The 144,179-nt window shown below is 38.8% G+C and overlaps 1 protein-coding gene across 4 annotated transcripts; it reads right to left on the bottom strand.

Annotated features, from left to right (window-relative positions):
- Window positions 1-28,290: 28,290 nt before the first annotated feature.
- Window positions 28,291-143,579, bottom strand: PDS5B (PDS5 cohesin associated factor B). Of its 4 annotated transcripts, none has more exons than XM_056328131.1 (35): window positions 143,446-143,579; window positions 121,283-121,408; window positions 117,637-117,840; window positions 113,063-113,149; window positions 112,867-112,964; window positions 111,605-111,731; window positions 104,677-104,757; window positions 102,734-102,874; window positions 92,635-92,750; window positions 90,732-90,826; window positions 88,382-88,527; window positions 87,317-87,468; window positions 85,589-85,702; window positions 84,196-84,277; window positions 78,451-78,499; window positions 76,818-76,957; window positions 76,625-76,740; window positions 74,777-74,882; window positions 72,725-72,885; window positions 71,978-72,101; window positions 71,041-71,199; window positions 70,156-70,224; window positions 65,302-65,438; window positions 57,554-57,677; window positions 51,502-51,706; window positions 46,879-46,993; window positions 46,389-46,521; window positions 45,467-45,586; window positions 45,065-45,127; window positions 42,154-42,299; window positions 40,058-40,163; window positions 33,277-33,719; window positions 33,084-33,185; window positions 29,954-30,095; window positions 28,291-29,181 (listed from the first exon to the last, which is right to left on the bottom strand). In XM_056328131.1, the coding sequence occupies exons 2-35, from the start codon at window positions 121,388-121,390 to the stop codon at window positions 29,146-29,148; spliced, it is 4,347 nt and encodes a 1,448-aa protein (XP_056184106.1). In that variant the 5' UTR covers window positions 121,391-121,408; window positions 143,446-143,579; the 3' UTR covers window positions 28,291-29,145. The 4 variants fall into 4 exon arrangements, with proteins under 4 accessions (XP_056184106.1, XP_056184108.1, XP_056184109.1 ...); XM_056328133.1 differs by having other exon boundaries at window positions 40,064-40,163; XM_056328134.1 differs by lacking the exon at window positions 33,084-33,185.
- Between the last annotated feature and the right edge of the window lie 600 nt (window positions 143,580-144,179).

The raw sequence follows: 144,179 nt of genomic DNA, 5'->3' as shown, positions 1-144,179 counted from the left end.
CAACTGGACAGGGGAGAGAAATTACAACAAAAAGCTCGTGGGTCAAGTTAAGGACAGGGAGATCACTCAGCAATTACCGTCACAGGCAAAACAGACTTGACTTGGGGAAATTAGTTTGATTTATTATCATTCAAATCAGAGTAGGATAATGAGAAATAAAATCCAAACTTAAGAACACCTTCCTCCCACCCCTTCCTTTTTTCCTGGGCTTAACTCCCAATTTCTCTACCTTCTCCATCCCAGCAGCACAGGTGGATGGGGAATGGGGATTGCAGTCACACATCCTTTCTGCTGCTCCTTCTTCCTCAGGGGAAGGACTCTTCACACTCCTCCCCTGCTCTGGCGTGGTGTTACCCACAGGCTGCAGGTGGATGCCTGCTCCACTGTGGACCTCCATGGGCTGCAGGGCACAGCCTGCCTCACCGTGGTCTTCACCACCGGCTGCAGGGGAGTCTCTGCTCCAGTGCCTGGAACATCTCCTGCCCCCCTTCTTCTGCACTGACCCGGGTGCCTGCAGGGCTGTTGCTCTCACATATTCTCCACTCCTCTATTCTACTGCAATTTGTTGCTCAGGGGTTTTTTATCCCCTTCCTTAAATATGTTATCCCAGAGGCACTACTACCATTGCTGATGGGCTCAGCCTCGGCCATCGGTGGGTCCATCTTGCAGCTAGCTGGCACTGGCTCTGTTGGACATGGGGGAAGCTTCTAGCATCTTCTCACAGAAGCCACCCCTGTAGCCTCCCCACTATCAAAACCTTGCCACGCAAACCCAATACAGCTGATCTTTGTAAACAGGCAATATGCAAACCATTCTTTACTGTACCATTTAGGAGAAGTTACAGAAATAGCTGATTGTTTCTATTAGTGATTATTCTAGAAGTAGAAATTACTGAGAAGTGTAGCTGTTATAGAAGTGGTTTGAATTATAGCTGTAGGCTGAGTCTAAGTCAGAGCTTTCTTAGTGAAATTATTTTCAGAATCTTATAAATACCTGATGCTATTCTTTTCTCTATTCAGAATAACTCCTGAACTTATCTTCTCTTTTCAGGGTATTTGTCACCTCCAATTGCTCAAGTTAACCAACTTAACCTATGTGCCCCCAAATGGGTCTTATTATCTCAGCACAAAGGCACTGCATGCACAAAAAGCCCAGACTGCACCTTTCATTCATTTTGCTCAAAACCAAATCAGCCCTGAGGGCTGCTCTCAAACGGAAACATTGCCATGATTCAGACACTCCCATGTGTTTTTCTTTACTAAACTTTACATAGTGTTTTCCTCCAGAGCACTTCCACTCCTTCACTTACGACAACGAAACCAGGCCTGCACAGAAAGGGCATTTAATGCTAAAGCACAAAGGTTACTCAGTCCATGCTAGCCTGTTCAGCACCGCGTATTTCTGGCACTCTCTCCAATTATTTCTAAGTACCCCTGTCCAAAGGTCTTCTATAATTAGGCCAAATACAGTCAATTCATAGAACACCATTGTTTTCCCATGTTTCAAAGCAGTCATTCAGGACTGTTGCATACTCTGCATTGATTGAGCATGGGGATTACTTTATCTCCAGGGGAGATGATGATCAGCATTTCCCACCCAGTTCCTGAGCTGTCTTTACTAATTTATCTTAATAACATCTTTGTGTTTTGACTCAGAAGGAAAGAGATCAAAGCAGAGAACAAGGCAGGAATACTCTCAAGATTAAAATTGGCCAGAGGCAATCAGCAGAGCAAGTAAACCTCTCTTCAGCGGTATGAAAAAAAGCCTGGTCTAACATGAGCATTTTTGTGCTCCTGCAAGCTCTCTCCCAGTTAGCCTGGGAGGTCACATCTGCTGCTCATGCTATTTCTTGTCACCATCCCATCCCTATTGCCCTTTTTCACTCTTGAGCTTCATTAACCAGTAACATTACAACATACCTTGTGGTTCTCCTTAATAAGACAGCACAGAACTGTATTCCTTATGGGAACAGGGGCTGATCTTACAAGTATACCAGGCAGCTCTTAGCTTCAGTTTAACCCTGCGCTCTGACATGCTGAGGAGTACTCACATGTCAGCCTGAGGTGTAGTGCTTAGTCTCCTCAGCATAAGTTTTGGGGCTTAAAGGGTCAGTGTATTTCAGTGGTTCAACACTATCCCATTTCAGTTTGGCAGGAAGAGAGGACTGAGTACAAAGGGGTGGAGCAGCATATGTTTTACTTGATACTCATTACGTCCCACTTGGTACCTTGCCATTTTTGATGGTCCTCTCAGTGCAGACCTTCTCATCTCTGAGAAAGGAAGTTGCTTCACTGTAAGTTGGTTCCACATCACATCTTGAACAGAACAACCTAATCAGAAGGGAAAATAAGAAAGAGATTGTACTCCTTGCCTTTCTGCATGGGAGTCTAAAACATAACTCCTGCTTATTTGTTTTTATATTGAGAAAACAGGCTTGATACAAAGGAGCACATCAAAGTATTCATTTTAGCTTCCATTGGAGCTCAAGTTTTAAAGTGGACTTTCCTCCCAGTGAGCTCAGGAGCCACTGCAACATAGTTTAAAAGTGACTTTTTTTTTTTTTTTTTTTTTTAATCAATGAGCATTATGTCTATCCTGTGCTCTTATCTTGCTCAAAGCCAGAGGTGGACGGAAGCAGCTCAAACGTGATTGAGAATCGATGCGTACAAATACAAGGTCATGTTCCTGGGAACAAGAAACACAGTTGCTGTGGGAGTCAGATCCTGCTAAGCAGCAGCTCTGAAAAGGACATAGGAGGTCAGAGAGAAGAGTGCTCTGGTGTCAGTAGCACCACGCTATTAACAAAAGGAACACGGCTGCTATCTATGTGGCAGCACACTGAACACAGAGGAGGTACACCCTCCTTATTTGGCAGTAATGAGGCTGTTGCTGACACACTTGAGCCCAGATCTTGGCTTTGAAGCGCTAGAGATGTGGGAAAGGCATCTGCAGTTTGTGAGTGCTGCCAGTTTTGCACTTCGGGTTTTTTGCCAATTTTTCCTCTCTTCCCAAAGCTTTGCATGCACTACAGACATCATCTTTGCTTTCAAACTGTGATCAAGCCCAGTACTAGGGGACAGAAGACTCCAGGCAGCTTTTCAAAAAATGACATTGGGCAGATGCAGGTGTTCTGCTGCACGTTTCTCTGAAAGGCAGAGACCAATTCAGCCAGTTTCATACCTGCTGCTAAGAAAAAGGAGGAAAGCCAGCACCAGCCCAAAAGAGGTGAGTAATCCTGTCTCTGCAAGACTCCCAGATGTGTGCTGCACCCCAGAGCTCTGCTGTGACACATACTTAGAGAGAGAGAAGCTAAGCTTAACCTGGGAAGCTTTAAAAGAGAAACTAATCTTCCTCCTGAGACACAACCTGACTGGAGACCAGAACTTGAGGGGTCCCTCATGAAAAGCCAGTGCTGGAAGCCAGCTCCCAAAGCAAGGATGATGGAGTGAGAAATGCAGCCCCATGGCATGCACAGGGCCTGGTTTCACCACCATCCTGTGACAACCTGCCATCATCGGTGAGCACAGCACTGACTCTAATGTTTCCTTTAGAAAAAAGAAGAAAAGAATCCCATTTCTAAAGTCTCATTATTTCCTTTTTCCTTGTACATAGTACTGCTTTGTAAAAGCTAACTTCTGTCCCTACAGATTTTATTTCTCACTCACTTCCATCTTCCTTAGATTCTTCAGTGAAAATAGGCCAGAAAGGTAGAAACACTAATTGTAAAATGTCGCCTTCTCAAAACAGGCTCTGACAGCTAAGGAATAGGAAATTAGCCAACTTCTAACTATTGCTTTATAACTTGCTAAACATCTAAGCATTGCTTTTTAAAAAAACCAAAAAAAAACCCCCAAAAAACCCAATATCTGAAAGACCTGTTAGATTTATCATAATATTCAGGATTCTGCCATGCATGTCAAATCAAACAACTACTGGGCTCCTTGGAGCTACCACTAGGTTCATTGGAGCCTCTACAGAAGTAGCTGATCAGCCCTAATGACAATTTTCCATGACCAAGTAGCTTTAATCTTCGTGCAAGGCATGTGTCAGCCCTATTTAATCAGGGAGGAAATTGGGCAGAGATGAAGTCAGGGTAATTAGCTCTTCTCTCTTCCCTTGATATCCCCTCCACAGGAGAGTGTTTACAGAATACAAAAAATATCAGCAAGTTTCTCAAGTCCAGAGAGTAACACCAGACAGGTCAACCATACCACTAGCACAGAGAAACTGTTCCCTGCCCATGGCCTTATTATGGCTGATTTCACTCTTTTATATGGAAAAGCAGACTGTATCTCACGTCCTGCAAGGCCATCCACACTCAGGCTGCAGGCAGGCAACCTTCCAGTTACAGGGGCTAAGTGCCTCCAGAACAGCATGCTTTGGGGGAGAGGTGGGGGCTGAGCATCTTCATGGAGAAGAAACTGCCATGTCCTGGGCCTCCCACAGGAACAGCAGAGCCCTTGTTCTCCATCATGGCACTATGCTGCTTTGAAAACCCAGGAAAGCCCATCTCAGCACAGGGACTTCTCTCAGCCACCTCTACTGAGAGGGAACAGCCAGTCTTTTGAATCCTGTGCTGCCACCACCTAAAACAGTGTGTCACTGTTGCCAGTACCACCCCAGAACAGGTCAGTATCAGTCTGCGCTTGGTCACTCCCACAGAAGACCATCGGTGGTCCCTCTGGACCCAGCAATAGTGACCCACACAAACCTGACCCTCTGGTTCCCTCTCCAGATGCCTTACTTGTGAGAACTATGATTTCGTGGATGAACTTACAAAAGTGACTTGCAGGCATTACATAATCTTTCAGCTACATCACCAAAATCGAAAAAAATCCCTCATAGTAAAGCAGCCTTTATTTGCATATCTTTCATCGTTCCATAAAGCTGTATAGATTTTGCTCTGTAAGTCTTGTACCACGAGGTTTCTTTCCTAGATGTTGGACCTTTTTTTTCATGGCTTTTCCTTAATATCTCAGCAATGTAGGTCACTAAAAATGAGCATCAGGACTAAGCAACATTGCTTTCAATGATGTCTATACAACGGGAAGGTCACTTCCCTGCTAAAATCAAGTTGCACATTTCTGTGACGTAAAACTGGAACTGATGTTTCAGTCACAGTGGGTAGGACAATCTGAAGAGTGACAAGCTCTTTCCCAGATCTGGTTGGGCTGCTCATATTCTGAAATCTAGCTGCTTGTAACATTTTCTTGGGAAATACTGTAGTTATTAGGTTTTCTTTCTAGCATGGAAAGCGGCCCTCTGAAAATCATGTAAGCTTTTTACTTTTTTCCCCTATGGTATTAGAAAAAATAGAAGAGAAGAAGGAGAAATAGAAAAGTCAATAAATTGGAGGAAAAATTTTGAAAAATATTCTACTCTGAAGAGCAACTAGAAGCAATTTAAAGTGACAGCCTTTGGGTTTGGTTTTTGGTTTTGGTTGTAGGGCTTTTTTAATGGAAATCATGTGCTTACATGTTATAACGTCAAATAGTGATGTGATATGTTGGATAGCTGTACTTATTGCAAAGATATGTGTGTTATCATGTGATAAGCTAGCTTACCTGCAAGTTCCCCTTTGGATGTGTGCATATATATGTAAATTCTGCTGCAAGGCTATGTTTTTCCCATCAGTTTTGATTTTCTTGACTGTGTTGCTTGCTTTTTGACTAAAATAATGGAAACAAAAAACTTATTTTACTCCTCCCCCCCTTAACATTATTAAGGAGAATATAACAGCTCTAGAAACCAGAGCCATTAACTTTAATGTAATACACTAGGTACTAGATGGTTTAGCAGCTTCAAAGAAAAGAAAAAAAGCATTGTACGAAAATAATGTCTTTGCATTGTGCAAAAATAATATCTTTTTATGTAAAAATATCCCAGTCCCAAAGCTGTGCACCTCCTGCTTCCAACATTTTTCACGCAAGCCTGTACTTGGGAGTACACAGACCTCAGCACGTGAGGTAGGTGCTGACAGCCTTGAGCAGGGAAGAAAGCAAGTTGAGGTTGTTGCCTGACCTAACTTGCAGCCTCCTTGTCTCACAGTTTGTAGACCGATGGGTCTTTTGCAACATATATAACAGTACTGAAAATGGGATAAACTGGCGTTTAAAGCAGCAGCAGGGTGGTGCAGCAGGTCACGGCCTACACCGCAGCTCCTTCCTCCACACCGCTACAGCAACGGGCACAAGATGCGGGAGACGTTTCACCCTCAGGCCCCCACGCTGCAGCACTGGCAGACATTCAGGTGTGCGCAGTGCATCTTCAGGACGGAAAGAAAAGCACGAGTAAGAGATACAAGCGCTTTCTTAAGTTTGGAGTAAAGTCTTGCCCGTGGCACATCGCGCTTTAACACCTCCGGGCTCCCCCCGTCAGAGGCCGTTCCGCGGGCTGCGCCTCAGGCCGCCGTTATTACCTCAGGGGAGGGACGCCCGGCGCGCCCTCCCCCCCGCCCCCAGCCCCGCCGCCCGTTCCCGCCGCGCCGCGGAGGCGGCGGCGCCACCTGCCGGCCGCCAGCCGCATGCGCAGTCCCGCCTCCCCTCGCCCCTGCCTCTCGGGGGCCGCCCTCGGGGAGCGCCGGGGCCGCCGCCCGCCGGTCCCATTCCCCCGCCCGCCGCTTCTCGCTCTGCAGTGCGCGGGAGCGAGGCCTGGCATGGGTCCCGGCTGCCCCGCCACACGCCTGGCCTTCCGCCTTCCCCGGCCGGCGCAGTCTCGTCCTCCCTGACAGACACTGCGGTGCGCGCTGCAGTCAGCAGCCCTCACACACCAGTAGCATCGAGCGGAGCGGTGCGGAGCGGACCGCCGCAGAACAACCTGGTTAGCTGCCACCCGGGGATGCACCGTCTTACTTCAAAGGCGCCTTTACTACCTCAGTCGCTCGGCCATTCCCTCACGCCATGGCTCGCTGCCGCCTGTGGTTCTGCCGGTCCTCAAGCCGCGGCCTTCGTCCGCCTTCCCCTTGTCCAGGCTCTCCTCACCTCACCATGACAAAAAAATACCCACTGCTCTTCACAAATCCGCCAAACCGCCCCTAGACTAGCTTTACCTTACAAGTTCATAAACATTTACCACCTGAAAAATGTGAAAATGCCCACTTCTGAGAGCTTTATTAGTGCTTCATTAAAATCCTTGTTAATTTGCATCCCTGTATAGGTCCTTGCAGGCATTGAGCAGGCAGCCCATGAAAATCCCTTGATCGTTTATAAACACACAGGAAACCCAGCTCCCAAGAAACATTTCTATAACTAGTGGTCTAGCTAATAGCTTTCTCCACATCCCTTTGTTCTCCTGTCACGTTAGATTACACCAGAAACTCTTACGACAGCATTTGTCTGTTACTGCACATTTGCCAGAGCCCATCTTAGAGCGCAGCAGTGTAAATAATAAATCCCCAATGAAGGTCTCGCCCAAGAGAGTAATGGAGCCCAAATGACAAGTTATTTGTAACAGAACAAAAACAGTTGGGTGTTTGTTGTATTTTTTAACAAAAAAGGCAGCACATAGATTGGTCTGGAGATCCGGCAAGTTGTAACTGTCAGGGTTTAACCCCAGCCAGCAACTGAGCACCACGCAGCCACTCACATGCACCCCCCAGCCCAGGGGGATGGGGAGGAGAATCAGGGAAAAAGGTAAAACCTGTGGGTTGAGATAAGGACAATTTAATAATTGAAATAAAATACAATAATAATAGTAGTGAAAAGAGAAAAGAAAAAGAGAGGAATGAAACCCAAGGAGAAAATGCACAACACTGTTGCTCCACACTCACCTGCCGATGCTCAGCCAGTCCCCAAGCAGCCATTGCGGCCCCCAGCCAGCTCCCCAAAACCAGGACAACAGCCCAGGAGATAAGCACAAGGGGTGGGATCTCTGCAGGGCTCACCTTTGTCAGGCAGCTCCGGCAGGCCATACACTTCAGGAGAACATGTGAGGCTTTGGCCAGGCTGTGGGTTTGGATCTTTTCCATTCTCTTACTCCACGTGCTTATTGCTGACAGGAAAAGGCTACCTGAAGCATCAAAATATTTATATTTGCATATATTTGTTTTCATTCCCTCTCTGGAGCAGATGATAATTTCAGTGAATACTTTTCCTCTATGTATGTGAGGACTAGAATTGTATTTGTGAACAGAAAACATTTTTTTTGTCATTTGGAAATCCAGCTTAGCATAACAGGGAAATAACCAAAACAAGTACTGTATGTTTTACGTCCTCTGTGCCACCTGCAAGATGGGTTACGTTATTCATTCATGGAGACAGAAAAATACACCAGAAGATAAACCTAAACAAAATAGTTCCAGCCCAGTATTTCCTTTTCCTCCCAGCCCTCCCAACCCTCGTATACACAAGGAGGTCCTGCTGTCTCCTCAGCAGGCAGTAACATGTCCAAACCTGCAGCACACTTACAGCTAGTTCCTTCTGCTTGCAGAGCCCAAATTCATAGATGTACAAACATGGTTACACAAGTTTGTAAAATAATACACAACCCTTAAAAATAAAATAAAATAAAAGATGCTTGCAAAGAGCATACCTTAATCTTATCACTGCAAAAAATATCTAAAATTGAAACAAAAAATAATTATTTTTCTATGAACATCTACAAACCACTGTGGTATCAGCTACACGCACTGCCATGGATTTTACACAGACCTGACAGCAAATTGTAACTTGGCATGGGATAAGTAATGTCTACACTAGACTTATCCCAGTTATGAGCTGTTATACTGGTCTCACTGGAAGTGACCACTCAAACTACTTTGGCTCAGGAGGATCCAATTGCTGACGCCTTTTCTAAGGCAGGAGGGAAGCGAACACATGGTCCACCTTTGACTGTTGTGCTGCTGCTAAAAGAAGCAAAGACATTTCTATCACAATAGTATTTAATTCTGCCTGTAACTAGTATCCCCAAAGATGGTCATAATATGTATCAGAAGAGAGCAAAGATTCTGATTCAGTCAAAAAAAGGAAAATAAAGCGTGGAAAGAGAGAAGGGGGTGGGGGAAGAAGAGAGAAATCTTGCTGCCAGTCAGTTTTCCCTTTTCTTGGAAAGAAGAAATAAAAGAAGTGGAAATAAAAGGGAATTTTCAGGTTTTATGTAGTTATACTTTCTGACGCTGCGTTTCTATGTCAGGCAAAGAAGATAAAGAGCCACTAGATTAATAGTCTTGGCTGGTCTTTTTGTTGGTTTGAAGGACTGTTTGGTTGTACTAACTGATTTAGAGACAACAACTATGAAGAGAAGTTCAAAGGTATCCAATTACAATCTAATTCTGCTCTGCCTAAATTAAATATGGAAAGGAATTAGTCCAGCACCCCGCCAAAATCTGTGAAGGACAAGAATCTACCCCCTCAATTTACCTCAGCACAACAGACATACATCATTAAAATGTCTCCAGCAATGTGTGCTGCAAATTAAGGCTGACTTTGCAGCTCTGGCCCAAAATGCTGGGGCCGGGGTTGGGGGGGGAAAGAAGAAAGAAAAGAAAAAAGAAAAAAAAAAAAAATTCCCACTGCTTTGTCATGCACAAGTGAGTTTTCTGGAGCTGCTTAGTTAATCAAGGCTTCCATGAGCACATCAAAAGATTTTTGTTAACTTCGTTCACTGCATAAGAGACAAACTGGGGGCTACAGAAGCACTGCCTGCTACAGAGGACTGAAACCAGCCGGTCTGAACAAACTTGAGCTAGTTCCGAAACCAGTGTCAGCCTGTAACACACGGGACAAACAGTTACACATTCAGCCCTTCAGAAGACGACCCACATGGCTATCATTTCTGGGCTGCAGCAAGGGCTTTGCCAGCACTTTGAACAGTTGGAGGGATGCTAAAAGGAAATGTCTGCACTTCTGAATAGCTGCACACTGGGAATATCACTTCAGACACACTGGGGATATCACCTCTTTCACACTGCCCTGCTTTTTCCCTGCTCCCTCTTGGGATGGAAGACAGGATCCATACTGTCAGGGTGACTTAACAGGAAAAGGACATAGACAATGTCCATGGACAATGCACAATGAAGGACCTCTTTTAGAAGCTACAGTAGGAGGCAGTGAGGTTGTGGGTTCATTTTGGAGAGCAGAGAAGCAGAAGTCCTGGAAGGGCAGGGAACCTCATTGCTATTTACTGAATATGAGGATTATCTCTTCGGAGAGAGAAGACAGACATGTCCTCAAGCAGCTATCTCGTCTGGGAAATGACACAGTTCTAGACAGATCATTTTCAAGTTTATTTAACTTACAAAGAGGCTGTGAAAAAACACAGAGCATCAGAATAAATTTAAACCATCTGTTTGATCATCTTGCAAACTGTAAACATTGTCTTTGAGAAAATAATCTTTCTTCAGAATAACAATGTGCACAGATTCGACTAAAATCTGGGTTAAAAGGAACTTCCACTAAGTCAGATGGAAATTACCCAGAGCACAAGTCAATATTTAAATTATTTTCAGTAATTCTTCTTCTTTCATCAGCTTGTTTCAGGAGTATGCAGGAATTTATGCTACCCCTCTAGCTCTCTTCCACACCTCCCTGGGCACTGTCATACCCAGCACCGTTCAAATTAATTGCCACACTGTTTATCTATTTAAAGCCCTGGTGCACATGCCCCATCTTGCCCTAAACCTCCTTTTTTTCATACAGATTCTGTAGCATCCACAATTATTTTTTCCTGAAAGTACCGAAGTTTTAAATGACTGCACTGCGATCAAAATTATCAGGTGATTGAATAGTTTTGCTTTTATTTGCTTTTTTTGCTCCCTATTATGCTTTTAAACTATTTCTTATGACCCATAACGCATAGCTAAGAGAGGATGTCTGTCTATAAAGCAGAGGCACCAAACTTGCTCTTTCTTCTCCTAACTCAGAGCCCCTTATCAACAATTTCACTGGTTTAAAATAACAGAGAAGAAAGCGGTTCATGTTAACGCCCACTAGCCACACTGATAATTCAGCCTCATGCCTTTTCAACCAGCCTATTTGTTGCTCACAACGATAACATTACCTAGATTAAAAAAAAAAAGGAAAAGATTCAATACGTATACAACATTGACATTAATCTAAAGCAACACTTGAGAAACAGTGCCAAACCTAATACATGTTAACAGTCTTGGATTTATAGATACAGACGTTCAAAAACAGTAGCAGAAACTGCTTTCAGAATGTGATCAAGTTATACTCGTACACCCACATCAAACCATGCTAATTAAAATATATAAATCTTGCACAAGCAGATAATTTTCAGCACAGCTACAGTATGGATGGGCTAGCCCAGCAGAGACCAGCCGGGGTCTGCAGGCCAGACCTAGCCTGCAGGAGGTTTCTGCATGGCCCAGTGCCTCTCTCCCCCAGAGGAGATGGTGAACAGCTGCTCAGGCAACGCGTGCAGTGCTAACAGCCCAGCATCCCTGCCTGCGCCTGTCCAAAGTCCAACCCAAAGGGCCACAAGCTGTTGTGCAAGTGAGGAAGGGCAAGGTGTGGAACGTGCCCTCTTGTACCTCTCCCTTGGTTAGAAGCAACCTCCTGCCACTATTTCAGGACAGCAGTGGTGAGTGGGGCAGCCCAGACCGGGGCACCCCTGCTCAGCTCCTCCGATCAGGACACCTCAAGTTAGCTCCCAAGATCTCTCTCGCCACAAGCCACAGGGTATCCCAATGTGAAAGTATTATTCAACCTTAGAGATACTATCAAAACATTCTGAGGACTCAGTCCTTCTCTCTGTCACCAGTTACAGCAGGAAGCTCTTAAGTCTCTCAAAGTCCAGTGTGCACATTTGTACTGAAATGACAGCATGACATCATCTTACACAACAGAATCACGTGTATGTTCACAGAAACATAAAATGAGGGCATAAAACATAAAAACATAAAAAAAAGGTTTGGCATCTTTTTCATTGCTGGTCACATTCAGCTATCTATTCAGTCATTCACACAATCAGGCCTGTTATTGAAGAACCTTTAGAAATGTATGTTTACTTAGGAAAAAAATAAAAACAAGACTATAAAGCCCATCTTACATTAAATGCCAACACAACACAGAACAAACAGACACAGAAGCAAAAACAGACAGCAGCACCACAGGCTAAGTGAAACCCAATTTAGAGAATCAGATGCTGTAGGACTGACCCTAAATTTTAAAGCCGTCAGCCAGGAAGGAACTTGCTTGTTTTTAACCAAAGTACTGGAAGCTCATGCTAACAGAGTGGCCCTACCACTGAGGTCTTTCCTCTTCAGGTGTTACAAGCCCACACAGTTTTGGTTTTGATTATTTAGTAGCAGACTGTCACAGTATTACAGTCATGCTATATGTGCAGCTAGCTAATTATGAGCTAGTAAATTAACTAAATGCTATACTGTTCATGCAAGTGAGAATTGCATACCCTTTCCATAGGTACAAAAAGCAGACCACTGTTTCAATGAAACATAGATTACTCTTGAACAGTTTTCTGTTCCCACTGAAAATAAACCCCATCCTACTGATTTTGGTGTGTGCAGAGGCTGGCTTGCAAAAATCAGTCAATTCATTTTTTAACAGAAGAATAAATAGAAAGAAGCAGTTACCTACAAAAATTCCAGGTTGATAGTCAAATGGCAAATACAGCTGTTGTGGCAGACACTTTTCAAGGTCTAACTAAACTTTGACATGTAATTTACATGTAAGCAAGGTAATAGAACTACTGAAGAATTTCAGGCTATTAAATAGCTTCAAGGTATTAAAAAAGAATGCAAGGTGAAAGGGAAACCAAACAGTTTTGGATAAAGAAATTCTTTCCTGGGTTTGGATGATGAGATGGTGGCTCACCTACCACTTCTGTGAGACTGCGGCCAGTGCAGACACCTCAGCCTCAGGTAGCGCTCATGACCCTAAGAGAGAGGGCTCAGCTGTCCAAGGCAAAGAAGAGCAGTCAGCATTTAAAGGAAACAAAGGTCTGAGGAGGTAGCGTCTCTTCTCCTCACATTTTCTGCCATTGTAAACTTGTCTTGGGTAAGGCAGAGGACTGCAATCCCTGCTGAGGAAGTTAAACTTCTCCCATAGCTAGGGAATTTTCTTGGTATGCTCTCAACTGACACCATTCACGAGCAAGATTTTGGCATTTTGGTAGATGCTTTCATTAAAACAGCAGCTTAGTGCTCAAAAAGGAAAACCCAGTTGCAGGAATTATTAGAAGGAATAAAGAACCATTGCTATGCAGAAACTGGGGACAGTTCCAGTCTCCTCGTGTCAAAATGAAATAGCAGAACTGGAAGAGTTTGATGATCTTTGCTGTCGTCTTTGAAAAACATGGGATGACTTCTTTATAGCCTTCAAAATAAACCCAAAACACAGATAACCAAAGCAGCATTGTAAAGATTTAAGAAGGTGGTCAAGGGCTGACCATTCAGAAAGTTTTCTGCCACCAGAACTAGGAATGGTCAAATGAAGGCTGTAGGATCTGGATTCAGAAACACGTAGTCAGAGGCAGTTTATACAGTAGCTGCTTGCCAAGGAGCACCCTGCACATACAGCTTTTGTGGGTCGAAGGGGAGACTGGACTTGGAAGAGAGATGCATTGCAAGTTACTAAACAGTTAAACCACAAGCTCAGGAAATCCTCTGGACTGAAAAGAGCTCTCAGCAACAGGGATGTCCGGGGGAATTACCATACACTTTCATGCTGCTGTTATTCTCCCCTAGGCACCTTTTTTGACCACTGCTGGAAGCAGTCTGCCTCTCTTGTACAGTACAGTTTCCCAGTACAACCACTTTCCTGTTCTTTGATACCAGCCTCTCTCTCCAACAAATGCCAGTCATGAAACTCCTGTGCTTGACCTGGTTTCTGCTATTCACATCACACACACAGGCACCTCCCACATCCTAAAAGAAACCCTAAGCAATCTTTGTGGGAAGGAAAGTTAAAATCCTTGCCAATAACTATTACATATGTAACACAGGAAAAGGCCTGTTGGGTTTGTTTTGGAATGGTTTGGATTTTTTTTCTTCAGTAGATAAGACCTATGATGGAGCCGGGACACACAGGCTTCCCCCTAGGGAATCCCATATTAGTGGAAACAGTCCCGCTTATGATACTGTGCCTGCTTAATAAAACATACTGTTTACCCATGAACATAACTCCTGGGAGTTTCAAGTGCTACAGGAGTGAAAAAACAAATCATGAGTTCAAACAAAACCTTTTTGCGATGAGGTAGAGGCTGCTCCATCAGCCTTTTATCTCCAGTTCTTGCCAGCAGAGCAGCTCTGCCATCAATCTCTTAACTCCCTGGCAACATAGTGTTTCTGTTCAAGTTGCAAGGGCTAAAATTTTGTCTTCCTGTGATAGAAAAGGAAAGGTTTAACCTGCTCTCTTTGCTATAAGCAGCCATGGACATTGCAGTAGCCAAAACACTGCCATCCTTCGTTAAAGGGGACGAATATGGCAGATGTGGCATGCTCAAGCTCCAGATATCCATCCTCCTTGGCCCCTGTACAATGAGATAAATCATCTAAGTGCCTTCAACTGCAGCACACACTCAACTCCTTATGTAATTCTCCAGCGCTTCACTTGCATGACTGGTTTTTTCATTGCAGGTTTCCTGGAAGGCAGAGTGTAATACAGAAACACAGAATACTTAAAGCTGGAAGGAACCTCTGGTGGCTCAAGTCCTCCAAGGACCAGGGCCTGCAAACATAAAGGCTTCTTCCAGTTGTCTGAAGGTGGCCTCAGCTACTGCTCCTTCCTGATCAGGCTGTCTGCGGCAGACACTGGCAACGTTACCCATGTCAGCCTGCCTGCTAATCCTGACCCATAAGCTCTCAGCTGGCTCCTCATCCATCCATCCCACAGAGAGCTCCGTGCATCCCTGCTGCACTCACACACAGGGCAACCCCCCCTCCTCACCTTCCTGTTCTAACTTTCCTTAAGAGATTGTACCCACCCATGGTGGCACTCCAGTCATGTGAGCTATATCACCAAATCTCTGTGATCCAAACTGGGCCATAGCCCTGCAACTGCATGCACACCTCTGGTTTCACCTGTTTGCTCAGCATGCCATGTGTGTTTGTGTACAGACGCTTCAGAGAGGCTCGCAGTTGTTCTGATTCCTCAGAAGAGGCATGAGACCTTGCCCCATAATGCTCTGCTGCAGTTACTTCTTTTCTCAAAACTGGCCCCTTTCGGCCCTTTTTATATTGAGTCCCTTTGCTTGCCAACCTGATCCATCACTTGATGGTGGGTCACCATTTCCCTCCCCTATCATTCCTAGTGTCCCCAGGCACATTGTTGGTGCCCACATAGAAAAGCAGGATTCCAAGCCCTTAGGAAACCTCCCTAGATACCAGGTTGGGTCAGCAGATGGTCTCTCCCACTGCTGCCAGTCACTGCTTTCTCCCAGTGCTACCAGCTGAGGTGCTGTGAGGTACCGAACAGCACTGGAGGGAGCTTCCAGCCCCTGGTCTGCTGCCAGAATCTCCTTCCTAGTAGCAGATACACAGTGGGCACAGGAGCCATGCTTGCGGGGCTACAAGCTGCCAGGTCCCAGTCCTTATGTAGTGGGAGTCTTGCTTTCCCACTCAACAAACTCTGCCTGGAGTGCAGCTTTTGTGAGTTCCAGGCTTGTGCATCTGCAGGGTCCCGAAGGTCTGGCTAATCTTTCTTGTCAAAGTTGATGCTGTACAGCCACTGCCTGCCTCTGACACCTCTGCTACTTGGCCAGACAGACCTTCCAGGCACCCACCTCCTGTGGGGCAAAAGCCCATCTCTCCAGCCCTGGTGAGAGGTCCTCAGCGTCCCTCAGCCCCAGCCCTGCAGACCTGCACTTGCACTGAGGCTGCCGCCGCCGCAGGGGCAGTTGGGCCAGCGCTGCCATCTGTGCTTTGTGGCACAGCCTCACCATAGCAGAACATAGGTCTGCTGCTCACAGTAAGGTCCGTGGCTCTGTCCTGTGCTAACTGCTGCTATGGGGAGCAGTGTTCTTGGCCAGCCAGCGCTTGTACAGGGCTGCCCCATACCTGCTCAAAAGGCGACTGTCTGCTGTGGCCGGGAAGCAGCTGAACAGGAGCACAGAGCCCCCTTTCCTTCCCAACAGGCTGGACCTGTTTGAGGTTGCAGTATTCTCCCACGCAGCAGCTGTTGCTCCTCAAAAGGCTCTGGAAGTTCTCCACCAACCCCAGGAGAAACTCTCAGAACATCCAGATGATTTCAGAGCAGAGCCCAGGAACTGCTGCACAAACTGCTGTGCCTGTTGGCTGCCTCTGACAGATGTGTAATTCCTCAAATGCCTGTCTCCAGCATCCCGGGTCTGCCCTCAGTGTTGGCAGTTGTCCATTGAGGAATATTCATCTTGTCATATCAATTAATTTTAAAATTCTTTAAACAAACCTGACTATGTTAAAGTAGTTCTTCACTTATTCAGATCCAAAGTCCGCACCACAGTATCTTGAGATTTGAATTTAGTACTCTGTGGATTAGGAGAACCATGAATTAAGCTGATGGCCATATAGAGCTTTAAATATACTATGTGACTTGTAATAATAATACATACTGCATTAACATGACAACACATACATTCCTGGTACTAATAACTAGAAATCAGCTAGTAAAAACACTCATTTCAAGCTGCCTGCACGTGTGCAGGCACACAGACGTATATATACATGCACAAATGCATGATAAGCTATTTTGAACCCACACTTAAATATAATCATAAGTCAGAAAGATGAAGATGAACCAATCTATTAGATTTGTATTTCTGATCATCTAAATTATGCTAGCACTCATCTACAGTGCTGCCAAATGGCAAGTGGAATAAAAATTGAATGCTATAATAGCGACCTACATTTGCCAAGCCTGGGAAAGCTTCCCTATTTCATAAGCTTCATAAGCTATGATGTCACAGGAATGGGATCATAGCATAATTCAGGCTGATGGGGCCTCAGGAGGTCTCTAGTCCAAAATTGACTTCAAAGTAAGGTCAGCCATGTGGTCACACCAGGTTGCTCAGGGCTTTACACAGCTGGTTCTTGAAAATCTCCGAGGGAGACTTTATCATCTCCCTGGGAAACCTGTTGCACTCCTTGACTGATCCCATTCTCATTGGTTTGTCTTCTCCTAAGTTTCTCCCTTGCATCCAGCCTTACACCTGGGTTCAGCTTCTGACTTTCCCTTTGCCCCACCGTGCCCTGCTGTGAAAGGCCTGAGCTCGTCTTCTCAGTGACCTCCCGGCAGGCATCGGCAGGCTGCAATTTGGTCCCCCAAAACCAGGCTTGAAAGCCCAGCTCCTTAGCTCTCCCCTCGCAGGGCTGGGGACCTTGACCATCTGGGTGGCTCTCCACTGAACTCACAAGAATTTATCAGTTTTCCATGTCGTCGGGGTGCCAAAACTAAGCACAGCATCAAGATGTGGTCTAATAAATACTAAGTAGAGGGGATACTCAGCACCGCCCGACCACCTGCTGCCTTCGCTCCTGTTAATACACCTCGCAGTGCTGTCTACCAACTGCTCCAGGTGATTTTCAGCAGATCTACTGCCCAAACTAATGAGTTCCCAGCCTCGTATCACTGGCAAGGGTTCTGCCTGTGCAGGGGCTGGAGTTCACATTTGTCCTTACTGAATTTCATACATGGTCCCATTCCTCCAAGAATTCTAGGTGCCTCTGTATGGCAGCGTATTGACCGCCCTCTCCCATTTTGTGTCACCTGGGAACTTCACAAATCAGCACTCTGCCGCCTCCTCCACGTCACTGATAAAGATGTTAAACATAACGCAGCCCGGGACAAATCCCTGTGGCACCCCAGCTGGTACCAGCCTTGAGGCAGAGTAGCCCTTGAACCACTGCCCTCTGGGTCCAACCATCCAACCACCGCTCCTACCCATCCGTTTGACTGATACCGCCTAAGCCAAAACTACCCTGTTTACAGGTGCGAAAGAAAATCTTCATGTTTCGGTATAAGCAGCCAGAATCCCCACTCCCCGTCTCATCTAATTCGAATATGGCCTGGATTGAAACACGCTATGGATTACCACCTGGACCATGCCCAGGAGGGAGTTTAGCTTCCAGCTTCTTCCCACCCCAGGAATCATGTCTTTATCTCCCAGCTCCATCCACTATGGCACATTTACACCTGTGACTAGCAAGCAAATCTTGATCCATGCCTGTTCCGTATCTCCGTAACCACTTATTTCTCCCTGGACCTCTTGCTCCACCTCAGCAGTAAATCACCCAACCTTTCATCCCAGCTGGCCAAAGTGCTCCCTTGGACACAAGCTTGCTAAACCAAGGGGATTGTTTAGGTGATACCACATTGCTAGAATCTGAACCTGTTACTCATCTCCTTTCAGCAAAGTGAAATTATAATGCTTCCCTTCAGGAGAGAAAGTACTGTGTGACTTGGTCACCACATAACTGTTCATGCAGCGCTCAGTGAAGTTACTCCTCTTTGCAAACAGCTGAAATGCTTTTAATTTTTTATTCACAGAGATATTTTCTCAATAAATCACCTGAACACCACCAATATCTCAAATTCAATGCATTACTTAAAAAGGCGATCTACAAGAATCTGCAAGTTTGCATTTTTTATGCGCTTCTTATGGGCCCCTTGTTCTAGGACATTCTCAGGGTTTGAAAAGTGTATTTATTCCCTTACTCTATTCCACCATTTTTCATTTGTTACCGGTTTTCCCCTTGCATAGCTCTGGCTCTCAGCCACAGCAGATCTGTGCAAACAGGTACATGTTCCAGTGATGGTGGGAGATGAACCCTCCTTCTCAGGGACTGATTTTATTCACTGTTGCTCATCAAAGCCTCACAGGCCAGTGAACACACAGCAAAAAGCAGAGTGCATCTGCTGTTGACAACACAAGCAGAACCTTAAGAGTTTTAGACAGGCTTTTTCCCGAGATAAACTTGGTTATCCTCATTTGTATTTATGCTATTAGACTAATGGGAAGGAACAGTATAGAGCAGAGGGGGACCCACAGCAGAAGTATCAAAAGAAATTTAGAAGATATAGAAGACACACTCTATCTAGTTGGGGGTTTTGTGCGTGCTGATTTTGGTTTTGGCACGTTACACTTACATTCCAAGTTTTCCATGACTACTGCCAATCTTTTATTGCACTCAGATGCTGCCAGCTATGTAGAGCAACAGTGCACTCTATTCTCCCGTGAGGACTTGAACTTTCTCCCTAGTTTGGGAGCTCTCCCCGTCATAGCCACCAAGACCATTTCCACAGCAGCCTACGCCATACGAAGAAAAGTAGGAACCATGGTTCAAATAAGGAAACAATATACGACGCTTGTCTAGCAACCTTGTTTTCAGGGGCATTTCAGTACAGCCTGCTTCAGCACATTAAAAATGTAAATGTTTAAGAGGAAACATAACGAGGTACAATCTAACAGGCACTGGAGATCTTCCCAATGAGTATTTTCCACAGGTGCACACAGAACCCAAGACCAAGGAACACCTGGGTTTTTCAGCATATACATACAACCCACTCTCTCTCCTGAACATACACATGGCAAAACTGTTCCATTGCACTTCCGACACTGTAAGAAATGAAAACATCAGATGTTTCAGAAGACTAACAACAGAAATGGCACAAAGGAAGTAAATGCACATATCCGTAACTTTAATAACCACGGTTCTTACATTGTATTCCTCTCTGCCATGTGAGACAGTAGTTTTCCCTTGTCATATGCAAAGCTGTCATCGTTCTAGATTATCTCTCTCATACTCAGCATTTCAGCACCTCTCAGCTGCGGAGTGTATGCACAGTAGATACCAAAACACAGGAAGCACAAGTAGAATGGTCGTCTTTCAAAGATCACCCACTATGCATACACCAACCTTTTCTTTCAGTGAGTTGGCATGCACTCCATAAAAATGTTACACCGTTTTTAGTGCAGATTGTAATTTAGTAGCAATTAGCTACTGTCAAGCACAGGAAAAAGTTCTCATACACACCCGCCCGCCCACCCCATGCTGCGTACCCCATGCTGTGTGTAGTATCAGTGTTACATCAGCTGTAGCGGTGAAGTTTGTGTGCTAAAATCTGATTTTAGATTTGTGAAAGCATGGAGAAGGCTGCATGCAGATGCACAGGGGATAACCAGAATACAGCAGATCCTCAAGCACTGCTCTTGAGAGTCATCTGCATCCTGGCAGAACCCACTCTAACCATTAACCTCCTAGAAGTATTTCATAGAAGGCCTGGACACAAACTACTATCCTGTTGTACAGTCACTGGTTAGAAATAACAGAATGTCTAGACAGAACACCTGCAGGGGAAACGAACAGCTTAAAAGATCTCCAAAGGTCTGAATCTATGCAGTGTAAAAAAAAAAAAAGTGTAAAAAAAACCCAACAAAAAACAACAAACCACCTTCTGATTCATGACGGTGACAGACAATTTAGACATAAAAGCTAAAGTCTCATGAAAAAATACTTGAAGTGACTTCGTGGCCGAGATGAAACTCCCACTGCTTTTGAAATGAACACAACAGAGGAACGGACAAATGTGGCTGAAAGACAACAGAAAGGGATGTGAGGGTGAGTATCTCCCTGTACCTAGTAGAGGTAATGGCTATCAGGAACATCACATTTCATTACCAAGAATATAGAATCCAGAGGATCAAACAGGGGATCTACCCTGAGGAGCCCACCATTTGTTTCAGTCATTCATCCCAGGAATTTAAACTGAGGAACACTGGGGTTTTTTTAGTCCCTTTATAACAAAATGGGGTGACCCAGCTACTTAACTACTTAAACATCCTCATCAGTCTTGAATTTAAATAGGGTGATGGGTCCTAAACAGGGATGGCTTCAGTACTAAGGACTACTTTTTCTTACTGAGAATAGGAACTATAATAATGGTACTGTTTCCTCACGTACAGAAGCAAAGTCATGAGCGAACTCCAGAGCACCCACGTAGTCCTTGTTTGGGAAGGCCAAAGCCACATCAGCTCCAAAAGATGGGTTTGGTAATCTACTGTGCCTCTAGAGCCCCTGCTTGAGCTGACAGATCTCAGGGCATATTGGCATAAATGAAATGTGTAGGGATACGGTGATATATTTTCAGAATAATGTTCCCTTCCTTTAGTACTAACAATGGAGAAAGTTGTTTCTTCTGGGAACTGGAATGTGCCCAGGCCCACCTAGATATGTAAAAGGACCTGAAAAAGCAGGGGGTTTTTAGAGCAATTTTTGAAAAATGTCCCTTTTTCTGTTAGTATGGAGGTTAAAAAGACTGAGCTTCACCCCAAAACTATTCCCCACTCAAACAAGAGCCCCTGCAGGGTCAGGATAATAGACAGAAGACCATCCCTCAGTAAAGCCCATCACCTCAGTCTTAAGAGCGAATCAGTTCCTAACAGGACAACAGACCACACAGCAGAAAAATGGCACACAAAAAGCTATTTCATCGGGAACTTTAAAGAAACAAACATGGCATTAGGCAAACTGTCCATACAAACTTAAACAGCACAGGAGGGAGAACAGAGTAGTATAGCTCCCTGAAGTCTACAAAAACATTCTCCAACCTTAAGCATCAAGTTCTTCTGGTAAATGTGCACACATGCAGAGACAAAAGGATGCAGTTCTATGTATACTATATAAACAGTATTTCAACCTTCATTTTGTTCATTTATGCCAAGTATTCGTATATATAAACAACATATGTATATCATAAGGGTATGTGTATCAAACAGAAGGAAAGCCCTGACTGTTGAAGGCTGGTTTGCAACTCCACAGGCTCCAAGAGAAACAACTGGTTCACACGAAAAGTATGTATTTGAGGCTAAACAACATGTAAGAGCTTTCTAAGGTGAAGGCTCTGATACGGGGCAGCAACACACTACATGTTCTATACTATTAATACCTTCCTTTTTAGGGAGTTTATAATTGGCTCTTTTAGCCCAATTTGCATAAACAGAAAACAATAAAAAACACTACAATGATGTTCCAAATTCAAAACCAAATAGCAGCACAGAAACTAAGAAGGTTGAGTCACAAGTTTTGAACAAATGAAGGAACTAAGAATGGATTTAAAGTGTTACTTTGATACATCAAATATTTTATCTAAACTACATAGGATAGCACTGAGTGACACTAATTCTGCGTTGAGGCCATCTCTCGCTTCCTTATTTTGGGTAAGTGAAACAATGGAAACCACGCAATGGATGCTGATCTGATATTAGATACCAGTTATAAAAAAAATAATACAAGCAGCACAGCGGTTTAGGAAGAACAAAATTCATTTTTAGATCTTTGCAGAAGTTAAAACACTATCCCATGCAGAATTAGTGTTACGTCCCATAACCCACTGTCACACATTTGTACCCAAATACATGATCACTAAAAGCTGATTAGATCTTCCCTAATGCAATAATCTTCATTTTCTTTCATGTTCTTATCAAAGACCACTTCTTACCAATGACTTGCTTCTTCCTTAATACACACAGCAAGAAGTGAAGTGAACTTCTGCCCAAACTGCTCCAAATTATTCCTCCTTTCGGTTTACACTGTTTTGTATCTGGGAGCACAGTGGCTGCTTACGCCTCAGGGGAGTCCTCACTGGCCATTTCACTGGATAATGCAGGCCAGATACTGAAGACAGCTTCACAATTTTGGAGAATGTTATAACCTTGGAAGGAGCCCGGTTCACTAGATACTGGGAAACCGAGATACCCAAACATAGCAGCAGTTCAACTACTAGTTTGCTAGTTCAACTACAGGACCTGTACACACCTTTTCCACTATGCACTGCAGCTGGGTAGTAGTTCGATGACTGCTTTTGTTTCATGACTTGATGGCTGTGAAACTAGCAGCGCGACGGCTGCATTTAGAATCACAGAGTATCTCAGGTGGGAAGAGACCTGTAAGGATCATCAAGTCCAACTCCAACTCCCTGCTCCTTGCAGGACTACCTAAAACTAAACCATATATGATTAAAAGCATTGTCCAGATGCTCCCCGAATTCTGACAGGCTTGGCGCTGTGACCACTTACCTGGGGAGTCTGTTCCAGTGACCGACCCCTCTCTCAGAGAAGAGCTGATGTGGCAAATGAGAAAGATTCGGAAACCTGGCTGGTTGGGGCCTACTGAAGGCAATGAAAAGCAGCAATGACTGGGCATAAGACACACACCGTCCCATAAGAGAGGACATTATATATATACACACACATATATATATGAGGGAAGGGGAGAACCATCGCAGGCTGCCAAGAAGCTACATTAAAATTAGTAGGAAAGACTGCATCATCAGGCAGGGGTTTCACAAAAAGCTGCTAAGAGAAGAGGTCACATTGAGAGATTTAATGAGAGGCACTGTAGGTGACATCCTTACTGACGGTTATATATTGCTATCTGCAGTGTGCACCTGTGAAGACTGTTGTTTGAGAGCTTGTGTTTCCAGACGGCTTCCATCTTGGCCTCTTGTGCCTCATTTTTAGCGTTGCATTTAAATGGATTCTGCCTTAACCTTATCCTCCTGCCTATGGAGGTCAGCATCCTCTTTCGCCTAACAATTCCCCAGTCCTTACTAACGATACTTGCCCTCGGCAGCAGCTATCACCCTCTTTCCACAAACACTCTGGGCACTAGGCTCAAGTCTATGCGTGTTCTTACATATATTTCAACACTCCAACCTCCTCCTCCAAATGAAAGCAAGCAACATATCCTCAGTTCTCCTCTCAAATAGGTATTAACAGTGATAATACCATCATCACTAACTTAGCTTCCCTCACCTAGGCTTTCATCTGCTGTCACTGGTCTCATGCTTTCTACGTTCCTACACTTTATTCATCTCCCTAGCACCTTTCAGATTAATAACTCATTTCTAATATCCCACTTCTCACCCAGCACACCTCCACACACCATTGTTTTTCCATCACCTAAACCATAGGGAATATAGCAGAAGACAAATAGAAGGTAAATAAACCCATCATTTCCTCTCCCTTCCTCCTCCAGCTTTTATCTTTTGAAATGGTTAGGGGAAGGACAACAGTAAATACCTTTTGAGGAAAGCAAAAAGGCAGTTTCTACTGCCTTTCAGTATGGTCAAAGGCTCCAGAGCAGTGGTGGTATACATCAGGTTCACATAACACGTTAGTCCATCTACAGATATGGCTGTAAAAAAAACCCCAACCTTGGCTGCTTAAAATAAACACCTTATTATTTTATTAAACATGGATTAAAAAGTCTTCCGTTCTTTGAAACGGCTAGCTTACAAGAATTTAATTTTGCTGAATAGAAACATACTACAAAGAACACAGAAACCTGTAAGCTTAAAATGTATCTACCAAAGAGCCAGCTGCTGTTCCAACCCAGACTATTTCAAGGTGCCATGACTTTAGAAGAAAGCTGGTTTATGTTATCAGCATGTCTTCTCGATGTATGAAAGAAAAAGTTTTTTAGGGCAAGTATGTTTCATTCTAACACATTCTATCACAATGGAAGACCAACAGAAGTCACTACTGCTTAGATTGTTACCAAGTTCACGTGATCTCTTATACTCCATGTCGTAACTGGAGCAATTGTCTTCTATCTACAGAAAATAAATAAAATGCAAAAGGTACTGACAGTCTTACAGAACCTAATATATAAAACCTTCAGCTCTCTAGATCTGTTCAGAACCATGTAACAAATTTGTGAACTGCTTTTTTGCCTTTTTTAAATAATAAAATTACTTCCAAGTAAGGAGGCAGTATATTCAATAATATTGCTTTGATTTTCAAAATACTGCGTTCCTTTGTATCTACATACACGAGGTAGGACACAAGCATTGGAAACACAGCTAGCCAAATAAAACATCTTGTTATCTACCCACCAAAAAAACTGTTAACACCAAATCCAACTTATCACATGATTACTGAAATACTGATTTGCAGGGGTAGGAATCTGTATTTGAGAGACCGCTGTCCTTCTCCCATAGATACAACACAATGCTGCTATCTCAGAATATATAATACACATTTTCGTTATAGAAAGTGCTACTAAAAAAAAAAAAAAAAAAAAATCACATCCTGACTGTAGCAAAGCACTGAAAAAAATGCAAACGTGAAACCTTTTTGTTACTGCATATACACACTGTATGATACTATGTTTATGCTGCCTATATAAATATAATGGCACTTGGTGAACTCTATGCAGGGGGCAGATCTTTTAGACAGCAGAATCCAAAGTGCTTTAAAGCAAATTGGTTAGGGTTTTTTTTCTGTATTCCTATCCCAGTTGCCAACATGCAGCTTCTTCCTTTTCCACTAGCAACAAAATACAAGAAGCTGTATTGTGCGTAATGAAGCAGGTGTCTTAAGTATACTGGACAAACTTACTGACACAGTGGGAAGTCTGCTTCCGTCCACGGAATATAACCCACTTCTGTCAGCGTAAGGAAAGTGCACCTAAATTTCTAAAGGCGACACCCAACAAAGATGCAAAGAATGGAATAGCAATTTGGGAGCATAACAGGAAACAAGAATGCATTCAGGTTCTTCTACTCCTGATGGATGCCTGGACACCAGGTCTTGGTCAGGTGATTTTATCATTTTGGTCATTCACCGAGCCATCAGACTAGCAGGATGGCCATCTAGAACTCACCTTAATCATGTGTTTGTAGACACGCTGCCTTGGGCAAACATGGTGGTACACCTGAATGTGTTTCTTTAAAAAATTATTCATAAAATAAGTACTGTGCCTACCTTGATGACACAGAGATATATCAATCTCTACAATACATACATAGGTGTGTGTGTATATATATGTATATATTTAAACACAGACAAGTTTTGAAAATACTTCCATCCAAAAACTCAGGAATTTGTATGCCTGGGGTATACAGTTTTAAGATGTATATATGCTCTTTTCATCACACGCCCTGTGTGCACAAGTGTTAGAATATTCAAAAATTTCATTATACTTTGTTTTGCATTTGTATTTCCATAGGATTAATGCATTTAGGAACGAGCCCACAGAGCCACAGTGCTGTAAACTTGCAGGATCCAAAACCTACTGTGTGCGTTCACAAAAGCAGACTTTGATAATCTGTCAAAACCTATGCACACAAACAACAGCAAGAAAACTGCACATCCAGCTCTACGTGAAGTTTAATGGTGGTGGTTGTCTTAAGTTTTTTTTGCAAGTTGCTCACAAATTGAGCATATTTTCAATGGAAATGTCTTTAATATTAATGAGGGTCTTTTGTAAACTCCAATGTTTTTGTTCAAATAGACTGAAATGTCAAAACAGCAAATGTCAAAATACTCTGAAAAAGGGTTCAGTTTTGCTAGAAAATAAAGTCCATTGGCAGAGTCAAGTATAGTTAATACAGGGTTCTGGAGTATCCTAGGTGGAGGAGGTGTACTCACACTAGAACTTTCAAGCAATTTCATGTTTTCTTCCTATTAGTGGATTAGCTAGCCCTAAATATTAATTATCTCAGTTGATGACAAGTAAAAAAACCCCCATGCTTCTGGAATCAGAGTGAATTACTCTTAAACACTAGTAGCAAGATTACAATCACTGTTTGCATTCTGCATATCAACTACAGATCACTGAAAGTTTCCTGTTGCACTGCAGCAAGAAAGCGTAACACAAATAAGCTTAATTTGCTGCAAAGTACAGCAAGATACTTCGGTAATCTTACACAAATTTCATACCGGAACTTGTTACAGTGAGTTCAATTTGATCTTTTAATGTAATACAGTACATTTTTATAAACTTGACATTATCATTGCAGAAGAGCATGCTAACTGAATGTTAGCAATTTATCTTTTATACATAATTATACTCTACTGTAGCTACTGTACGCAGATCTCAAAATGTTAGTACATAAAATATTTTCTTTATATGAGATGAGAATGAACTTAGAAGAGGTTTGAATATAAGAATGAAATATTTGCTGTGCCTATTTCTCAAGAAATAATGAATTACACATTATAACCCAAGAAATCAACATTTAAATTGCAAAACTGTGTTTAAATTTACATTAAACATTATGATCAGTAATGTGCATCAATATTTGATGTTTAACCTAATCATGTTTATGCACATAAAGCCTTAAGAGTCTGCAGCAGTTTCAGCATCAATTTTTCATATTTTTGTATAAAATGGACTTAAAGGTACATCTTCCATAAATGTTTTCAGTGCAATTTTGTCAAAAAGGAAAATATAAAGCTCACTTTCAATCATTTTATACCATTAAAAAAAACCCAACAACTTGCATTTGCACTGCTGAAGCATAAGTAAGCAAGTTCTGTTGTGCCAACTATTTAAAAGTCAATCCAAATCAATCATAACTGCCTTTTTAGGCAGCACTTCCCCCTTATCCATAGGTATAAATTTTGAAAAGCTGAATACTGGAGGGGAGGGAAAGTTAAGCAGAGGCAGAATAATCTAATTGTTTATAATACCTTTCTCCATTGGTTAAAAAAAAAAAAAATCATAAAAAATTCTAAAGGCTTCTTTACTTGTGATCTTCTAGTTTGGAAACTGGAAAATCCGTGTTTTATTATTACCCTTTCCTGTAACCTTTACAGGCCGCCTTGCAATTATAATTTATTTATTGATAGATTCTATGAAAATGCTCCATTATTCAGCGAGATAAAATTTTCTTAAATTTGAAACTGATTTTTTCATGTTGTCAACTGCACGGGAACCAGAGGGAGAACAGCACCTGAAATTATAATCTGTGCTTGGCTAAGCATAGTGTAGTAACCTATATATTTTGGTTCAAAAACAGTTTGTAAACTGTAAAACTGCATACAGGATACTGCTTTAAGTATTTCGTTTCTATTTTTTTGCAGATTATACCTAAAAAAAACCAACCAAAACCCAAACTCTCTATAGTAGCACAAAATAAAAATGGAGCTTCATTCAAATCTTGAATACCTTGACTGCAATAATCGGCAGCTGGTTATTCAAGAAAAACTTAGCTCTTCATACCAAAAAAATTTGGCTCAAAACCCAAAAATTAAACAAAAAGTTACAATAAACTCTCAATAAAAGGTTCTCTCATGAGGCAACCTACCATATACTACTGCTAGATACGAGTTTCCAAAAAAACATTACATCCCATTTTCAGCACATTTTTCATAAACATGCAACTTCACTATAAAATACAAAACACTTGGCTCTCAAGAACAGGTTTATAAAGACACACTGCATCAATAAAATTTTTCTTTGTGATTAACTTTACATTGTAATAAGAACTGTATTTTCACTAATGTTTATATATCAGATTTCATATTATAATGTAGTAATAATTTGCTCTTTGTGAACATCATGTTCAGAAGGAAATATCTATACACATTAACATACTAGACTATTAAAAACTCAGTTACAGAATTTTATTGATACAGTAGATTAATAAAAACTGATAGGGGAAGATAAAATGGGTAGGGTATTCAGTACATTATTTAATAACACACTTTTAGAATTAAAATATTTTAAATCCTTTTTGAATTTTCAATGCCACTAGAAGTCCAGAGAAGTCTGGCGTCAATACTGAGGTGTAAAACAAACAACTTCTTTCACAATTTGCATCTCTTGTATTACTCTATCCAACATTGTTCAACTGTAAAAGAAAGTAGTTTAGCACCTCTGATGATAGGTAGGTGCCTAAAGGTAAACACTAGGTTAAATTCGTGAAGGAAGGAAAGACTTTTTTTTATTTTATTCTTCTTCTCAACAAATAGCGGCTTAAGAAAGTGGCACTATTTGTTCAACTGATTTTTTTTTCACAGTTAAATGTCAACAAGAGTACAAATATGAACACTGACAGATATTGCTTGAGATCAATTTTCAACAAACTGTTCTTTTTTAAATCAATAGATCCAATAAACAGTGGGGTACTGTCAGTTTAAAGCCGCAGATAAAAGCTATACAAGCACTTCAGAAGTCAGAAACATTAAAAAAAGAACTATTTACAGTTTTCTTCTTTAGTTCGTATGTCTACAAAGCCAGCGCACATTACACTTCACAAAAATCCACAGTTAATGATATCAACATGTGTGTGGCTAAAGCTCGTGACCTAGGGACTGCAAATGCAGGGGCAGTAAAAGTAAAATAAGTTTTGTCTTTTTTTCAGCAACCCCATTTGCGCACTAACAGCTTCATTCAGTCTCAAGCTCTACATTAAACGCATTCTTCAAAGCTTTCACCGGGAAGGCTGATAACTACATGCTCACTCATCGCCTTTCCCTTTTGGAAGTTCTGCGACGGACCTGTTTGGAGAAGTTTGAAAAATCCAAGAATAAATATATTTTATAATGGAAAAAGTCCTTAGTCTCACAATAATGTCTGAGTAACTGCATACAGCGTCATTCATCACTCATCTTAACCACAGGTACGAGTTTCAGTTAATGACGAGGACATCACCTCATTTGCTGCATCCTTTAAGTATTCAAAAATAATCTAGTTTCCTTTTCCAGAGTTTTCATACATGCAGATGCTCCAATCATCATGTATGTCCAAAAACGTGAAGGCATTCAGTTATGGTTTTAGTATTACTACTCACGTTACTGATGTATTTGTATGAAATAAATATAAAAAAGAAACTTATTTTAACATATTTGCATATGCTGGTAAAAGAATTGGTTTAGGATTCTGCTCCAAGATCCTGTACTCATTTTCAGTACTATTCATATTGTGTGTTTGTTTTGTACAAAGGAATATTATTCACTATTATAATCTAGCTGAGAACAATGGGCATGAGCTACCTGGGAAATAATTCCCAGGCAGACAGCTAACAAAAGCTATACAGAACAAAACATTTAAGATGCTCGACAAAAACTCAAAACCTGACATCTTCTAAGAAATGCAGCTTCTCTGGGAAACTACGGTGCAGCGTCACTATACAGCAGCAGCAGTTGACAACCACCTCATTCATTTTAAAGGAGGAAGGCTAAGTTCTAAGAACAGAAATCATTCTCTGAACATCAATACACAAAGGACACAACAAAGACTCACAAAGAATATCTCAGGCATTTCTCTTACATTGATTGTGGAAACTTCCTCTTCTTCCATTACTTCTTCCTGGGGAATGTCATCACTGACAGGTGAACTGCTCTGAAATACGTCCATCTCTTCACTAGATTCATTCTCTTTACTGGCTGCTTGTTTGGAACGTCCCGCACGGCTACGATCGGAAGAAAAATAAAGATCAGTTTCACAGTATGTGGGTCTGCACATTTATAAACTGCAGGAGAGCAAACACTCTACTTTACAAGAACAGCAGCTTTAAAAAATTCATGTTATATAATACTTCTGTCTTACATACCTATCTAGTTCAGCCATACATGGAATGAAAGCAGTGGAAACTAGGAGGGTGGACAACAGCGTTTGAAAACCAAATTCTTCCAGAACAAAGGGCTAGAAATACAGAGTTGAACAATTTTTGCCTCTATAGACAAGAGAGATTTCTCTCTTTGATGCCAGAATACAGGCCAAAGAAAGATGACACAACAGTAATCGGTGAACAGGAAAAGCCAAACAGCCAGAGACAAATACTAGGGTTTGGGGTTTTTTTTTCCACCTTCTATTCAATTCCATGAACAGATGCACTCTACTAGGAGTTTATACACAACAAAATGTGAGTAACTGCACTTATGTTTTTACAGACCTGGAAGAACCCACGTTGCTACTTATGAAATTAACCCTATAATAATGCAAATCTTCCAAGCTAGCTCATGCTAAGAGCTAGGGAAAGTTAGGATAGCAATACCTTAATCAGACCAGCCCACAATATCTTATACTGTCTTAGTCATGGGAGCTGAACCAGAAGCAAAAAGCACCCATTTGCTTAAAATGACAACTAGTCCCCTGCCATGCCTTAAAAAAAAGCCAACTAAATATGTACCCAGAACTGCACAGCTGCACCCACACTACCATTTTGGTTTGGGTCATTAGCACAGTTCAGGGTCGGATCACTGAATCATCCTGCTTACTGTGGGTGCAGCCTTGGTGTGCCCGAGCTAAGTGACTTTGTGGATAAAATCAAACCAGAAACTCCATTCCAGGCAGACAAACACACACTTCAATTCCCAGCGGGGGCATACAGGTCCTAAACAACTGCCATCTAACAGCAACAAAGCATGCATGTGGTGTGAATTTTCAGTCCTGAGAACACATTAAAATCTATACAAAATAAAATCTCTGAATTGCAAATAGTAATTAGTACAGTGGGCGTTTCAGCACCATCCAAGCAACATGACAACCTTTGAGAAACAATACAAATTAGCCCAACTCAAGCCTTCCAAGACTGATAAAAGCAACAGAATTGAAAAGGAAACGGAAGAATTATTCACCAGCTAAGTTCATCTTTTTCACATATTACAAAAATAAGCCGGTTCACATGTGCTAACTGGTAACCCAATTAGCCATCAGAAATACATTATCCACCATCACCTCATAGGTAAAATCCTAAATTCTTATGTCAAATCCATCCCCAAGGAGCCCAGAAAGCTTTAAGCATTTGAATTAAATATATTCTGTCTTGTGGTACACAGTTCTGCTCAGTCTATCAGCTCCCTTCAGTTCAAACTGTGGTAGATATGTACGTAGAACGCAGAGAAAAGTCTGCCTGCAACGCACTTTGAGGATGAGGAATTACTGTCGTCTCACCTCCTTCTTGCAGAATTGGAAAAAGGATAGTTAAAATTTGGGTGATCTGATCACAAAAAAATAAAAAATACACACAATAGTTTTTTGGATAAAAACTAGAACAGACCCAACAACTCTGAACACTGAAACAACTTACTTGGGCTCCTCAGGCCAGGAACAATATACGTACACATGAACAAGAGCTATGTGGCTGTTACTGACCACGTGTACTGATACCGTTTACCTTCTGTTTAAAATGGGGTCAAAAAACCACACTGAGTTCACTGAGAAGTGAATCAGAAGCTACTTAAGTATTCGCTGAAGCACACCTTTGGCAAATGGCACATAGCACAACACCCAACATAACTTGCTGGCATGTCTTCTCTGCGTGGCAGTAGCAGCTTCCAACTCTTGTTCCTACACATTTAGCAGTGATTTCTGTAGTAACCCCGACAGCACTGGGACCTCTACTGCTGGTTACAGTGTAAAGGAGCAGGAGAGGTCTGACCCGAGCCAGGGAAACAGAACACTGGAAAGGTCGGGATATTGTGTGTGCAAAATGCCAGAACATGAACTGCTGTGTGAAGCTACAACTGAACTGAGGGTACACAACTGTTTAAGCAAAGATCTCTGGCACGGAAGATCTCCAGAGACAGGCAAACCAGTACACTGAACTGCCAGAGGAAGATCAACATGACGCTAATCAAGCCCAGAAGCTAGAACAACAACAGCATAATACAGTATGTCAGACTGAAGATGTGTGTAAGTAGCGCGCTAAGTAATGTATCACCAGGTTCTGGAAAAGTATCTTGCACATCTGTCCCATGAGCTGCAGTTTGGTACCAGTGGACGGATAAGTCCTGTCCACTTGTACACCTCTGCTTTACATATAGTCCATATACGCGTACAGAAAAGGTAGAGATACCTGTAGCTTCCTACAGTAGGCACAAGAAAACCAAGATAGCCACAGAATTTACCTTTATTTTGGAGCTTAATACACCTCAGAACTTTCCAGAGCTACTATCCTTCATAGATTGTAGCACATTTTATTCATTTGGAAATGATTGAAGTGGATAATAAGAAGGCCACAAATTAGAAAGTAAGTGAATATTCATCTAAGGAGAATCAGAATAAACTCATTTCTCCACAATACTGTTTCACCACAGTAACAATTTGATTCTTCCTCCCCATCCAAAACAAATGGGAGCATTTTTCGTCCCTTAAAGTCCTAACAAAGCCTTGTCTTCAAGGCCCTCATGTGCTTGATAGTCTTTTCTCCTAGAAGAGCAAAAGCTGTATATATGCTACCTGAGCGCATTAAAGATACTCGTAGCATCTTGCTCTGATTTGAGATGGTCTAGGAGAAGCAGCTAGGGAAGACATTTTAGAAATAACAATGGCAATTTATCTTCTTAACTGTCAATTAAAGTATTCTGAAATATTTTCAGTAAATGATTGTTTGGGGGCACAGAGGCATATTTTTAATTTTCACTAAACACAAATTTAGAAAATATTCACCACTTACACTTTTTTTTGCTGTGATGGTGGTGTTTTTGATGGCCTTCCTCGTCTTTTCTGTGGCGTAGACTGTGCTGATTCAACTGTACTAGTTTCAGATGGTTCTGCTCTGTTTTGAGGAAGACCCAAATTGCAAAGTATCAAATTATAACTAACGTCCAAGGATAAAAAAGATGCAGCTTACAAGAAGACGGACTTACCTCTGCTGTGTTCTTTTCTGCGTCCTATTTTGCCTGCCTTTTGGTTTTTGTTCAATGTTTTCAGTTTGCCTTTCTTCCTCCTCCTCCTCCTCCTCTGCTGCAGCTGCTGGTGGTTGTTTTTTTTTGCTCCTTTTTGATGACTTTGCTACTGGTTCTTCCTTTGGTGTTCCCCCATTGTTTGCTTTGGGAGGGCGTCCTCTTCTTCCTTTCTTTGGTGGACTGTTCTGTTCATCCTCACTTTCTATTACATCTTCTTTTAGCCTTTTTTCCTCTTGCCATTGTGTTTCATCAGGTTCTGAAACAACTGCAGGTCTCTTCCTTCCCCGTTGACTACCTCTAAGTTTCTGCTCTTGACCCAGTTTATTCAGGTCGTCTATGCTTAGTTTCTCTTCTGAATCTGTAATAGCTGCTTTCTTCCTTCCTCTAGGCTTCTCCATCTCTGACTGAAAAGGTAAGATTGCATGTTTAAATTAAAAAAAATTAAGCTGCCGTTATAAACTTTCACATATGCAAAAGATACAGAAACTTCCCCCAGCAAGACAAAGAGCCTTCAAGTTACAAAAGTTGTTTACTAAGATTGTCTACCATAACCATTTAGAAAACCTTTGCAAAAGTATAATACACATACATACATATAAAATGCCAGACAAAAGAGAAAGATTATTTCAAAGGTGAGCAGTTAAAACACTGAAGTGTGTGATGTCTTCCTCATTTGTATCCTCAGCTGTTGTCAAACACAATTGGCTAGAATATCCGTAACTGCATTTTTATCAATTACAGAATAGTCTGGGTCTGAAGGGACCCCTAAAGATCGCCTCATTCCAACCCCCCTGCCATGGGCAGGGACACCTCCCACCAGACCAGGCTGCTCAAAGCCCCATCCAGCCTGGCCTTGAACACCTCCAGGGATGGGGCAGCCACAGCTGCTCTGGGCAACCTGTGCCAGTATCCTACCGCCCTCACTGTAAAAAAGCTCTCCCTTATGTCCAATCTAAACCTTCCCGCTTTTGGTTTAAAACTGTTGTCCCTTGTCCTGGCACTACAGGCCCTGGTAACAAGTCTTTCTCAGTCTTTCTTACAAGCCCCCTTCGTGTATCGACAGGCCTCAATAAGGTCTCCCTGGAGCCTTCTCCAGGCTGAACCACGCCAACTCTCCCAGCGTTTCCTCACAGGAGAGGTGTTCCAACCCCTGGCTGCTTTTTGCGGCCCTCTCCTCTGGACCCGCTCCAGCAGCTCCGTGTCTGTCTTGTAATGGGGACCCCAGAGCTGGACGCGGGACCGCAGGTGGGGTCTCACCAGAGCAGAGGGGCAAAGTCACCCTCCTTGACCTGCTGGCCACGCTGCTTTTGGTGCATCCACGGATGCAGTTGGCTTTCTGGGCTGCAGGCCCAAATTGCTGGTTCACGTCCAATTCTTCGTCCACCGGTGGCCCCGAGTCCTCCTCTGCAGGGCTGCTCTCAATCCCTTCACCCCCCAGTCTGTACTGGTGGTGGGGATGGCCCCGAGTCAGGTGCGGGACCTTGCACTTGGCCTTGCTGAGCTCATGAGGTTCACATGGACCCACTCCTCAAGTCTGGCAAGATCCCTCTGGATGATGTCTCTTCCCTCAATTATATCAAGAAAGGCAGAACCCTTTCTGAATCATAAGTTTCAGAACAGAAGCTATTCCTTCATCTCTCCATGCTTTAGTTCACTAAGCGCACAATAAAGAGCCATAAAGAATGCAAAGATTTCAATATGCAGCTATTAGGGCCAGAAGAAAGACTCCTATCAACCCTACTTGTGGAAAAAATTCACCATTTCGTGGGGACCATGACCATTCATTTTGGACCATTTCATGGTCCAAAAGTCTAAATACTTACAGAATTTCAGTTTCATCGCAATGTCTACTTGAAACTGACATTACTGGATTTCAACACATACAAACACTCATTTATTAGTATTTACCCATTGCAATTTAATCTACATAATGACAGTTATGCCACTCAAAACCCAAACCAACTTAAAAGAAATTGAAGGACAATAATTACACTAGAAGAAAATAAGAAAAATATTTGAACAATGATGTCACCTTGTGTCAGTTCATGACTTCAGTGATGAAACTGTTGATCTAGATCACTGATATCCTTGTTTACTCCCTGTTCTATTTGCTTTTGCAGTGGTTGTGCACATCTGTCACTGCAGCTGCTTTTACTAGGTAAGCAGTTGTAGGCAAGTTACAAAGTATAGTTTCTCCCTCGGGTTAAACACTGTCCTACAACTTTAGAACTAACATGTTACTATCTGGACAAACATCCTGAATAGTGAGATCTTTAAAACATGGGCCCTTCTGCTCCCCAATTAAAATTCTGCTTCTCAGTTAATGCTTGCTATAATCCGCTCCCCAGCTCCACAACACCAACAAGGAGTTCTGAACCAATGACCTTAAGCAGCTTGCTTACATATTCAAAGTGAAATACAAATGCCTTCAAAATTAATTTTAAATACTGAACTGTATTCACTTTATCACTTAGCTTTGTCAGTTACCTACTCAACCTAATGCTTCTAAACATAAATTGCATGCCAGCAGCTGTTAGGACTCCCAGACTTTTCAAGCTTTACAGCTGAAATGCAGATTGATACAGGAAGGATCAGAAGTGTTATTTTTTTGACAAAAGATTCCTCATTTTTCTGATTTTGCTATAAGCCAGCTTGCTTTTCCCACAAGATGTCACAGTATAAGATGTTTATTTACGCTTCAAGACAAACAAAAATTCAGAATGTTTTTACTAGTTAGTAGCTTATGGCCAAGCAACCTAGAAAAATGCAACAGACTGACGTAATGACAGAACAGAGAAATGTCAGAGAGTCAAAAAAATAAAACAGCAGTGACAGCAGGTATAGGACAGCCTTAATGCATTCTTAAAAGTCCAATTATAACAAATCGATTGTTCGTATCATTGCTTTTTCACGTATACCCCAAAGACAACAAAACTTACAGACTGCCAACTATCATTAAGGCACAAGGAATCATCGTTTACTAGTGGTATATGAAATTCTTATTATTTGAACTGCTCTCAGAACTACAATACAATTACAATTTTCTTCAGCGGTTTATTTTTCTGTATTCTGATACAGGTGTAAAAACTGCTTGAGACAATATTTAGCTTGTCTATAGTTTCATTAAGATATTAAAGCACTACATCTGAGTGAAAGTAAAAATAATTTGTTATATCTTCATTAGGAACCTTTAACAATACTGATCTACAGAAATACAAAAATCCATTAGTAAGGACAAGGCCACCACTTTTGGAGGCCTACCGCTCTCAAAGGCCTTGGTTAGTGGTCATTCACAACCTCTCTGAGACACATACATGTAATTTCCCCTGAATGATCCTACCACTGTAAAAGAGCATAGCAAGGACACCATCCTGATACCCCTTGGGGTTCACTATTCTCACAGAACAGTTTATTTAACAGCAAAGGCAATGTGCTTCTTAGTGATTAAGGCTATTTTACATCATACTGCATTGTATTTGTCTGTAAGTATCAGTTAGTTAGCTTACTCTGCCCTAAAAGCCTGCTGCAGACCATGTAACACCAACCAGACAGCTTTAAAGTCACGCTGCAACCTCTACTTGTGATACCTGGCATTCAGAACCAAGCTTTTTCCTGCCTTCGCTGCGGTACAAGTTGCATGCAAGAAAACAGAATCCATATGGCTATTCAGATAAACTCTTCCTTGAATTCTAAATCAAATGTCGAACCATGATGCCCTCTTGGTATTCTAGGTAACCAGAGAAGTAACAGTTGCTATTCCTTAACGCTGTTGAAAGGAAGACACATCTGGCTGGAAAAAAGAGACCTTAGCACCAGTGACGGGACAGTACAAAAAAAAGGCGAGAACTATAATGCATCAAAACTGAGGTATTATCACTTTGCTAGCTACAAGCAAGAAACCATGTATGATACAAACTTCTACAACCTCAGAAGGCAATCTAAAATTTCAGACAGGTTAAACTGCTCTTCCAAAACTCCAGTACAGTTGATCATTCTCAAACTAATTCAATTAATTCTTCCAAAGCTGTATTTAAAGTAAAAGTCAAGCATACGCAAAAAAAAAATAAATGCTGAATTGGAGAAAAGTCGTCCAAGGAAGCTATCAACTTGAACATGATCCCAAATGTTTCACCAACAAACCCTGAGAATGAGACAAATTGCAGACTAATTCTCATCCACCTAGCTCCAGCAAAATCTACCCATCAATACTACCAATATCCTGCAAATTGTAACTGATAACCTTGAAAGATTACAGGAACTGTCAGTACAATGCAAAAGTAATGCACACACAGGCCCTCTCTGCCTCAGCTTTCTATAGTAAAGAAACTTTCTATAGTAAAGTTCTCTGGGTACCCAACCCCTGAGCTGGAAGACAGGGACACAGAGCAGAGTGAAGCCCCCACAAGCCAAGGGGAAATGGTCAGTGACTTGCTGCACTGCTTAGACACACACAAGTCTATGGGGTTGGATGGGACCCACCCGAGGGTACTGAGGGAGCTGATGGAAGGGCTCACCAAACCACTTTCAATCATTTATCAGCAGTCCTGGCTGACTGGGGAGATCCTGGTCAGCTGGAAGTCAGCAAATGTGACACCCATCTACAAGGGTTGGAAGGAGGATCCAGAGTACTACAAGCCTGTCAGCCTGACCTCGGTGCCAGGGAAGGTTGTGGAGCGGGTCATCTTGAGTGCCATCACTTGGCATGTACAGGACAACCGGGGGATCAAGCCCAGCCAGCCATGGGGTTATGAAAGGCAGGTCCTGCTTGACAAACCTGACCTCCTTCTGTGACAAGGTGACCTGCATAGTGAGTGAGGAGGGAAAGGCTGTGGATGTTGTCTACCTGGACCTTAGTAAAGCCTTTGAGACAGTTTCCCACAGCATTCTCCTGGAGAAACTGGCTGCTCACAGCGTGGGTGGGTGCACTCTATGCTGGCTTAGAAGCTGGCTGGCTGGCTCAGCCCTAAGAGTGGTGGCAAATGGAGTTACATCCCACTGATGGCCGGTCACAAGTGGTGCTCCCCAGGGCTCAGTGTTGGGGCCAGTCCTGTTTCATCTCTTTATCCATGAGCTGGACGAGGGGATCGAGTGCACCCTCAGTAAGTTGGCAGACATCATCAAGTTGGGGGGGAGTGTTGTTCTGCTGGAGGGCTGGAAGGCTCTGCAGAGGGGTCTGGGCAGGCTGGGCCGATGGGCCAAGGCCAATGTATGAGGCTCAACCAGGCTCAGTGCCGGGCCCTGCACCTGGGGCACAACAACTCCACGCAACTCTACAGGTTTGGGAAAGAGCGGCTGGAAAACTGCCTGGAGGAAAAGGATCTGGGGGGTGGCATGGACAGCCAGCTGGGTATCAGCTGGCAGTGTGCCCACGTGGCCAAGAAGGCCACTAGCATCCTGGCTTATATCAGAAAAAGCATGGCCAGCAGGATAAGGGAGGTGATCATCCCCCTGTACTCAGCAGCACTGGTGAGGCCGCACCTTGAATCCTGTGTTCAGTGTTGGGCCCCTCGCTGCAGGAGGGACGTCGAGGGGCTGGAGCGTGTCCAGGGAAGGGCAGCGGGGCTGGGGCACAAGTCTGATGTGGAGTTGCTGAAGGAACTGGGGTTGTTGAGCCTGGAGAGGAGGCGGCCCACAGGGGACCGCTCTTACCAGCTACGTGTAAGAGGTTATAGGAAGGTGGGGGTCGGTCTCTTCTCCCAAGTAACTGTCCTGGTTTTGGCTGGGACACAGTTTATTTTCTTCTTAGTAGCTGGTGCAGTGCTGTGTGTTGGCCTTGGTGTGAGAATAATGTTGATAACACACTGATGTTTGTAGTTGTTGCTGGGTAATGTTTATACTAAGTTAAGGATTTTGTCAGTTTCTCAGGCCCTGCAACTGAGAAACAGGTAGGGGACACAGTCGGTGCAACTGACCCAGACTAGCCAAAGGGATATTCCATACCGTAGAATGTCATGCTGAATATATAAAAGAGGGGAATGAAGAAGGAAGCGGGGGGGGGGGGACAACGCTCAGAGTGATGGTGTTTGTCTTTCCAAGTAACCGTTACGCATGATGGAGCTCTGCTTTCCTGGAATGGCTGAACAGCGGCCTGCCAGTGGGAAGTGGTGAATGAATTCCTTGTTTCGCCCTGCTTGCATGTGTGGCTTTTGCTTTACCTATTAAACTGTCTTTATCTCAACCCATGAGTTTTCTCTTTTACCCCTCTGATTCTCTCCCCCATCCCACTGTAGGAGGGGAGTAACTGAGCAGCTGCACGGTGCTTAGCTGCCAGCTGGGGTTAAATCAAGACAGTGACAAGCAACAGGAGAAAACTGCTTCAAGTCGCACCAGGGGAGGTTTAGATTGGATATTGGGAAAACTGTCTTCACTGAAAAGGTGGTCAAGCACTGGAACAGGCTGCCCAGGGAGGTGGTTGAGTCACCATCCTTGGAGGTGTTTAAAAGACTTGTAGTTGTGGTGCTTAGGGGCCTGGTTTAGTGGTGGACTTGGCAGTGCTGGGTTAATGGTTGGACTCTGATCTTGAGGGTCCTTTACAACCTAAATGATTTTATGAAAAACAGACAAACAACCCTTTTTTTCATTGCATTTTCACATCCAACTAAGCACATTTTCCAGTAGTTTATAACATTAACTCAGTTTCATGTTTCAGCATATTTTCTTGAATGACATCAAGTACCACCACATTCATTTTTGTTTTAAAGTCCTTAAAGTGAAAGATCTGCAATGCAACCAAACAGCTCACCCTTACAAGATCAGAGTCGTCCCTTTTGTCAGTTTTCTTCCCTGGTAAGGGCGAAGCCAGCGTGAATTCTTCATTTTCACTGTGGTCCATTTCAGTACTGTCAAGCCTAGAACAAATAAACATTTATTTTCCTCATTATTATAACACAGTGGGAAATCATTAAAAAAAAAATATATCAAGAACAACAATCTTCACAAGTCAATCTACTCCTAAACCATGTACAATCTGGCAGAAAAAAAACTTTTACTCTGGCTACTATAGCCACCATATATCACAAGCCAGAACATCTAAATCTCAGGATAAAGGTGTCAATGGTAAGCCAAGCTGAATTTTCTTTCTTTGCAGGGAAAGATAAGCAGCTTTTTGAAACAGAAGCACCTTACTGAGTTTCAAGAGATCTGCATACACTTCCCTATACCAATCAAAGATCCCCACAGACAGACCAGCCAAAGCATGCACACCTGCCTGTGGCGAGGTTTAGGCAATAAACCGGCAGATCTAAATTTCAGAGACCAGTTCATCCCTCAGGTTTCTGTTGTTAGAGCCACATTTCATTTTTATTTCAGTTTCTACGTTATGTAAATGTGGACAATAGTACCTCCTGAGGTACACTGAGGCCCACAGATAAAACGACATATACAAACACCAATACTCATTAATTTCATTGCATCTGTGCTGGGGCAGGTAGAAGCAACATTTTTAGACAACAGGCATGTTTTTCAATGAAAAGAAATATGCTATGCACTGAATGGAAAGTGTTATTCAAACATACAAACTGTTAACTCCCTGGCCCGGGCACGGCATAGACCGAGAAAGATGTTCTCACTCCAAGTATAACATCTGTAATAACTGTGATGTAATTGGAAGCTCAGTTTTTATACATAGTCTTAACAGATGCAAGCTCGCCAGTATATTTTCAGTCAGACTGAACTGGAAATGCCATGCATACCAAATAATTACCATCACTTCTACAGGACTTTTCTTCTTTGGTACCTCCATGCAAAACGCTAATGAGTTTAACTTAGGTGAACTGGGGAGATCATGAAAATGACACAACATATCAGGCTGCAAGTGCAGCATTTTAGTTGTTTTTTTTTAAATGAACTGGGGGTAGAACAGTATTGGTCTCGGATTCATTTTGCTAGAAACAGAGAACAATCTGGACTCCAACCTGTCTGTAGCCAATAATGTATTTCAGCATGTGAACCTGCATGACTTGTAATAAATAAGCCTTTCTGTGGACTCTTGAACTCTTCCATGTAGTTGAGTACACCTGGTAAAACACTACATTATATTTATAATTGATACTATATATTAAATAGCCACAGAAGTACCAAATGAGAAATGTTATTTCCAAACATAACATTTCCTCACAGTCTTGAAGGAATGTGAGAAAGTATGAATAGTGGGCACTATACAACCCCTAAGTGTCTGGAAAAGAAAATTGATAATGTGACTTGTAGTTACAAAATTAACATATGAAGATACAGTAACTAAAGAGTAATCTAAAAAATTGACACAGAACAAGCTACGGTTTTTAAAGACAGCTAACTAGAAGACAGCTTCTGTAGCATTACGGTACATTCCCCTCTCTATTACAGAAGGAATCTACCATCCAAACATATTCATCTGCAAAGTCCAGAACGAATTTAGAGAGGAAGAAGTCACGTGGGATCACCACAGTGGCCTAGCAGTCCTCACTGTCTATGATACGTTGTTAATATTACAGCAGGCCGCCAGGTTGCCAGGAACTGCAGATGTATGCATACATACACATTTGTATATATGCGTGTATAAACATACACACATGTCGGGGGATTATATATCTCTCTATAAAATAAACATGAGGCTCTCCTTCCATCCTACAGCCAAATTTGGATGTGATTTGATTCTAGGTTGTTGGGGTTTTTTAAAGCAAATTTATTTCTGGGGTTAGAAAGCCGAATTCATGGTTTCAGTTACACCAACATGGTACTATAACTTTACTTCAAATAAGATAATAGAATTCTGTTTCTCACTTAGAAAACATTCTAGAAAAATTCAAAGTTTCCATTACAAATACTTGAAATATCAAAGCTCCTTTGTTGTCTACCAACCTCCCTTTGATCCTTCCTGGAGAGCTTGGATTTGAACTGCTGCTGGCATTGCTTACAGTTTCCATTCGTGAAGATTTGGATTGAGACTGCTTGCCTGCTGACGAAAGAGGCTTATTAACTGCTCCAAGAACATTGGCTGCTTTGGGCTGAAACCAAAAATATATTTCCTTTATTTCAAGCTACACATTTAGATATTGTTAACATGTACAGTATTTACATTTTTACAGATTTCACTTTTTGCAATCAGTATCTTAATTTTAACACAAAGCAATAAACATTTGCATATGAAAGTTACAACAGACACCAAAAGGAAGCTGACAAAGCTGTAATCTAATAGCTAGCTGCCACCAAAAATGGTGGTATTCTCTCTATGCTTATATTCTGTCCTCTTCTCATTGGTAGTACTGGGTGCTCACCTGACCTTGCAATAAGCCCCTTCAGCACTTTTTGTGCAGTTTCCTTTCTGCTGATCTAGCTGCCTGATCCAGCTCACCATTTGGATTAGGCAAGCATCTGTACTGGCAAAACAGAAATAGCAGTAGGACAGCCCTTTCAGCAAAGAACCCATTAAACTGGCTTAACTGTAATGGCAAACCACACTATTTTCAACTGGCAATGAATGAGAATCTCAAAAATCAAACACTGTGGAGAAGACTCTGATACTTCATGCACAGGTTTAAAAATGCCAGGCTTTTAGTAGGTGCCAAAACTTCCAGACACTGGTAAGCTTCAGGTTATTCATTTAACTGGATTATCTTTCAGACATGCCAAATACCTCCAGCTTATACTAACTTTTGAGAGAGCCGAAAGAGTTCAGTTACTTCTAAAGAGAATACACCTTTATGCCAAACACCCACGTACAAAAACATTGATTTAAAGACCATTCCCTATGTTTCTCATTATCTAGGACGATGCGTCTTCTATTTCAATATTAAAGTTTAACTATGTTTGAAGTTAGCAACAGCTGAAAAATAAAAAGTTCAACAAGCACATCATAGCAGCTTTGCATGTCACTTTTTCTGAGATACGCACCATGGATGTGCTGGTTATACTTTTATAGCCAGAGGGAATTTTACACTTACACCAAAGATTCTCTCTGCACCGAGTACAAGAAAAACAGCATATCCTTTCCAAAAATAAACCTTGGAGAACAAAATCCAGTTTAAGAATGTACATCTATGAGTTTAGAACTTAACATTAATCAATAAAAAAATATAGAAAGAGCTCAAAAGAAGAGGTATGTTCAAATTCACACTGGAGTGGGCTTCCTACTAAGGAGGGACTAATGTTAACAGGGCTGCACGAACAGCTCCTCCCTTACCACAGAACCTACACTCAAAGCTTTGCTGCCCTCAGATGCTGTTCCGTGCTTGTATCATCCCCACTAACAACCCACTCAAGCTAATCTTCCATTCCCAAAAATGAGACTCCCTAGACCAACTCACAATTCATGTTACTTTCATGATGGTAAAGCAACTAAAATTTTTGGTGGTCAAATACACTTCTTCTGTTTGTTACAAAATTTCAGAACAACAAGAAAGGTGCTGGAGTACCTGGCACTAGAAATTTAAAATATAAAAATATAATAAATAATAAAAGCTACCTTAGGGTTCAAAAGAATTTATGTTAGGATAGATGAGAGAGATGAAGCTACTGGAGAGAGTCCAGCAAAGGGCCACGAAGATGAAGACGGGACTGAAGCATTTCTCATTTGAGGAAACTCTGAGAGAACAAGAGCTTTGGACTAGAGGACCTCCAGAGCTCCATCCTCAAACACTCTGTGATTCTGTGACTTTTTGCAATACCACAAAACAAGTTTCTTCTTTAATATTGTCACAGTACATAGTGTAATATATTAAGTTTGGGACAAACTACCAGTAATTTTTTGTCAGAAACTGAATGACACAATATTGACTACTGATCAGAAACTGGAAGACACGCGGCTTCCTTTTAAAAACTTCTGTGCCTTTCAATAAGAAGTGAATCTCTATCTAATACATGGACTTCAAATAGATGTGCAATACAGTGATGATATATAGTCCAATGAAAAAATGTTGGCTTTCAACTTCTAATCAAGAAGACGCTCCTGTACATGTGCGCTTTTTCCTAACTTGCATTTCTCCTCTATTAGTAAGTCACTAGCTTTCAGCTAATGCTTCAATAGAAGTTAAGGGTAATGAAGATGCAGTGCTGTTGTTTCTTTTGCAAGGTAGCAAATGAATGTTCTCCTGTAGTCTAGAACAGGACACATTAATCCAGATAAAAACTACAATTTGTCTTTTCCTTTACTAGACTTTAGTTTTACTCTAAAGAGTACCTGGGTTTAGTTTTACTGAAGAACAAATATTGTTCTTTGCCATTCAACAACACGCATTTTTAGAAAGAATAAATATAACCATAATATAACCATAGAACAGCCAGATATCTTGTAAGATACTGTAAACTGGTATTGAGCTTTGCCAAAGATTAATTTATGTGCTTTTAAAAATCATTTATATTAGCGTTTTACATAGCTGTCACTTCATATGCAATATTGCAGTCCTCTACAGAAAAAAAGATTAACCATTTTGGGAACTTGTCAAATGTCAAATATTATGGATATTTTAAAAAAAAAAAAAAAAAAGTAAGACGACAGGCTTTGCCTACTGTTACCACAACCCGGTGTAAACAGCAGCAGTTTTCCTTTCTACCTGTCTCTTTCCACATCTTTACTAACATTTGGTATATAAACTTTTTGGGCAGAAACAATTTATTTTCTTAAACTTAAGTGTTTCATTAACTACATATCAGTTTTCTCAAAAAAAAAAAAAAAAGGAAAAAAAAAAAAAGAAATGAAAAAGAAAGGAATAAAAGCCAAACCAAAACCACGAACAGCACCAAAAAATCCCCCAAACCTCCCTGCCATACATACCTTTCCAGGAGTGAAAAAAGACTTCATTTCCGGAGGAAGGTAATTTTTCGTGTTACTGAAATTCTGTAAGGAGGGTAGGGGGATGAGAAGGGAGGGGGAAAAAAAAAAAAAAGAAAAAAGAAAAAAGCAATAATAGATTAACAAGATATATACATTTTGGAAGTAATACCAAAAGACCTTCTTTACATCTTTTACACTTTTGAACTTTTAAACCTGAACAAGAATATCTCAGGGAGGTAAGAAATCAGTGTGTGTACAAAAACATATACACACATAAATTTTCAACTACACTGTAATAGGGAGAAGTCTGAAATTACAAAAACAATTAAAAGAACCCCTGAATTACAACTAAGAAAGATCTGAACAGACTTATCTCAGGGAAAAATTAAACGTCAAGTATACCTTGTCAGGTTGAGTAAAATATCTGGCTGGAAGCACAGGGTCTTTAGGGGATTCCAAACTGTATGTTGTACTCTTTGACATAATGATATTCATAGCTACATCACAGACCGTGTACAGTTTCTGTAAGTAATAGAATTTAAAAACAAAACAAATAAGTTTAGAAGTTCATTGCAAATATTTAGAAAAGACAGTATCTTTTGAGCACAGAACTATGAGAACACACAGTTTAAAAGCAATCACCTTAAACATTTAACATTAGCCTGCATCTTAAACAGTGTACTGTGGGATAATAAAACATAGGAGCAAAAGACAAAAGCACTGTAGGCCCAGCAGTTGAAGAGAGCTAGCTAACATGATCTTTCTACGCTTCAGAACAGTATGTGCCATGGTTTCAAAGACAAAGCTTATTAAAAAAAATAATAATTCACCTCTGTGGGAAAAGCAGAAAAGTGACAAATCTGCACATTATATGATGCAAAAAAACCTCAAAAAAAAGATCAGGGTTTGATACATTCACTACACAATACACACTGGAAACATCTAATGCATGTATTTTTCTTCCTATAATAAGCTTATTCTTGCACTTTTAAAATTAAATATTACAAAGCACTTCAGTGGATGATTTAAACAGTAAAATGTATAGTTTACATATATTTTAAATTAGGATTTAATAGTCTTACTGAGACAGAAACAGAAGGACTTCAAACTATTACAAATCCCTTGCAAACGTCCAAGATCTAGTGAAGCATAGGAAAATAATTGTCATCTAAACAAAATATCATTATGGCAGTATATGAAGTATCATTTCCCACACACAATTCTATTGAAAGACATTTTCAAGTTTATGTGTAAACAAAACGCAACTCATTTCCAGAAGCAAGCCAGAATTAAATGAGATTTCCAATCAAAAAGCAGCACCTACTTCATTCATTTTTGGATCATCTGGTCCTTGAGCATCCTTAGTCTGTTTGATATTTTCTACCATTTTTCTGATAAATGCATGGCTGTTGTTTTCATTTTTAGCCATCAATATTTCCAGTATGAACCAGAGGCACCTGAAGGAGAAATGCAGTAGTACCCATGAATAAAATTTTAAAAGCACATTTGATAAAGTGGTTAACTTCTAGGTTTTACTACTATTATGAATTTGAACCAGTCTAAGTCTGGGAAACTAATTCCTTTGGAAAAAAGAAATGAAGGTAGGAGGAGCCCGAAAGTGAAGTTTCCTCTGTAAGATATCACAGAGCACTAAAAAAGCATACATACACTATTTCTCACAATATTTTACAGAAATAACTGCCATTGTTATGTGCACTGGACAGTGTATCAGGGTACCACAATGAATTAAAATTTCACTTAGAATAAAGAGATTTTTTTAATTCTAGAAATAACACTGTTAAAAGTAGCCTTACTCTTTAATGTCCTTCAGTTGTTCAATGTCCTGGACTTTGACATAATCTGGGTCATGAGCTAGAAGATGGATAGTATAAGGAACAACATACTCTGGTAGAAGTGACAACAGTTTCTCTGAAAAGCAGAAGAAAGATGCATCAAAAGACTACATACTAAGAAACAGGCTTTTCTTCTACAAAGGAAAGAACAAAATTCAAGGTCAGCATACACTAAGATAAAAGTACAGGCACATGTGGGCCTATCATTTCTTTATGATGTTGCATCTGATGGTTGATATGCCATGCTTCATGCATGCAAAAATTGAGATTTTTAAGTATCCCTCTCACAAGGCTATCTATTTTCTAGCTACCTTGAGAATACAGCTACAGTCACCCCCTACTCCCAATCCTTTCTTCAGTTCAAAGCCTGCATTCTGAAACAGTCTGAAAAACAGCAGTGAGAATTGATCACAAAATCCATATTAACTGCAAGAGGTGGAAGAGCACAACTGCAGGATAAGCTACTATTCCTTCTTTGGACATAGCTGTGTACAGACTTGAGGTCAGCAGAACAGAAAGGAACGCCCTTTGCAGGGTCTTTGCAGTCAAATGGCCACATTCTCCAAACCCACAGCCTACCTTGTCTGTTTAAAGAAGGGACAGGAGGTAACATGAAGGCTGTAACAAAGTAGTAGTGGACTGAGTCTGAAAAGTTCAATCCCACTTGAACAAAGCAGCACAACTGAACCGTGACAAAGCATTCAAAACTTTTTCTAGCATCCTCCAAGACCTGCAAGTAGTCTTAAACACAGACTGCAGGAGAAAGTCTTTCCTACATCACCACAGTCAGATGGCCCATTTTCCTAACAGATTCAAAAAGTAACACTTGTTGCCAAAGGCCCTCCCAGAGTTATGATTGCAAAACACACATTCCATAAGGTAACAAATTCCTGAGCTAACCAACACTATGCAGAGTGCACTTCAGCGTCTCGAAGTCTGATGATGAAAATCAGAATGAAAAAAAGAGGTTATACCCCACAGGGCAAGGACAAACAAAAAGACAAGTCGTACACCTAAAGTCAAAAAGCATTTTGCAGAAAACATCCACACTGCTTTCTCTAGTCTAGTGACTGAGAGGAGCTGGAAGATGCACAGCACAGTTCAGTTATTAAACGTGTACCATGTGCAACAGGCAGGATAGGCAAGGAAGGCACGCTGGTGTTGTGTGCATATTACTATGGTACACACACCTGATCTTGAGTGGCAAATGCAAAGGCACAGTATTAACATGTCTATGGATAAACACTTGAATGTGCATATGAAGAAAGGATGGAAATTCCCGGTTCTGTGGTTGGGGGGAGGGGGATTAAAAAAAAAGTAATTTTCAACTAGTCAGTGGTCATGAAAGACATGACCAAGTCTGGAAAATTTTCTTTCAGTAAGCTTTTAACTATCCCATATTAGCTTACGAATAAGTCATCAACATCTGTAAATTCCTATATATAAGTAAAATTTGAAAACGATTTAAAAATATTTTAGAATACTGACATTTTTATCTGTAATACATGTGGTCAAATGAGATGTGCTTGGTAATTTATTTTATGCACACAATAGTTATGTCATTATTGTAGATTTCACAAGACTAACTAAATTGCCATGCATAAGTCAAGTCTGTCTCTTTCCCATTCTTAAAAGTCTGCGTAAATGCGGATAACGCACAGACTACATAAAATACTTGGATTCATTCATAATAGCAAGAAAAGCATTCAAAATTAATAAAGGCTCACAGAAGATAGTGCTGTCAAGTTCCAAGGATACACTCTTAGACAGCCATTGCAGTTGATGTAATTATTAATAGTAGTATCTAGTTACTACACAGACTGTAAGCCATCAAAGTGAAAGAATAAAATCACCCAGTTTCTTTCTATTTCAAGCTATATTTATGTAATTCAAATCCAGTGTACTTTGCAAAGCATTTTTAAATGTTTTAATTGACATTCCACTAAACTTTAAAAACATCCTTCACTAATTCAAGCACTGTCCTGCACTTTAGCCAGTACTTGTTTGTGTAACTAAAAAACACAAACAAAAAAAACCCCAAAACCAACAACAAAAAGATGTGGCAGGGAAGAAAAAGAACATAATTATGATTTCAGAACATTAGCAAAATTGGTTTGCCTTAAACATGTCCCAGGCAAACCAACCTGCTATTATTTGTATTAATTAGCAACTTCAATAGAATGCTCACCAAGAGCTCATGAACTCTTCATTAAATTTCTGCCTTGTACAATTTCTAATATACCTATAGTAGTAATCTTCCAGCTGGGTCTGGAAAACAAAGTGAACCAGATCCAAACAAAACAGGAAAAGGACAAATATTGAAACATATTTAAGCTCTGTCATGACCACCAAAAAAAAAAAAAAAAAAAAAAAAAGGGAAGAAAGAAAAAGTATTTACACATTCTTTCCTCATTTTTAATGAGGACAGACACAACCTGAATGGCGGGGTGGCTCTATGGATATAAACCAGTAGACCACTAGCACTTAAAACTACAGTGTGCCAAAACCCCTCATGGCAGGCCTTTAAGAGCATTTAGGAAAGAAACTTTCAGAAAGAGACTTGTTAAAAATAAATTAATCTTTATTCTTGTAATTTTTCCACTTACTGACTTGCAAGTAAAAGCCCAGCCTTAGAGAACAAGGATTCCTATGCAAGACATGTCTTTACCCAGATGAAACTAGTAACAGATAAACAAAGTTACTTCTTGAGTAGTTTCTACAATGAGTAACATTTAGAGAATTTAAAAGGCATGACAGTAAGTCCTGCCAGCTTGTTAAAAGGTCAGTGTAGAGGAAAGAGGCATTTTACTGTCTGGTACTAGTCCTTAGGAAGTTTTCCTCAGGCAAGGTATACAAAAGTTTACCATCTTTCCAACAAACGTTGAAATCCCCCAAAATATCTGAAAGATATTCTCCTCACCTGTACCAAGTTTTCAAGAAAAAACACCAGAAAATTGTATTTTTGAAAGATTCATAAAAGTAGCTGCATTAACCAAAGATGCAGATACTCAGCTTTATTTTTTTTTTTGCAGAAGCTTTGCACAGGTGGTACTACTACCATCATTACTACCCTGAGCTACTGCATGGCCAGTAGGGAGAATGACAGAGGGAGAGACATACACATTTAAATAATATGATTTTACCATAACTGTGCTTCAGCTGTACTACTGCAATAATATTTTTTTTTTAAAGATGCTAACAGACCAAGACATTGTATTTGTTACAATCTCAGATTAGTAAATCTGAATGTCACAAAGTTAACATTGCAGTCCTCAAAAAATCTTGCAATCTATATTTAATCCAGATGCCTCACAGATGATAGTACCTATCAAATCAATGGCATCACTCAAGTCTTTCAAGCAAGAAAGAGAAATTGTCTTGCACACTTTGAAGTCCCAGTGGATAAAAACAATCACACACACCCAGGCTCCTCTTCCATTTCTTCTACAGATTTTTCACAGTAACTTTGCAGCATCTCTCTTAATACAGTTAGGAAATTAGCAATTACTTTTAGTCATATGAGAATTCTTATACTTCTACATAACTAAAAAGAGTTTTCAAGAGGAATAGTCTGACGATGACTTAAAGGCATTTGCTCAACTGGATTTTTCTTTTTTACATGTTATCAAGGAGGGAGAAAAGCACTGCTCTTTTTCCTTTTTCAAGTCTAATGAACAATATGCAAAAGGATTTCTCCACAGGCTTATTCTCTGATCAAAGTCTAAGGGGAGTAAGACACACATAGATGGACATGGCCAATACAAATGCAAAAGGAAACCAGTTATCTGACAGCAGTTGTGAGATCAGATTCAGAGAACAGGTTTAGTCTATCCTAAGGTGAGATGAAAAAATCCCCTTCATTTCACAAAGACCAAACTATCAGTGCTCTTCCAAAGAAATAAACTTTCAAAACCTCTTACACAAAATGGTCATAGCTCTTCATAAAGGTCTACTTTTTCCTATGACTATATACCAGTGTTGTCATACTGTATGTGTGTAGCTTTAAGTAAAAAGGGAAAAGGGGCGATTTTTTAAAAGAAAAATAGCTAACATCAGTCCCTAATAACTTACAAAGCATTCCCACGATCAGACTGCTGGCACTGGGAAGAAAGAATTACATAAACTCAGCCTGAACTGCCTACAAATACAGCCCTTGCCAGCATAAGACAAGATAAGAAGCTACTTGATATAGCAGCGCAAGACAATTTAGTACTGCATTTATGTCATTAAGGTCGCAAATTATTAGTTACTGAAGTAAAATAAAACATTGTCACTTCATTTACAATATAATTAACCAGCAAGTTCAAACAGTACACATAACTGCCTTGAAAAACTACTTTGCTTCCAATACACTTAGGCATAAGCATTTGCACAGCTTTTAACAAAATTGCAACATCTCAGAAATGCCTGTTAAAAAAAACTCAGAAGAAAATCTGGACTATTTTCAGTTTTCATTAAGTACCTCTAAGTGAAATGTACAGCCATTCTATGTATGAAAACAGAAAACCATCAGTATTTTCAGTCTACTCACATTCACATTTGAACTATAGCACTTGTACCAAAAAGCAACTTCTATTCTCTTACCACTAACTGCTGCATGTTGCTTCAGATACTCCCTTCTGACATTTATGTTCTTCACAAGGCACTGCCTAGCATGAGCTCTTCTCTCTTTCACGGGATCTTTTGCACACAGTGCACAAATAGCCATATATTCTAGTGGCAGCCGTAGTCTAGAAAGGCCTTTGTGAAGTTTCTGAGCAAATATCTGTCTCACTTGGTAACATTCATCCTATTAAAAAAAAAGAAAAAGAAAAAAAAAAGGCAAAACCAAAAAGGTAACAATAAACTTTTCTAAAAGTAATATAGACTGAAATAAAACATGGAAGCCTGGGTAAATATGCCAAAATCAATTTCAGACCTTGAAGCCACAGAAACATAGGAATCGTATGAACGTTTATTAATGCCAATTCAAAGCAATTAAATTAAATTATTCAGTTGAAGCTTCCCTTAAGATTAGAAGAGTTACGGTTCAGAAACTGTACAGGAAGATATCATACTTAGGACCCAAGGCCTAATTTAGCACAATATTGGAGTTAACTGAATTGTTTACGATAGGACCACTTGCTTTGTGGAGCCAAAGATCTGCACCAAAACAGTGTTTAACCACCAGTAACCACTGTGTTGATTTTAATACTGCAATTCCACAAATTTTCATCAAACCATTAGTATTAGAAACTGAATAAAATTCAGCAGAATTACCAGATAAGATCAGGTCAAACACTGAAGAGAGTGATTTCCATTATGCTGTGCAAACCTATGAACTACAAATGACCACAAAAGAGAATAACCCATGTCTAATAGTTGCCACGTGACACAAAGTAAAATGATATGAAGGCAGCAAATGTACTTCTACAATTTATTAAGCAATGTATTTACAGAAAAGATATGAACTTTAAAATTCTCTGTATGAAAACAACCTACACACTTTAAGACACCGTTCAATATATCACAAACCATTCAGTAACACAGGCCAAGGAAGGTTAACAAGCAGGTGCAGAAAACAGAAGAAAGCATACATAAAAGCATAAGGCAAACAAGGCCACCAAAACAGCTTGGCATATTTAACCTGACAAAAAATGGTCAAGAGGAAAGATCTGTTTTCTCAAATTATGAAGAAAAAACATTAAACTTGAACAAATATGTATTTTAGTCAAATGACAGTTCTGAAAGCAGAAAGAATTGGAGAGAGTTTCCAGCGACCAGCCACCAGGAAGCACAAGGCCTAGCCACTGGTACCACTGACTGCTCAACTCACAAAGGGCATCAAAAAGATAAAACAAGCCTCCTTCTCCTCCCACCCAAAAATTAAATCCAGAAGAAATTCACAAGGCCCCACTGTTCCTTCTGTGCTTCAAGCCACAGCCTTCCCCTATGGACTGATTCCCTGAAGTGCCTGCTGTAGTCATAGCTTAAGCAACCCAAGACCCCATAACCAAACCATGAGACATACTCGAGGATCCATTGCCTCTTTCTCCAGCCCCCAGCAGAAGGCTAAGATATAGCCCCCTTCCGCTGCTCAGTAACATCACCTGACAAAAAGTCTAAAGCCTTTGGAAATCTTAGAAGAGACCTCTGCCTAGTTGGTATATTGATAACGAAACATACCCTCCTTGGCTCAGAGGACAAAGGAAGGTATGGTTCATTGCTACTGACAGTGTTTGTGGCACAAATTGGAATGATTGTTATTTCTTTATCTTTTAATATTGCCAATAACCTTAAATTCAGCTCAGCGACAGTAGTTCACTGAGAAGGGGGACCAAATTCAACCAAGTTCTGTATTTTTTTATAGCATACAAATAAAACCCAAACATCAGCCCAACTTTACATAGCTAATTCTCTGAACTTAATGCTAATTCAGAAGTTCATAATTTACAAGTATTTAAAAAATATATTTATTTATATATTTGCAAAGCTGCAGGTACCCCTCAGACACAGCTCTTGATTCTTGAGAACGGACAAAGACTTATTTAAACAATTAAAACACCCTCAGAGTTGACAAAAGCAACCGAAAGCTTTGGGATTTATTCTTTTTAACTAATGAAACTTGTGTGATCTAAAACATTTATTCTTTTAGAAGACTATTCATTCTAAACACAATTAAAATTGCATTTCTAACAGCAAAGATTATTAGATCTTAAATCTAGTCTTAAAAGCTGTTAAGCACTGAAACACTTAACACCATACTCAATTATTTTCTACTTCATTTCAATATGAAGATGTCCTGCCATCAAAATTTGTTCTGCAGATCAAAGAACTTAACTGCTACTGAGCTTACAGGTTTGGCCAAACACAGACGTGAATACAATGTCATACAAATGACTAAAACTACATGCATTTAATCATCACGCTGTCTCTGTTTACCAGTGCAACCTTAATACAGCAATTAGCAACCACACTTAGGTATTCTGTGCTTTAACCACTCTACACTACAAAATGGCAGTCTCAGAGAAAAAAAATAAACATAGCCAGCACGGAGCCATAGCAGAACCTGAGCAACCATTACAGGCCTTAAAAATTAAGCTTTTCCTTTTGTTTAATCTGCTTCCTGATCTTTCCATTTAAAGCAAATTTGCTGTAAATTAAATTACAGGAGTTGGCCCTGACATCACTTGGATGTTCTAATTTGTGGCTAGACTCGAGAGTGTTAAAAATTAATACACTTTTAGAACAATCAGTGTCTACCATCAATAAATGGATTCTAATACTGAAGTTTCTAAGCGTACACATATATGTATGCATACACACACGAGCAAATATCTCAGAAAAATACACAGATTGTTTCCACTGGAGATTAATATACTACCACTTTTAAGTCCAAAAATGACCGAAACCGTTAGTTACCCTGCATCTGAGGATCCGAACTCAAGCCTGGCAGAAAGGAAACTGCAAAAGACCTCAAGATCTAGCAAAGTTATTAAGTATTCAAAATCCATTAGAAGCTGCAGTGAAAAGTACAGGCAGAATTCCTGTCCTGACAGAGCTTACAACCTATGTTATAGTAAACAAGTAAGACAGTCAAAAAAGGCAAAGAAATATCAATAAATGAGGAGAAAAAAAATGACAGAAGCAATACTACAGTGGAACAGATTCCACTGGAAGCTATGTCAAGGCATATGGGTATCCACAGGGAGGCAGCCAGCATGGCTTCACAAAGGACAACTCATGCCTGACGGATCTAGTAGCCTTTTACAGTGGAGTGACTATGTAGGTGGATATGGGAAAAGCAACCAATGTCACTCCACCAGGGGTTCTGTGAGGCCTTTGAATGTTGTTTCACACAACATTCTTGTCTCTAAATTGTGCGAGATAAATGTTTCATAGACTACCTGATGTATAAGGAATTGGTTAGATAGCCATTTCCAAAGAGTTGTGGTCAAAAACTCAATGTCCAAATGTAGATCAGCCACAAATGTTGTCCCTCAGGGGTCAATACTGGGAGACGTACTGTTCAGTCTCCCTGCTAATGACGCAGAGTACTAATGGCCAGGCTTGAGGAGTGGGTCCATGTGAACCTCATGAGCTCAGCAAGGCCAAGCGCAAGGTCCCGCACCTGACTTGGGGCCATCCCCACCACCAGTACAGACTGGGGGGTGAAGGGATTGAGAGCAGCCCTGCAGAGGAGGACTCGGGGCCACCGGTGGACGAAGAATTGGACGTGAACCAGCAATTTGGGCCTGCAGCCCAGAAAGCCAACTGCATCCGTGGATGCACCAAAAGCAGCGTGGCCAGCAGGTCAAGGAGGGTGACTTTGCCCCTCTGCTCTGGTGAGACCCCACCTGCGGTCCCGCGTCCAGCTCTGGGGTCCCCATTACAAGACAGACACGGAGCTGCTGGAGCGGGTCCAGAGGAGAGGGCCGCAAAAAGCAGCCAGGGGTTGGAACACCTCTCCTGTGAGGAAACACTGGGAGAGTTGGCGTGGTTCAGCCTGGAGAAGGCTCCAGGGAGACCTTATTGAGGCCTGTCGATACACGAAGGGGGCTTGTAAGAAAGACTGAGAGAGACTTGTTACCAGGGCCTGTAGTGCCAGGACAAGGGACATCAGTTTTAAACCAAAAGCGGGAAGGTTTAGATTGGACATAAGGGAGAGCTTTTTTACAGTGAGGGGGGTGAGGCACTGGCACAGGTTGCCCAGAGCAGCTGTGGCTGCCCCATCCCTGGAGGTGTTCAAGGCCAGGCTGGACGGGGCTTTGAGCAGCCTGGTCTGGTGGGAGGTGTCCCTGCCCATGGCAGGGGGGTTGGAATGAGGCGATCTTTAGGGGTCCCTTGAGACCCAAACTATTCTATGATTCTATAGTAAAATGTGGTACTAACTTGTTTATAAATGTTGATGTTCCTATTATGTTCTTCAAATTTAAATTTAATCTGTTAAAGTTCCCTTTCAAAAATTGAGGATAGCTAAGAATTAGACCCAAAGGTAGCATCTGTTATCAACATCCACAATCAAGACTGGTATTGCTGGAAAATAAAAAGTGAAAACAAAGTGAGAGACAGTGATGAAATGGAGGGCAAGGAGCTTGCACCTAACATACTAAAGAGCAAGCCAAAACAAAAATTCTGGTAGAGGAGAACAGCAAGGTTAACATTTGCAACAAACAAAAAATTGCTACAGGAGGGAAATGACTGAAGAAATGAACAGATTTTGATCACTGGGACCAGAAGAAAACAGGTCATGCAAATACTATATTGGCAAGGTTACTCTGGTAAAATGGTATTCAGCTAAAGTATCCTCTCCAGATCAGAGACAGATCTTATTTGTCATTACAGTAAGCAGCTCTTTTCTTCTCTACTAATGTTGTCCTGAATTGTGAAAAACTGTCAAAATGTAAAAACATGTAAAAAATTTTTTTTGACACAAGGCTAACATTTCTATTAGGTTTTGGAATAGGAAGACTGAAAAGCATTAGTCCTTGCTTTGGGTATAAAGACCTTCAGTTATTACCACTGAATTTCTCCTGTATTTTTGTTAGATTTCATCTGCTTAAGTTTTGTTCCATTTCTCTTGTATTTCATAGCATTTGGGAACTGAGAAATGGCTCCTTTCCATAGGCACACAGAAGCTTAAAATCCACATAAACATTTGACAAACCAATATACAAGCCTAATACAGACTGTCTTACTCTGGTATATGAACAATTTTTCTAGCCTAACCACCCAACTCCAAACAACTTAAGAACTTTAAAAGATACTCTATATGAAAGTAAGCAATATCTATACAGGAGCTATACTTCGTATTTTCTAATATTAAATGCCAATTTCAAATCTTCTGACATTTAAAATGGGTTACAGCTTTTAAAGCTTTAGCCAGTCACAGGAATTAAGGTCTAGAATGGAATGTTCTTGTTCGTGAAGGTATCTTGTGGAAGGGATTCCTTCTGGAGGATTTCTTGACTTTTTTTAAAGTCAGGAGAATACCAGCAATTGCACAAGTAACACCAACATGAGTCCCTCCACGACTGCTTTACTCTTGGGGTGTGAATCAATTTCTGTGCTATTTGTTAAATCTACAAGACAGGAACACAGAGAATACCTGTATTTCTACTTACAATCTTGAAGTTGTTTCCCTTTTGCTACAATGGGCTCACAGGCAGAAATTAAGGATGAAAACTCCAACATCTACTGAGAAACCTCTCCCTATCTCTTCTAATATTTAAAGGATACCAACTACCTTTGCAGACTTCTGCGTTCCAAATAAATTCTACCCAAGTATCAAGAAATGAAGGCCACTGTTGTCACCACAGTCCAACATACTTTACTACATCTCATATTAACTTCTAATGATGTAATAATGTCATAATGCAGCTGGGGTATTACTTGAAATCAATACTGAATTCCTTGGTTTATCAATATTCTAACATTTATCTACATTAGGATTCCCCCACAGGGCAGACCAGTCCTATAGATTTAATTCTCACCCAAAATCAGTTTTCAGGATCATGTAGTGGGAAAATAAATTCATGCCAAGGCTGAACATTTTGTATAAAATCAGATTAACAACAGTATATACAACATAGAGAACAAACAACACATATACTCATACATTTGCTGATAACCCACAAGTCCCACCTAATTTCCTTACATTTATGGCTAGTGCACACAGCTGGTACTGTTCTAAGGTGATGATTTCATGGTAACATGGTTCTTGTGCCAACTTCACAATAGCATTCCCTGCAGCCAGCCTCAACCGAGACATATCAGGTTTACTGAAAAACAAACACATGAATTATGACGGTTAATTAGTAAAGTTATGTAATTACTTAATTAAATCCCAGTAAGTTTGCACTGCTAAAAAACAGGTACTTTAAAAAGAAGGAAGAGTTTCTATGGACTTAGCTGCCCCCACTCCGCCAAATCAACGGCAGAAGTAACTTTAAACCAAAAGTAGTTTCCATGGCACTATGTTTTGCAGCCTATTACCACATACCTATTACCTTGTGCCATCATAGCAATGAAAATATTCCTTGAAACTTCCTAAATGTTCCACAGGGATGTGAAACAGTTTTAGACATGCACTGGACTAGCACAGCCCACACAGACCCTCAGAGACCTCACTTAGCCTGTAAAATACTTCTGTTCAGCATGCTGAATTTCCTTCAGCAGGAGGCTCCTGCCAAAGAGGCAGCACATTTCTAGTCCCCAAACTTGCCAAACTACTAGCAAGGATAGCTCAAAATCCATGCTGCAAGTCAAAATAAACTAAGATTAATTAGATCTATAATAGGTGACTAAGTGAACTGTATTTTTAAGACAACAGCAAAAAGGATTTAACAAATGAAAAAATTTTCAACATGCTGAAAGTATTGTTACTTTATTTGCAAACCCACATTGCACTCCCACCTAGCAAACACTCCAACCATTTGCTAATTTTCATACCAAAAGATGAACAGGTTTTTCTACAACCTACAACCATATTTACAAAGGTATCAAAATATCAAAAAAGTATCAGAATATCAAAAGCATCTTCACATGATCTTTGCAAACTGATATCCACTTAATGTGTGCATTAATAAACTCAGTTGAGCTTATACTGTTCTTAAAAAAAAAATTCTGAGTATATTACTTCTGCCTTTCTTCAGACCAAGCACAAAAGAATTAAGATGTTTTATGCAACTCTCACTTAAAACACTGATGAATTCTATTTGGAAATAGTGAGCACAGCTTTTTCCTTTGATAACCTGGAGCAGGAATCAAGTTGTTCTCTTATTTAGAAAAAATGATTCATGTAAGTAGGACAAATATTGTTTAAATTCTTAATTATTTGCTCTTTATGCTTAGGAAGAGCAAACACTCTAGTCTTAAACTCATGATCATGAAAACTGTATAAAGCATTTAAAGAATGAGATTAAAAAACATTATTAAACACAAAGTGCATGATAAAAATACCTACTGAGGAGCTTAAACCTTAGAATTTATCTAACTAGGCTTTATACACACTTCAGTATTTTATGGAAACCACAGTATTTCAAGAATACCCAAACAGATCACAAGCAACCGAAGGACAGGACAAAAGCTGCACTAACTTTCAAGCAAGGCATGAAGATTAACATGGTAACATCTAGTTCTTAAAATGATAAATTTAACTTTAAATTGCATTCTACTGTGATAAGTGAACCCAATGAAGATTCAATTTTTGCACTTCAGTGACAATTGAGCAATAATGACTTACAAGAACACAGTGATTGAGCCAAAGGGAAGGATAAAACTAAGACCTTTCAATCTTCCCCAGACTTGGTAGTGATAAAATTTAATTCTGAAAACTGAATCAAAGATATTTCACACAAAAGGTCAAAACTTAACAGAGGATACGTGTCACAGAAATACCCACAAGCATGTGTGCATGCTGTGGGAAGGAAGAAAAGGACAGTGACAGTTGTGTATATTACTCTTACAGCTGAAGATGAAAGTCAGATCTGTCTTATTCCTGTCTTATTAGAAGACACTTTTAATTGAGGATTTATTTTTGATCAAACTGTTATAGCCAAAAGCCTTCTGAGCCGCATTATCCCAAAACACACAATTATTAAGGCTGAAATAAAAGCTTCTATATGATATAATTGCTGTCTGATTACTTCTAATAATTTTGAAAATTAGTGCCAAGGATGACCTTGTCCTATCAGGACCTTTCTAAGAGATACAAGATGGAACTGGATATTTGTTCTCTGGAGTGCTGTTACTACTGCTGAAGCCCAGATGTTTGAAACGAGAACAAAAGTGCAATCACATGGAAAGATGTTATCAAGTGCAAAACACAGTCTTAATTAAAGTGGTTGGCTGCACAAAGACAATCCAAATAAATGCATCTTGAAAACACATCCAGTGCATTAGCATCTTCTTTCACTTTACAAACTAGCAGTTAACATTTTTAGTTCTACTCCAGAGGACAAATGCCAGGTCCATTTTTCTAAGCATTTTCCACGTTCCATGGAAGAAAAAGTGACTTTTGAATACAACCTCTGAAAATGCTGCATACAGATGGTGTAGCATAATATCTACAGCACAGAACTATAAAGTTTTAAGCTCCAAAGTTTTAGTTATTTTTCTCTTGGTAGGCTTCAGTTCAAGGAAAATGTGGATAGCATTTCGGAAAAAAACAGGTTCGTATCTAATATCAATACTTTCAGCAACAGCTAGTGTCCTCTGATATTGAAATACACCTTATTTTATGCTTAGCATAGTTTAAAATTAAAATCCTACTACAAAGATATGCAAGATTCAACTTAGCTGTTTTACCTAACCACAAACAGAAAATCAGTATAAACTTGAATTTTAAATTTGTAGGACTGTTTATGACTTTGAAAACCAAAAATACAAACCTGGAAAGGACAGCTGAGATACAGTTTATCGACAAGATTCAATATTTAAAAAAAAAAAAAAAAAAAAGGCAACACTGCTGACTTTAACCTACATATGCTAACATCTCAAAGCAATCAGTTGTCTCAAAAGCAATTCAATGAAGTCATCAATCCTACTACTTCAAAGTGAGAAGGATGAACAAGAGTAGGGATTGTTTATTTGTAACCTTGCCTTCACCTGACACTCTGGGCTGAGCCATGCTTTGAAATTTTAAATAAATAAATAAATAATAATCTCATGCCTTTACACTGCCAATGAAAAGTACAGCTGTGTAGTTTTAAAGAGGCATGGGGACAGAGTAATCTGATGAGTCCAGTAACACCAAGATGATTACAACATGGCTAATAGCCTACATGAAGTCAAATGTCTCCTGAACCTGCCACTTCCAGTTCAATCATCTTTAGTGAATTACGCATTGTTCAAAAGACAAATGCAGGCCACAAACACAAAAACTGACTCTACATAAATGACATCAGATTAAGTACATTTTAGAAGATTATGTTCTGTACTGAACAGACAATTTTATTTTCCAAAGTTTACTCTAATTTGGAGGGAGCAATATCAGAGTTGCACAGCATGGACACTGTAAGCATCTCCAAAAAGAAGATATCCTCATCGTGTTCTCAAAGGGTGAAAAGTAAAGGTCAGGAAGTGTCAGCAAGATATCGGCAAGCTCAATGCAGAACTAATGCGCCTGGAACAGCATCTCCTCAGCTTCAGGTTTTGAGAGTACTTAGCATAGGCAGTGAAACAGAACAAGGTCTTACAAAAAAAAAAAAAAAAAAAAGATTAGTTGGGATGAGTTTGGTACAATGCTCTGGGTGATGCTCTGTGTTGAGAAAGGAACGTACTCTGAATAATTAGAAAAGATAAGGTGGACACCTGAAGGAGATATGGAGACCATCAAGTCAGGAAATCGCTGAACAACGAAAATTGAAAGGTCCACTCCACCTAGATCCCATCTATTGTGAATGGAATGATTAGGTGTCAAAATCAAATGAGTATGTATGTAAAAATGTGTAACCTCTCAGGAAAACTGTATAAATTACCTAACTTTTCACTGAAAACTTCAGAGCTAGTTTGTCCGGTGCAAATCGGCTAGCTCCCCAACGTTGCACGAAATAAATACCTTTGCTGCTTAAAGACAAAATTTGTCTCTGAGCAGCTACTCTGTGCGTTTTGTGTAAGCTATACTGCTGATGCCAAACAGAAACAATGGAGACGTGCCCTCCTTGCAGCTTAGAGCCTTCCCAAAATCCAGCTCTGGGAATCACAGAATAGTAACAACTGCAAGGAACCTCTGGAGGTCAACCAGCCAAACCCCTCTGCTCAAGCAGGATCACTTACAGCAGGTTGCCTAGGACAGCGTCCAGATGGCTTTTTAGTATCTCCAAGGATGGAAACTCCACCACCTCTTTGGACAACCTAAGTTGGTGCTCAGTCACCCTCACAGTGAAAAAGTGTTTCCTTGTGTTCCTCCTGCATTTCAGTTGGTGCCCATTGCCTCTGATCCTGTCACTGCACAACAATAAGAAGAGCCTGACACCATCTTCTTTGCACCCTCCATTCAGTTATTTATACACATTGATGAGAACCCCACTGAGCCTTTTCTTCCTTGGGCTGAAGGGTCACAGCTCTCCCAGCCTTCCCTCATCCATCAGATGCTCCAATCCCTTAAGCATCCTTGTAGCCCTATGGTGGGCTCATTCCAGTAGCTTTGCACCTCTCCTGTACTGGGGAGCCCAGGTGTTCCACCACCTTCTCAGGGACTGAGGTGAGGCCAACTGGCCTGCAGTTAGTTCTCTTGGTGCTCCTTCCTATCCTTTATTAAAGCTAGGAGAGGCACCTGCTCTCCTCCAGTTTTCAGGCACCTCTATCAATCACCACAGTCATTCAAAGATGATCAGGAGTGCCCTCACAGTGACATCTGCCAGCTCCCTCAACACTCATGGGTGCAGCCCATCAAGGACCACACACTTCTGCATGTCCAGTTTGCTTAAGTATTGTCTAACCTGATCTTCCCCCAAGAGTATGTCTTCCTTGCTCCAGACTTGGTCTCCAGCACCTGGGATTTCTGAAGGCTGGTCTTGCTAGTAAAGACTGAGGTGAAGAAAAGCATTCAGTACCTCAGCATTTTCCATGTCCTGTCACCAGGGCTCCTGCCTCATTCAGCGCTGGGTGCACATTTTCCCTAGTCTTCCTCTCGTTACTTACTTACTAAAGAATCTCTTCTGCTTGCCTTTCTCATCCCTCACTAGATTCAATTTCAGCTAGGCTTTGACCTTCCTGTGTTTCAGAGTGCTCCTGTATTCCTGCCAGGTAATCTCTCCCTACTTCCACTTTTCCCTATTTCCACCTCACAGAATCGTAGAATGGTTTGTGTTGGAAGGGACCTTGTAAAGGCCATCTAGTCCAGCGCCCCCGCTGCAATGAGCAGGGACATCTTCAACTACATCAGGTTGCTCAGAGCTGCAAGCCAACCTGTCCCTGAATGTTTCCAGAGATGGGGCATCTACCACCTCTCTGGGCAACCTGATCTGGTGTTTTACAACCCTCAATGTAAAAAATTTCTTCCTTATAGCTAGTCTGAATCTACTCTCCTTTAGTTTAAAACCATTACCCCTTGTCTTATTCTAGCAGACCTTGCTCAGAAGTCTGTCCCTGTCTTTCTTGTAAGCCCCCTTTGACTACTGAAAAGATATAATAAGGTCTCCCAGGAGCCTTCTGTTCTCCAGGCTGAAGAACTCCAACCCTCAGTCTTTCCTCATAACAGAGGTGTTCCAGCCTTCTGACCATTTTCATGGCCCTCCTATGGACTGCTCCAATAGCTCCATGTCTTTCCTGTGCTGAGGACTCCAGAGCTGAACACAGTACTCCAGGTGGGCTCTCACCAGAGCAGAGTAGAGGGGCAGAATCACCACCCTCGACCTGCTGGCCACGCTTCTTTTTACACAGTCCAGGACATGTTTGGCTTTCTGGGCTGTGAGTGCACATTGTTGGCTCATATCCAGCTTTTCATCCACCAGCACCCCCATGTTCTCCTCCTCAAGGTGCTCTCAATCCCTCCTTTTTTGTGTGAGTTTTGTCAGGAGGTCCTTGCTCATCCATGTAGGTCTCCTGAAATATTTGCCTGACCTGCTTTGGCCACTTTTGAGCTTAGAGGAGATGATATTTGAATACTAACTAACTAGCTTTCTTGGGCCCTTCTTCCCTCCAAGGCCTTATTCAGTGGGACTCCACTAAGCAGATCCTTGAAGAAGCCCAAGACCATCCACCTGAAGTCCAGCACTGGAATATTGCTTTTTGCCTTCCCTTCTGCCCTCTGCATACCGAATTGCACCATCTTACGGTCATTACAGCTAAGGTTGCCTTCAACCTTCACACTCCCAACAAAGTCCCTCCTTGTTGGTGAGTATGAGGTCCAACAGAGCACCTCTCCATTTCTCCTCCAACATTTGTGTCAGGAGGTTGTCACTGATGTTGTCCAGGAAACACCTGGATTGTTTATGTGCTGCTGTGTTGCTCCTCCAGCAGGTAGGGCTGGTTGCAGTCCCCCATGAGGCCAAGGCCTCTGAACATGAAGTTGTTTCTAGCTGTTCATAGGCGGCCTCATCCACTTCCTGGTCAGGGGACCTACAGCAGACACCCACTACAATGTCACCTATATACCAGGGGGCTCTTTAATCCTAACCCATAAAGCTCTCAGTTGGCTCATCATTCACCCCCAAGCAGAGCTCCAAGATCTGGGGTTGAAGGGTTGTCTAACACAGAGCAACCTCACATGTCATTACAGCTTTCTCCTCCCATTAACGAATCCCCAGCCCCCCATTAACTTTAATAATGGAGAACTGACTGCATCATTATATACAGTTTCTATTATTACTTGTAGTTTAGAGTAAAAACAAAACAAAACGCAAAGAGTTGGAAATTTAAATTTCTTAAAATGTGCACAGTAAGGAATCATCACTCCAAGCATGCAAACACACAGGACCTACAGAGCTGATCTATTCACAGACTACTGGATAAGCCAACAATATGCTTGAGCAGTTATGATGAAAAGCTAAATTGTTGCCACTTAACCCCCTACTAACTATCATGAATGGTCAATTTCCAGAATTTAAAACTATGAAACAATTATTTACAAGGAACTTTAAGAAAGATTACAGAGCTACTACAAAGATAACATACTGGACAATTCTAAGGTTTGCAGTTTTGCACACACAACATATGTTCTGTCTGCATAATCACTGTATAACATTACACTCCACCTGAAAATTAAAACCTTTTTACTCATACTAGCACAACTGATCCATGCCCTTAATGGCTTTTGTCGACATAAATTTTCAATATTTGGCAACCAATAGTGGCTTACAACTTGTGACTTCTACCACAAAGGATTAAGAAGATACCCAGAAAAACAAGTTGTCTAACAATCATCTATAAGGCAAATTATTGAGACTTAATTCTCTTTACATGTTTCCCTCTTCCTTTCATTTTTAGAGGCCTCAAGAGATTAAAATCTGCCTTCAAGCACAGGTGCCTTATGTACTAGCTATTCTCATCTGGCTTACTGCAACATGCCTTTTTTTTATTATAATTATTAGAAAGCCTGCCTATTGCCTTGTGGCATACACAACAATTAGTATATTGGAAAGAGCAGGCTGTATAAAAAATTAAAACTATTTTTCAATGGGGAAGAGGAAGTTACACAGTTTATTCTTGCAATATGAGTAATGGCCCTTTGAAAAAAAAGAGATAAAATGAAGATAAAACCATTAAAATAGATACATATACAGTGTTAAAAAACCTGAGACTAAGCAGACGCGTAGGAATCTAGCCAAGTTTACCATCAATTCTTATGAAAGAAGATGTAGAAATTGTTAAGCAGTTTAACAGAATAGTTTAAATATTACTTTGACTAAAACTCTCCTCACTGCATCATCAGACATCAAAACGTTGCCATCTGTTACATACCTAATTTTCCCCTGCTCTGTTAAATCTCCATCACTGTGTAATATTGTTGTTAGCAACCTCAGAGTAGAAGTTCCTGACTTGCTGTGGTTGTTCTTCATTCCTAGCAGCCACCGAACCATCATCTTGATAGCCTGAATCTGAAAAAATTTTGATATGCACAAGTCAAATCATATTAGTCTTATTTTAAAAATAATCTTTACCTTAATTTAATCGAACAGTATTTTCCCAAGTGCTTTTTGCTGCTATGAACATAAGCCTGTCAAGGCTGCAAAACATCATTTAAATACTGTAGACATACACTGGACAGCAACTCTCCACTGAAAGTCTCAAGCATTTATTACAGCAAATAAAAATCATACAACATTTAGTTAGTTTGAACTGTTTCTTCTACTAAGCAATCACATATTTTGTCCTGTGAAAACTTTATCTTAATTGAGCTTACGTCCATTAAACACTGTGAAATAGACAAAATTTATACTTAGTAGGAAAGTGTTACTGGATCAAAAAGCACAACACATTTTCATCTTCCTGTATTTCTGTAATTCCTGTGCTTAAACAATCCCTATACATTCCCTATACATGTAATATATAAGTTTAAATTTAAAGAAATGTAAATTAAAAACCACTTCATAGACATTTTGACTGTTAAGAGTATCAAGCTGTATCAAGATAACTTGTCCTGGAAGAGAATATTTCTTTCATGGCTATTTAAAGAAAAGCCTCCAACCCTGTTTCTCAGGATAATTTGTCTTTTGCCAATGGAAACATCAAGTGTTTTGAGGCAAGCTTCTAAAAGTATGAAGGATCCAGTAGCTATCACGAAACATCAAATAATTTCACATTTCTTTAGTGAAAATTAAGCATGAATATGGAGATTAAGTTTGTTTCAGTATCTGAATCCCTTTGGTCTTTTATTTTCCTTCTATATAAGAGCAGAGACAATAAAGAGAACAAAGAGGAGTATTCTCACAGCAAAACAAAAATGCTCATCTGAATCACACAGGCATCCTTGGGGAATAAAGAGAAACAAGAAAAACAAACCTAAACAGCAAACCCTGAAGTTCAGCACACAAAACCCAAAAGCTTTAAAAAAAAAATAGTAATTAAAAAAAAATACCCACACTTTTTGCACATGGTAACTTGAAATTTTCTCCTTAAGGGGAAAGGCAGTTCTAATGCTTTTATATAAACATTCACAGCATCACCAACTGAAATTCATCATACAGTTGATCCATGTAACAAACTGATCACAACAGTTCCTTCATATCTAAGTTGAGGATTGTCACCTATACATGAGTTTATTATTTAGCACTGTAGCCCATTTACTCCACCCACAGAAGAACATCAGCAAGAGGAAGGATGTTTGTCACTTGAGAACTCAAAATGCAAATGGACTTCCAGAAACAGAAATGAAATTGTCTTGCCCTAGCTTTCAACAGGTCTTCCACTGAAACAGCAGTAAGTATCCACCAGAAGATTTTAATAGCAATAACAACAATAATAAAATGAATACTACGAATAGCAGCAGCTCCTTTGACAGCTTACCAATTCAGTTTCTTCATGTCCTAACCAGTACTGTACCCATTAGTGCCTCCCACTTGTTGCGAGGACGGAAACATGCTAACTCCATGTGTCCTCAAGTAAATGACATCCTCAGCCAGGGAACAGCCACATGCCATCCTGGGCTCCAACATCTCTGGTCAGCTCCTGAGCAATTTCAATACCACCACCACCACCCCGCCCCCCACCAATTCCCTTCCCCCAATTTTACTGTCCAAATCTATTCTAGTCATCCTTCCACACAGCAAGTCCTAATCCAAGCTCTTCCAGAATTCTCCTCTGACCCCACTATTCCCTGTTTCTTTGCTGGTGTTATGATGTGATAACATTCCAGCAACCCTTCAGAATTAAGCATTCCCATAAAATTACTACAGGGCATGAGAATACCCCCAGTCATTGCTTCCGGCTACCTGAAGAGTTAAACAAACATGATGTGAGTTTGCACTGCCCTCATATTTTAATTTTTTTTTGCAGCCAAATAGGATAACTATCAAATGATAACCCAGTTGGATGGCTGTCAGGAGGTCTCCTGTCCAATCTCTTACTGAAAGGAAGGTCACCTATGAAGTCACACCATGTTGGTCTCAGTTGTACCCATTATGGTGTTGAAAGCCTCTGAGAATGGAGATTGTATGGGCGCTCTTGGCAACCTGCAACCTCTCACAACCTGTTCCATCACCTGACTGTTCTCAGGTTTTTTCCTCACAACCAGCCTGAACCTCATTTCAATTTGTGTCCCACGAGCCTAGAATTCTCTTCCAAGATTCAAAATTATTATACATAACGTGAAAAGATCGAAAAATTCAAAATACAATGTGGGTCAGAACCATACCAAAGGCCACAAACGGCTGCTTTGTACTTGACTTAGCAGTATACCATGAACTACATGTGCTTGAAATACAAGCAAAAGTGGTAAGACTTTATAATTTCTTTCTGAGATAGTGACTACAATGTGACAGATGTCTTGTCACATGAGAAAACTGTAATTAATGACTAGCTTTACATAAACTGTCAGTAGTAAGTATTAATTTTTAAGATTAAGATTGACAATTAAAAATAATCAAGAGAAATCTATAACCTTTTTCTCTGATCTGGAGGTTATCATCATGATTCTGCTGTAGTACAATAAGCTCCCACCCCACACAGTGATCCTAGAAACACTGTTTTCCTATTACATCAACATTATGGCAACTGCTAGCTCAGTTTTCTACTGCTTGAGGTTTTCAAAGCCACAAATGCTGCAGGTTTGTGCAGTAGTGAAAAATGAAACGATGCCCGCTTAAAGCACAGTCAGAGAAAAAGGGTGAGAAGTCTTATATTGCAGCGTACACAAAAGGAAGCGAGTTATCACTGCTACCACTAAGTCTCAATCCACTGCATGGTATATACAGAATTATTTAGTACTAGTCACCGTCAAGAGAGATTACTGCTTTAGAGCAGGCACTCACATGCCACGTGTAGAAATTCAAGTCTAACTCATATACTGACTAATCCAATTCATATTTAAGACTGCACTGCAACATTTCTGTACACACATCATTTCATTTAAGGTTTAGCACCCAAAATCAAGGCTAGCCTGTTATCAGTCTATATCTGTTAGGCTGGACAATACTAAAATTTGGTCGTCATCAGTCCTTCCCCCTGTCATACTTAAACTTGCTAGTTTTAAGATCACTATTAGGTACACAGTTATGTTAACAAGGGAGAGAGGCTTTTAAAACCAGAGAGAAGAAAAATACACTGTCATAGAGAAATCATTTATAAACTACTGGTGTGGCCTGAAGCGTTCATTAAATACAGGCTTCTCAGTGGTACTAAATGCTAATTAAATTTGCAAATCAATTTTCACTGGACAATAAATGTTTCTAACAGTTTTCAGGCTTAGCTTAAACTTCAAATTGCCTTAAGATTTTCTATAAGCCAATTCCATTCCAAATAGCCAATTGTATGAAAAATTTTATCAACATAAAAGCGTAGTTTAGCGCTTTTATTACAGCTTTAAGGATCATTTAAAAAATTAAGAAAAACCAGTATTTACTACTTCAAGATATATAATCACTGAAGCGAAATCATTCTACTTTAAACTAGCAGTTCATGAAATCAAAACATTCATTCTTTTAACAGTTTTTGGAGTGTACTGTATAACTATGGAATTGCACAAACATGGAAAATATCCTTGTGGTAGTCAAACAATAGAAAGCTAACAAATCAACTCAAAACACATCCGAGCATTTCCAGTAACGAGTTCTGTATCAAGCTGGAAACCAAAGTACTTACTAAAACAGCAGAGGAGGAGGTATCCTACAAAGAGTTTAACAACTTCAATAGAGAAGGCAAAGTACTTTTTAAAACCATCAAAGCAGCTTTATTTAAAAGGCATTGGAAAGTAAATGACTGCTATAATTAACTTAGAAACAGCATACTGCAAAGTGCATGCACCTTCCTAATTCTGAAAGAAAATGTGAAATCATAATCTATCCCTGTTCCAAAGAAAAGACATTTAGAAACAAATACAGACACAGGACATATTTTTCACAGTATAAGTCTATTTCTGATTGAGTGGAAAATTCAGTGAAAGTATCTATTCAAGTCCAGAAAAATGTAATAATAAATTTGCTTCTAAAAAAGAACAAGCTTGAGATGACATTTTGAAGTAAAAACTCCATCAATATGGTCACCATTTTAAAGTCATTTTCCCCTCCCCTTAAATCCAGGTTTTATCTTATACACACTGTACACAGAGAAAAGCAATGTAACACATTTACTCTTTTGAGGAAACTGACAAATACAAAACCAATTTTTATTTTATTCCAAAACAGCACTGAAAATTTCTTAGAATGTCCTAGAAATTCAAAAGAAAAAGGGAAGACTTTAAACGAAGTCTTTGTTGTATTAGCTCCTGTGTTAAACAGGAAGGAAAAAAAATTTTGCTTTAACTGTGGTATCTGGACTACTTAAGTGTTGCACACCAAAACTAAGCCTACAAAAAGCTACAATAAAAATTCAATGAAGTGTATATATCAGTTTATTTAAAAAACAAACAAAAAAACCCAAAAAACAAACAAACAAAAACCTAAAAAAAAACCCCAACCACCCAACACAAAAAACACAAAAAAAGCAGATGCTCCCAAAAGCAAATTATTTTCTTCTGGCCATCCAAAAATGTGTATTCTGATAAGAAAGGTGACAAAGAAACAGAGAAGCAGTTGACAGCTTTAGGAATCCAGATATTTAACTTCCTTAGATTAAGTAATATAAACACAATCACAGGAAAATACAGTAAGTGCTACTTACTTTAACAAGTGTTTCAGGAGACACTTCTTCATCTGGCACCCAAAGTTTTGTTGTCTTTTTCCCTGGAAGCTAAACCAAATGTTAATTTTGTTTTACTACTGTTACACTTCAGTGAAACCTGCTGTATTCTCCTCTTCCTTGTTTGCTTCTGAAGACAATACAGCAGTACTCACTGGTTAGCTTTATGCCTTCTGTATTTTATAGAAGTAACGATTACAGAAGTGAGATACTGCTCTTGCCTCGCTATTGAAGTATCAGCAAATTTAGCAGTAGTAAAGGGTTTGGGTTTTTGTTGTTGTTCCTGAAAACTGTTGCTTTAGAGTGTAATAGCCATTGCTTTGAAAATGATTTCCAGTTTCCATATCCAGTAGATTGGAAGCACAGTTTTAGCCAGTTAATCTTTCCCTAAACAATGGCTGACAATGCACAAGTTCTTTTTTTCACTTTATAATCATTATCAATACAGAAGTATTGGAAAAATTAAAATTCAGTCTTCCATTTAAACAGTGTACTTCAGTTTCAAACATGCTATACTTCCAAAAACACCCACCTCAATCAACCCCAAAACAACAATGAAAATCACAACTTGCTTGCTCAAGGCAAGCAAAGTCAATACCAATTTTCTCATTTTTAACAAAAGTCAAATCATGAGTGATCAAATGTTGTGCTATATCGTTTGTTGCTTTTGTAAAGACTACCAAATTAGTACTAATTTCTATTCTTGTACTGTGTTTTTTCAATTGAGTCCAACAGTACATACAGAAATCGAAAGACAACCCTATACAAAAAGTAGAACCAACAAGCTACAAAATTTCCACAAGTACTTGCTGATTATCATACTACAGGAGTAGCAGAATCTTAATATGAGGTTTTAAAAATACTTACCCTATCATTCATTAGCAAATCTTTAACAATAAAAGTGGCAACCAAAGATTTCAAAGGGGCAGCAAACTGATCAGGTGCTAGCATGGCTATATGGCCAATAGTAACCAACGGTGTAATGAGATGCTCAAAATTGCTTGGATCCAGACTTTTATGCAGTGGCTAGAAAAAAGGCAACAAATTCAGGTATTACTGATATATTAGTATCTATTGAGAGGTGTGTGTGTGTGTGAAAGTTCTGTACAATGTTGTCCATGTCTATTTCAGAAATAGTTTTAAAAGAACTATTAATCATTTAAAGACACATTCACCAACTTGGCAAGTCTCCCACAAATTAAAAGAAAAACCAAGACGACAGACAAAATGTTTATCACATCTGCGTAGTTCAAGAAGTGGCAGCTCAAGCTCATTTATGAAACAATGGGTTAAAAAGCACATTTCCTTGTTGAAGTGTGCATACTACATCTCAAGATGGCAATTTCAATAATGGACTCTGATTCAGCCTTCAAAATAAAAGGCTGATGGGTACTAATTAAAAAGTACATTTGCACTTATAACTATAAAATCTATTTAAGTAGCCTCTATCATAATTTAGTTTTGCATGATTTCTGTAACCATTTGAATACTCCAGGCCAGTCCCAAAGATGAGGAGTAGTATATGGTTCCTCTTTCAACAAATAGTTTATGGTTCTAGCACACAGTCCAACACTTTGTGTTATTCCATCGTCTGTTAAAATACATAACCTTAAACATGATGGATCATGGGATACAAAACCACCCTCCGCTACTATTCTTCAGGCCAAGCTGTATGAGAACAAAAGGGGAAAAATACCTTTTCTAAATTTGATACAACTTCCCATATAAATTGCCACTACATCTCTTAGTTTACATATGCAATGTAAAAGACTAATTAAAACTAACTTAAATATTTTAATTGTACCTCAAATATTTGTGCAAACTGCGTTTCTTTGCTGGAAAATATTGCGTGGATGCAGTGAATAGCATACTTGGCTTGACGAGGGGGTCCCTTTTTAGCTTTATGATGCAACACTGGAAGCAAAGCACTTAAAAAAAACAAAAAGGTAAGTACCTTTTCACAAATTGAAAATCTTCCAAAATATCAAGCTAAAAAATATATAAATATACATATAAAGAACACAACACCTCTGCAACGTGCTAATTGTCCTTGTTTAGAAAATTTCTTTAAAAGAAAGAAAGAAAGAACAAGAAAAAGGTTATTTACATGGACTGCAAGTAAAAAGCCCCTCGTTTTTGTTGATAAAATATTATGTGGTAAAAAAACATTTTATCTGTACAAGTTATTGAACGCTCTTTTTGAAAATATTCTTACCTACACATCCCCATTAAACTGCAAAGAATGTTTTTACATTGCCATATATTTAATTTAGGAAAAAAGCATAAGTAATACTGAAAGGCAATGATAAAAATTATAGTACTATCAGTGACATGTGAGCTGTCACTACTTTGGATATATTCATTTCACTTCTATTCTTCAAAAAGCTGTGCATTTTAAAGTCGTTCAAAATCTCTTCCCTATTTTACCTGAAATAACACTTTCTTCTTAAGGAATGCAAGATAATACTATAGCATGCCAAAAGAAGAATGAGAACTTCCAAAATCCCATATAGGAAAGAACTGCTCAAACAGAGTAAGATAGACAACTTACGATCGTATATGAGGAAAGTCTTCTTCAATTTTACTTCCTGTATTTTTGAAAATTTGTAATGCAGCTTCTGCCACTTTTTCATCATCCATTTTCAAGCAAGCCAGCAGAGATTCAAAAGTTTCAGCTGAATGAAATGAGATAGGGTGCGTAAATGAAAGTACCTGCCAAAATAAGAGGAAAGCCATGTTAATATTTTTTAAAGGTCCTTTTATATAGAACATTCCATCAAGAGTAATTTTCCACTGCCATACTGGAATATTTATAATACTCTGCCTGGTCTTGTCACATGATCCACATTTTCAGTTTCTCCAACTTTATAATAGTACCTCCTAAACTCCTCTGTCTTTATACATGATCTCATCACTTTTAAATTACTTCTCCAGCCTCAATTTCTTCTCCTATGATTGTAAACATGCACTTCTCAGTGGCTACATCTAAATTAGCAAGTACTGGGTTACAACAGAAGCAGGCCTTAGGAGAAATACAATTGATGCTAAAGAAGTAATATTGACATTTCAGGGGTTTTACTTCAGGGTATTTCTAGAATGACTGAACTCAAATAAATGCACTTCTGAAGCCCAACTCATAATTTTCTTTCTCCAAAAGAAATCCAGCTTGTGTGCTCCCAGGCTTCATGCTTGTTTGCCAAGTGGAACAACTGGCTGTACTCCGAAGTGAAGTTCCTATCTCTAGAACAGTAATACCAATATGGTCTCTAGTCCCTCAAGCTTTCCACAGCAGCTTACTAGGTCCTGTACCTCTCCTTCAGATTCTTGGTCTCTGTTTTCAAGTATAACAGTCCTTCCATGTTAAGGGAAAAAAAATCATAAAAAATCCTTATTTGATCCTCCCTGAAAATTTGCCTTGATTTTTAAGTGGCTGTTAATTATTAGCCTCTTTCCATATCATACTTTGACTGGTGGCAAAGAAATAATCCTCAAAATCTAGGAGCTTCTTCACATGCAGCTTTCTATTTTCACCAAGTTACCTTCCTCCCCAATTATTGTATGGCATTCCCTTCCCTGGACTCCTACATTTGTTCTTTCGAATTCTTCTCACGATGTACAAATCACTTTCTACAGGGCAACCTTACTTCTCTTACTTAAATGTGTCATGCCAGTTCATATCAATAAGTAAGTACTGACCTGGAAACCACCTTTGACATATATAGTCCTCCATGACATGATTCATTCTTACTCAGATTGATTTTTATGCTACTGGCTTTTTGTACATTTAACTAAACGTGCATATCTGGCTAAAGAGTCACATGAATCTATTAGGCTTCAGTTGATCTAAGATACTCCGAAAACTTCAGTATGGGAGTCCTTTAGATTTTGAGGCCTCTGAAAGTCAACCCACAGCCGGACTACCCCCAACACTCACATAACTGAGGTGGCACTATGGCACAAGCACCTTCCTGTGCAAGTACAGGCAAAGCTGACGCTGCATAGCACTTCTAGGATGAAGTCTTTGAGAGAGACTAAGTGAAACAAAAAGCCCTGTGTAGTTGCATTTAAAAAGTTTCACGCTTTTAACAGTATTTGTAAATAACACAGTAATCAGCCCTTTTCCTCCTACGAAAAATGGAGGACAGAGTAAGAAATTTTGTACAGTGTTTCCAGGAATGCATCTTGATGGGTTTGCTATGTTAACTGAGTCTCAAAGATTACACATAGTTGAAACAGGTAAGATCCCAATTTATGAGGAACTCAGAGGAGACACAGTATTATACTGATACACAAGTACAGTTCCAGAAGTACTGTAACCATAGTCACAAGCCACTAAACTCACACTCCAATAAACTAAGCTCAGCTACTGGTGTCACATATTCAACTACTTCTGACTACCAGAAAACCTTCTAAATGATTTCTAAAATAACCTTACTTATGTGCCACGTAAGATGATCATAGAGAACAAACAGCAAACCAGTATTCTTCCAGATAGCCACCTCATGCTTATGACTAAAGATATTGAGTGCTAATTACAAGTTTATTTTAACAAAGTTGCTTCAGAGAGTTTCACATGCTCACTGACCACCAGGAGTATACTTGCCTTAAGCAATTCAAGACCTGCTCTGATTGCCTGGTCAGTAGGTACACCCTCATCTTCATCATCAGCTGTTCCATCTATAGACTTGTTTACTTGCTTGATAAGGGCACTGAAGAGGAAAACAAAACATGGCTTTGTATTTACCGCAGTTCCACCCTGTATGACTGTTTTTGTAAGTTTAAGATAAAATCTTAAAGGAATTTATTTAAAAGATAAAACATAAGCTTGTTGTAAAATGTGTCAACTACATTCAGAATATGGCTGCCCTCATCTCCTATCTGAAACAAAGCTTATGAAGCATTAAGTTCAAGAATGTTTATCTATCCTGCATTAAGAAGTGTATACAAATTACTCCAGAAGGATGCCCAAAATAAGAAGACAATTTGAGCACTGCAAGCAACAAATTCAGGAAAGAATTATGGTGAGGTTACTAACTACTATGGATTCTTCATAATTGGTGAAAAATAACTGTTTTCAATGTTTAGCCTATAACCGAAAGAAAAACAAAATCCCAGACAAACCATTAAATAGCTGTGCTAAGAGTTGATGAAAAATATAAAAGACCTGTCTCTCCTGCATATTTCACCTTGACAGTAATGCCTGGGTTTTTCTTACACTGTACCCTGGGAAAGGAAATGGTGATTATCCAAATGATCTTATTCTGGAGTGGCGTAGGCAGCTTCCCTATCAAGAACTGAACAATACTCACAATATTCCTTCAGTACATCCTGTAAATGATACTTAGAGACAAAAAAAAAATTATCCCAAACGAAAACCAAGGAAACCCCCAGCAAAAATAAATAAAAACACCCCAACTGATAGAAAACCAAAGGAGAAGCCGCCTACTCAGACCTCCCAGACTTCCAACAGATATTTTTTTTCCTGCCCTTAGTTGGACAAAAATCACCATCTATGGAAAAAAGTCCTTTTTTTTGAGTATGTCTCAAAAATGAAGATGAATTTCAGTGAAATTTACAAAGACGGGAGAAGACAAATTCAGTGGCAAGATTATGTGCATTTCACTACTGTTTTTTGCTTGTATACTGTACAGTAGTCAGTCAGTAGCCAGAATGTGAAATAAACATTACAGCTTAGTGCCACATGCGAATATTACTTTAGATACACATTTTATATTGCTTCTGTGAATGTGAACAATGTATTTTCAAATTTAAATTAGAAATCCAGTTACAAATTGTACCTAATTCAAGAACAGAAACAGATTTTTAAGTGAAATCTCAATGGCTCCATTACATTGCATACATAACAGGCAGAAACCGAAAAGTTCAAGTACTTAAAAGTCAATTACTATAGTTTGAATTATCAGGTAGGAACTTATCAGCATTTAGAACTAGTCATCTCCAATAAGGGACCACACGTTTCAAATACAGCTGCTAAATAATCATTTCAGCAATTGCTTCCCCTCCCCCGCAACCTCACTGGCTTACTCTTCCTTAAAGTCTTGATCATCACCATAACCTTTACTTCCTCAGCTGAATTACTGCTTATGTCACTATGAGCTAATATTCTGGGTGGAAAGCTTCAGTGAAGAGCCATGGACAGAAATTTCTTTTAAAGTACATCAGTCACAAACAGAACTTTGCCCATCAGCAACAGACGTACTTTTACTGACAGGTTGTCCTGGCTGCGCTGAATGACAAATCAATTGTTTCTGTGGCTACATTCTGAACAAGGACACAAAAACCTCTAAGCAAGGGGAAACAGACGAAAATACTGCAGGTCACCAGGCCTTACACCACACCCACCCAATCCATTACTGCTTGTGCTTAAAGGCAAAATAAGAAAGCCTGATTTCAAACCCTGTGATCTACAGCCAGTAACACACAAAAATACCTGATGGATTCAGTATCAATGTGCACAGGAGCAATTCTCTCAAGAAGAAACTTTATCATTTCCAGGAAAGGATTTGTTGGTTGTTTTGGATTGCCCAACTTCTTTGTTATTTCCCTCTGCAATATAAGTTTCAATTAGATTTAGAACCAATTCAGTTCCAAAAATATTCACATATTTGAAGAACAATTCTTACCACGCATCCTTCAGCCTGTTTGCAAGAACATGTTGGGCTAACAAGCATTTCTAACTGACTTCTTATTTTTTCATCATCTTCTAGAACTTGTGTGAACTTTTTCATGAAATCTTGAGCTTTCCCTGGATCAGGAAGGTTTCCTTTAAATAAGCAAAAGAAATCACTATTTATTTTAATAAGTATTGTAAATTGCACAAGTTTGAAATGTCACAACAAGAAGGTTTCTATGTGTGTTTAAGTTAACAAAGAAGGGGGGTTTGAGGGTAAGGCCAAATGACAAAACACCTTAACGTGTGCAGACATATCTATGGAGGACACTAACTTGTAAAAATTTGTGTATCCACAGACCTCTCCCAGCTATTTGCTTTCCTTGCGCTTCACACTAATTTTTCAGCAAGTCTAGCTGTTCTTGTTAGTAACATTAACAGTTGAAGTTGACTGCAGAACGCAAAGCCTATATTCCACAAAAGAATACACTCTGTACATAGATCACCTGATATGACAAGTGTGAAAAATGTCAAAAAGGGATTTTTGCTAAATTACCCCTTCACTAAACATAAGCTTCAAACCAGCTATCAACATTTTTTAAAAAGCTTTTAAAATGCATTGCTTAAACTACATATTACTTTCATTTTTACATTTTATATTTCAGCAAGTCGATTTATTGGCAAAGTATTAATATCCTACTTAAGATGTTTCATGGTTTTGGTACAGCTGACGTTAAGCAAAGTTGGTGCAGAAAACTGAATAGGACAGTTCAAAACAGGTTCTACTAAGTATTTGTTTTACTGTACTAATTATTTTTAATAAGGTGACACAGAACTAAAAGAATCAGAAAAATTACAAACTGATCAAATTTTATATCATAAACAAGAGAAAAAAGCATTTGGAACATTGCCAATGAAGCAGCAAGATTCAGCTTTTCCTCCACATTTTTTCAAAAACATACACAGCCTTAAGTAGTACCTTTTTGTGCCAGAACAGTTGGCAATTTAAAAAACCAACAATAAAAGGTTGATTCAAAAACAAAATTTCAGAATTGTGAAGCAAGTTCACCGTAAACCTGATCACTGGGTTTAATACTATTGGCACGGTGGGCTCGATGGAACAAGAAGCGTTGCTTTGGGGTTGGCAGCTTTTTGTTTGCTGAGAGTTCAGATTACATAGAAGTCCTTCAGTTTCCGAAGTGCCTTCCCTGCTACTAAAACCCAAGCTCTTGCACATTCTCCCAACAGCACTTACAATACCAACACCTCAAAGACAGGTAAGTTATTAGCGGGTTAGTTAACACCTCCTAGTTAATATATATTCTATAATAAATATTAAAGCAGACACTAACATCCTAGATCTAGATTTTCAATTAGTCTACAAGAGGTGTAGCTGAAATGTCATGTGATAAGCTTCGTGACTGGAGACTTTTTACAGTAAGGAAGCAGTTCCGCCTACAGTTGTCTTAAGTCCTTAAACATGATGTTTACCATATGCTTTATCATGATTTGTTTTAAATGTTACCTATTACAAAACTTTTTATAAGCTTATCTCAAGTAATTTTAAAGCTTAATTTAAACACTTTATAAAGTAATATAGTTCAACAATAGTTTTTAAGACAGTGTAAATACTTCAACTGACTTACTTGTTATAACCATCACTTTTGAGAATATAGCTTTACTGCTGGCATCTGTCTGCAAGTCAAAAAAGAAAAATGAATTAAATAATGATTCCACATTATGTATTTCCACCTAAATACTGACTGAGCAAAATTCCATTATGCATTATCAACAAGTCAGCACCCATTTTGCTAACACAGCAGCATGTCAGAAGTCAAAACCACCACTGCAAAGTTAACACTAGACAGTTACAGGAAGTAAAAGGTAGATTATGCCTACAGTATCACCGTCTCACATACACTTACATAAAATATTTTTATTACTTTTCTGTCTTCTATATAACTGATGAACAGCAATAATGGGTTATTTCTGTAACTGTTTTCCATCTAAAGCTTCTTTATTTTTAAATATAAAACAAACAGCAAGCATGAAATTAATCTTCTTGTTCAGGTATTGATTCTAAATAGTCTCAGTAGTAGTTCCTACCTTATTGTAAGGAAAGGATCAAGTCAATAGTGCTATCTCTGTTCAGCTGAATATGGAAGGTACACAATAGCAGTGCGATTGTGAAAGTAACAAACAGGGACCATGACAACAACAGAAAAAATGAGAACATAAAGGCATTTCAGGATATCTGGGAAGCTTAGATTTCAGTGAGACTGTTGGGCTGTTGTCATCATCCAACAGCACCTTACAAGCGAAGTAAATTACACAAAACAGGCTATGTCATTTATTTTCCTTTGTCAGTAATTCTGATACGGGGTTTCAAATTCCGTGTGTAAAGTCCACCTTAAGTGTTAATTCTGGCACTAAGTAAATGGAAGAAGAAAAAACCAAAACCCAACAAATTTCACAGCCAGGCAAAACTACATAGCAAGTATGTTTTCTTTATAAGTCTGTATTTCTAACAAATAAGCATATGTCTCTACAATGTTATCACCTACTACTTAGAAAAACTACTTCCCAAGACACTTTTCCTCCACTTTTAGCTGTAATCCACAATATTTACAGACTCGGATGCTTTATGGAGTTACACTTAAGTTTGAAATATTAAGGAATTATGAGTAAAAATTACAGAGGGAATCCTTAACCATACAGTGAAGATAACACCTTAATCATCTTCAGAAAAGTGTTCTAAGGTGGACAAAATGAGAAAGAAAAAAAAGAAATCTTTCATTGCATAACATCTATTAAGTGCTGTTAAACAACTCTGAAATCTTCATAAGTAAAATGAAAATGGGAACCCAAAAGAAAATTCAAGCTTACAGCAATGTTGTCAAAAGCATATAGACCCACCAGCTTCCAAACCATAAAGGAAACTGCTCTTTTGCCAAGTGACTAAAGACAGATCAATTTCAGTGACGTAACTTACAAAGTCTGCAAAACTTCCCAAATACATGGAAATAGTATCAATTATGGGCTACAATGATCAAATTATATTCTTCTGAGAAAATATTTAAATAGGAACACAACCACACTTAATAAGCTTCCATTGAAAAGTATTCAAATTCAAGAACAGTGTTCAGCCACAACCACTGCTAGAACTGTCTTTTATAGAACTCCCTTTGTGACAGACAAAAGTGACAGCGGACAAGCCTAAAAATTACAAACAAGAAAATATCAAGCTCAGAAAGGAGGCTCACCTCCAAAAAAGAACTCTTCCTACCAAAAGACTCAACATGAGGCAAATGAAGACAGACCTACAGTAGGCCTTGTCATCAGGTTTATATCAGGAAAAAAATGCTACGAGGTAGACACTAACGTTTTCTTATAAAAACTTGAAGACAGAGGTTAAAGTCTTGTTCGGGCACATCTCATTTATTTGCATTTCATTAGTGAAATCTGCATATAGATCTCAAATAAGGTTCACACAAGCCATATCAAGCTTTAGAGATATCAAAATTACAATTCATTACAGTAAGCTCAGGGAAGTGTCTATTTCCAGGAGGAGTATCCTTCAACTTGTCAAGAGTAAATTTCTGTGCTGCAGTTGATTAAGTACAATGAAAGAAAATAGGATTTTGAGTTCTAATGTATTCACACAGGTTTTTTAAGGAAAAAAGGAAATTAATTAGCAAATTTGTGGGAAATCTGGCGATGTTTGAGAACCTCAGAAAGATCAGAGTATAACAAAAACACAGCACGAGATTAAGACAAGCAATATTTTTAGTGGACATCCTTTCTGTCTTGTGACATGGCTACTTGGCACAAAATTCCCATTAAGTACTTCTGCAGAACTTGCCATTGCTTTTGAGTGTTCGAAAAATGCTACCATTCTGGGGGCTTTTGGCTTTCACAGCTGAGCAAGTATGTTCAGACAAGAAATGACAAAAAAACCCAGAAACAAAATCTGGTTTACAGCTTTCAAATAATGATGTCAGCAGATACAGAATCTCCATATTCACACCTCTTGCAACTCATAAGGAAAATACCAAAACTGTACTGTGAAGTTTCTTTAGTTCTGACTGGTTTGGTCTTCCAATACTGGCTAACTCTTCGAGTATTAGCTAAAGTTCCCATTAAAACAGACCTTACGTTGAGTAAACTACAAATCATTCAAGCAAAACATGAAATAACCTGACTTAGAAGTATTCTTTTAGCTTCTAGTAGTATAACTTCACCAAATAACAACAGATTTAAGATGATCAAGAAAGATTTATTTTTCTAGATCTACTGTGGCACTTTAAGTACATTATCTTACATTCATGATATGGAAGCACCTGCAGCAAATGAAGCTTGTATTTTAATACAGACAAACCAGCAGTTACCCACTTTCCTACATGTGAACAAGCAATTTTATGTATTTTATTTAACTGAATACCATTGCTGCAAAAGAAAACAAGAGGAGCTGTGATTTATGGTTTTTGCTCTTCAGAAAAGTAACTCATCCTAAAGGCAAGTTTGAAGTCTGTTCTGTCTCAGATTAGGAGAAATTATGATGGGCAGAAATATAAAGTTCTTAAACGTTTTCACTCTTCTAAACAGTGCTTACACCAGGAAGAGCCTGAAGGGGGAAAAAAGGAGAATGCCTGAAGAGTCTCACTAAACAGCAAAAAGATTTTCTAAGAGGAAAAAAACCAGCAGACTGGAAAAGTTCAAGGATTTATACAGAATAATCTAGGTTGGAAGCAACAACTGTAGGTCACCTGGTTGAACTGCCTACTCAAAGCGGGGCCAACTTAGATCACTTTTTGCTCCAGGTCTCATCTAGATGCATTTTTAATGATGAAGACTTCACAACCTCTCTGGGCTACCTGTTCCCCTAATTGATAAACCTTACTGCAATTTTTTTTTTTCCTTAGTACCTAACAAAAGCTTCCCTGTGGCAACTTCTCTACTCTGCTTCTTGTCCTGTCCCTCCTCATCTCAGAGTTCTCACAATGCCTATGCTTGCTACAGGGATAACATCTAATAACATCTACAGGAGAATCGATCAACAATTAAGCTATAATGATTAAGTGGAGAAATTAAACTGAAGTGAGAAAGTATATATGGTGACACCAAGTCATATTCTAATTCTAAAAGGTTACTAGTTCGTTTCAGTTTTGTTTCCTGAAAGAAAACAAAGTTTCTACAGCCCTGAATGGCTACTTGTCTCAAGATTATTACTGTCTTGGACTGTACGTCCCTTCAGTTTGGTTATGAAAATGCACTCATCCTAAACACAATGATTTAATCATATGAATTAATTACCAGTTTGGGGGTAAAACCCCAAATAAACCATACAAGGAGCATCACAGAAATAAGACTTAAGAACAGCCAAGCATTTGCATTGGGCATAATGGGCAGGGTCTGGGGTAGCCAAGGCCTGCCAGGGTGACCTGTGCAGAAGAGGTCAAGGGCTGCCCTGTGCCAGCCAAAGTTGCTTTCAGCTAGCTCTGCAACCACCAACCCAGCCCACCAACCACCAAAACTTTGACCAGAGGAGCCCACTGTGCTTCTGAGAAAAATATTTAAAAGAGGAAGACACCAGGGAAAGTGTGACTCTCAAGGGACTGTGGCTGGCAGAGGAACCCACACTGCAGCAGTGAGTAAGAAACAAGGAGCAGCAAAAGGAAAGGAACCACCATGCCTTGAACCCCACCTCCTGTGCTGCCATCGCCTCACTGAAGGCGCCAAGCACAGCATGTGGTGAGAGGCATCCAAAGGGAAGCCAAAGGCTGTTCTCTAAGTGTTTATTTGTTTGCTTTTATTTCTCAATACCAGAATAATTAGAAGTCTATGTTAACTGACAATAAACTAAATTCATTAAAATTCCCTGACTCAAAATGATTGTTACCCAGAACAGCATCTCTATCACAAGCCTCCTGAGTTCTCCCATGTAGTCCTCTTACTCAAAAGAGTAACATTTAAGTGTAGAGGATTAGCACTCAATAGTGAAAAATAGGATGAAAGCCACACAGACAAATGCAAACGTGTCAGTAGCATACACTGTTTTGAATGCAAATGCTGACATTTATCAAAACCTACATATTTAATTCCATATCCATTGATATTGTACAATTGACAAAAGAAGTTTCATTACATTTCCCTGAAAACAAAAATTGAAATTTCACTTTCAACTTAAATACAGAAAATATCAAGGACCTAACTCGGGTTTTAAGTGCGTAAGTGTATTTAAACTACACCAAAGACTATAAAACAGTATATAAAAAAAATATTTCAACCCAGTCTCCAAGGCACAATGAAGTACTGTACCAGCAATTACTGCACTTAGCATTTAATACAACATTACAGCATGTTTTAAATGCCCTAAATCAAAATTATGAATGTCACCTGCAATCAGGACTGAAACAGTAAGGGATTAATTTTGACTTGGTAAGTCTCCTCTCTGTCTGAAAAACAGTAGCATTTCTCAGCAAATACATCAGGTAATCCAACCACACAGTTACCCACTCTTTCTGGTTCAGGTAACTCCAGCAAATGGGTAATTCAGACAAAACTTTATCAAATTTACTGTGGTATACAAGTATATACACACATAGCAAATACAAATCACACACACACATATACGACTGTGAGCATAGCAACACTTTACATATAATTCCTGTTTAAAAAAGCACCAGATGACTTTAATGCAAAGAGTTTAAAGTTCTAATCACATTCCATATTATAGCCAGAATTTCATCTTATGATCTTTTCCCCACCCAAACATGAGTATGTACATATATAAAAATAAAATAAATCTGAATTTTATTTTATGATAATATCTCAAACACTCAATAAATGTTTATTTTTTCCTTCTGAGCAAATCTGTAAACAAAAACTCAATTGTAGTCTGGTATCTCCAAAACCACAACTTTTAGTAAGTTTCCAAGAGGGAAGAGAAACAAGTAGCCTGCTAGGGTAAAAATACTGTGATTTACTGGATGTTATTAATCATACATAAGATAAGAACTTAGGGTGCATAGGTACTTTTTCACAACTACTTGATTTGGCAGTAAAAAAATAATGTGCTGATTTTTCCCTTTTTCAAGAGCCAGAACAATCCTAGCAAGATGCAATTCAAACACTGGGAGCAGTATTTTAGTACCAAATGACTGGCAAAATCCTTCTAAAATTTCTGTAACACCTCGTTCTCTTCGATTTTACTAACAAAATGCATACACATTTCCTACTGCAAATGCAGTCTAACAGAGTATCAGTTAACTTTAACAGTATTTTCTATCTGTCATTAAAAATAAGCTTGATACTCAAAGAAATGGAATTAAAACACATCATATCAAGTAAAACTGCATATTCACTGTGAGATAAAGATAAACTGAACTCACTTTGGGTTGTTTTATTAGGTCAACTAAATCCTTTACTTGATGTCGCAGCAGATTTTGACACTTCCACATTTCATTCAATGCTCTAAAAAAAATTTAAAAAAAAATCAAAATAATTTATTCAAATACACAGCTGTCCAATAAGAGCTTTTACATTTTTTTCAACTTCAGACTCAGAAATGTGGTCATCCCCTGAACTTTCATTGCTGTGTGAGCAAAGGCTAAATGTTTCCTAGTAGCACGATACAGAAATTTTAATTAGTCATATCAGAGTGGAACAAAGTGAGATTTTGAAGCATTTAATTTCAGATGCTTAACTAAACTGCCTTTAAAAGAAAGTAGGAAGTAACTGATGTCTGGCCCATAAAGAACTCATTTGTACAAGCCTGAAATCACTCTTCTAAAAACATTCCAAGCAGCGGGCTAAAGCAGATGTTTAAGATTTTTATCATCAAAACAATGTTTTTCTTGCATGCAGAAAGCAGCTAGTAGATGAATAAATTGTGAAAAGTGGACATGATTAGACTTGTAAGAGATGCATTAGAGCTATTCAACACGATTGAAAATCATTTTCCAAGAAAAATAAGCCATATAAATAAAATCACAGCTTCATTTAAAAAAAATCTAGAATCCACAGAACTGTAGAATTCTGAAGTTATTTGTTGCCTGAAATAAGTGCTGAAAGGAATCCACTTTGAATTATTTTTTTTTTTAGCTTATACTAAAAATTACTAGAATAGTAACTGTTTATTAATATACTACTCTTCATTTTAGTTTATTACTAGTCTCCCTCACAAGAACCCCTCCCCCCACATTTTCAAGTGACTGAGTACTACTAAACGAAAAACAAAGTAAAATCAACTCAATTCAGTCAAATCGTGAATATTACAGCAGCAAAAACAGTCAGATTCATGTGTATGTACCCATTTCAAGCCGGAGAAGGCACGTAACAAGTAAAATGCATACTGAAGGAGGAAAGACAAACAGTTAATTCCTTCCCACTCTGAAGTCATCCCAGCTACTACAACGAGGAATTATTAATTGAGAATTCGTCAGATACGATCTAGGGCTAGTGAATGCTACTATCTGTGCTATCTCTTTTCAGAAATAAGAGGACTGACATGCACTCAAGCTTTTTTCCAGATCTTTGACGCTACTTTTTTTAGCTGTTTATGGTCAAAAGGTACCACACCTTGTTAGACAACACCCTATTAGTTTTGGTTTTGTGTTTTTTTTTCCAAAATCCCACTTGAAAAATAGGTATTATTGCTACAGTCTATTTTCTGATAGTTTGTAAACTACTTTCATCCACTGGCTTAGGCTACTCATAACAATTTGAAACTAATTTACAGTTGTATCTGCATTAAAAATTTTGTAAGTCAAAACCAGCACATACTTAACAGCATTTGAATCCAGTGTTGCATAAAGATAATACAAACATTTCATTCGTTCGTTTGTTTCCAAGTTGTGAGGGACCATGTACTGAGCAAAGATGCGTTCAACAAGCAATCTGAAAGACAGGATTAAGAAACTCAAACTGTAACGGAAGAAAGCAGTCTTGAATTACTAAAACACTCATTCAAATATTCTTAGACCAATCCAGAGATCAGTTGTTGCATATAAAGATGGGTTTATTAAAAAACTTAAAGGTCAAGTTACTTATCTTCCAATATAATTCAGCATAAATAAACAAAAATGTATCATTATGGAAGATGTAACATTAATGTTGGCAGTAGGACATTTAAGGACAGTATCAATCTAGACAGGAAGCAGAGGATTTTAAGAGAAGGATGTCTCTTGATTATCAGCCCAAAAGAGATGCTATCAGTGAATTTCAAAACAGGTTAGTATCAGGGTACATTCATGAATTGACCCTAATTAACGGACCTAAAATAAGAAAAGAAATACATTGATTGTATCACACATTATCATGAAGCTCAGAAATAGAACTGAGGTACTAGTCAGAAGAAGTTGACTTCCTTCCACCCCTCCCTGACCCCTTCCCCAAGGGCTGAGTTTATCCCATTTCTTTTGCTTCTGAAAAAAAAAAAAAAAAAATAAAGTGGGTACATTCACAAGGGAATTATTAAAAGCTTCTGCTATAACACTGAAGCTCCTTATTTGGAAACAGGGGAGGAGAGTGGTTTGGGGTCTGCCAGTTACCTAGGAAAGACCGAGAAGAAAAACCAAAAGGAAAACTAAGCCTACGTTGCAACGAAGTCCCAAGACTTTTGCAAATTGAGGTCAACATTAACAGAATGGAGTAAATAGGTAAAAAAATAATAAGTTACCTGTGGTCAAACCCCAAACCCAGCCAGTTTAAAAAGATCCTGAAGTTAAAGAAAAACATGAGCAGGCAAGATTTGATCTTAAGATCCAAACAGTTCTGTCTACTTCCATGGTACCACAAAATAATTGCTTGTTTTGAAGATGAACCTTTGAAGCCATGAGTTTTTGAAAATACTTGTGGGAGTTTGCAATGCCACTTGTATCTGATAAGGCCAAAGGCTCATATCCAAAGCCACCAAGACACCCTTGATTAGTCAAGGTGAACTAGTTCCCAAACTAGTTCCTCATCAGCAACTATCTATTTCTCAATACAAACAATCATATACAATACTATAGCTGGTATGACAGAGGCACTGCTTTCACGACAAACCCAGGACAAGGCTCTAATTCACGGCTATTATAGTACAGAAGAGTGAGATGCCTTAACCATTGTCATTACCTGTACTAGATCTTTAAAGCATACAGGAACAACATGCAAACCTAAAGCAAGATTGTTACAGCAATTTTAGTTACTGAATTTTAACATAAAAATTAGCCAGGTACTGGAATATAAACAAAAGCCTCCTTTATTGAAGCAGTGAAGTACAGCTAAAATTTTGAAACATTCTGACCTATCTCACCCATTAGAATAATTTTTGGCAAAAAAAAAAAGTAGAGGAAACACAGGACAACATTTGGCTGCAGTGTTATAAAATTACATACTGGATCACAAAATACAGGATTATCAAGTCTCCTTCTTGTCTGTATTTAAGCACAAATAAAAAAACCCAAAACATCTGCATAGTAACTTACCACACTTATTCACAGAATCACCCGGCTTTCATGACTGACTTACCGGTCATCAATACTGTTTTGATAATATATGTGCAGAAGTTTATCTTTGATCCATGATATCTGTTTTGCAGCTTCTTTTCCTGCTTCTGATTGTAATGAGTATTTCTTGTATATCTGTGCGAGTCCCATCATAGCTTCCTTCCTCACTCTCCACTTCAGAAAAAGTAATAGTACCCGGTTTAGCAGTTGAAAACTCAAAACTGGAAAGACTTTAGAATTTCAGTCTACACTATTTATTTACAGAAAAGTTAAATTGATTTCTATGTTCAACACTTTCTCATTAGGACATATATTGCATCATATCTATTAAGCTAAACCCTTCACCATCAGTAACAACAATGCAAGTATGCCTCTTGAATTTAGAATTCTTACAAATTTAAGCCAACAACCTTTCTCACAGTCTATACTGAATATTTGTGATTGTATTATGGCTGCAACAGGGGAAAGCATGTCACCAAATGAAAAAAAGTTAGGTGATAGTGTTAATTTTAAAACATTTGCAATCAACAGCCTTGTTTACCGCACTTTAACATAAGCAGCAAACCTCATAAATTTTGCCAAGTAATGAAACATAGCTGAACTAAATTTAAAGACTATTAAAATTTGAAAGCTACTACACTGATTTGTAGTTGTCCAATGACCTAATTAAAAGCAGATAAAACTAGCTACATCTGATGGTGGAACACTTTTCATCAGTAATCTACATCACGAAACCTGCTTGCAAAATCTCTTTAAAATGTTAGTTTTATGAGGGTCTCATTTTACTTAGAAATTTTATTAGAACGAGACAACTGGAACAACACTGTTGTGCTTCAGCCTTTTTTGGGGGGTTTACCCTAAGCATAGTATCTTAGAAATATAGCACAATGAAAAATGTGGTATTTCAGTCAGGGGCAAAAGATGCCTCATTAAATAGACAGCTTCAAAATGTTTTGCATTATATTGGGTTTCATTCATCATTTTAAAATTATAGTTCAGCATTTTTTAGAAGCACTGCTTTTCAAAAAGCCGAATCAAAGTCTAGAAATACAACTCACAGCCATTATTAGTACTAATTACATCTTACCCGCTTGTCCAGTGTTCGTTCTCTGACAAAATTAAGCAGGTGATCATTGACAAGCAAAAGATCTTTTTTAGCAGCAGTAACTATGGATACTATAACATCATGCCTTATGGCCTCTTCAGGGTCATGTGACCTTACTTTAAGATACTCTGGAAAAAAACAAAATGATTATTTCATTGTAAGTATACAACTTCAGCTACTTTTCTTTCCCTAGACATACCCAAATGACAGAGGCAGAAAGCATGATTCTCTACTGTTTTGAGCATTAACAGTAAGAAACAAATAGTATTCTTTAACTGAAAAGTAATCAATCAGTAGAACTTGATATTTGCCTAGAGTATCAAATATTTGTATTTCTGGTCTTATAAGAAATAAGAAAATGGAAATAAAGAGTTATGGGTTTACATTTTTATTTCTATTATTTCTTAAAACAGTTAGGCTATGTCTACATTAGCAACTACCATAGCCAAACAGAATTGCATCTGTAGATTAGAACGGACAGTGCTGAGAACCTGCTAAGTTTAAAATGTATATATTTTCAAGTCTTACCTCAGGCTAGAGGCTACTCTATTCCCGCAGACTCCATGTCCTGTGGCTGCTGGAGCACATTAGTTGCGCTCCTGGCCATAATTTCTGTTATTATCCACAAGGAATCTAGTTCACATACTTCAGAAACACTCCACAGTGAGCACCACACAACCATTGTAAGCAGGGACAAATCAAGAGACATACTTCGAAAGCATGCTCTTTGCCCAGGCTGCAATGGTTATTCAGACACATACTAGTTTATTAATCTTAAAACAATTCTTCCTAGACTATTTTGGCCCATTGCTGCTCATTTGGTAGCCTCAGTGATCTTATATAATCAAAATTTTAAGATTCCTGCTTGTGTCAAACATGTTAGCTACTATTGTCATTTTAGAAATATGACAAATACAATGGCAAAGTCCATATTATTTTTTTTAGAAGTACGTATTTTAGGTTAATTTAGAAACACAAATGGGTAGGAAAACACACACAAAAGTTAAGATCACTGTACACAGCATAGATCAGTGAAGCATTGATAACATTAAGAAACATTGAAAGTTTACTTTGAACGCTGTTCTCATTACTGTTCCATAACCAGTGAAAATTTTCAAGTCTCATCTGAAATACTGGCCATTAACATTTCTAGTAACCAGCACAAGTGTTAGAAGAGCACATCAAGAAATAAAGCTTTGCACTTATGGACATTATGAAATTGAAAATCCAAATAAGACATTTTTTAAAAACTTTTGTTCCACAGGATCACATAGTAAACTAAAACAAATGAAGAACAACGCCACTGCACAGAACAACAGTTCTGATGTCAAACACCAGTGAGTCAGGGAAATTTTTCAATAATTTGACTTTGATGAGCGCTGTGGGGAGACAGAGGAGGGGCAAGCAAAATTACATTTCCCAGAGGATACCATTAGAGGGGGCACAAAGTCTTTCTGCAATGAAAAAAAAAAAAAATCCTTGAAAATACAATTCTGATAATTGAAAAGGAAATATCTTTACCATTCCATCAAGGAAAGGTCCAGAAGCTTACTACTATTTTTTATTTTTTTTTTTAAATAAAGCTGGCTTAACAATGCCAGTAACTATGGGACAACTCTACCTTGCCTGTATTTGTAACTAACTTGACAAACACTCAGGAAGCAGGCCACCAATCCCATGCACTTAACAGCTCTTTAAATTCCCTCCTTAGAGCAAATAGACAAAGATATAACCTCCAAAAATTACAAGTAGGAGTTTACTGATCAGTGGGATACAATCTCCACATATAGACTATGAGGGGAAAAAAACCCCAACCAACCAATTCTATTTACACTTTTTTCATTAAGACATCAGGAGCAAGGAATACTAAACGCTTCTATTTATGCCATGGCCTTCTTCCTACAGAGGTCTTCAATTACAGGCTTTGTTTGATCTGAAGGAACAGGAACTAACGACTGTAGTCAGTCACAAGGACTGTTGTCATGTTTCAGACAGTGGCTGTGTAACACACGTTTCAGCTTTGTGGAACTGCACCCTAATTAACAAATGCCATGACCATTAGTTTAGCCAGGCGGTCTTTGCCTGATCCTATGGTGCTTCATTTCAACAGCAGTTGGGAATGCAACTACTGTAAGAGGGTGACTTCTTTGGCTAATGCATTCTTTATGTACAACCCCTAGCAGCACTGAAAGCAGGGACTCTGTGACTTAGAACCCCAACCCCAATTATGTCCTCCACAACAACTGACAATGTTACTCGGGATTACAACTAACCTTCCCGACTTTTCCAGGAGACATAAAATTGTATTTTAGCATTATAATAACTCTGATACCTGTTAAGTCTTTTGCTAGGTCGGGATGGTTCATAAGGCAGTGACTTGCAAATTTCACACATTCAAGACGAATAGGTACGTGGATATCATTAAACCTATTTAGAAACAAGACAATGCATTACAACAAAAAACCCCATCACTTCTACCACAGTAATTAGTTTATTTCGACACAATCTCAAATACCTCCAAAAACATTTTTATGCCTCCCATGCACAGTAACATGCATAAAACATCTCTGATTTCACAGTACTAAGTAGACTGTGTTTAGCTTAAGAAAAAGTTCCTGCATTCATTTATTAATTCACATTCTGAACACGAAGGGAAATATCCTCACCTGATACACAAGAAAATCCCCCAGGCAGACAACAACTATTCATTAGAAAGATGTCTGACAGTATTTTAACTATCTTTTCTGTAATGCTCCACATAATTAACCACGAAGCATGTATCAGCAACTGAAAGTTTTGTAAGTCTGTGGTATTAGTCCCCTCTTTAAACTGTATGACAAACAGCAAGCAGATGGGCATCTAGCCTAGTAAAAATTTCTTGAGATGGATCACTTCAGCTTCCATAATATTTCCTTTCAAAAGACTGAATTAGGTTTGATGCTTGAAAACTAGTATTTTCTTGTGTTTAGTTTTAAGTAATTTTAAAATAAAAATATGGATGTAATGATTTACACACAATTATTTTGAAAAATTAAATGCATTTTCAAGCTATCCTCAAAATGCTCTGATTTAAACAAATTAAAAATCAAATTCTAGGACATTATTGCTGTGTAAATGATTCTTTATCAAACAAAAGAGGTTTTAAGGAATAACTTTTAATGAACACCAGCTATGTTTTCAAAATCAAGAGATTTTAAGAATGGTTCCTTTCATAACACAGCTATTACAGCTTAGTTAAAATCCCTGAAAAAAGTAAATACACGTATGTGATTCATAACTAGTTGAAAACAGTAATTATGAAAAACAGATTGCATGTATTCACACTGCTTCACATTATAAGACAATGAAGCATTTTCCTTTGGGCCCAATTACATCTAGTATTTTTTTATGAGATGCAATGTTTTAAATAGTTATATACTTCCAAGCAAAAGACCTTCCCTCAGTTAAATTCCCTGTACTTTTAAAAGCAGCATTTATTTCAGGACTTCATTCATATCAAAATTCAATCATGCATTCAATCATATCAAAACCAGTTATAAACTACTGCATTTATAATATTTTATAGAGTTTGTCCTCATTTACTCAAGTAAAAAACATTTTCATCATAGTATCCATACTTAATTTTCTCCTGACTATAAGCTCCCACTATATTTTCTATCTCAAACTGGCAAAACTTTTCAAAACCAAAAGACTAAGTGTTTGCAGCATTATAAATACTGCATACCTCTTTTAATGCACTCCTACCATTAAAAAAAAATTTTAACCAGTACACAAATACTGTAAATAAAAGCCTCAAAACCGGTTCTATTATCACCTGATGCTACAAATGTCATTTGATGTTGTTTTAGGATTATTCCATCATTGAATAGTTTCATTTGTGAAGAAATTAAAATTTCTTTTTAAAAAATAAATTCACTATTTTTCAAATTAAAATAAACTTTTTTATATTAAAATAAACTATTCCTTTTTCTTGACAATGGCCACAAAGATTGTTGCAAAAAAAAAAAAGAACTAAAAGATTATTTATAATTGTTCATTCTGCAGAATCACAGATACAGATGATGTGTATATAATAATCACTTTAACATTATCTGTTGGATTTCAGATAAAGCAGCAAGAGGGAACTCATGCTCAGCTGTGTCACTTTAAAAAAAAAAAAAAAAAAAAAAAAGAGTTGAATTATACTTCATTGAATGTTTTTCCCCTCCCAGGAAGGGAAGTAAACCAGCACATACCTCCCCAGGTAGCACTGCCAAAGTGGTTTGTTTTGAGATGCCAGCTCTGAATCCTTTGCCCCAAACATTTTTGCTAGAAGTTTTACAACTTGCAGGCGTTCTTCATTATCATTGCTCTGGAAAATGAACATATTTATTATTTTTTTTAAATTAAAAAATAAAACAAACCCCGCAAACCTCAGAAAAACAGGTCTGTTTTGTACAGCTTCTACACTAGTATACTTACACACCTCTAGAAATATCATCATACAGCTTAACAGATTTTTCTTGTACACAAATGTGTATATCTCAAGAAAAAAAACCCTCGCTATTATTGGGAGAAGACAAAATAATAAAGGCAGTAGAAACAAAAAAACACTTAGAGACAAAAATCAATGTGAACAAAGCCTAGTGAAAAACACAAGAAACATACATCTTTAACCCTCGTTTACAGATTACTGATCCTGTCAGGAAATCTGATATGTGCCTATACAAACATACATAAATTCAAATACAACACAAAATCCACAAAACTCATTCTACATTTGTTTGTAATTAAGCAATATTCTAGAGAACTGTAAACCTTTATGTGCAAACATTTAGTTAAAAAAAAGAAGTTTTCTGAAAACAAGTTTTTAGAGAACATCAGATGAAGTACCCAAGATTTGAGATGCAAAAGGATCTGGTCCTGTATTTAAGCCTATATTAAAAAATGCTGAGTTACAACAGCTACTTTTCTTTCATATTTAAAATTAGGACTGACAGAGATAAAACAAGGCCTTTTTCAATTTTTTTTTATTTTCACTGGTTTGCACTACACTTGTTTAATAAAACACACAGCATTTGAAGCTTAATACATACTTCAAAAATGTGTGCTAACATTTGTGCAATTAGCACGTATTTACTGTTCACCAAATTTTCTTTCGATTATTAAAGAAAACCAGAACAACTGGCTGCAACACTTCTTTGAAAAGGGAGTAGCTAAAAATTAGTTTATACTTACTAGACATTATTCACTGCTTATTATTTCAGTCTTTTTTTTTTTTTCTGGTAATAAAGACAAGGATTGTTTAAAATACTGTTCTTTTTTACCATCTTTGACATTCTTATTAGTTCAACATCATCTTTTGAATGTGAATAAGTAGTAAGAGCACGATGTAGCTGTCAGATTTCTCTAATACACCACAGTCTTAAAGACCAACTATTTCTCCTGACTCAATACCATAAATGGGCTGAAGTTTCCCAGTATGCCCTTTTAATTCAGCTCCCCAAGAACAGTAAAAGCATTTGTAAAATCTTTAAAGTAACAGAGGTGGAGAAGTTAAGAACGAAGAAATCTAACACTGATACATTACACTAAAAAAGACTAATTCTTCCAAATACACTTTAGTATTATTAGCAGCATTAACAGTAAATATATTAATATGTTTGTCTGCATTTGACTATTTTTTCCAACTAAAATTCAGATTTACATTACTGAAAGCCATCTACAACCTCCTTTTCCTATCTGTAGTAACTATCTTTTTTCTTGATGAGTTTCAGCTTTTAAGGTTCATTATGCTACAAAATTCTCATTCTGTGCCCTCATGCTTACAAATTTTAAAATTTTTTGTAGCTTACGTTAGTACAACCGCCATTACTCACATCCCACCTACACCTGCTTAAACCAACAAAGTACTGAAAACATTAAGAATCTCTGAATTTCTCTAGGTAACCATCACAGATCCAGAGCAAGACACCCCAGAGGGTGGGGAAGGATTGGGATGGAGGAGTCAGGAGTACACTAAAAATTCAACTACTTAATTACACAGCCAGAAATATAGAAGAAAGCAAAAAGGCATTAAAAAAAACCCCAACAAAGACATCCTTAATGAATTAGCTGCAGAAGAAGTTTTCACTGTATTAGCCACTTATCCAATTATATGACAACCCACGCATGTTTCTAGTCTTGTTTGTAGAAACAATGAATATTTGTGATTATGGATCAAGAGTATTATTTGGTACTTCCTAAATTTGGGCCCAGATATTGGTCTCCTTGAAACATTCTTAAATAAGCTCCTAAAGGTATAAAAATCAACCTGTACTTCTTGTTAAATGAATGTGTCACTGCTACAGTCTTGTCTCCTTTGTTCTACTTTAATCTCTACTACTTTTTCTGAGGAAAACCAAAAAACAGCAGAAAAAAAAACCCAAAACAAAACCCAACCAACCAACAATAAAAAAAAAAAAAAAAAACAAGAAAAAAAAAAAGGTTATCAAACTGAAAAAAATCTTAATCCTTCTCTACCCTATGAGACATTCCCTACTTGAAGAGTCACATACTTCACCTCTTTTCTTAGGTATGACCCAGCACTCTTTATGCCTAACATGGTTGCATAATGACTTGTCAATAAAAATTGATGCTGAACACTGATGTTCTCATTTCCCCATACATGCTCCTAACACATAGGCAGCTGCTCTACTGAGAAAATATTAGGGTCTGTCACTAACAACAGCTAAGTTGGTCAGATTGTTATCACTACCAAGTCCAAAAAAACAGGCAGCACTGAAGATCTGGGGGAGTTTGGGAATAGAAGCAGACACATGATCTGAAACTTGCCAAAAAATTTAATTACCATATCCAGGAAGAAAGGCAGCGCCACAATAACAGAAGGCAACATTTTTATTGGTTTTATTCATGGCATCATATTGGCTTAGCAAGATGATAAAATAAAAACCATTTATGATTATTTCCTATATAATCTATTTGTGAGCTTTTCATTCTCCTGAACACTGAAGTGGTATTCAGTTTCAGTAATACAAATCTCTAAAATTCAAATGTGAGTGAAGGAGTATCAGCTTCCTTTACAAGCTGACCCACACAACAATACATTCTTACATCTGTTCTCTCCTACACCAATAATGCTTCTGTGCCAATGCTAGATCTCTAAACACAGTGTCTTAAAATGCCAAGACCAGGTACAAATGACTGATCCTCAGAAGAGATTAAATTAGATGAATTTCAGTGTGTGTTCCCTTGCTAATCCCAGAGACTTCTTTCCAAAATTAGGTAAAAAAAACCCTAAAACACCACAACCAGAAGTAGTAACTATGACTTGACACAGCTCTCACTGAGTGTTAAGAGTTTAACATTACTCCTCTTCTGCCACATGAGAACACGAGATTTTTCTTTACAAATATAAAGATGCAGCAAGTTGACCCTGGCCAAAAGCCAAACACCCAACCCAGCCTCTCACTCACTCTCCTCTCCTGCACAAAGAGGGGAAGGAGGGAAAACAGAAGGAAAACTAAAATGCTCATGGATCTAGATAACAACAGTTTAATAGGTAAAAAAAAAAAGCTGGGTGCACAAGTAAAGAGGGAATTCATTCACTACTTCCCATTGGCAGGCAGATGTCCCACCAGTTCCTGGAGAGCAGCGTCTCAGCATGCACAGTGCTTGCTTGTGAAGGCAAACACCATGAGTATGAACATCATCCCCTTCCTCCTTCCCCTCTGCTTTTATTGCTGAGCATGTGTCCCCTCTCAGCCTCCTGCCCTGCCTCTAGTCTGCTCATGAAAGCCTTTACCTGTGGAAGCACTGCGCAGCAACCACCAAAACATCAGTGTGCCATCAACACTTTCAGCTACAAACATACGCTACTATACAGACCGCCATAAAGAAAATTAACTCAATTCTAGCCAGACCCAAAAGGATAACTAGTTTGCCCACTTCTGTATGATATGCAGCACAGCACTACACAAACCTGACTGCATTTAAATTCTCTTCAAACATACTTAAATATTCTTGGGACAGACGGGACAGAAAAAGCAGCTGAGGGAATAAAGCACTCAAAAGCTGCACATTTCAGAGAATACCAGTTACTGCCAGCAACCTTTCATTTTTCATCTAAATAAACATGTACAATTCTTACAGCAGTTAAAACTACCTGGCATTGTGACCAAACTGTATGGTCACTGGTTGTAGCAAAATGGCAAGGTGCTTGAACACTAGGTGGCCACACCGGTTAGATCCAAAATAGTAAATATGCACAACAGTGTTACTGAGGTACCTAAGCTTTCTCACAAGTTCCATGCATGGTCAAAAATTTATTTGGTCAGTGACAGGAAAGCCCTCGGATTTTTCCCACTCAAAGAGACAGTCTAGAACTTCTATAAGATCCTGATCTCATGAAGATAAACTGAGAGGCTTCCTGTCATGAAGAGTACAAAAGAAGTTCAGGGAGACTGAGAGCAAGGGATTTGGATCCTGCCAGGTAATGAGTCACAGATGTTTGGTTCACATCCTCAAACTCCTATCGGTCACAGGGGCTGAGAACAAGGCAGTTCAACCAGCCGGAAGGCTGAGAAGATTACTCAGTGAAGCTCACCTGGTTGTTGAGAGAAACCACCACTACTTCATTTTCAAAACGTGCTGCAAAATGTTTAGAAACAAAGAAATAAGACACTACAAGGAAATTCTGCTTCATGTACAGAATATACAACTACTGGAAAAGTTGCTGATACCAGGAAGAAGTTTAGAGAAACAGGATCATTATCAGAGAAACACCTAACACCCATACTGCGAGACTGAGTACCCTAAGGTCAGGTTGAAACATGAACAATCCCTGATAGAACAACTTAAGAATGCAGAGAGCCTTCATCATCCTTCAAAAACAGAAGGTCCTCAAAACTGGAACAATCTGGACCAAGAGCACCTTTTTTTTTTTTTCCCCTGTCTTCACTCTAACTAGAATTTATGGAGGGAGCATGGCAGCCCTTGCAATCGTAAAAGAGGAGTACATCCAACAGACTTCACATATTTCGGTCTGTCCTCAGACAGAACTCCATAGTTCTCAAGCCCAGGCAGCATACAGCTTCACCATAAGCCAAGCACATTCATGGGAGACGCCTGGACATGACCTCCCACTAAGCAGAGTCACAGATATTTGTAGATGATTACTTGGAGTGGTTGGTAGTTGGAGACATTGGGCATATGAACTGCCAACAGCAGCATACCACTGAAACTCCAACAGCTTCCAGCAAAGAAGCACTGAGATCCAGTTTCTGCAACACCATGTGAATTTTAAACAATGGCTAAGTTGTTCATCACCACAGCCACACAACCCTCAAAAAAGATAGCAGAGCCCTTCTTAATCAAGAAGGGCTATGTCCACACTGAAGCATGTATTCCAAGACAGAAGGATAGTTTTTCCAATACGGCATTGTAACACCATGCACTGTATTCTATGTACAAATCTTTGCATTAGAAACAATTTGTTCAGCAACTTGACCCAGTGAATTACCAGACCCCGTTTTCCAAGTACTAAATGGAACCAAAATGTGTCGTTTGCTCCATACCAGAGATGTACTTCTAAGCTCCTTCTTATGCAGAGGTGATTAAGAGGACAGCACCAAAGTGGCATACAGATAACCTCCGCTGGCACCTGATAATGGTAGTTATCTCTCTGACACATGAGACAAGCAAAGACCATCATCTTAGATGAGCCAGACTCAAGAGAGAGTCCAGAAGACTTGATAGCACAGCATGTCTAAACAGCACCGCAATTCCACATTCTCCCAGAGAAAATGTGCATCAGTTCTCAGCATGCCCTAAAAATTCCTGAAAAGCCACCTACATGTCTAGACAACTCCACTCACTTTCCTCCCTTGTCTAAAAGGCAAAAGGTTATCTAAAGGTGATCTGTCACCAGAAGACTTACAGAACAATTCTATCTACTTCGAAGTAGTTACTGGCTGATTATGCTTGGTGGCGGTAGCATCAGTCCACTGAGCTCCAGAAATGAATATTAACATAACAGCAAGGTGGTTGGTATGACATTTAATTCTCCAGCACCTACTGTCCTCAGGATAAAGTATAGTGAAAAAGCTCCCAGGAGTACCAAGCACAAGAAGATGGAGGAATCATAGGAGGAATGTGTGCACAGAACCAAAGAGGCAGGCAGCTCAGAAATATTTCTCCATCGGCAGCAGTACCTTTTTATATTCAGCTCAGTATTTCAAGTTGCTCCAGAGGACATCCTGTTGGTTTGTACATCTCAAGTCTCAGCAATGTTATTACAAATTAATTCATGCAAACAAGCATTTTGCTTTGGGTGGAAGAAGCACAGCTGGAAAGTCTATCCTCAAGGACTCATCCCATTCACCAAACAGGTTTTGTCAGTAATCACATGGCTCCAGGACCAGAACATCTGTCTTCTTGATGCATCTCCAGTAAAAAGGAAGGCAGGCAGGATGGACGAACTACACTGTATTTCTCTTTAAGTACTCATTAACAGGAACCAAAACACGTAGACCATTAGAACATACAGATGGAGTTTCTCAATAATGATCCTTCGAAATCTTTAACCATATTATCATTCTTCTAGGAATTCCTATCTTCTCTTGCTTGGCTAGTAATTTTCCACTTTGTTGCCAAATGACATCCAGAAAAAGCAAAGAGATTTTTTCCAGGTTATCAGTAATCAAGTTTATAATATTTGCCTTTGGAAATACCATGTCACATCATTCTTTTCTTATACAGAACAGCCTAATTATTATTTCCCGATTTATTTTAAAGTCCTGTGCCCTACTGAGCTGACCTTCACTGTTCTTGAGCCTTTACATGATAGGGCCAGTAAAAAAATTTCAAAAATTGTTTAGCATCTGTGTGAAAGTAACCATTAAAAATTTAAAAAGAACAGCTCTTGGATAAAGATGACTCAAACTACAGCAAAACATCAGAAAATCCTTTAAGAAACTGATTTTTCTTTTAAATTAAATTTCACTGAAATGTTCCAAAATACTGGGTTCTGTTCATATTCAGGCAGAACCTGCGAAGTTTGCACCTGAACATATTTTAATAAATATTTGAAATAAACAATGAAAAAATTTTAATAAAAATAAAAGATTTACAGCATTAGCTGTGAAGTGAACCAGAACACTTGGTGTCTTGCTCAGATAAGTCTACCATAAGTCTACTTCCTCTGGCCAAAGTGGTTTTTTTTAATCACTGCTTTTGAAGTCAATTATAAAGAAAATGCACATTTTCAAAAACACAGAGAGCAATTACCCAATTTATCTTAGAAAAACACAGATCATATGTCCACTTCCATGTGTCCAATGCATGCAAGATGAAACCATTCTGATACATCTTCACTCCTCAAAACTGACAGTTCAGCAGCTGAAATAGCCACAGCTTCCAAGAGTATGATTTGAGTATTTGCCCCTAGTACTTCACTTCTGTCATCACACCTGTATATGCAAAAGCCAAATCAGACAATCTCATAGAACAAAAACTGGACCTCCCTGTGAAACTACACATTCGACCTAAATATACCCTACAAACTTCTACTTAAGTAGCTAGCAGAGAGTCCATAGCAAGTGAGCTCAGAATACAAGGCTCAAACTATGGGCATGGATAAAGACACAATACTGTGTACCAAACCCAGAAAAGCCAAAATCATCTAGTCAAGCTCTGATATGATATGCAGATATACAGAGCTCACTGAAGTTTCCGGTTATTATATCGTCAGCTTTAACTGACCTTTGTTCAGACATCTCTTCTCCCCCGTATTTCAATACAGGCTGCCAAGCTTATTTTTCTCCTTTACCACCCACCTGAGCAAAGGTTTCATCAAGCTAACAGGGATACTGCTGTCCAGTTTCTTTTCATTCGAAGCAGCAAAATATTAGCTGCCTTCTACCATAAGCACTCTTGAGTTTCATTGAAATTACACTCTCTTCTTAACACACTAACATACTATTTAAGCTAGACCTGAATTAAAAATGCTTGACACTAGCTGCTGTTGTTTATAATAAAGCCACAGCTATCATTGGAGTGGAAAGTATTTAATTATTACTGGCAGGCCTGCATAAAGAACAAACTTGTGTTGATCTCATAAAAAAAAACCCATAGGTTGACCATATTTCATTAATATTTCAGAACAATCATCTTCAAAATACCCTTTTAACCACAGAAAGATCTTACAGACTTCTCAACTCATTTAGAGCCATAAAACGGTTTGGGTTGGAAAGGACCTTTAAAGATCATCTAGTTCCATCTCCCTCGCCATGGGCAGGGACACCTCCCACTAGACCAGGTTGCTCAAAGCCCCATCCAACGTGACCTTGAACATCTCCAGGGATGGGGCATCCACAGCTTCTGTGGGCAACCTGTTACAGTGTCGCAAGAGTTTAAACCAGAATTATCCTACTCCAAATAGAAGGGTGTTGGTTTTTTTTCTGTAAAAGATAGGTCAAGCTACATTTGACAGCCAACAGGACAAGTATATATTATCTGTCCTTACAACTTAAGGCATCAAGAACACACACCTGAAGCAACAAGACTATTCAAACATAAGCTATACTATGCTCTCAGAACAGCTACAAACTGTGCCGAGTTCAACAAGACACCAAGGAATAAGAGCAGTAAGATGGTAATTGTCAAAATGTACATGTCTATTGGAAACACTGTTAAACTGGATCTTACAAATGACAAACGTGAACCACCCTCAATGGTTCAGACCAGAAGGAGAAAACTACACTAAGGATCAAAGAGACAAGAAGCAACAAATACACATTCATCATCTAAATATAGTATACTAAACAAAGAACGGAAATGCAAACATGAAAGAATATGTTGTAAATTAAGAAGTACAAAGAAAACATGGAAATGCTTAAGGCTGAAATCACCCAGCTGAAGGAAGAGACCAGAAGTTGTTCCTGGTGGGGAGAGGGTGGGCATGGGAAAGAAGAAAGGTTGACAGTGTTGGGCTACTGAACTTGCTGATTCCAAAGGTAAAATAGGACACAAAAAAGAAGTTCATATTGAAATAGAGTATGATAATCAGTGAAGGACAAGGAACACAATTCAAGAATCTGCAGTTTTAAATGGATCTAAAGATTGAAAGGTTACAGCTATTATGGCTATGAAAAGAAAAGATGTGGCAGCAGTTAAGATTAAATCTCTTGAATAACAGCTTCAGCTGCAGAAATACACTTTTTATTGGAGTAAGAATGATAATTGCTCACCATCTGTAGGAACAGGAATTAAAGGCTGAAAAAGGTCTACTTTTAAGACACAGACGGCGAGCAGTAAACTGAGCTTTACTTCTTTCAGAAATGTGAATGGAAAGATAAAACCATAAAAAAACAACTCATCCAACAAGTGCAGTGTGCCTGCCTAGCAACATTAGTGAAAAAATAATAGGCATTAACAAGCCACTAAGATAATAAACATTGCAATGAAAACAGGCCAAAGGTTCTATAAACCTAAAATCTGTCCTCAATAATAAAAATACATGTAAATTTACAAGTGGCCTACTGCACATTAGCCCTCAAGTTTAGTAACAGATCACTTTCAAACTTAGTGATACAAAACTAATCAAATTCCCCACTTCCACAGAAACCCTGTGGAAGAAGTAGTGCAGAATAAAGGGAGTACCAGCTGTTACTGAATTTCTCCAAGCAATGGAGACACTCTAGATTGATAGGAATTCAAAAAGAAAAATACCTATTAAAGTAGATAGCTAGCACCAGCTATCTTTCAGGCATAAGAAATAAGCCTGAAAAAAATCATAAAAGTCACTGCAGCAATGAATACAAGATATATTTGTGGAGTCTAACCATGTGTTTCCGCCTGTTGCGGACCTTCTATTTGGACAAAACTGTCAGTACATCAGTTTCCATTAACACAGAGCCCAACTTTTCCCTGCCAGAATTCACTATTCTGAACAGATGTAGCTCCTATGAACAGCTAGCAGCACAATGTACTTTCAATATACTGAAGTCCTTCGCAAGAAATACTACAGTAAACCAAGGAACAAAACAGGTCAGATTCTCAAGTGATTAAAAAAAAAAAAAAAAAAAAAAAAAAAAAAAAATCAAGTTATGCTTGAAAGTCACAAGCCAAAGAAAACCCCACCAACCCAAACATATACATACATGCACCATAGATTAATATATTTGAAGTTAAATTCCTCTTTTTGAGGGCTTTCATTAGTTTTCCTTTAAACAATGCAGAGAATCTATGTTTTACATATAATTATTTTTATATGCCAAATAATCTGATGAATAAAAAAATCATTAACAGTCAAAGCACACACATTTCAAATATACAGAAAGGATAAGAAATGTTTACCTTAAGTTTGAATTCAAGCTGTGGTAGAACAGAAAGCAAGAGGTGACTGTCAATATTGTATAACTCCAGAATCAAGTCAAACACATGCTCTGACAGGTCACTAATGGATGTTTTACCAAGCATGAGGACCTGATTGAAGAACTGGAAAATAAAAGAGTATACATCAGTAACAAGAGCATATATACATTCTTCTAAATTCTGTGCTTGTCTACCACTAAATCTACCATTTAATCTTACAACATTTGTTTCACTATTAAGAAAACAAACAAAAAAAGAGGGGGGGGGGGGCATAGATCAGGATTCTGTAGCAGAAATCTTAAAATACCATTGGTTCATATTCAATATTACATGTAAATGAAAACTCACTAGAACTGGTGTTTAAATTATTTGTAGGGCTGCTGTGGTGAACTATAGAAACACAAGTTTAGACGAATTCCAGTGCATCACATCTTTTTCTAATGTGACTGTATTTAGAGTTACTTCACTATTGAGAAGAATCATTGTAAAAGGATTCTAACATTTAGTCAAAACAAGGCTGAAACAACTAGCTAATTACTATACTACACAGTTGACAGGTTAGGAGTTGTAAGTATAAGTGCAGGAATCCGTAATGGATTGTTTCAGAATTTTTGTTTACAAGCAGAATAATGCAGCTGTAAAGCAATTATTCTTTCTTAGTAAACTTGACAGGTATGAGGAAAACTTAATACTTCCCATTAAAGAAAATGTTTTATAACAAAGTATTAATTCCACACTACTTTCAACTATATCCTCTCGTAATACATGGGTAAGAAGGAACTAGAGAGGAATATGCTACCCCCTACTCATAAGGGGGAAGTCATAATTTGGAAGATTTTTCTTCTCTTTGGGTTAAAACAATACGCAAGTGTGGCTAAACAAATTATACTATTTCCACCTGCCACAAAGGCAACAGAATACACCTGACTGGCACTTCAGTTTCCTATTCCTAAACTTGGGACAGATGATCACGACTCTCTGTACCTGGAGGTTAACCATGTCAGTAAAGAAACTGAAAACATGAAAGCTACCATTTTTTAAGGTTATAAAGTGAACCCCAGGAAGTGATGCAGTAGAAAGTCAAGAGTTTCTAGTGATAATGAGTACAGCAACAACAGACTCAATACTGTCTCGCAGAGAAGTTTTCCTTTTCTGGATACAAAGTTGCCTGGAACGTATATATTCCTGGTTAAGAGACCAACTCCTACAGTGTCTTGAATACATTTTAAGAAAGAAAGTAACTTTCAAAACAAAGAAACCAGATGGCATATTTCCCACTTGTGGGAAATTAAGAACAGAAAACTGCATGTATGTATTTTCCATAAGAGGAAGATTCTTCTTGTACAGACTTCCTTAAAACCTGTCTGATCTTTACTTCCTCTCATCCTTCTTCTCTTTCAGTATCTGTGATGTCTACAGTCCCTTGGCTACAATACTCAATTCACTCATTTTTTTTCCTTATTATCTATTCTTAGATTCTGTTTCCTCTTCTTTTCCTGTGACATTAAAATTCTGCTCTATCTTCACTTCCCTTAGCTTCTAAACAGTCTCAGCCCCTCACTAGAAAAATAATTTGGCGACAGGAACAATGTGTTTATATACTTTTATCAGAACAACACATATAAATACATTTGGTCTTCTAGTCACATCAAGGATTGAAGTGCATCGTCTCCCAAGACAGCAGACAGCAAACTATGCGTTGCATTTTAGAAATCGTAACTGTTATGGGCTTAGTAGTTTCTATATGGTAAAGAATTAGACTCAAAGAAACAGGTTACACAGTGCTTCATTCTCACAAAGAGCAATTGAGAGTTTGTAAAAAGTTATTTTACAGCCCTATTTGACTATATGCAATTAATTCTTTTTGTAATACAGTTCAGTTTAAATTGTATAGATTTCCATATTGTTTTGCAGTCTTCACTTACGTTAGTAATGTACGGTTCAATTGCTTGCGCTGTCCTCTTTAGTAAAGCCTTTGCCAAATCATATGCTTGCTTGTTTAAATTCTGGGGTGGGGGGGAGAAGAAAAAAACAAAGGAAACAGAAAAGTTTTAAGCACATGCACTAATCCTAAAAACAAATACAAGTATTTAAAGCTACAATACACTGGTAAATGCATTAAAGAAACAGCCTGTTATTTTTTATACTTTCCGTAGTAAAGATAATACAGTCAAAACAAACCTAGCCCAAACAGAGCTTGATAGTCTGCACTGATATTACTGAGAAAACTCCTCCCTGGAAAATCAGGGCTTACTTTTCAATTGCCCGTCTAAGCCTGACACTCGGTGAAGTCAGTTCCTGTATTTTACTGCTCCTCTTCATCAGCTTCCCTCAAAACCATGAAAGTGATATAAAGCAACATCAAGGCATTTACAGCCAGCATGGCAGCAAGACTCTGAACAGGGCTGCAGTAGAAAGTACAATTCTGTCTTTGCATCAAGCAACCACCTGTAAACCACCATCACAGCCTCTCCATAGTATCTTACAAAGCCACACAGTCTGTTTGTCTGAGACAGCAAAGAAAAATGCCTGAATTTTAGTTCATGAGCAAAAAAAGGATAAAGAATACAAACTAATGAAACTGTACTACAAAAAAACAAAACCACAAACCCTACCCTATTCCCCAGCATTCCTATCCCTCCATTGGTCTAAGTGGGTTATTGCTCTATCATTGTTTCCTTCCTTTCCCAGCACACATTCTCCACGCTCTAGTTGCTACGTCCTTTCTTCAGTTCCTGTATCACAAATATTTTTTCAAGAATTTTAAGAAAATGCAACTTAGCCCTTGTGACACCCACTGCACATTTGATTAACACATAGAATGAAGCAAAACTCTGCAATTAAAAAAAAAAAAGTATTTCAATAGCTAAAAGTCTCTCTAAAGAAATATAGTTCCCCAAATTTTTATTACTCCTTGCAATTTTAAAAAACTCAGCATATTCCATTTGTAAGACAACAGTGTAAAGGGACAATTTGTGATTTTTTTAAATAGATCTCATCCATAAAAGGACGAAAACATCCTTTTAGCATAATGAAAAGCAAACAAGATGCATTGCCACACCCAGAGTATTTCTTTGCCTGCATATGCTTGGTACTTTGTAGTATTTGAATGAAAAAGAGAAGATACACAGAAAGAATAATATTGTCTGTACCTTCAAAAACTGTATAGAACTGTAGGCTTCTAGACAGCAGTGGGAACAGATTAACATTTTCATTGATATAAAATGAAAGAAGTCTTTGACTTGCCTACTGATAGAATTTTTAGGTGACTGAAGTCAGAAGACTACAAAAATCCATGCCTAAAGTATCTGTTTTACTCACAGCCACTGCAAAAGGCAAATAAAAATCCCAGTTCTGGAAAGATTCTCAAATGTTAGCATTTTACGTAAGCATCTTTGTAATTTCCTCTTGCCTTATCTAATCAAGATACAAGGGTCAACACTGGCAGTCTTCTTGCAAAATTGTACAGCTGTTCCATGTCCCAGAAAATAGAAGCTTCCCCATGCTAGATCATTCTTTACGATTAAGAAAACAAAAATGAAAAAAGGTATTTACACCTGTAGCATTTGTTTCCTGTTATTTAGTGAAAGTTGTGACTGTTAGGAAATAAAAGGCGCAAATAACCCTAACAAGGAATGTATGCCATTTGCAATTCTTCTCTGATCCTTCTTGACTTCCACTGTTCACCTCCACCAAAACAAAGAAAACTACTTTCACCTGGGTAAGAGTGAACTCTACCTCACGAGCAAGATCTGATTTACGTATAAAACAAGCTGGAACAGCAGATTGTGCAGAGATCCAACAGGCAGATCTGTTTTGATTCGTATTAATTACAGTTTCAGCTTATATCTTTCACAGAAGTTCATTTTGAAACCTTCATGTTTCCCAAGATAAATGCTAGAAGTTGCTATTTGCAATCCTGCATATATCTAAGAAAAGCTGCAAAGCTAAAGAATAGTCTAAATCACAGCTGGCTAAGGAAAGGTTGCTATTTTTTCCATGCCTCATCTACTTGATTTAATTGTGCTGATAACAAGGGCCAAACTTTCTGAAAAAAACAATGCCAAAGAAAAGTCTTAAAAACACACAAGGAAGTTTTCTTCTCCCTTTTCCAGCTTCAGGATAAAAGCTGAAACAGAAAAAGCAGCACCGCCTTAGTTGAAATGAAAACAGGAGCAACCCAGACCATCACCAAATAGGTTCAAAGATCTTTTACAAAACGTCAAACCTATCTTTATAATTTAATATCCATAAAGCTACTTGAAACTTTGCCTGAAGGAGAAATTTTGTAAGAGTAAGACCTAATTTAACAAATTTCCCCTCTGTAAACTCTTCTATCATTATCCTCTCTTCAATCTTTCAATGCATTTAGAAGAAAAAACCAAAAAAACAAAAAAACCTGACTTGTATTTCAAGATCTTTTAATGATTTAAGAAAGCTCTCATGATGGGGACAATAATCTTAATCAGGATGCTTCTAAAAGCATGTAAGTGCCCAGGGGGGATAAGCTTTTGAGTCCTGAATTAGGTAGAAACTAAGCCATCAGCTGGCAACACTGTTTAAAATAATTATTAGTAATTACTACATTTTGAAGGAAAAAGCAGAAATAAGTATTGATTGATAAGGACAAACCAAAGAACCCCCTATAAAAAGGCAGAACACAGATCTACAAGATAATGGAGCAGTTACAAATAACATCTAAAACAGACTTAGAGGATGACGCAGGCAGATCTTCACCCCCCAAAAACCTCCAGTTTTCTTTCAAAAAAGAACATTAACGAACCGAGGAGAACATTTTTTACACTTAGAAGGGCTCCAGCAACAACATTTGAAAACAGACCATCTTCATCAGCCTCAACTCTTACCATGATTTTTGTGTATGTATTGCTAGCGTTTCAAGCTTTTTACACTTCCAGAAGACATTGAGTTTTGTCAACTAATTTTTCATGTCTTGTTCTTCTCTAGAATGACAAACTTTACTGCAAGATGCAAGAAGTCATAGCAACCTCTCTGACAGCATGGCACAGACATTTTTGTGTATCTATAGATAGGACAGTTTGTCGCAGAGCCAACATTCAGTTGTACTGGTGAAATGAGGTTGCCAGTCATGCAAATGTACACCCACTGATTTTTTTGTTACTTTTTCCAGCTGTCCCTCAATGTCCAATTAAACACAACTCAAAGAAATTAAGAGTGAAATAATTTGTACTCAACCTTTAAAAGAGAAAAAAAAACAGTGACAGAAAACAAATGCACATCTCTTATTTTTTCCTCAAAAAGGATGACTAGCCAGCATCAATCCAGTTCTTGATTTTACAACTTTAGGAGTAAAGTCAAAAGTTAAGTCTGTATCTAAAGTAATATTCTTAAAACCTATACACTTTAACATATTATTTTCTTGGAATTTGAAAAGGGTCTTTGATTTTATTTTTATTATCGATGGCACAACAGCAGAATTTGTACCCAAGAGCACTTGACAAAACAGTTCTAACAAATTCTCTAGTTCTGCTGGAGGGCAGTGACAGGTTTTTAAGGATGGCTGACAAAGAAAAAGCTCAGCTGAAGTGTTGCTAAGATAGATAACAAAAATTAAGCAGGTTCCTTGTAGAGACAGGTAGGAATTTGATTGTCAATATCACTTTTTCAAAAAGATAATCAGGTAAAGCATGTGGGATGTGCAATATGGATTCCTCGTAGTATCCCTGAGGCTGAAAATGGAACACTGGTAAATGCTTAAGGAAATAAAGTACAATTTGCCTTCCAACACATTGCACAAACACAAAATTGTTTACAAGTTTTGCCATTAAGGCTTTATAATCTAAAAAGCTTTATAATCTAAAAGGCTTTATAAATCTAAAAATTAAAAGGGAAAGTAAAACTATTGCTTTTTCCTGCCTTTTCGTATTGACTACCTCCTCCCTTGCTTCTGGTCTTTCTGGGTTTAGTCCACTATTTATTTCATTCCCTCTTAATATAACCCTATCTGAAGAATTTCAGTTGAGTTCATAGAAAAGAAAAGAGAAGCCACAAAAGGAAAAAATAAACATCACAGAAATTAAGAGTACATGGTCAGACAAGTTAAGTTTACTGTTTTATTGACTTATCTGATACCTGTCATATATAAGGCTGTACATACTCTAATGTACCTGTTTTGTGATACCACCGTCAGTCACTTTCACACAGGTTTACATCAATGTGGCTTTTATTCTGGCCAAGTGAGATGGATGACAAACTCAAGTGAGCTAGGAGTAGCTTCGACTACTTCAGCAACTACCAAATATGATAGACAGACATTTAATAGTATGTCATGTCCCCAGCATACGCTCCTTATGCCTGAGATTTTGCAGCTGTCCTGCTAGCACTGTTGCTTATTAGACTTACTACTCAGGACTATGGACCATATCTGGCATTCCTCCTTGGAAAAACAGTGACCTTGGTTTTAAGAATTAAGTATGAGTTAACCCTTGGTAAACTGTTCAGTTAGTTACTACAACTCTTAAAACTATTCATATAATTTTTGCATCTATCTGTCTAATGTTGAATTTCAGCCATTGGACCTCAGTATCCAGGATTCAAAACTGTATGAGCTGCTGGAACCTTCTGCTCCCAACATGCACTTACAGACTGCTCCTCTGATAAATTATGTGGATTAAGCTCCTCAAAGTCTTCAATCCAGTGTTACCCAATACAATTGTTTATACACAAGAATTCATACTAGTTCTATCGCTGCTTTCTAGAATACAGTCATTCAATTCACAAGGGAATCCCACATTCCCTCACATGCACAACCTTCCTTCTGGCTATATTAAAAACACATGGCTTGCCTGTGTCACTTGCTACAAACATGGCTGTTGTACCTACGCCAACCTCTTCATCCAATAATTTTCAAACCTGAGCTAGTAACAGAGCTATCCTCCTTCTGCTCCATCAAAAACATTATTTTGGTCCCCAGGTAACCTGGCTACGTAAGGATTCCCTACTCACCATTACTCCATTTTTGGTGGCCAGTCTGATTTTTCAATTTCCTGTCCCACAGCCTGCACAGTCTAATGGCTAGGACAGCTAGTTCTCCTTTATGGTGGACCTTATCCTAAACTCCCATGTAGTTTTGTGCTCAAATAGACACAAGTGGAAAAATTTTCACTCTGAATTCATTTTATTTTTCTAGCATGACATTAGTAGCCACAGAAAGTGGTTTGATGACTATGTAAGCTCTGAATTTTTAAATAAACAGTGTATGACAATACTGAGATAAAATAGGAAAATATAAGAAGCTTCTTTTCATTATATGAAAAAGGCTAACAAAATTAAAACAGAGGTAGAAGTACTCAGAATGTGGTCTAAAGTTATGTAACTTTATTTCAGTTAGAAAGCAAGCTATAAACTACCATCCTATCCAAGGACCAAGTTTGATTTAAAAAGGAGAAGAAAATGCAAAAACCCCAATATTTTATTAAAATCCTTAATAACTTTAAATCCACTATAAACCAGAATCGTTTCAATGCTATAGCCAATCTAGCAGGATGCAAACTCTTCAACTCAAAATCAGTTTATTAAACATGATTCATAAGAACAGTGCAATCAAATCAAGTTGAACACAGATGACACAATGAAACACAGATGCTTAACAACTGAGAAAACACAGACTAAAGTATTTTGCATAATCTTGCTTTTGTTTCTTGTATTCCAAGGCTTTACTTCGTAAATCTGAATTTTAGCTGCACAAATTTCAGTCTGGTCCTGGCACAAAAGTACAAGACTCCTTGAAGGACATAGCTAAAACATTTCCAGTGAAAAAAAAAATTAAAAAGTGATCTATACTAAGCGTTTAGTCTTTCACTGTCAATAGAATTTATGTGCTGTTTATTTACTGAAATTGATGGCTTGCAGTAAGGCATAGTACCTTGCACTACTTGCTATATTCTTCAGAGTGCGTTAGGTACACAGTTTAAAAATGCTGAAAAAAAATCTCTTCAATAACACCCACTAACCCTACTGCTTACTGTAATTTCTAAAAAGTGTAAATACAGTTAGCCCTTTCCTGAACACACTTAGAAAAAGCTGTCAGGTGACACTCAAATGTCCAAAATCCAACTGAGTGCACATTTCCTAGACAGTTTACCAGAATCCTTTTTGTCTTACACAACTTACAAGTCGTCATCTCCACTGTGGCCCAAGAGATTCCAGCAGGACCCAGCTAGTTTTCTGAACAATGCTGTCAGACTTCCTTGCTTTTTAAACATTTACGTGTCCCAACACACACACGCACAGTCTGAAGTTTTACCTCAATTCATCTCTACAACACTTTTTATTTTGTTTTGATAAAAAATAAAGACAGCCATCACTTGGGCTCTTCAGGCACCATCATTTCTGAACATAAATGCTGCATCAAAAAACATAGCAATGTGCTTTCAATAACACCAAGTCAACATTTCTCAAATAAAATAGAACAAACTACAAATCAGCAGTCATAGCTTTTTCCTTCCCACTCAGGGCAGCATGTTAATTTGAACTGTTGATACAGCATTGCACTAATTAAAAATTTTCCAAAGCATATATGTGTCTTGTATATATAGTTGTACAGGTATTGACCATACACAAAAAAACCTGTGTACAAATTCACATGACATTAAAGCTTTTAGATTACTATGACCACTGATACTTCCGTTTATGGCAAGTCAATCAAAGCAATGAAACTACTGAATTTTCTGGCTATTAAAAATTATTTGTTTGCTAAGAAAAGATTCAAGTAATAGCACATTTGATACAGCTATTCTTTCAATGAAATCTAAATACATACATCCAATAAAACACAATTACAAAAGAAAAAATGAAGCCACTCTCAAGTCTTACCTTATGTGCTGGCACTAGATTAACTAACACCGTATCCAGAAGTTCCTGCGACACAGTATCTCCCTCACAAATGATAGAGCTCATTAGATCAACCATGTGCATGTGTACTTTTTGGTTATGACCGTTGCTGAAATTAAAACCAAGAATTCTTAGTGTAGTATTCATATAAAGTACAACTTTCACTCAGAGTACTCCCCACGGTGATGTCAAACAACATGGAATATAATAATCAAATCACAAGTTTTCTCAGAAGTCAAAATACTTAATTTCTCAGGTGCATATGCCATTTTCCAAAAAGTTCTTCAATCTCATGCCCTCTTTGTTTACTACTTTATTAAGAGAGTTAAGAGGACTGTATCTGTCCCTACCGTGAAAAGATAGCCTATTAGAACATCCCTCCCCTCTACTGAGCGCTGGCGAGACTTCATCTGGAGTGCTGTGTCTAGTTCTGGGCTTCCCAGCACAAGAGAGACACGGACATCCTGAAGTCAGTCCAGCAAAGGGCCACAAAGATGATTAAGGGACTGGACCAGCTCTCATACAAGAAGAGGCTGAGAGAGCTGACATTGTTCTTTTAGCCTCGAGAAGAGATGGCTTAGGGAGGAACTTATCATTATGTTTAAATACCTGATGTTGGGAGTAAAGAAGACAGGGCGAGACTCTTCTCAGTGGTGTCCAGTGACAGGACAAGAGGCGATGGGTGCAAGGTGAAATACAGGACAGACCGTTTAAACATAAGAAAGAGAAACTTTTTAAATGTAAGGGTGATTGAGCACTAGAAGGTTGCCCAGAGAGGCCATGGAGTCTCCATCCTCGGAGATGCTCAAAACACAGCATGCTACTACAGTCCTGGGCAATCTGCTCTACCTAACCTGATTTGAGCAAGGGGGACAGACTAGATGATCTCTAGCAGTACCTTCCCGTGTCCACTATTTTCTGGCTCTTATTTTTCTAGCAATTATCCTCCAAATTCCTTAGAACTGCCTATTGCACCATTCAAGAATGGAATCAAATAAACACAGTAAAAAGACAACCAAAGTAATTCTTTTTAAGGAAAAAAAAGATGATTTGCAGTGTGTCTGTTTAATTAAAACAGGCAAAACTGACAGCTTGTTATATTTATACTGCTACCTTCAGTTAAGCTGAATTACAAAACTAAGCTCGTTGATGCTAGAAGTCACACAATGGACCAAACAGCTAGGTTAGAAACTTCTGACCTCAACCACACAATAACATAATTAATAAGGGGTGACAACACTTACTTTATTACTGAAAACAGTGTTCTGTACAACTGTGTAAAAATTTCATTGCTGTCTTCTAACTCAAAGCATATGTTGTAAGACTTGACCCAAGCAATGTTCTGTGTTGAACAGGGGAGGGGAAAAAATGAATAGTTAATACAAGATAAAGTTGAAAAATTACATTTCACAGTTATTATGAAAAAATTATGAAGCTTACCTCAAGCAAATAAAAATACCGATTAAACTGGGGGCTTTTTGTATCTTCTAAACCTTTAAGTTGCCTTGTTATGAACATAAATATATCCTGAAAAGAAAGAAGTGATAGCTATTTAAGCAAATGCAATGAAGCTTTCAAATTTAAAATAACTAACTTTTAAATTTACTAGTAGTATTCACTCACTACAAAATATGCAGCAGTAACAGACACGCTACTTCACGGTCCAAAAGAAGACTATCTACAAAAACATTATAGAGAATGTCAAGGAGTAATTTTAAAATGCCTCATGTTTCCTCAAAGGGTTGAGAAAGTAACTTTTTTTTAAGGAAGCAAAAGGTTTTATTTTCCAAAGAAAAATGCTCAGCTTGACAAACAGAGCTGCAACTGGCTGACATGCTGCAGTAGTCAAACGATTATTCAGAAGGACAATGAATTTTACATTTCTACCTCATACTGCAATAGGTTTCAACAGAAGGGAAAACTGCAGTAGGAAACTGCAGCTTTCCAACAAGCGTTATATGTTTACAGTGTATTGTTCGTGCATTTCTCAGTTATCATGCTACTGACACAGATCGCATCTCTTGCAAAAACCAATAAACCATGTTTCTCCTGCTTCTTTTATCAATTCTCATCACCAGAAGACTTACTCAGAAAAAGTCTCACACAGAGTAAATTCATATAGGTTATAAGCAACAGTCGATTATGAACAGATTGGAAACACACAGGAAGGTGCCTTTTTAAAATGCTTTTTACATTCCGATAATTAACAGCTGGAAATTCATTAACTACTATATTAAATCAAAAGATTCAGAAGTACATATGACCAGACACAGTGTTCACAACCACAATATCTGTAATATTTCATCTAACAATCTAAGTTTAACTCAAATAAAAAGGTATAAAGTTGCCATAATAAACACCTGAAAAAGCTATCCTAGAAATAGTCTAGAAAGCTCTTCTATGTTTTCAAAGGAACATTTCCTCTCATCCCCCAGCCCTGCCCCCAAGAATAAGGAGATGGACAAAAGATAAGGATGATGTTCCTTTCTTCTAATGCTACAACCACAAAATACAGCCCTAATCATTAAGCTGAGCACTCACTGTGGTTCTAGGTAAAAACAAGAATTAGATTACACTCAACATCATCATCTCTTGGCAAAAATGCAGAGCAAGCACACTGTTCTGAGATACCGCTACATTAACATTTAAATTTGGATCAATTGTGCCTTTGAAGTCTTAAGGATAATCAGAAGAACCACTGGTTCATGCTTCTGATCATTTACATAGCACCCAAGCTAGACTCTTTAGTTGAAATTAAATCCAAAAATACAGTTCAACGGACACATCTAACAGACTCCAACCACTAAAGAGCATTCAGTCCACAGGCAAAAGCCAGTCCAAATAATCCCCTGCTAGTGCCTGAACCACTAGCAGGCCATGAACCCACCCAAAATGAGTTCCATCATCTCTGAAACTGATATAGCAGAAGATGCCATAAAATCTACAAGACATACAAACTGAATCTCAGTGAAGGATTAGATGCAATTAAAGAAGAAAGGGAGCATCCAAGAGAATGACCAATGCCAAATAGAAAGACTACTTCATCTTAGAACTCATGCCCTAGGTATAATTATTCTGTTAAACTTTATTTGTACAGATGAATCTCTTAAGAGTATCTGAAGAAAGACTTTAACTAAAAGACTAAAAAGTAAAAAAAAATCAAAACCAAAACTAAAGAAAGTATCTTTACTTTCTATCCTCCGGCTTAGTATGCAGCACGCACTTACTGCATGTGATTCGAAGACCCTATTGAGACCAAAACCAAGCTTCCTATTTACAAAGTACTTATTAATGTCTGCGTTCAGATCTGATACAGTGATGAGTAGCATGTGTACAATATGTCTAGCATCTCAATGCTTCATAAATAATGGCATCATCTGAAAAAAAAAGAGCAGTTTACTCCTCATTTTGTTTATCTTTTCCTATTCCTCTTTTAAAGGAAGAAAGACAGACCCAACTCAAAAGTATTCACGGATTTTTAGTATCTAGTGTAATATGACCCAAAGTTTTTCCCTTTTTTGAGCGCACAGAATATACTATTTCAATATGCATTTATAAATGCCAAACACCAGATAAAATAAACTGTAGCTGCAACTAAGAAATTGCAACACTGTCATAAATAGGACAATATGGTTTCACACCAGACTCCATAAAGCAAGTCTACATTAATACCCAGACTCTAAAAACAAGAGAGCTTACACTTCAACTTCAGGAAGAACATTCAGTGTTTCTGTGGATGGTTGTATCAATACCAATTAGCCATGTAACAGCTTCAGTAACCATCACAGCCAGGGGTTTCACCACAGAACGAATCCAAACAGTTGAGGTATGCTACCATATACACCCTTAAATGTCTCCATTTCAGCTGAGTCAGACACAGTCCCTTTGTCCAAGTTGTTTTCTTTGACAAACAGCAGTGATTAGAACATCTTCCCCACAGAAAATCAGATGTAGGCTCTAGGCTTTCTCCAGACTGAGAGGGCCTTGAAGTTAGATGTTCCCAGATCCCAGAAGAGCAATTTTGCTCCAGTCCTGCTTTTAGCCTACTTGTGGCATTTTCCATCACTTGTCGTCAAAACTCTTTCAACACTCAGTGAGGAAGGTAAGATTTACACTGCAGATACACATAAAAGAGGGAAACCTGAAATTCTGAGCCCTTCTCTCAGTACCTCACACAATACGTAAGTTAGAGAGATTCAAAGAGTCTCAAGCAACGGTAAAAACTCTTTAAGTTTTCTCCTCTCAAGAAATTATCCTTCTCAACACTTCCCTTTGCCATCTTTAACTTTGGTGCTAAACATACTAGAAAAGACTCAACATGGATCTAATATTAAATGCTGAGTAAAAATAGTGCCAAGATACAACTCAAGAGGAAGCATTCTTCCTCTTACCTCTCTCATAAAGTGGAGGAAACTCTGACTTTGTACCAGAGCTTGTCCTGCAACCAAAAAAGCTGCCTTCAGCAGAAATGGGTTTGCAAAAACCTACCTCAATAGCCCAAGGCAAAGTCTCTATTGTTTGTCCTGTCTTTATTTCTCAAAATGTGTTCAGAAATCTGCATTAACAAACCGTGCAGATTTCAGAATTCAGAACTGAATGCTGACAGTGAAAATTCCTAGTCTGTTCAGAGCTCTGTCCAAGTAGTAGTAGTATGCTTACATTGCAAGTATGAGTAACGTAAGCCTTCCAATATTATATACTATAACATTTGAAACTTAGTAGCATTTGATAAATCAAATTCTATAAGAGGACCATTATAATCTGTTAGCCAAATTCAGAAAGAGGAAAAAAACCCCCAAACCTCTAAGCCTAACAAGCAAAGGAAAAAAGATACTCAAAACTGAAGTAGATATCAGGATGTCTCAAACAAGACTGAAATACATATAGCACAGAGAGAAGCCTCATGTTTGTCGCCAGTTGAAGATGGTGTAATCAATAAGATAACTAGGTAAGTATCTATTCAGAGGTGCAACAATTCAGAAATAAGAAAATATATCTAACAGAAATCCCTGGGTGTCTCTCCAGTATGTCTGGTAACAAAGGATGTACTACAGCTGAAAGCATACCATTTGTCCCACTTACAAAACACTTATGGTGCAATCACTAGATCAGAAATTGAGTGATTTCTTCTTGAGTGATAACAGATACACCTTCCACCACAACCATCTTTTTATCCTACTGTAGAAAAAACCCCAAAAAATGCAAAATGAAACAAAAAAGGCCCTACACAGTCTTAAATCAGGGAGACAGAACAAGTATGCATTTTTCAGTGGTTTCCCCTGCAAGATTTTCTGTAAGACTCAGTTCATCACTCCAGATTCAGACTGCGTAAGGGAAGTAATTTGATTTCGTAAGCTGTAAGCTGGAAAAAAAGTTAGATTTCTAGTTTTTGTTAAAAAGTAAAAAAGAAAAAACACCAAACAATCAAAAATTTAATTTTTCTGAAACAGATGGGGCAGATCTGTACCACCTTTTCAAACCTGGCATTTCTTTATCAACCATCTCCATCTAGTGGGATCAGTGATGTTTATAATTGTAGCGTTTCCAATTCACATCAGGCATCATTATCCTCTGTACAAAAATACTTTTTCTTTATTTCAATAAAGCCTTTATCTATAAAAATACAGTAATCATCTCTTGGTAGCTCAATTGGAAACAGCAGAGGTATTTTCCCAATTGAAGGAATTAGCTATCTTGGAAGAGATTATGATAAAAGCTACAGACATATCAGTATTTTTAAAGTAACAGACCACTACCTGCAAATCCCAATGACAGTTGAATATTTATTTTCAATATAAATCCAAAACTCTACAAGATACTGAAAGTTGTACTACATATCGATTCCAATGATGAACACTTGACCTGATCAAACATCCCTATCCCAGAATCAAATAAAAACTTCAGATTGTGTAGGCTGAACCAGAAATAAAGGGAGGAAAAAAAAAAAGTCAATCAATTGTATCAATCATTCAGTTTTAAAACCTGGTGTGGAAAAAAAGATAAATTCAATTTACCTTTAGTTTATCTGGTGAAGTGTATGGAGCTTCAGGGGCATAAATTCGGAAAATATCAGCAAGACAACATGCTACCAACAAACGTACATCCTTATCAGGATGTTTGAGGAAAAAGTCTGAAGCAAGATGTAAAGCCAGATTTAGGTAGAGCTCCTTTTCTTCTTCAGAGTCCTGGTCCATATCCATGAAAGTTTTCACAACCATCTAAAAAGACAGACATTAGTACATAAAATAAAATACTTTGTGTAACAGGGTCCTTACTTAAAGTTCCTTTTCTGATTTTGTGCAGCTTCTATCAAAGCATTATTAGCAATGCAGCAGTACTCATTTGAGTAACCAGCATCTTATTTTTCTGGGTACAGATGGACCTAGTAACATCCTCTACCAATTGTTCCAAGACACAGTGTCAGCAGAACTACTGAAAGCCTAGCTGTAGTACTTTACATATCTTTTTGAGAAACCATATAATCATTTGCCAATTCAAAAACTACAACTGCATTCACTGTTACAGCCATAAACTGAAAAACTGAGAAAACAGCTAAACTTTATTTAAAATATTTATCTGTCCCTGAAGTACTCAGGGTTACAATTTATTTTCCCTCTATTCTCTTTCAATTTCAAGTTGTTCTCTACTACTGCTCTGAGGACAAGTTTGTGCTGCCCAGAAGCAGAGCATGCACTTTCAGCAGAAGCATATATAAATCCAATGCAGCCCAGCAGCATGCATGCTACCCAACAGGACTAAAATGGCCATTATTATTATTAAGAGCCAGTACACTGAAGTTATGGAAGAAAAAAAAAAAAAAAAAAAAAAAGTCTTGGACACCAAGTATTTAACACCCTAAACAGAACAAAAGCAAGAAAAGCCATAATTAGTAACTGCTAGCTGGCAAGGCTTCTTGTATTTAAAGAACTGTTTGGAGAAGAAAAACCTATTGACAAGAAGTAATTACATTTTTTTTCCAATTTCTTATTGGAATCACAAAGGCAGAGTTATTTTAAGGAGTTTGACTCTTGTTAAAATTAACAAAATGTAAATAAAGTCTTAATTATACAGTCTTGTGAATTAAAGTCAAAACTCTCATCCATTTCACCAGGGCAAGAAAGGATATTTTTCTACAATAACAGTATCAGTAAAGTTCCTCACAAAAAAACCAAACCCCCACAGCCCTAAAACACTACAAATTCTTTCACTTTGCTGTAGTTTGTTTGTTTGGGGTTTTTGCCCAAAAAATTTACTATACTTAAGTCAGGTAGAAATAAATCATACTTAATTAAAAAAATAATAAAGGACTTTGCATAATTAGGATCACGCAGCAGTGAAGTTTTTAACCATATAAGAATCCTTTACTAAAAGGTACAGAAAATTAGCAACTTAGATACACACATAAGTTCCATTGCAAGAAAAATGAAGTCCTTCCCAGGCAGACAGCAGATGAATCATTTCAAGTGCACTGGTACTCTTACACACTACCAAAAGTAATTTAAAAAATCAGAATTGTTTTCATTTCTATGGAAAATACTTAGACTTACATAACCAACAAGGTAATGAATAAATATACAGGTGTCACAAGAGTACTTGCAACAAGTTATGATTTTTGTCTACTCTAGAAACGAACCTTCAGTTTCTCTTCCCTGACAACATGAACTTCCATACTGGTCAAGACAACAAAAATCAGTCATCTTGTCTCCAGAGCAATCTGTCACAGTGCTTAAGGTAAAACGTAGAAAACCAAGCTAGTTCTCACTGCGTAACTTTGTAGCTTCCCACAAAGCAATAGGTTAGAGGAATCCTGAGCCTAAAATTGCACACCGATTGCCATGACGAATACTTCATCTTCCAGATGTGGTCTGTATTTCCTAACCCATTCAATTTTCACTACATCTTTCTACAATAAGCTTTGGTGCTTAGTTATAACCTATGAAAAATTATGTTATTAGACTGCTGGCCTAAAGTTAATATATTTCATTAGATGATGCCTTGGTTCTTGTGTATTACAAAAATCTGTGGAAAAAATAGTTTTCTCACGCTATTAATCATTTCCAAGTGTTTATCACCTTTTTTCTGTCTTCAGTGCTACTTCATGACCGACCATTTAGTTTCTATCTCCTTTCCAAATCTACTATAACTTGGGAAATTTTATACATTTCTGATCCACACCATCTCCAGGTAAGTTATGCTAATACAGAAATTCACTGTGCATGTTTTCCATTTTTTTCTCAGATTTCCAAATAATTTGTATTTATATGAATACATTTGTCACCAACAAACACCAAACTACCTGCTCATGTAAATCAAAATAAAATCCACTGAAAGCTGCTTCTTCCCCAATACTTATATGAATTTAGCAGTCATGGAAATTAAGAGACTAATAGTTCACTTATTTATCAACTGCTGCTCTTTAACACCTGGAACTGTAGGTCAATACACTTGTGTAGCCTAGACCATCTGATCCTTCATAAAAGAAACACTATGCGGTTTTTCCCCTGCCTGTCTACCTGAATGCACAGCCAGAATCAATAGCTGACAAGAAACACAGGACGTCCTGCAAAATACACTTCTCCAGCAAGACAGGTCAAGATGGCAGAAAGGACCAGGGATTCAAGGCGAAAAATGAAATTATAGGGAAAAGAAGTGTAAAAACTGTGTGCAGTTTCACAAGCTGAAAAAAGCAAGCACTAACTAATTATTTCTTCTGTTAGGGGTCACTCATACATGACGTCATAAATGCCTTCCTTCTATTCAACATAATAGAATGCAGCGTATCAACTACAGTCTAGCAGCCCAGTTCCCAAAGCACAGACAGGTTACTGTGGGAAGGGCACAAGGAAGCCTTGTGCTTTGGAGTTTTATTGGGGTTTTGTTCATTTACTAGTAGTTCCAACTGGCTTAAGACTAATTCTTATGAAAATAAACTCCAAATTAAGCCCTTCCAGCTGTTAGAATACTTAAGGTTCCTCTCCCACATCTGTTCCCTCCTTTTCCACAGGGCAAGCCCAAGTTGCAGGCATTGCTTCTGCACAATACTAACAGGCCTGTCTTTTTGTGAGAATACGTGGGTAGATAAAGAACTGCAGTAACATAGTTATCACTCAAATCACTCCAACTTTCCTGTAGAGTTCAGCCAAAAAAAGTGGTCAAGAAATTCAGGAAACAGAAATATGTAATATAATCAAAGAATACCTTCATTATGATACAGGCTAAAATAATAAGAATAAAGGGTTTTATAATCAACCCAAAGAGCACAAATGCATAAAAGGAATGTATTCTGAGGCATCCATATTTTTTCCAAAATTATGACTCTTTCTATGTTTTCCAGTATTTGCTTCTCTAAAAGTACTGACTTTTATGTCAGTAACTGACTTTTTATTTCAGTATGAACTGAAATAAAATTTAAATACTTTTTTAAATTAATATAGTTTATTTCCATTTGTGATTTTTTTAACTCATTTAAACATTTTTGGACAAGTCACTTCAAGAAAGTGGTAGAACAGAAGGCATGATGGTCAACAAGTTCCTCCTTCTGAGCACAGAAAAGGTAAAGCCCAAAGGAAATCATCCTTTCACATAGAAAATACAGTAATAGCATCATCAAATGCTGTATAGAAGAAACCTCAATCTGCAAACAGTTACTTGCTTACTAACCTTTAGCCTTCTCACCATCTCTTCTTTAGATATTTTATCAGAGATTTCTTTGACTCCTGGAGGATATGTGATTTTTCCATCGTTGGCTCTCGTCTTGGAATGAGCCATGATTTCACAATTTTAAAACTGTGGAAAAAAATTAAGAAGTCAAAGTAAACATAAACTAGCTAAACAACGTTATCTGTCCCATTTTTACAAACAAAATGCAACTAGAAGTGTACCAACAAAACCCATACAAAGAAAAAACTGGACAAAAGATTTGGATTTTTTTCTGTACTCTTTATTGTAACAGACCACAATGGTTTTGATATTCAGATAGACTGTCCTATATTACAAAAAAACTTTCAAGTACACAACAGAAAAAAAAATATAAAACTCCTCACTCCTGCAAGTTATTTAATCTTCACACTGAAAAGATGCAACCAAGAATCTTATCTTACTGTATGAACTGTTTCCACCACTTGGAAATAACAAATTCTAGCCAGCTTGGCTTTTTAGACTGAGAACAGACATCTGAAGTTGTCTTTTCCAAACAACTAAATAGAGCACAATTTCCCCCAGAAGCCTAAATAGCAGTGCTGTTGAACTGTTACACATGACTTATTTTAATTTGGCAATACTGCCAGAGAAGAAAATTAAGTTGGACAGGAAAAGAGCAGACCAAGTGGAAGTCTTTCCTCTACACCATAAAGCCAAGTTTTCAAGCAAAAGACTGCAGATAAGCAAGGGTGTCTTTTTCCTACATTCCATTTATGAAAACAACTTACTCTGTTTCTCATTCCCTTTAAACTGATACAAAGGCAGACTGCCACCTAAATCCATCCTAAGCTATGTAAAGTTCCTGCTGCAGAGAAAATAGCTGAATTGAAAGCTTTACTTAACATAAAAAGCAATTAATACAAAAGATGGTGAAAAAAACTAAACAGCATGTGTTGGGATAATTAGGACTTTAGAAAAAGACTGTACCAGGGCAGTTACAAGTCAAGGATGCAACAAGGGAAATAAAACTTCTTTGCCATTGCCTTGATATTTTTATTTACTCATTTAAAAGTCTGAAACACTTCCTCACAGTCACCACTTCCCTGAACTGTGAATTCCAAGTCAGGCATTTTCTTCCTACTGACCTCCTATACAAGGAGGATCTATATACACTTCGAACTTCTCAGAACGATTAACATCAGGAATAAAAATCAACTACAATCCACAAGAAGAGAAAAGCTAGGAGCATGTTCCGTAACCAGACGGTGTAGCCTGCCGTGAGACTTACTGGCCCAGCTAAGGTCCTTCTACACTGAAGGAGAAATAGAACTTGAAAAATACTCATCCCCCACCCCCAGAAAATATCCCAACATGTTTTGTATTCTTCAGTCACATTTCATAGTAACAACCTAAATTACAGATTTTGCTTAATCTTTACTAATCTTTTACCAAACAAAAAGTTACCACCGGTATTTAAGTAACTTTTGTAAAGAATACATACAGCACAATACATTTTTATTGTAGGAAGTGAAGAAAATATGAGTAGAATGAACATATCAGATGTCATTCAACAGGCATGATATGTAACTCTGTTTCTGTCATCTCCTCTGTACTTACACATCCACGACAGTTGAACCAAGTGCTACATACCTGCAGCTGTAGTAAAAACAGATAATTATAAACCTGGGATGTAACAGAACTTACTAAAGTAAATTTTTGCCAATACTGCCAGGAAAATATGATGCCACCTTCATGCCTGTTTTATTTCTTAATGCATCGTCATGACTGTAAGCCTAGAACTTCTCAAAAATGCACAAAAGACATAACCACGTGCACGCTTCTTGCTGTTTGACACATATATTCCATTCTAGCTTTCAGACGGGATGATGTTATCACAGCTAAATTAATTTTAACAGCTTATCACAGCAGAAGGGAGTCTTGCTCCTCTCAATCCCAGAATGTATAAAAGCATCAGATGCTTTGCTGGACCAATCAAACTCATCAACTCAGACATACAAGCCTAATTATTTTTGAAAAGCATGTGACAAGCATCAAAGCTAACTCAAGTGAAGGAACAAGAACCAAAGGAATTGGGGAACAAAACTCCCCTTTTCCAGTGATGGACAGCTGTCACGTAAGATTAACTGCAGTGGAAACTTGATTAGAACATGGTGATACAGTCCTATTTGGAGCATCTTCTGAAATAATTCAAAGACTGAATCTCATATATTATGGTCAAGTTGAACTAACCAGCTAGTATGTCCAACTGACATGCAACCAAGATTTTGAGCCTAAGTGGTATCCAAGGTCTGGGTTTGAAATTTTATCACCTGAATTGTGTTTACATGGCAAGGTTTTGGTAGCAGGGGAGACTGCAGGGATGGTGTCTGTGGGAAAATACCAGGAGCTGCCCCTGTGGCCAACAGAGCTAGTTCCAGCCAGCTCCAAAACAGACTCATCCCTGGCCGAAGTTGACATCAGTGACACTGCTGTCACCTCTGTGATAACATAATTCAGAAACAGTAAAAAATGCTGCACAGCAGCTATGACAGAATTGAAAAAAATGTGAGTGAAACTAACTTTGCAGTCACCAAGGTTAGTGAAGGAGTGGGAGGAGGTACTCCAAGCACTGAAACAGATTCCCCTGCAGCCCACAGAGAAGACCACGGTGATGCAGGTTGTTCTGCATCCCACGGAAGACCATGCCAGCAGATACCCACATTGCAGCCTGTGGAGAGAAGCCCACACCAGACCAGGCTCCTGGCAGGACCTGTGACCCCGCAGGGGACCCATGCTGGAGCAGCCTGTTCCTGAAGGACTGTACTCCATGAGAAGGGCCCATGCTACAGCAGTTCTTGAAGAACTGCAGCCCGTGGGAAGGACACGCATTGGAGACATTTGCGAAGGACTGAATCCCTTGGTTAGGGCCCACGTTGCAGCAGGGAAGAAAAGTGTGAGGGAAGAGTGGGAAAGCTGAAGGATTGTGGCCTGCCCCAACCCCTTCTCTCTTATCCCCTGCACCACTCTGTGGGGAAGGAAGAAGGTAGAAGAGTCACAAATGAAGGAGTTAAGTTGAGCCTGGAAAGAAGCAGGGTTGGGGAGGCATCTTTAGTTTTGTCCCCATTTCTCACCATCCTGCTTTATTTTCATTCAAAAAGAAATTAAATTAATCTTTCCCAAGTCAAGTCTGTTTTCCCTATGACAGCTGTTGTAAAGTGATCTCCCTGTATTTATCCTGACCCATGGAGCTTTTCATCACATCTCCTCTCCCATTATGTTGAGCGGGGGTAGTGAGAGAGCAGCTGGGTGGGCACCTAGCAACAAACCAAGGTTAGAAAATAACTTATCCCTCTCAGAAGTATAGAAAACACCAAATAGGCATTAATACTGCATATCTTATAGGATCAAAAATTAATTTAAAAAATGTTCAATGAAACAGCCTATTAGTTAGGAAGGTTAAAAACTTGTGATCTATGTAATACAAATTTGCAGATGACTTCTGAAAGTTTTTTTTAGGATTAAAACTATTAGCTATACAGGGGGAATCATTTAAAATAAATAGGAAAAAACAAAATCTATCATTCAACAAATTCAGTGCTAAACTACCTCCTTGTACAACAGTTATCACTTCAACCACCACCTAAATAAAACTGAATTAGCTTGCCACATCTCACTGCTAGAAGTTTCTGCTCTCCTGGAGTGCCAGGAGAGCTGTGCATACCCAGGTCTGTCAAAATAATTATTTTGCACACGTAGTAGGATCTAGGATTTTTTCTGAGGGGTTGTTTTTAACCTGATTCTAGCCAAGTGAAAGTCTCCGTGACTTCACATAACAGTTACACCAGCTGTTTCAGTTAACTTCTGTCAAAGAAAAGGAAGACTGACAGCTAAGAACAGCAGCCTCAAGGCTAGCTTATCTAGAACATGTTCAAGCATGAAGATCCACAAGTCAGTGAGGTGATACCTAGTAACTGAATTTCAAAAAGCTTTTTGAACCTGTTTTTAAAGATGCTATGTCTTCTTTTGGAATAGATTGGAAGATGACAAGCATTTTGGAAAAGGGCAATTCGATGAAAGTTTCAAGATTCAACAAGAGACTCAGCTGACTTTTTTTTTAAAAAAAAAATTTAGAACTGAAACTTTGGAAGTTCCCCTTGTTTTCAGAAATGCAGCATTATTCCATATATACAATCAGAAGGCAAGGAAAATACTCACATGCCTACCTTTTTTAAGGCAAGAAAACATAGCAGGCACTGAGATGCTTTGCACCAGCCAGTATGTAAGCTTACTAACTAATTGGTCAGATGTGTGCTGCTTCTGCTGTTGCAAAATAACAAAAAAAGAGATAAATATAACGAGAAACTTCAACAAATACATAACAAACAGATGCTAATCCTAACACATAGGACTAAAAATCATGATTCAGTCAGGCTTTGGTTATGATAAGCAGTACTACAAGCTAAGTCAATACTTCAAAAACTACAAAAAAAAACCCCACCCATATCTTAAGCTAAGATAGCATTTAAAATATAAATTCAACTCCTTATACAGAAGGAGATGATACAGTAGGACTTAAGATGTCTAGGCACTACTTCTTTTAAAAACAGAAGCTCCAGAAGCACTGCTGCAACTGTAACCTGAAAGACTTGAAATCAGGAACCAAGAGCAAGTCTGTAGAGGTACACTGAGAAGTGTTGTGTATAAAAAAGGTTTGACAAATTGAAAACTAAATTATACAGGTGGGATGGTGAAAGAAACCAGTACAAGAAAAGAAACAGAAAGAAGACAAAATACTTACTCTTTGTACAATTATAACAACAAGAAAATTAAAGCATGGAAAAAGCAACAGAAGTGGAAGTTGCATTTATTGGACATTAAAATAGGATGGATTATTCATCCACCTCCTGTGACAAAAATTAAATCAAAAGATCATATTTAATGTAATATTATGATTATCAGCCAGACCATAGATGGGGAACAATTCATTACTCCAAACATAGCTAATTAGTAAAAAGTACCATTGCCAAAATTTGGTCAAACTGAAATAAAAAAATTACAGATGAGCTGTTCTGTACATAATTAGCAGAACTCAATAGCTACTCAGTTCCAGCTAAGTCTACTGGCACAGTCAGTGGTTTAACCCCAGCCAGCAACTAAGTACCACAGAGTCAGTCACTTGCTGCCCCACCACAACCCCTGCTCCCAGTGGGATGGGGAGGAGAACCAGGAAAAAGGTCAAACTTGTGGGTTGAGGTAAGAACAATTTAATAATTGAAAATAAAATGTAACAACAACAACTGTAATGAAAAGGAGAGAAAGGGAGAGAGGAATCAAATTTAAAAGGAAAAACACCAAGTGATGCACAATGCAACTGCTCACCACCTGCTGACCAATGTCCAGCCAGTCCCCAAGCAGTGATCCCCCGGCCCTGGCCAACCCCCTCTCCCCATTTTATATACTGAGCATGATGTTCTATGGTATGGAATATCCCTTTGGCTAGTTCACATCAGCTGCCCTGGCTGCATCCCATACCAATTTCCCGTGCTCCTCCAGCCTTCTCCCTGGCAGGGCCCGAGAAACTGAGAAGTCCTTGACTCAGTATGAACATTCAGCAACAACTGAAAATATCAGTGTGTTGTCAACACTATTCTCATACTAAATCTAAAACACAGGATTGTACCAGCTACTGAAAAGAAAATTAACTCTATCCTAGTGAAAACAAGGACACCATGATATTAAATATTAAAAGATTCAGTATTCATATGATTTATCGTATATATCGTATTCTATAAACAGTTTAACTACACATACTCTACTTGCTCTATAGTACAAAATACAGATTGCACACATGCAAATAAAACATGGGTATCTTGCACATTAAGTACCTACGTAATATATTTAATAGGTCAATAAATATCATTAAGAGGATGTTAAGTCAATGATCTAAAAGGAGGACTTAAACCACACTCCATTTAATTGTGTTTTGTTTGGATGACAGTTCACATTGCCTACAGTGATTTAATTAACTGTGCTAATCATTAAACAAACTATGCCTTAACATACACGAAGTCAAGTCAACAGTATTTCTTCAGAGATCCATACATGTGTTTAAATCTTAATCCTTCAGATATTTTTGTAGAAATCTTTTCCAAGAGAAGAAGCAAGCTTTAGCAAATCAACTCCTATATTCCTTGCAAGTCTGTCCCCTGCCTTACTACTGCCTCCTCTTTAAAATCTCCAGAATCCAAACATGAAGACACAGAAGATCACCAGAAAAAGTGATCAACTTCACAAACATCATCACTCCTATTTTTCAGAATTTCCACTGAATTATACATAATTATCTAGTTACATCTCAAGATCAGTATGTTTAAATTATGCACATGAAGTTTAAGAAAGCTTAAATAAATTTGACCTATACAAATACTTACACTTCCAAATCTATATTTGCAACACATTTTACAATGAGCCACTAGAAATAACACTTTCTTCACATTCACAAAGCTGTCAGAAGCCTAAGTGAATTTAATAAATTGCTGGCATAGAAGAAACAGGCAACATGTAGATACTTAAATACGTTTACACAGTTCATATCACTCCACCAAGAAAGTGTAGCCAACAAAAAGAATTTGCAAATATTCATCAACAATCAAGCAGTATGACCAGTGGCCTCTCATTGCCACAGGCCATTCCATCAGGAATACAAAGACAGTTTAGAAGCCCCAAGAACATCTTCCCTCAATTGTCTCAGAGAAAATTCCGAGGAAGTAAAATCTTTTTCATCTTGTAAACTACAATACAGAGTTCACTACAAAGCTCTGTTCCTCTGTCAACATGCTGCTTGTCATTTTGATTATTTATATCCAGGGTTTTTTTTATTTTTGCATCCTCAGTAGGTCACATCCTTGTATGAATAAATATAAACCATTACAAATACTTTGAGAGCACTAACTTTGCTTCAATAATGTAGCATGTACGAAGAAATTCATCAAGCTGTAATTTCCGCAAAAGATGCGGCAAGGTATTCTGAAGAGATTACTCAGCAACTTACAGCAGTGGAAGAGGCAGGCATCTTTCTACTTCAGCAGAATTATTAATAAAACACAAGTAATTTAATGATTTAAGCCACTTGCAGAAAAATTTTACATCCTGATAAATTCCTGCTGTGTGTAGCTGATTGACAAGAACTGATCAAGGTGACAAGTGACTTAGGTGTTAGAAAGACTTTCATTATGTAAGTGCCACTAAATTAAATCCATTTCCATAATAAATCTACTGCTAAGGAGTTATAACTCTGCTATAAAAAGCCATTCCAAGCTGAAACTTGGCAGTTATTTTTCTGCTGTTGAGTACAACAGAAAACTTTATAGTGTTGGACCAAGTGCACTCATGTAAATCCAAGTCATTTTTCATACTGATTCAGATATAATGTCTAGGTGAATACTGTCATTCTCTTTTAGAAACATTATATTATGTTACACTGTTTACTTCACTATCATTAAATCAAGACACTAGTATTATTCACAGTACCAAGAAAATGTTAGCTTCGTATTTCTGTAAGGCAGCACTATTCATAGTAAGGACTGATACAGAAGAATTTACAGAAGCCACTAATTAAAGGTCTTTGGGAATGAAGAACCACATTGTAAAACAGAAGTAACACTCTCAGCTAGGCAAATTACATGAAAAGTAATGGGTGCTACCACAAGTGTCTCATTAACGGCAATCCTTTGACAGTCAGTATGTAAATAATAACACCAGCTTAAATTAGGAAACACTTTTTCAACCTTTCATTAGAAAATATGGCAAAGTGCATTAAGTTTCTTTATTAACATGTTAAGTAAATATTTTGTGGCAAATTAAAAGATGTGCACATAGCAACTGTGCAAGAGGATTCAGGAAAAGAATTAACACAAAAACAAAGAATGCATTAAGACAAGCCACGATACCAAAGTCAGCATATGGCCACTAAAAAAACCTCATGCAACTTACATAGAATATAGTACTCACCATTACCATCAGTTAGGAAATGATCCCAGGCATGTCCCTATCTCTGCTGATAAGATTTTTTGAAACTTAAAGCCTCCCAAAGATTAAGCAAGTAGACATTATCCAGTACCAACTTATCTCAGCATACAGCTCTCTCCAGTGGTGTTGCAGACACTTGCAGCTTCCGCAAGATACAAGTGACCCACCTTGTAAATTTCAGCATTTTTTCAGACATGATTAAAAGCAAATATGACAAGAATAAAACTTGTTTTTTTCCCCATTTACAAGACAGCATTTTCACTGAAATAAACCCTGTTAAAAAAAAAATAGAAACTACATAACAGAATTCACCACTAAAATCAATCAACAGCCTAAGGAAAAACATGCCCTGCTGTTATTGTGGGATCTCAGCTTTCATACTTCTACCCAAGACTAAGTAAAATGGACTGTGGGCACTACAATTATAATTTCTTTTATCTGTGTATGGCTGCAGGAAAAGAAACGGCAAGGACATAAAAATTGGAAGACTACAGCAAAAGATTCTAGCTGAGGAAAAAGGGGCAAAAAATATAACTGAACAAAGAAATACTGGTTAATTATTTTTTTTAAAAAGTATCATTATTTGTTTCATAAAGTGGAAAAGAGTATAGGCTGACAAAATATGATGTCAGTAAAATAGACGCCTGCAACCTATTTGTCAGCAAAATACTATGGAAAACATTCCACTTCATTGCTTGTTAGGTAGTCATATTACACAAGCATACTATACAAAAGCTTAAAAAAAGTGTGTAACAAGCAGACTATGACCAGTCCTCAGAGTGCTTAAGAACAAACACAAATCATGTGAAATAACAGAAATGGTAATATTGCAAAAAAGTACAGTAAGTCATTCAAATTGGCTTGAACTTAAAATTTAGTTGGACAGGAGCATGACAGTTTTCACCTAATACACTTAGTCCTATAGTAATTTATTTTACTCTACAAAAATACAATTCCTTGAAGAAACGGGGAAAGAATGCATGCATGGAGTTGTTAATACGCAGGATATCATTACACTCACAAAGTCAGAAATGTAGTGTTGGACGTACACCTCAGATGTAGAAGATTTTGTGTAAAGAACACTCTTCCAGCCAGGAGGAGAAGCAGGGAGAAAGGCAGGCACAAAGAACAGCTTATGTTTCATTAAGTCTGAGAAAAAGCCATTAAGTTTTTGTCAATGACCTTTTCACCTTACCCTTCAAAGGATGAAACCTTCTCACATACTAAAGGTCACTATCACACACTATGAAGTTTAGCTACGTTAGACAGGCTGCTAACACTTCTTAAGTTTTCCTGATTGTCTCCATTAAAAAAAAACAAACACACACACACACAAAAAAAAATCAGTCACATCAGCTTTGAAAAACCTGAAATACTTATATGATATACCCTATGTAAAGCACCTTCAGTTGAGTGTTAATAGCTCAACCACATCCAAGAATAAATCCAAATGAAGCAAACAATTCGATGTAACACAAATCTGACAGAGCTGCCTATAAAGATGTTAGTTTCCCTGTCCCCTAGAATACAAATACCCATTTAGGAAAAGAATACTCTTTACCGTAAGGGCATTACAGCATATTCTTTGCCCCCAAGAAAACCTGCCCAAAGCTTCTGAAAAGCCATGATACACATATTCTCTACAGACTCTTGATTTTAATAATAAAGCCTAAAAAAATTGTCTTTATTGATTATGTCTGTGCCTTGGCAGGACAATTTGAATAGAGTTTAGAAAAGAATGAAGTCCCAAAAAAAACCAACAAACTTGAGTCTACAGTATGGTCATGGTCTAAGGAAGACTAAAATTAAAGTACATATATTGAACTAACTCAAGAAATCAGACTTCTCCCACCCTTCTTGCTAATGTTATGACTGCAATAAAACCAGGAAAGTTAACTCAGTTGCTCACACAGAAGACTCAGACTAATCAGTATTAAACTGAAATCAAGTGTTTCGCATGAAGGCACACTTTGAAATAACACTGACAAGATTTGAGAATAAAGCATAGTAATTTAATTATTACAATGATACTCAGGGAGAATTAAGCAAGACTGTAAAGCTCACAAAAGCCCATTAAAGTCCACCACTAATGAATGAAGACTCATTTCATTCATTACCTCACTCTGACATGTTCACCTGGCTACTTTTAGGGGATGGCTTTGAGATACCCTGCCTTTCCGGTGCTGGTGAGAAGTCTGACATACTGGTGCCCAAAATATATTTGTCAAAGGACACACTTGCAATCCTGTTTATACAGCAAATCAGAGAGTGTAACTCAGTGAACTATCAGTATCAGTTAAGATCATAAGCATAAACGTTCTGGACATATTTTAGCATTTCACAGATTATGAACCAACAGCACATGGATCAGCTATAGGATAACTCTGCTTCCATAATACCACATGAAACTATCACAGACACCAACACAATCAATACAGGTGGCTTTCAGAAAGTTAAGAAACATTCACAACATTCTATCTGTATGTCTGAGCTATACAATACTGAGGAGAAACAGTGAAATTCATCCATATGAGCCTCCTCACTAATTATTACTGCATCTGGGAATACTGCTCTCAGTGGGAAACTTGGAATAAAAAACAACTCTTCTGTCAAAAAAGCCATGTGCATATACTTGGAGGACCAGAACTACTCTGTGTCATACTTAGTCAGGATATAGGTTATTCTCCAGCCTATATACAATGACAAAACTTGTTTCACAAACAATATCAATCTGTAATCCCTCAGGATACAATTTTGCCAACATTCAGAGACAATGAAAGTTTATATTAAATTGACACAAGCAATGCATAAATTAAGTCTCTGTTTTGAAAGGCACAAATTAAGAGAAGAAGTGATTTGGAGATGTATACAATTCCAACATGCTGCTCACAGGCAATGTCCATGCCAAAGGAACAAATGAGTTTCAAGCTGTTTTCAACAGCTAAAACCAGGAAGAAAAAAATAATTAAAAAAAAAAATACTGCTGCATGGAATGATTGTGTATCAAGAAGATATTGAAATACCCTAAAAAGCCAGCTGAATACCCATTTTCAAAGAAACAGCAGGTAAAACTCCATTCCTGTGGCAACTGGTAACAGGTATACTCAGAAGGTACTGTGTCTACACTTAGGAACTTCACCTTTTCAAATCAAAGGAACTGCACAGACACCATCTGAGAATTCATGAACCAGTGTGGTATAAAAACCTTTTCAAAAGGTACTTAAAAATTAAAGTGTAGTACAAGAAAATAAAGGCAGCACTGTCACTAATAATGTACAGCAAAAAAGTAATACTGCCAGTACAGCTGCACTAGTTTGATATCAATAATATTTGAAGAATTCAGAAGAATATTTGCATGCTAAAGTAAGAATTTTAAATACAGGGATAGACGTAACTTATAAGATTATCATATTACCCTGGGACAATTTATGTTTGATCAGTGTGTGATAAACAATAAGCTCTTTCCTTACACTGCAAATCCATTTATTATGTAAGCATTAAATTGGAAATCATACAGGGACGGATGCAGTAAAACACTGAAAGAAAAGATTAGAGAAACTGAAATATTTGTATGTATACAGACTGCATTTGAACCCTCAAACAAGAACATATACTACAAGTCTGAAAAAGTTAACTGCAAGAGGAAAAAACTGGGGGCCGAAGGGTAGTCCTATACCTAGGTCCAGACACAGAAAATCACAAGAATATACACTAGTGCTAACACTCATTCTAGAGAGGGTACCTCAAAAAACAAACAAAACCCCACAAAACCAAAATTTCAACATCTAACACAGATTTTAAAGTACTGGCAAGAACCAGCTTGGAATACTATGTACAGCTACCAGCAGCTATCATTGAGATAATTTAAACAGAAAAAGAGCACGTAAACTCTATTACATCAGGAGAGCATATCTACAGAGGCAACAAGAAGAGACAGTCAGAAGGTTAACTGGAAGAGGGGCAGAAATCACTGTAAATGAAGACCTCACCCAAAGAAAATGAACCACCATAAGACAAAAACACAAAGATAAACAGCTCAGACAACGAAGAAAAAACCAATTACTAGAGGCAGACTTCTACTTTTTAAAGTTTTGGAACAACTTTCCAGTCGGTAACTGAAGCAAAACATGAAAATCGAATACAACAGAACTCTTATCAGTATACAAGAGATTAGTATCTTGCTGTTGTAGGCTACATGAGTGGTTACTTGAAAAAGGAGACCTTTCACTCTACAAAATACTTCTCTTACCATAATCACCAGAAACGCTGATAAAAAGTTCTTAGACTGCTACTCTAAAACAAGAGAACTGACAACCAGCCTAGACACCCAAACTTCACAGATTCACTAGTCTATGGCCATAATTCTGACACAGCCTTCTTTTAGCAGGGAAGCTACAGTTACGGACGAATTATTTGTTTCTATCCTCCAAAAGCTGGAAAAGAATTGGGGGAAGGAGGCAGGAATTGCTATTTTCCTTTACATTAACTCTATTTTCGAAACAGCGTAACAAACAAAAGTAGCAAAAAAATCTCAGCTATCTTGCATTACATAACCTCAGAAGGCTAACATCTGTAGTATTTATACACAAGGGGAGAAAAGAAAACATACAAGAGTGGCATGGAAGCCATGGGGAAAATAAGGGGAACATGACAGAATGCAGAAGACAACTACAGACAGACACTACATACAGATCAAGTTTAATCACTGTATTGCCGAGGAAACAACACTTGGTATTATTTTACTATTTCATTTAATTGGCAAAAAATGCCTTCTTGAGCCTTACTATGAAAGTCTGTTAGGGTTTGGGGTTTTTTTCTCTAAGTATTAAAACCAAACAAAAAAAAAACCCATACATTAAGAATACTAGCATGCTACCACAGAAGCAAAACGACATTTTGTAAAATTTCACAGATGGACAACCTATATAACGTTGCTTGAGTAACAAATCAGAATTTGTATAAATAAATGAGAACTCCCTTCCACTCCTAACTTTGCATGTAACATTAAAAACCATAAAATTAAATGCCTCACGCCCTATGACAAATAATTCAATACAGAATTACTAAAGATCAACAAAAACACTAGTGGGATGGATTGAATCCTATGACCTAAAAGAAAGAATGGGTATTGCACTACAAAGTCAGATGCTGTGCTAATCAACACAACACCCACTCCTAATCAATATGAATTAGAAACAAACATTTATATTAGGATTGCATACAGAAATCTTAGTACCAAAATCACATTCAACTGGGTGTTTTACAAGCCATCTGGGTAGACAACTTCTATTTGTATCAGTTTGGCTTTTTTTTCCCCTAGCTAAGCAGAACATTTTTATTTGCTTTTCACAAAACTCTAAGTGACAGAAAACCATAGACTGAAAAAATAATTGTGTCCCTGAAGACAGAGGAAGAACCCATAACTGTAATTACAAAGCACAAATTAGATGAAGACTTACCGCAACTAGGTGAGCTAAGTGCATTAGTTTTTTAAGACCACAGGACTAGAAGAAACTTCAAGTGACAAAGTCTAGTCATCTGCTATCATACATGAGCCTAAAAATAAGATCACTTAAAAAAGTTGAAGCTGAAAATTCTTTTGATGCTTCTATCTGCAAAGTCTTAACTTACCCTTGACATTTATCTCTATGCTTGACCGACATGTAAACTCTGCCAATAACCTGTTCACTCCTGTAACTTCTAATACAGTTATTCTTCCCTTATAATTGTTTAGCCCAGTGGATTATGCTTTCACAGAATGGCTGAGACTGGAAGGACCTCTGGAGGTCAAACTGGTCGAACCCCCTTTCTCAAGAAGGATCACCTAAAGCTGGTTGCTGAGGACTATATCCAGATGGCTTTTGAGCATCTCCATACATAGAGACTCCACAGCCTCCCAGAGCAACCTGTACCAGTGCTTGCTTGGTCATCATCACAATGAAAATGTGTCGCATGGTGTCCAGAGGGAACCTCCTGTGATTCAGTTTGTGCCCACTGCCTCTGGCCCTGTCACTGGGCCTAGTGAAGGGAACCTAGCTCTATCTTCTTTGCACACTTCTTTCAGAAAGTTACACACATTAACGCATTTTAATCCTGGCATAGGTACAAACAGGAGTGTATGTACTATTAAGCTACACTAACCTTCCCCGTACTAAATTTTCAAACTCTTTGGTCTGCTTTCTCTTTTGAAATTCATGTTTAATATTTAGTTACCCTTCAGTTGCAGCTTATCATTTGTGTTAGGAATGATATCTCCACAAGGAGATGGAATGAAGATGCACTAGGGGAAGTTTAGATCAAACATTAGGAAAAGGTTCTTCACCGAGAGGATGTTAGATCACTGGAACAGGCTCCCCAGGCGATCACAGCACCACACCCGGTAACCTGGACCACACTCTTAGTCATACGGTTTAGTTTTAGGTAGTTCTGTGGGGAGCAGGGAGTTGGACTCGATGATCCTTATGAGTCCCTTCCAACTTGAGAAATTCCATGACATACCACTGCACAGTGACAGCCAAATTCATTGTGTGCACTAGTGTGTAGGTTGTACTTTTGCTCAGGCTCAGATCTGTGCCGATACATAGTAACGACACACACCTCATTTTACCAGGCTGGATTGCTTCCTTGTAATACCACAAGACCACCCCACCCCCCAAGGAGGACAAAAATCTACCCAGTAAAGAAATTAAAAGTACATCATCATTAACATACCAAAAAAAAAAAAAACCCAAAAAACACACAAACAAAACAAAACAAAAAACACCAACAAAACCCCTACACAATCTCCTCTGGATTATGTTCCATAAATAGAAACATTTAGGACACAAGTAACACCTATAGCAGATAACTGTAAACAAAAACTCAATAGAAACTAATCTTTACTCATTGTTAAAAGGATGGGTTTTCCAATTGAAAGGAGTAAACTTTGAAGTATTAATGAAGAAACATAGCTGCTTGCACTATGACTGTAGGCATGCAATCATAATAAAATAATTCGGAGAGTTTCCACCACTGTACAAGAACTGTTCACGTGCACATTATGGGTTGCTCTCTCCTGATTCCCCTGAAGTTAGAAGGTTAACATAGCCAAACCAGACTAACAAACGCCTCTAGTAATTCCTGTTGACAACTGAATCCATCACTAATCCACCTGTCTGCTCACAACCAGATGTTGCTGTTTCTTTGGCAGAAAAAGCCGGAATTGTCCACACCTCAAACACATTCTCAGTTCAAGTGCAGTCCGTCTTAAGTCTTTAAGACAGAAAGCTCAGTTTAGCATGGAAACAACGGAGGTATGCACACACTGACTTCTACCAACTCTGCTGCAGGGAACAAGCAGCTACATCAGACAAATTTAGGGCTTTATGGATTTAGGGGTTATGGGAAATGCATTCAACCAAAACACAAATTTAAGGGGGGGGGGGGATGTGGGTTAAAAAAAAAAAACAAACAAAAACCAAAAAAAAAAAAAAAAAACAAAACAAACAAACAAAAAAAAACCCCAAACTCCATACACCACAGTTTAGGAACCTCAAGGCTGGACGTTTAAGTGTTGAACAAGGTGAGAAAGCAAGTAGGATTTACTTGGACAACAAAGCATTGAAAACAGAAGCCTGAAGAGGTATGAGGACAAACTAGACAGAAGGACCAGAGCAGAAAAATCTGCTGCAGGAGGGGAATGCACATCCAGCAGAAGTCAGTCCTTCCCAGGGCCTGCAGTACCACATGCAATCATCATACATTACATTGCTTTTCTACCAACAACAAGCACTTGCAAGCATCCACTGAAACACTCTCATACCTCTGGTTAAAAGAGAAAAAACATACTGCTACTAATACCATTCCATCCATTTAATTAGTAGTAGCTACACGTAGCTAAAAGTTACAACCTAATGACTCGCAGGAGCACATCCATACAGTGAATTTGTTTACTAAGTTTGCTTAAAAAGGAACAGCAAAGCATGGAAATAGTTGCAAAATCAGTTCTTAATTCTCATGTTTGCTAACTCTTAATGTCTCTTATACAACATTAAAGAGAATACACACAAAAGGAGCTGATTTACCTGACCCTTCACTAACTTCTTCCACACCACAGAAATTCTCTCATTCAAAGCAAAGCTACTCAACTTTTCCCCTTGTAATTTCACGTGTGTCCCTTATTACATCCTATTTCAACCATGCTCCAAAGAGACTTAATCCCCTACTGGTCTTCTGTACAGGACTCACCACTGTAATACGTTAGCATGCCATAATAATTAACTTGTTTTCACAACACTTACACTAATTTTTTTTATAAATATGGGTATCCTTCCCATTTTATAGACGAGTAACCCAAGTTACAGGCTAAAATTTAAGAACTATCCACCAATTTTGCCTGCACTGTTAGAGAAATTTAGGGCACAACTTTAAAGTACACCATGTTATTCAGCACTGTCCAAAACTAAAGCTTCTGTTGAGCCATGCAGAAGTAGTCAGGGTCTAGAAACTGTCTCCCAGGAAATCAATGTTCTACTAATAAGCTCTTGTGGGGAGTTTGGTTTAAACAGACTTATCTGGGACCACAAGAAACTGATAGAAAGAAAGAATTCCAGTATTCCAAAGTGACATTCAATCACCCAAACCACTAGATATGCTTTCCCTTCCCACAGTCCCCAGTCAATTCATTTCACATTTTCCAGCTTTTGGAAAATACATCAGCCAACTTTGATACACAGCTCCAATTCCTAAATACAGCAAGTTGAAAAAATTATATATAAATTGTAACTAAATACCACCATGACATGTACTTAAGAGGTCAGAAATGAATTAAAACTGTTTCCTATTTTTACAAAGAAATTTTTATTTGAATATTGGTTTAAGGCATTTTTGTATGTAATAGAGAAGATTAAGGGGGCAATGACCCATTAAAAAATAAAAAGTATCTCTAAACATGCTCATATATAACACTGTACGAACCTAATGGAGAGCTTACCATAGGCAACATTTGAAGCATTTTGAAAGTCTTGCCCAAGTTACACTACCTCAAGTCAAGCGCAGACTATTTCCTCCCGAAAATTGTACATGCATGAAAAACTGTTCTTAATTCCCTCAGCTGCAGAAACGCTTCCAAGAACTACAGACTGCATAATCTAAGCCGGGCAAATGGAAGAAAAATGTGTCTCCTACTTGCTATCCCTCTGCAAAACTCCCTCACAAATCTGAAGACTTTATCATTGAGCTTATCTATACTTTCTTCTATTTTGAAAAGAACAGGAACACAAAATGTTATAGCCTTATTCTGACTAGTTCACACTTTCAAAGGAAGAAAACCCAACGTAAACTTTATTATATGCCATGCATTAAGCATGCACGATCTACCTCTCTTAAACCTCTGAAAAGCACTGGGTGGCACACAGTGTCCATAGACATTGTCCCACACAAAAGCTTTCACAACTTGATGGCACAAAAAGCTTCAGTCTCTTCCACACACTTTGTTTCTATGTACAGGAAGTCATAATGAACAACATACAATGCTTCATACTGAACTGTCAAATAACAAAATAATTATCCGAGACAGTATCACACGTAATGGCAAGCTGCCTAGCACCTCTGTAGATCTTCCCCAAGAAAAGTATCAAGTTTTTTAAGTAGGTAAATGCTGGAGGGGAATCCCTAAATACAGTAAGAAGTTTCCATGAAGTATCTTCTGCTCAATTCTCATAACTGACAACTCATCTCAGCTCTTTTTTGTTAAAAGCAGAAATCTAACATTTGCAATGCCAAACAAAGATGTCCTGGAAATCTTACTGTCTTCATCGAAACTCTGTATCCAAGTAACAAAGCAGCAAAGTGAACAGTCAAACTCAAGATGGCCCAAAGATTACATAAAGTTTTGATGTAATTTTTTTTTAAGATTTCCTCATGAACGTACTCAGTGTGGATAACTATGAAAAAAAAAAAAATCTTCATTTTTTCTCCTCCCCTCCTTTCTTGATGCTGAATTGAGCTACAATGCTGATACACTGCAGGTGTCTCACAGAGAACCAGAGGCTGCTTTGATAGCTGCAGACAACTAATGCATATATTTACACAAAAGGTGGAAAACCTCACTCAACAGTTACTTTCTAAGTGATTAAGTTTTAGCTGAATCTAGTCCTCTTTAAAAGAGATACAAAATGTAGTTTAGGTGACCACACAATGGAAGCAATTAAGACAATAACATTTTTGACTGCTAACTTCATGTCTTTTTTGCCCATTAAAGAGCGTGCAAGTGAAGTGTCTCATTCCAGCAGCAGAAGCATCCACCAGGATTTCTAATTAAGTCAGAGAAAAAGTACACACAGTTAGTATTGTCTGGAATCGATCTTTAAAGAACAGGGTCTAAATTAGAAAATCCCAGATGGGGTCCTGATCCCTGGTTACGGTACTACCATATAAATGGTGACAGACACAAGATGATTAGTACAAACATGCCCATCTGCTCTTGATGAAGTATCGTGCTTTCTGGGTTTTTATTATTACTTCTTGAAACGTATTAATACCAAAGTTGTCATGAGCTGCTACAACAGAGCTGAAGACCGGGCAATATAAAAGAAGAAGAGTGATGCAGAATGTTTTTCCACTGCTTAGGGTGGGATGTGTAAAAGTAAATTCCATAGATGGAGACAAAGTAATGGAGGTCTTAATCCTTGGAACCCATTTCAAAGACTTCTTCACACTTTAGAAGAGGTTGAAAACCAGTATATGCAGAAACAGACAGTAATAACTTTTAAAAAGAATGGCAGCATTAACATTTTTATTCTTAAAAATGAAGTTAAAATATTAATTGTATTTCATGGAATTGTTTCAAGTTTGATGTGTTACAGTAAATATGCATATTAATTTTTTATTGTAGAATCCAAAATGTTTCCAAGAGATTTTGAAATAAACCACTAACTTGCTGAAATTCATTTTCATTTATACAGTTCACTTTTGATATATTTTACTTAAGTATCAAAACTAAGCAGAAATATCAAGTTTTCTGCAAGACCACATTCAACTGAAGATGTCACCAATGGAAAAGCAATAGGCATATCATTTACATATCTGCACAGTCTTAACTTTTAGATGTTCAACCTCTGAGGGCAAGGAGAAGATTGGTGGGGTTTTTTACAGCATATATTTTGCAGTTCTTAAAGCCTGCGCATGATTCCTTCCAAGATCTGTCAATGCTATTCAAATACTCCAGAAGGTCTACAGATTTGGTAAATCAACATAACACTTCACCACCAAAGATCATCACACTAACCCATCCTTTAAAAAAAAAAAAAATCTCTGCTTTCCCTTACCAAACAATTTCAAAACTGAAAGCCTCCAATACTCTCTCGGTCTTTCCAAAGATTATTTCAGGTTGCAGTATTGACATTATGTGCTAATAGCAAACACACTGTTACTTTAGAAGCTTGTTAAAGGGAGTATGGTACTGACAAGTGGCAAGATAGTGTACGACACACAAGAAGTACTTTTAGGGTCTAATAAAGAAACTTGTCAGAAGGCAGGGAGGAAGACTGTGTCAAGAAAGAGAAAGGTATGTATTTGGACTAAGAAATATTAAGAGAAAGGGATATTAGAATGAAAACGGTAGAGAAAAACAATGAGTTGTAGTATCACATTTTCCTCCGTTTCCTACTTTGCATGCTATTACTGTTCAGCTTCACATCTTCTTATTCATTGCTCCCATGAAAATTCTCCTTGTGCAACAAGTAGCCTTTATTACCTCTTCCAAAGTCAGGCTAGAAGAAAACACATTTACTCCAAAGATCTTTAAATGAAAGTCCCTTACTAAAAGGCTTCTACACATAGCCCATACAATCTCTTGCTCTTCTGTATGAATATAAACTGTGTGACTGAAGAAAGAGACAGAGGGGAAAAATGCATAACCTGAGAGCCTGGTAGACAGCAACATATCCCAAAAGAAAATGCATCTCTTTTGATCTACAGGACGTAACCAAGCCTCCTGTTCTAGAGCCAAAAATGGATAACGCCTGAGGTCATGCCCATATTTCATTACTATGCTTTTCCAAATGCTAACAATGACTGTTAGATTTTATATTTTTAATTACAGCTTAATAATGAACTTCGCTGACTTGCTCAATTTAAGTCCCTAAGTAAGCTTGAGAGATACAGCCTAAACCCAATATTTATATGGCACACAAGGGTAAAAAAGAACATACAAGTGTTACACACATATGATTTTCCATTTTAATTTGATTTATTTAGCTGTTTCATCAAAAGCTGAACTACAGTTTATCCAATCCATATAGCAACTAGCAATAGGAATGCAAGAGACACACAACCAACACTACTGTGTAAGAACTGTATTAAAAAATCCCAAACAAACAAAACACCACACACAAAACCACGCCACACACCCCCACCTCACAGTAATACAAGTACAACCTTGCTTCAAACACAGACACAAGATGTCATGCGAGTACTGAAGTACTGCACTACTTTCTCCAGCGCTCCAGTTCATCTCCAGTGCACACTTTCAAATGCCTGTGATGAACGTGATACACACACCTCCGTTAAACTACCTTACCTGATTGTCTGTCACTATCAGTTTTCTTTTAGGGTGGTCTGCGCATAGCATACCTCAAAAAGATGCAAAATAGCTGAATGTATCTCTTGACATAAGTATATATAATATTTAGAGCGTATCTGTATTGCATACGAGACATACCAAGCAAAATTTCTATCATCTGAAAACTGAACGATTCCACTAGTTTGGAAGGCGAAAACCCGAAGGAATGCACGTCATCTCATCTCCATCCCAAAATGTGATTTGACACCCGCTTTCAACTATAAAGCCACTCAAATTTTCAATGCTCCCTTCCATTCCATCCCCAGCAAAGAGAAATCAACTACAGCCACAGCACCTACCCAGCAAGCACAAAACAAAGACAGACACGAGAATACTTCAGCAGTTGTGTTAAACGGGAGAACAGAACGGCTCACAAAATTATCACAGCCCTCAGCAAGCAGCGGCACAGGAGGCAAGCACCGAAGTCAGAAGAAGGCTTGCACGGCAAAATCCAGCTCCCTAGGAGCTGCTCTGCTGCCGTTTAATTTTTCCAGGATTGTTCACCATCATTAATTGTTGATTTGTTTTGAAGAATAGATAGTGATTTATTTGCAGCAGGATGAAGTTACAGACCTAGAATCCTGACCAGAGGCTCTCAACGTAAACAATACATAACCTATAAATTAACCATTCCCCATCTGGCAATTCAGATGTAAAATTCATAGTTTTCCACCTACCAGGCGGCGGCAAACCCCCCCACCCCCGCCCCCCTTCCTTCCCGAGCGCTTTCTAACAGAGCCTGATACAAAGTGGGAAGGAAAAAGAAAGCGGGGGGGGGGGGGGGGCAGCATGAAAGAAACGGGCTCGCAGAAGTAGGGACCCACCAAACCGAGGTCCTTAACGGCCGCCAGCTCCTCCCGGCTGACGATCGCTGCGAAGTGCAGGGCGGAAAAACCGAAGCGGGCGGCGAGGGGAGGTGGGGGTGGCGGGGGGTGTCCCCTCGCCGAGCCCGGGCAGCCGCGCGAGGCGGCGGGAGCCCCGGCGCAGCCCGAGCGGGGACTAGGCCGGCTGCAAGGGGCAGGGAGGGGACACCCGAGGGAGCCGCGATCACTCACCACAACGGGCGAGCAGCCTCCTCCCTCCCTCCCTCCCTCCCTCCTTCCCTCCCCCCCGCCCCCGCCGCCCGGAGCCACCGGCGCGGAGCGCGCGACACCACCCGCCGGGCCACCTGGGGGGGGAGGGGGAGACCCCCAGGCCCCGGGGCAGCGCGCACCCAGCCAAGGTCACCCCCTCGCGGGGCCCCGCCGCGCCCGGGGTGCGGGGGAGTGCGGGGGGGGGGGGGGGGGGGGGAAGGGAAAGGGGGGGCGGCAAATTTAATTTGTGACGCCGGCCACAGGAAAGGGGGAGGGGAGCAGCCCCGTTAAGGGGCGAGGGGGATGGGAAGGGGGGGCTCCGCCACGGGCCAAGGGGAGGTCTCGCCCCCCCTCCTGCTCCTCCTCGAGCGCTAGCCGCGGAGCTCGGTCCGAGCGGGCGCCCCCCGCCCCCGCCACAGCGAAAGGAAAATGGAGCGAGTACGCGGTGCGGGTAACCGTGGCCGAGGCGCCGGGCTCCTTACCCCGCCGCAGCCGCTTCTCCTCGCTGGTCCCAGGCGGGTCCGCTCCGCGCTGCCGCTGCTCCGGGCTCGGAGAGGAGCTGCCGCCGTAGCCGCAGCCAATCGCTTCTAACCCCCTCCCCTTCCGCAGCTCGCCCCGGTCCCCCTGTCGGCTTCAAAATGGCGCCAACTTGTCTCCGGCTGCTCCAATGGAACCGCCGAGGGAAGCGAGCGGGGCCAGAGCGGGGCAGCAGCGCCCCCTGCCGGCCCCCCGCCGCCGCCACGGCGCGGGCACCGGCCGGAGCCACCGGTCGCAGGGCCACACGGCCAGCGCGCCCCGGCCCGCCGCGCCGCCGCCGCCGGCAGCCGCGGAGCACCGCTGCCAGGCGGCGAAGCCCGGGGGAGAGGTGGGATGTTAAAAGCCACGACCCCTCCCCACGCGTGTTCGCGCCCCGAGGCCCAGTCCAGCCCTCGCCCTCCAGCCGGGGAAGCCCACGACGGAGCCTGCCTCCGCGGGCAGACCACGGGCAGCCGCGCCGGGCCGTGCGGAGCCTTGCCAAAAGCGAGGAACGAGGTCTGGGAACGCGGCGGCGCGGTTTCCCGGCTGGCCGAGCACCTTACTTCAGCAGTCCCGGCCGCCAAGCTGCAGCACTCACAGAATCAGAGACCGTGAACAGGAGATAAAGCGACGGCCCGGACCGAGAGAGGGCCGGCGGGGCGGCTGGAGGATGAACTGCGGCCGGTTACCTGCTGATGTG

This window comes from Falco biarmicus, chromosome 2 (assembly GCF_023638135.1).
Source record: "Falco biarmicus isolate bFalBia1 chromosome 2, bFalBia1.pri, whole genome shotgun sequence".
Classification (NCBI taxonomy): Eukaryota; Metazoa; Chordata; class Aves; order Falconiformes; family Falconidae; genus Falco; species Falco biarmicus.
Note: the sequence above shows the minus strand (reverse complement) of the source record. Positions and strands in the feature narration are given on the sequence as shown.

What these genes read in the sequence shown, in the direction of transcription:
- PDS5B (XM_056328131.1), bottom strand. Translation starts at nt 121,390, where the DNA reads ATGGCTCATTCCAAGACGAGAGCCAACGATGGAAAAATCACATATCCT. An exon ending in TTGAACCGTACATTACTAAC is followed by an intron (nt 102,875 to 104,676) that starts GTAAGTGAAGAC and finishes TTTATTTTCCAG; the next exon opens with TTCTTCAATCAGGTCCTCAT. An exon ending in AACAGGCTGAAGGATGCGTG is followed by an intron (nt 76,741 to 76,817) that starts GTAAGAATTGTT and finishes CTTATATTGCAG; the next exon opens with AGGGAAATAACAAAGAAGTT.